General features: G+C 43.8%; 2 protein-coding genes and 1 pseudogene across 19 annotated transcripts; 2 read left to right on the forward strand and 1 right to left on the reverse strand.

Moving 5' to 3' along the window:
- The first annotated feature begins 5,592 nt into the window (after positions 1–5,592).
- Positions 5,593–72,756, forward strand: FAM149A (family with sequence similarity 149 member A). Of its 11 annotated transcripts, none has more exons than XM_015139648.3 (14): positions 5,593–6,548; positions 44,044–44,154; positions 44,441–44,573; positions 49,673–49,815; positions 51,095–51,220; positions 51,918–52,088; positions 53,140–53,330; positions 54,721–54,875; positions 62,015–62,118; positions 62,597–62,806; positions 64,565–64,685; positions 66,186–66,314; positions 66,402–66,480; positions 71,490–72,756. In XM_015139648.3, the coding sequence occupies exons 1-14, from the start codon at positions 5,977–5,979 to the stop codon at positions 71,561–71,563; spliced, it is 2,319 nt and encodes a 772-aa protein (XP_014995134.3). In that variant the 5' UTR covers positions 5,593–5,976; the 3' UTR covers positions 71,564–72,756. The 11 variants fall into 11 exon arrangements, with proteins under 11 accessions (XP_014995134.3, XP_077858675.1, XP_014995133.3 ...); XM_078002549.1 differs by lacking the exon at positions 71,490–72,756 and adding an exon at positions 67,292–67,627 and having other exon boundaries at positions 5,649–6,548; positions 66,399–66,480; XM_015139647.3 differs by having other exon boundaries at positions 5,793–6,548; positions 66,399–66,480.
- A 9,707-nt stretch (positions 72,757–82,463) lies between these two features.
- On the reverse strand, positions 82,464–84,015 carry LOC106998612 (uncharacterized; annotated as a pseudogene). Its single transcript, XR_003729903.2, has one exon. The product of XR_003729903.2 is annotated as an uncharacterized LOC106998612 (transcript).
- CYP4V2 (cytochrome P450 family 4 subfamily V member 2) lies at positions 83,776–105,339 on the forward strand. Of its 7 annotated transcripts, none has more exon segments than NM_001193838.2 (11): positions 83,776–84,287; positions 86,795–86,907; positions 88,300–88,385; positions 89,232–89,422; positions 89,824–89,893; positions 91,249–91,375; positions 93,406–93,591; positions 96,397–96,499; positions 100,797–100,931; positions 101,025–101,204; positions 102,400–102,756. In NM_001193838.2, coding segments are annotated over 11 exon segments (1,578 nt in total). In that variant the 5' UTR covers positions 83,776–84,073; the 3' UTR covers positions 102,573–102,756.
- Positions 105,340–119,276: the final 13,937 nt, after the last annotated feature.

The raw sequence follows: 119,276 nt of genomic DNA on the forward strand, positions 1-119,276 counted from the left end.
ACCTCGTGATCCGCCCACCTCGGCCTCCCAAAGTGCTGGGATTACAGGCGTGAGCCACCGCACCCGACCAGATGTAGCTATTTAAAGAAAGATGGCTGGTGCTGAGGGTGACACCTCGGAAACACCAGGAAACAAGCCATACACCCTGACAATGCGTGAACGAAAGAGAATGAGCTTCAGTCTGACATTGGTAATTTACCGCAGCAATCCCAGAGGCAGTGAACTGTGGGAAGTGAATTGTGAGCTACTGAAGCATCTTGAATGCTCAAGCTAAGGCCAGTGAGGACCATTTCCCTGTTCCCTGCAGCTAAATGTACCTTACCTGCCTCTGCGGTCTGGTCCTCCGCCTTCCCACTACACTGTATCTGCTACGGTACTCGGGGAATGGGGTCATGGTCTATCAAGAATCACTGTGATGTAACACTGCCTTTTGATCAGTTTAAAATTGTTCTTATTGTTATTTTATTTTACTTTATTTTTTGAGACAGTTTCACTCCTGACCCCCAGGCTGGAGTGCAATGGCGTGATCTCGGCTCACTGCAACCTCCGCCTCCCGGGTTCAAGCTTCTGCTGCCTCAGCCTCCGAGTAGCTGGGATTACAGATGTCTGCCACCACATCAAGCCTAAAATCGTTCTTATTGTTATTTTAATAGTTTTCCCTCAGTAGAATCCGAGGGCTCAATCAAATAGCAAGAAAATTTGCCCAAGGCTTTACAGAGGCTTTCATTTATTGTGTTTATCACTGAAAACAAATAATGCACATTTGTTGCCAACAAATTTTTGTTCACATTATACAAAAAGGAATAAACTTGGAAGCAAATGTAGCTATAATTTCCTTCTAGATCTTTTTCTCTAGTTATTCAATGTAACCTGGGGTCATATATAATAAAAACTAACATCTACTGAGAATTTGCCAAGTGCTATGCTCTGTTCCAGTGACCTCACATGTATTAGTTAATATAACTCTTACAAGGCACCATTCAGATAAGTACAGCCGAGGAAACTAAAGAACAGAGAGAAGTCTTGGTGGTGTTTAGTGGCAAAAACAGACCATGAGCCTACACAGTTCAGACCCACAGTCCGCCTGTCTGCAATGCCTCCCTGTAGTGCTTAGTAAATGTTTGTTGAATCAACAAATGTTTCTCATTGTTCAGAAGTTTGACATTTTTATAATAAAAATCGACAATATTTTTCTTTGTAAAATACTGGTGTCATGCTAAGTGAGGAGATTTAACGTCTTAAACAGATTAATTACTTAGGTTGTTTTAACTTTCAGGTTTCCAAAACACTTTTCTTCATAGCAACATGGTCATAATTTCCTAATACTTTCTCCATTATGTAGCCGAGCGTTATTATACACATCAGAAAGACAATCAATGAAATTGTTAATCAATATAAGCAGAATAATTTTATCACATAAAGCACTACTCTGACATTTCTTTTCTTTTCTTTTCTTTTTTTTTTTGAGATGGAGTTTTACTCTTGTTGCCCAGGTTGGAGTGCAATGGCATGATCTCGGCTCACTGCAACCTCCACCTCCCAGGTTCAAGTAATTCTCCGGCCTCAGCCTCCCAAATAGCTGGGGTTACCGGCATGTGCCACCACGCCCTACTAATTTTGTATTTTTAGTAGAGACGGGGTTTCTCCATGTTGGTCAGGCTGGTCTTGAACTCCCAACCTCAGGTGATCCGCCCGCCTCGGCCTCCCAAAGTGCTGGGATTACAGGCATGAGCCACCACGCCGGGCCTTACCCTGACATTTCTAATAGTCTATATAAAATCAGTAGAAAGAAAGATTAACTGTTTACTGTATTTACTTTCATTGCCTGATCCTGCTTGAGCCCGACCACATCACCTGAGGCTCATGTTCTGAGCATGACATGCTGCTGGTAATTAACAGGGAAGCCTTGCTGTGTCTATGAAAGGCTGTTGATGGATGAACAATGGGTACAAAAGGGTGGACAACTTGCTAAGAATGGCTTATTGTGTTTGCAATTATAGGTCATTTTCAAAGGAAGGCCCTCCAAAGGAAAAGATCCACTATTCCTTCCGTGTGCCTTCTTCATGGGGCTGGCTGGTCAGAATGCTACGTCTACTACCATAACCAAGGATGATACATCTTCCCCACCACCACCATCTCCTTTTTATGATTCTTGTCATTCTCCCTATAGATTTAAAACAATTACGATTATCATTTCAATTTGTAGCCAGCTTTTTAGAGTGAATTTACCCACTAAAGACTCTCACAGAGGCACAAGCAAGATACTATGATCTTGAAGTAACCCAAAATTAATTAATACCCCAGTCATGGATCTTTCCTAGGACTGCCATAACAAAGTGCCATAAGCTGGGTGGCTTAAAACAACAAAATTTTTTTTCTCACAGTTCTGGAAACGGGAAGTCCTAACTGAGGTGTTTGTGGGGACCTGTAGGCGAGGAGTCATCCCTGCCTCTTCTTAGCGTCTGGTCGTGGCCGTCAGCCTGTAGCGCCCTTCGGCTTGCAGCCACTTCACTCCAGCCTCTGCCTCTGTCATGGTGCTCCCCGTGTGTCTGTGCCCACATCCCCCTCTTCTTAAGAGCATACCCGTCGTACTGGACAAGGGCCCATTTTAATGACCTCAGTTTAACTTGATTACATCTGTTTAAGATCCTATTTCCAAGTAAGATCACATTCACCTGAACTGGGGGTGGGACTTCAACACATCTTCTGGGGGCCCATAACTCAAATGTACCCACAGCTGGGCCACATGCAAACACACCTTAGACACAGAATGCTTTCAAGGCCGGGATCTGGAAGGGTATGCAGCTGTTCTCTAGCCTTATTTTTTATATTATTATTATTATTGTTTGAGACGAAGTTTCGCTCTTGTTGCCCAGGCTGGAGTGCAATGGTGCGATCTCGGCTCACCACAACGTCTGCCTCCTGGGTTCAAGCGATTCTCCTGCCTCAGCCTCCTAAGTAGCTGGGATAACAGCACCCAGCACCACACCCAGCTAATTTTTGTATTTTTAGTAGAGACAGCATTTCTCCATGTTGGTCAGGCTAGTCTTGAACTCCTGACTTCAAGTGATCCACCCACCTCGGCCTCCCAAAGTGCTGGGATTACAGGCATGAGCCACTGCACCCAGCCTCTCTAGCTTTATTAACAGCATCTGTCTGTATACTTTAAAAAAAAAAAAAAAAGTATGTCCACAGAAGAGAAGTGGTTATTAAGGGAAACATGGGAAGATCTAGAATCAGAGAGCCCAAGACAGTGGCATGAATGCACCACTGTTCAGGAACCGTTGCTCCTGAAGAAGAAGGGTGCTTGGTTCTAATGGTTAATGCCTCCAGTATGTGAACCATGATTCCTTCCCTTTGCTTTGATTCCACGCTCACCTAACAATCATTGGAATTAATTTGGTCCTAAAGGGATTCCTCTTATGGGGAAAGAGCAGAGGATGCAACACGGCATCAGTGCTTTATGAGTCAGGTTAGTGGGGCTCCACACTGAGAGACACTGGTCAGCTGTGAAGGTGCTGGGCCAATCAGATTTCTGGGTCTGAAATATCAGGAATCCTGAGTTCTGGCAGCAAACAAGTGCTACCCCCAAGGATCTAGGTGAGCTGACTCAAGCTTTGCTCCACAGTGGCCCTCCCTTGCTGTTATTTCAAGTTACATATGTTCAGATTCAATGGAATGACTAGCAGCTTACTCACTGAAAGCACATACTCTAGAAATGACTTCTATTTGCATTGAAAGTGACCTGATATAATAAGGATTTAATTACTCCATGAATCAGAATAAGATCCTTATATGATAAATAAAAAATCTGGGGGAAACTGCCTTGCAGTCCTGAATGAGTGCTGTATGAAAACAGTCCAGTGTTTGGATGGAACGTCCAGACTTCCGAGGCTACCTGGTGAGTTGCTGCATAAGAGGAACAAGAGAGCACGAGAAAAGTTCATGGTTCAACAGCAGCCTGTTGCTGGTGTCTCTGCAATGTGATGGAGTTGGCACTGCTTCCCTGGTTTGCCCCCAGCCCTCTCCCTCTTGTTACCATTGCTGCTCTCAGAGATGTCCGTTCTTAATTCCCTCTTTCTCTCATTTTGATTCTTCACTGCGTGCTGGTGCTTCACACGCTGACGACTGCGTGATCTCGCCTCTCTGAACATCCAAGGCCCTTTAAAATCTGACCCTAGTCACCCATGTCTCTTACTTCCCTTAGGCATACAAATGCTCTGCTGTCCCCAAGCGAATGTTGACCACGATGGCTGCCGTCACCTGTGCTTGTTTTCTAGGGCACTCACCAGACACTTGGCATATGACGTGAAGCGGATTATTCCATGCTCTGGGAAGAGAACTGCTCTTTGCACGTCTGTGCTTAATGCAATCTTGAAGCAGACAAGTGCCCGGTACATGTTTGTTGGTGGCAGTTAGATGTGGAAAAGGGATCGTGACCGGACATCACGAGCAGAAGACTGGTTAACTGCCTCCAAATAACGCAAAACTTAGCATTACTACAGAAGTTTACCGTGGCTCAGACTCCAGTTTGATAGCTTACAAAAGATTCAAGTATATAAGGATGAATGTCAGTTTATTCACTGCCAGACTTAATTCATCTCTTTTCCCTACCCCAAATCAGGAAATGTATCTCCTGAGATCCTCCCCTGAATATTACTGGACAAACTCCGTCAATATCTCATTACTATTTTTTTTTTGACACAGGGTCTCACTCTACCTCCCAGGCTGGAATGCAGTGGTGCGATCACAGCTCACTCCAGGCCCAAGTGATCACTCAGCCTCCTGAGTATCTGTGACTACAGGCATGCACCACCACGCCCGGCTTTTTTTTTTTTTTTTTTTAATATTTGTAGAGATGGGGTCTCCCTATATTGTTGCCCAGGCTGGTCCGGAACTCCTGGGCTCAAGCAATCTTCCCACCTCCCAATCCCGGTGCTGGGATTACAGTATGAGCCACCTCGCCTGGCTGCAGTATCTTATTTTTTACTCTGTTCAACACTGACCCCACACCCCTTTGGATGCTCGCACCCATACACTCTACCTTTCACATATGATTTTCAGATTAAGTAAAATACAATTTATTCTACTTAATAAAAAACATTGCCTTCCGTATCTGTCTTTGAATTTGTAGTCGTTCCGATTATAATTTGAGTTCTCAAACATTTGAGTTACACAGTCTCTTGGTTCACTCCGACAGGTGTTTAAATAGGTGTGCGTGGGTCTTACTACTTTAGCTCTCACAGCCAGTCTTGTTTGCAGGTTCGTGGGTGGCGCACCTCGCTGTCGCTCCCACCCCACCCTTTGAGCAGCACCCTGGGGTAGGGAGGTGGGCGCTGCTGTTTCAAGCTCATTCGCCCAAGTACACCTTTCTACCTACCTTCCCTATCATCAGAGAGGTGACCTGACCTCAGCACGTGCGAGCTTGTCAGGTTGGGTAAGTTCCAGAACCTTTTGGAGCCAGGATTCTCGGATGGGATCTGCGAGGCTCCAAGCGCAGGGGAAATGGGGGCGTGTTCCTTTAAGGCGGAACCAGGCGAGGAGTGGGGCGTCCCCCGCGGGCACAGCCCGAGCCGCACCTGGGGCCCAATTAGCCTGGAGCGCGGCGGGGTGTGTTGAACGTAGCAACCGCGGGCGGCGGGCGGCGGGCGGCGGGCGGCGGGCGGCGGCCGCGCCTCCCGGGGCTCCTGGCCCTTCGGCCTTTGGGGGTCTCGCGGCGCTGGGACGAGGCGGGGCTGCTCCCCGCAGCCGGGGCGCTCGGCGGGCGGACCCGGACCCGGACCGGCGAAGGGCGACCCCAGCGGCGCGGAGCTGAGCGCCCTGGGCGGTTCCTCGGGGAGGAGACGGAGGCAGGGGCCTCCGGGGCTCCGGGTGCGGGGACCCCAGGCTCCTCGCCCCCGCCCGGGCCGCCTCGGCCGGATCCCCGCGGTCTGGACTCTCGGGCGGCGGCGAGGACGGCGTGTCCACTGTCGAGGCATGAAGGCTGCTGTGCTGGACCTTGGGTCTCTCTTGGCCAAACTCTTCGAGACCTCGACGGCGCCCCCCGCAGGCCCCTCCTCCAGACCCTCGGGAGGTGCTGCCGCTGCAAGGTCGGGGGGCTCCAGGGCGGGCACACCGCTGGGCACCGCCCCGACCCCGACGCTCATCCGCGCCCTTGCTCCGGACTCCCCCTCGGCCTCGCGGCGGGCGCCCGCCCCGCTGCTCCCCGCCTCCTACTCCCGGGGCTCCACCGCCAGCCGCGCCGCGGGAGCAGTGGGGACCCTGCTCTCGTGGCCCAGTAGCCCCAGAGCGGCTAAAGCCCTGCCCCAGCCCCCCACTCCCTCCGGCGGGGGCTGCTCCCCTGCACGCCTGGTGGTCCCAGCACGGCCGACCCCGGGCCCCGGCGGGGCCTGGGCCGCGCTCCCGCGGAACCCGCGCCAGTTTGGCTCCGGAGAGCGAGAGCCCGGCGCCTACGTGGCCCCCGGGGCTGGCCCCAGAACCCTGTTCCTTACCCTGCCTGACATCGGCGAGGAGGGGGCCTCGGACGGCGACTCCGGGGATGGCGAAGCGTGAGTAGCAGCGTGGTCCGGGCGCGCGTATACCTTTTGCTGGGACCCCTGACCCCTTCGCCTGCCGCACTCACCTTCGCAGGTACACTTTAGGAAATGAAATATTTGTAGTAACTTCCATAACCCCCAGGCACCCTCCTTGCACGTTTCCTGGATCCTTACTCCTTGGCTTTGCGGGCTTTCAGACATAAGCTGTAACATGCTTTGTCCAACTTTCTGAGAATGAATCCTAAGGCGGCTTGAAGGAAGGGACAGAATTTTGTTTCTCTTCTACCAGAAGCATTGCTACTTAGAGCGTTTGTGTGGTTTTCTTGAGGACTTTTTGAAGTCCCTTTGTCTCAGAATATAGTAGGTATGCAGGGAGACAGAATACACACATCTGCAGCAAGTATTTTAAGAAATGGTGAGACCTTGTGCTTTCCTGATTTCTAAGGACCAGCCCCTAGTCTTATCCCAAGTGGGATGGGTCTCCTTTGTGTGACATCTACTTAATTTATACATGCATAACACCATCTGACACAAATGGAATTGTAATGGCCAGGACATGTCTGATTATTACCTTAGAGCTCCTGAGAACTTGCCACAGTGCCCTGAGTTACTGCGGAAACGTTGACTTCATGGGAACATTTTCACTGGGAATCGGAAGCCACTTCCCTAAACACACACACACCCACACAACACCCCTTTCACTTCCGAGAGTCGTGATAAAAACATTGCTCTTTTAAAATGTGTTTTAGAACTAAGATGAGTTTTAATTTTTAGAGAGTGGAGCATATTGTTATTCTTGAGTGGGTAAATTTTCATCCTGAACGCTGCAAAGAAATAGTGAAATGGTCAAAGGCAAATGAGCCAATTCACAGACTGGGGTTTCTGCGTTGTAATCTAGTGAGGCCATTCCCTACTCCCTTCAAAAAATCCTGAGTAAATTTTCCATTCATACTGATCCTGACTCATTCACAATTTAAATAATTACAATTTCACAAAATTGCATGATATTCATGTCAATATGAAAATAAGCAAAGGCTGGGCGTGGTGGCTCACGCCTGTAATCCCGGCACTTTGGGAGGCCAAGGCGGGCGGATCACGAGGTCAGGAGATCGAGACCATCCTGGCTAACACGGTGAAACCCTGTCTCTACTAAAAATACAAAAAATTAGCTGGGCGTGGTGATGGGCGCCTGTAGTCCCAGCTACTCGGGAGGCTGAGGCAGGAGAATGGCGTGAACCCGGGAGGCGGAGCTTGCAGTGAGCCGAGATCGCGCCACTGCACTCCAGCCTGGGCAACAGAGCGAGACTCCGTCTCAAAAAAGAGAATAAGCAGTTAAGCAAAAGGTTGTTCCCACTCATTAAAAAATACTATATTATGACATGTTTATCGACTGATAGTTTTCCCTAAAACTATCAGTTAATTGCTTTTGGAAAACTCACTGGAATACGTATACCTGAGGAATTAGACCATTGTTATTGGCAACTGGTCCTTAACATTTATGCAATTAATGTTTTATGAGCAAACAGATCTACACACTGACCTTAAACGCTAGTCTTAGTGCTTTTAACAGATAGGCACTGAAATATGCAGCATGGCCAGTGAAAGAACTGGTATTAGTTTCAATTCTTGAACATATTAGCTCATGTTTATATTGTGCAAATATTTGCCATAGACACTTTTTGAATATCACTGCATTTGACATTATTTACATGAGATTATTCTGAATTAACAAATGCATTCAGTTTTACAGACAGTGAAGAAATTGAATTTTTAAATTATTGTTTTTTGAGATGAGGTATCCCTCTGTCACCCAGGTTGGAGTGCAGTGGTATGATCACTGTTCACTGCAGCCTCAACCTCCCAGGCTCAAGCGATCTGATTCTCCTGTCTCAGACTCTTGAGTAGCTGGGACCACAGGTGTGAGCTGCTAGGCCTGGACAATTTTAAAAATGTTTCTGTGGAGTCTCCCTGTGTTGCCCAGGCTGGTCTTGAACTCCTGGCCTCAAGCAATCTTCCCACCTAGGCACAACTGGGATTATAGGCATGAGCCACTGCATCTGGCCATGAAATTGGATTTTAGGTAAGTGCCATGAGAAGTAATATACACGGCTAGGTGCTTTGCAGAATCCTCCTGAGTTTGTGTGCTCCTGCTGTCTGCAGCCGCAGGTAAAGGCACACACAGGCAGGAAGCAGACTGGCCTGTGAGCACATACCATTTTTCCTTTCAGATCCACGGCTACTCACGTTCCCTTCCTCTCATCATACCCCACTCCTTTTTCAATCACTAAAACATAAGAGACGAAGGGGAAGGAAGAAAGTATTAAGGTCACTTTTCTTTCAATACTACAGACTGCACCTTGAAGGCTTTTTTTCCCCTCCTGGATTTCTGCAGTGGTGATTTATAACACCGAATAAACAAACCTAACACAATGAATTTAAATTTGCTCCTACCATCTCATCTGTCACTTGGCAGATAGCTGCTGCTGTTAGCCTGCGTGGTTAGTATTAAAATCAAGAATTTAAATTTCAAAAGCCTGGGAACATGGAAAGGGAGAAATGGATAATGTCAGAGAAAAAGAAAAAGAGTGATGAGAGAGAATGTGAACACATATAAAGGAAACATAAACCTATCTGTAAGAAATGTGGATCTAATTTTAAGGCTGTGGCACTGAATTCGAAAGGAAAGCCCTACTAACCGTTTATACTTTTTTTGACAATAATGCATACATTTTACATTTGCCTGATTCTGTACTTGGCTTAAAAAAAAAAAACAAAAAAACAAAAACTCAAAGTAGTGAAATTAACTTGAGTAGGAAAATATGCAAACTCTCCTGCAATTAGAGGCTTTTTTTCCCAAACAAAGATGCTGAATAGCAGCAGGGGTTTTTAAGTGAAATGCTCATGGAACGGAGGCTGCCCCTTTCACTCCACAGGACATACTGGCTGCACATCTGAGCCAGAGGATACTGAACTGTCTTTCTTCACCTCACTGTCCTGCATCCCTAGATGTGTGATCCAACACCTTTGATCTTCACCTTGGCTTCCCTGTGCATTTCATGTATATATTACACCTCAGTGTTTTTCGGTCTCACTCACCCCTCGTCACTACCTCTTTTTACACTTCTGGTTTGAACCACACAATACACCTTGTAAAGGTCTTGTTCTCTCATTTGTTCTGCAAATCTAAGAATTCCTAGCAATACGTAAGGTGGATAGATTGATAATTGCTGTGTATGAATGTTGGTAGAGTGTAAACTTCTAGTCAGGAAGTATTTATAGCTTGTATAAGTCATAGTTATTAGCAAGCATATACTCTTTTTTTTTTGAGTGATTGAGTTCCATTGTTAAAATAATATTACTGTGGATACTTTGCAGTGGCTGCTTGAATGGCTTGTCAGCATGGCTGGCAGTAAAGTGACTGGAGGGACTCATCTTGATTCCTCTGACACTGAGGCAGCCTCGAATGTGAGGAAGCCTGTAGACCCAGAAACCAGACAAGGTGGATTCCACCTCAAACCAATTGCTAGCTGAGTAATTCTGGGCGGGTTTTTCATTTTTCCCTAGCTGTACTTTTTCTTTCATGATAATATGGAGGCGATAATACTTTCTGCATCAAGGTACTCCAGAAATTAATTGAAATAATATATTAAGTAACATATGGAGAAATGCTAAAAAAAAAAAAGTGTTATCTATGATTACTACCTGCTTCTTGGCACAGAAATGAAAATTGAGAGCCATGTTTTATTGAAAGAAACATTCTAGGTGAAGGAAAGACTGAGAGAGAAAAATGATTCATTATATTTACCATGTGACTGTAATAAATGGCATCTTTTAGTTCAGTTATTTGGGAGAACAAATTATCGTACATGCCAATCTTTCATCATTACCTTCCCTGCATGACTTACAGAAGATAAGAGTTAGTTTAATTAACATTGCCACTGAATGCTGTGTAACACCCAGAAGGAAATGCATTTACCACTCTGGGATCAAACTTCTAATCTGCAGAATAATCAGTAGCATCACAAATCGTACATTTGGGTAGCCCTTGTCTTTTCCTCCATTGAAACCCTGTGATTTATATTCACATCTTACATCCGTTATCAGACTATAAACTCTTTGTCCTGTGACACTTAAGGGAACGCATGCCCATGAAGGACATTTAGCAAATATTTATTGAATGGATGAAGAAAATATTTTCTTCCTTATATACCCACTGTCTTGGGTTTCTAATCTTACAAGAACCCAGGGGCAGTTTCAATGTCTTCCTTTCAGAATAATTATTGTCTTGGGTCTCTTTGTTTCATTGTCTGGAGTTTTTCCAAAGTTGGTAATGCTTTCTGCCGGGACTTAGCCTTTCCTCAGGGATGAACAGGGAGCTCAGTGTACAATTGTCACGTGACCATTTCTTTCATTAAAAGTAATAATGAATTCAACTTGGTTTTCCATATGAAGTATTTGCTTAAACCCGAGAAAACAATTTTGTTCTGTGTTATGCAGTAGACTTTTGCTGTAAATTATCCTCTTTCTCTGTTGTTATATTTCAATCTTTTTTTTTTTTTTTTTTTTTGAGACAGAATCTCGCGCTGTCACCAGCCTGGCTGGAGTGCAGCAGCGCTATCTCAGCTCACCGTAACCTCCGCCTCCTTGGTTCAACTGATTCTCCTGCCTCAGCCTCCTGAGTAGCTGGGATATATTTACATCTTGAACATTTGAGTTAGCAGTTCTATGTTTTTTTGCTGTGCGTTTAAAGAACACATTTTGAGTGTTTTCTAATTTCTTATCCAACAAGCATGGCCCTTGACTTGTGCCAAGCTCATAATGACAGTCCTGTGGGAGTTGAACGCTTCAGCGTTGCGTAATCATAACAGCTCATGTAAATTAGTATAGTTTTTAAAGCATAGATTGAAGTCAGATTGAATTTGATTCACATCTCATTTTATGATTCTTCTTGGAATGCTAACTAAACATTCACATTGGGTACTTAACCTCTTTAAGCTTCACCTTCTCATTCATAAAATGGGAATTAATAATGCCTATTCAAAGAGATGTTGTAAGGATTAAAAGAGATTATATATACAAACTTGTTTCTGTGGTGGCTGGTACATAAGCACTCAATAACTGTTACTATTACATGATACTCATTATTCTAAATATATTTTTATTTATTACCTACAGTCAGCATCTTTTGTACAAAATAGAGTTTATTGCTATGAGCTGCAGTGAAGGCTAATGTATTCATTGTCAACCTGTATTATATCTTTTCCATCTAAGATCCACATGGAGCTAGATTTTTGAGTAATCAGGGAAAGAACTGGAATGGATCTTATCAAAAAGCAGGAAAAATAAGATAAATGATCCAAGAGTGGTTTCAGACACACTGCTGTGAGCACACAGCTAAGAGAGAAAAGGAGGCCCGGAGATGATGCTGAGGGAGGGGAGGTGTCAGGGGTCTGAGTTCTAAAGAATATCCAAAAGTGGGGCGCATGGGCACCTCGGGCTTGGGAGGGCACTGTAGGAGACCAAAGCAGTGCGAGCAAATGCATGGAGGCACAGAGTCACGTGGCACGAGGCTTTCCATTTGTTAGGAGCACAGCTTTTGTGAAAAGCCTTAAAACTAGGGAGAGCCTTGGATACTGGGCACGTTTAGTAAACACTGGAAAAGCCACGGTTTAGGTAGAGAAGTGGCAGGAGCAGGCTGCGCTTTAGAAGGGTTGAGCTGATATGCAGGGAGCTAGTAGGAGGCTCCAGGAATAAGCACCTGAGAGGTATGGAGCCTAGGAATGAACACGGTGAAAAAGATACCGAACGGGCAAATCTCGCGAGACCGGCAGCACAAAGGTGAGACTGAGGAAGCCAGAGGAAGTGCTGACGATGATGTCGCGTGGCCGGGAGGAGAGCGCCACTCATAAAGGGGGGACCACAGAAGATGTGGGTTTGTCACGCAGACGAGGCGTTCCCTCTGGGATGCACACCTTGAGTTGAGGTCTAGGAAAACATCTAGAGAAGGGGCAGGCACGGGGCTGGACATTCATGGTGGAATGTGGCAGCAAGTTAAGGACTGGGAGTATAAACAGGCGGCTTTGCATATACAGGTGATGGTGAACACACACAGTGATCACAAACTACACAACAGATGACATCACACGCCAAGCAAGATAGGAGCGCTCCTTACTGTTGCTGCAGGTGCTTCAAGACCCTCTAAAATGAGGGGCGTCTCCTCTGCTGGAACAGTGCTTCTCAATGTGTGTGGCATTAGCTACCTGCGAGCAGTTACCAGGTGGCTACTTGTTCCCTGTCCACGAAGAGGTAAGTACAGAAAGGGAGAATAAGCATTTAGAAATTTTATAGCAATTGGCAGAGGAGCTTTGTGTCTGTTGACTAATAATTAAACATTTGGATTCACATTTGTATATATTTTTTTATCATTTTTTCTATTTTTATTATATTTTAAAAGTATTTACATACAATAAATTGGAAAAATGATCCGACACTACAGATAGTTTGAAGACCACTGAGGTAGACTTTATTAAGATACCTTTAAACCACACTGAGCAAAACATTTCAGGACACCAAGAAAAAACAGCCAAACGTAACATTATCTTTTACTGTCCTTAAAATACCAGGCTAAGTAATATTCTAATAGTATCCTCTGATTGAAGATGAGATTCTTTGAATTGTTCAGACGATCTGGAGTTGAGGATGTGCCTGGTTCACAGTGTCTTTGAGCGCTGCGGTCATCGGATGCAGCCTCCAGCCAAGCACCCACTGTCTGGGAGGAGGGAGTTTCCCATTCTTATTCTTGCTTTAATCCTAGCTTGTCAGTTTTTGTTTTGTTTTGTTGTTTTAACATAAAAACCATGGGGAGTAGAGTCTATTGCTTTCCCTCAAACCTTTGGATCATTCACTGTGAGGAGGGACAAAGGAAAGTGAAAATGCTAGGGAAAAAAATACCAGTTAACATTTACAAATACCAGCCACATATCCTGCACTTACAGAGGACCTCTTCCCTCATGGGTGCAGTGCGGATATGTGTTTCATTTTACACAGTCAAACCACCTACCTTTTTGGATATGCAGAATTTTACAATTCATAGGCAAAAATTTCAAAAATTACCTTCACATTTAATGGTCTCACGAGTAGTGTTACACAGACACGTATTTAGCAGGACATGATTTACTAGACAGCATGTACTACGTAGTACTCATCAAGCAAATGAATAAATACTATTCATTATGTATTGGAAAAAAGTTGCCCCTTTTTGAGAGGTAGAAATAATGAAGATGCCGTCTCTTGTAAAGCACAGAAATCAAATAAACGCTTTGTCATGATTCACCATTATGGAACTTTGCAATGATTACATATCATTTAGAAGCTGGTGGTCTTTGGCAGTGACTAGAAAAACAGCCACGCTAAGACTTTCGCTTCACTTGTTTAATAAAGAGGTTATTAAGGCAAAGTTGAACTAAATGTTCTTCTCAAATGCATGTATACCTATATAATCTTCTTAGAATCATTGCTTTCTTTATAACCATAACTTGAAATTATTTTTAAATATTGTGGAACTTCTATATAATGTCAGTCATGAGGATGAGGACACAACTCACCTTGGAAGCTCCTGTTCGTATCAGGCTTTTAGTGTTAATAATTCTATTTCAGAGAATGTCACTAGTTGTATAGAAAGGCAAAGTGGGGATGTATTGTAAAATGCAACATTTAATTCAATTCCCTAATATCAGTGTGAAGACTTGGAAACCATCCCTGTACATGCAGGACTCTTCATAATCCAGTTGACCTGAGTCTCCATCAAATAAAATGAACCCCTCCCCTCAAATAGAAGTTTTGTTGCTAAATTAATGCAAATAATTGAATCCTAGGGAACTACAGTTTCAATATATGAAGTGCACTTTAAAGAAGCAGGTGATATATTCCCAAGGAAAGGTCTGCCTCAGACCTCTGTTTTACTTACTGGTTTTAACATTTTTATAAGCATGTTTCACAGATTGATGTGATCATTGGTTAACTACTTACTATTCCATAAAGCCAGGGTTCTTAGCATTTGAAGTAACAGCTGGTATTTCAGGGTCTACGAGGCACCAAATATAGCATGCATGTCTTATGGACATTATCACAAAGCCCCAAAATGTACCTACAAGGCAGGAATTTTATTTTCATTTTACAGATGAAGAAATTGAGACTCAGAATAAGAAATTGTCTAATTCCACCTAGCTGCTATGTGGAAAGTATAAGATTGAATTTGTGGAAATCAATCTATATCTTCCACACATAGGTATAACCAGGTACTTTTAATGAATTAAGATAGTAATGAGGATTAAAATCTACTTCCAAAGTAATTCGTGGAATTTCCACTAGAACAAAATGACTCCAAAGAATTATACTCTTTCCAATAAAAATTTAAAAATCATGTTAGTAAGGCCGGGCGTGGTGGCTTATGCCTGTAATCCCAGCACTTTGGGAGGCCAAGGCGGGCGGATCACGAGGTCAGGAGTTCGAGACCAGCCTAACCAATATGGTGAAACCTCATCTCTACTAATAAAACACAAAAATTAGCTGGGCATTGTGTTACGCACCTGTAGTCCCAGCTACTCAGGAGGCTGAGGCAGGAGAATCGCTGGAACCTGGGAGGCAGACATTGCAGTGAGCCGAGATCGCGCCACTGCACTCCAGCCTGGGTGACACAGCAAGACTCCATCTCAAAAAAAAAAACAAAAAACAAAAAAAAAACAAAAAACCTCACGTTAGTAATCTAAAAGTATCTCAAAATAATATTCCTATTAGTACTGATAAAGAGACCATAATAGTCCATTTCAAAGTACAGATAAATGCATTTTGTAATAAAGACATGACTTCTTAAAGCATTCATTTTGTCAACTCTCTTCCAGATTATTTTTATAATTATGTTTCTTGTAAACTATTTTGTGTGGTGATACCAAATATATTTTATTCATACTAGAAAGGCAGTAATGAGCAAGCATTGTCTTACTAGAAAAAATGGAGAAGCAACTAGAGATGGCATTGCCAGGGAAAGGCTGTTCCTGCACGTCAGCATTTTCTTAATTAGATGTTTCACTTAAGGGTTTGGAAGAAGCCTTATAATTAAATATTGACAACTGTAATCCTTGCCAGCCCTGATGTTCATGTTTATCTAGTGAGCATATTTGTTTCATATGACGTTTAACATTTTGGATCTTTTTTGACTGTTGATTTCTAACATAAAGGATATAATTTTGAGGTTCTATAAAATATAGTTAAAATATATTCTAAAAATGTATTTTTAAAGATTTATTAAAGTGACCATTTAAAACTTAGTCATTAACTTCGTTTCTTTACGGTGACATTTCTTTAGTAGAGCATGTCAAAATTACATTGAGAAAATGATGGGACCCTATGGAAGATGTAAGGAGACATTGATGGCAATTGATATTCTGATGCACGTAAACGTATTATGACTGCCCTGACAGGCGCTGCGCACGTTTACCCCACCTAGCGTGGGACTAAAAACAGTGGGCGTGGCGGTGCCATCCTACACCCAGCGGCTGTCTGTCTTTGTTCTCGAGTCTGACTGTTGAAGTTCTGCTTCTGGTTCTTTTGTCTTTGTCTTGCTTTCGTGGTGAAGTTTAACCTCGGACTTGATGAATACCTTTGGCTCTTGATATAATCCTCACAGCTCCTGAGAATCTGACTCAAGCGCGCCTGTGATTTATCTTCCTGAATTCTCTGTTAACTATGTCAGCCAACCCAGATCCAGCCCCAAAAACTTACCAAGACAGTGACTTCCTGGCTGGCGCCATCCTAGACCTGTCCGGGAGATCAGAATAGTCAATACCTGTTTTCCTTTCATTAGTTTCTCACTCATCTGAATTATGTCTTTGTATTAAGTGAGAAAATTGCTGACCAAATATAAAGATGTTATGAAGAAGTCTAAAACTGTTGGTAAAGGAAGCATAAGATGAATGTAGACGCTGGGCTGTTCTAAAAGATAACTGGCCTGCTGTCTTTAAAACTGTCAGTGTCGGTGAGGTCTGGGGAAAGGTGGAAGAATAATTTTCTTTCTACTTGAAAATAGACTAAAGAGAGGTAAGAACAATTTAAAATATGGAATTTGATTGGCTGCTAGTTTAAAAATATAGCTATAGAAGATACTTGGGAAAATTAGATTTGAATATTAAAGAGAATATTAGAGTGAGTACTAGTTTCAGGAAACTGTCATTGATTTTCTTAGATATGATAACAGTATGGGGATTATGTAGGAGAACATCCTTTTAGGAAATGTATGGTAAGGTAGGGATCAGTAGAGTGTCACGATATTTGCAACTTCCTTTCAAATAATCCAGAATAAAATACGTTTCTGGATTTAAAACAATATGGTAAAATATTAACCATGGTTGAATCCAGGTGATAGGTTTTTTTTTTTTTTTTTTGGTATAAATCTTTCAACTCTTCTGTATTTTTAAAAATACGTTATAGTAAGAAGTTGGAAAAACTATTGTATATAAGAATCATTATTATTCTGACCTCAACAGAAATGTTAAATATTGACTTTTCATGGGAATTGTTCATAAATAATATACATATTTAGAGGATGAACATCTAAATGATGAAACAAAAGATAAGTAAATTCTTGCCTTTGTTTTGGAGACTAGGTGGTTTCTTAACATTTGTGAACTCTAGTGTTCCAAATTTCGTATTTCCACCTTTCTTGAAAGCATGTGGTAATGGTGACTTTCTTTTATAAAATTTCAAGTCTTCAGAGAAGAATCTAAAGTTCTGAAGAAGGAAAAATGGAAATTATGATAGAGCCTAGAGGGAAAGAAATGAGTATGTTTAATTTTGTTACAAGGTAATAAGAAATAGTGGGGAAGAGAAGATGGAGGAGATACTTCTATTCATAGGCCATGCCTCTGGGTTCAAACTCTGGTCATTCTGATATACAGTCCAGTGTTAATACAAGGAACCAGGACAGCTTGAAAAGGAAATGTCACTATTACTGAGTTTTCAAAGGATGTCCAAATCTTATTTTTGCAAAACATGGCTGTTTGTATAGTTTATTTTTGGCAAAGTATGGTTGTTAGTTGATGTAGTTTGTATAGTTAAAAGATTTCTCTTGTCATTGCAAGTTTTCCTGTCTGTACCATTGTGAGACGGGTGAATTTTCCTCTCACGGACATGTGCTGATGTTGGGAGACAGTTCTCCCTGGGCCTTTTGTTTCTGTACGTTCTTGCTGGATATGCAGAAATGCAGGGCCCTTCGTGGCTCTTTATTAGGGCCATTTTCCAGGATTGCATTTGCAGTGAGCAGCCTGAAGAGATGAGGGAGAAAGAGCACATGAGCCACCGGCCACTGTGGACCAGGGGGTTTGCAAGCTCAGTGTTTCTTGTGACGCGACCCACTGCAGGATCTAGGACCAAACGCTTGCCCTGTGGGAAGTGGGGTGCAAGGAACAGACGTGAATTCTGATACTGTGGCAGCTGCTTTTGCAGCAAGTAAGAAGGTCTTTCATCTACAATTTAGGATTCTCATGTTTCCTCTAAGCATCCACCAAATTGTGACAAACTAATGTGTTAGCTTCTTAGCTGAGTAAAATGAAATCCCAGACCCTTCACAGTCCTTGACAGCCAGCACAGAATAGTTAAGCAGCAAATATTTGCGTGACAATCACTTTCTTAAAGCACACACACACTTTTTGTGCAAAGCAGTGACAGTAGCTGAAATTGCGAAACGAAATTCCATTCTAAAAATTTGCCATCTTAACTAGATAGGTAAAATTTTCTAACGTGTAAGAGAAGGGGCTACACACTCACGCAGACAATGAGCAACTTGGTAGTGGGTGACCACTTCGTTTCCAGGTCATCCACGCCCCAGGGAGGTGTATCCTTGGTCAGAAAAGGATGGACTTAGGATAAGATCCCAAGATACATCTACAGAATGATTCTGTGAGGAGGAAATTCAAAGGCACTATTTTCCTCCAGGGTGGAGGCAGAGGGTGGGTTGGCTTCCAGTTTCTTGCCATTTTTATAGAACACAGCATGGTGATGTGTCCACAGCCATACAGGCCAATGACTGGACTGTTGGAAGTTCTTGCTGGTGGCATCTCACAAACCTTTTCCTTTCTCTCAGTACTTTTTCTCTAAGTAATGATGCAGTTCAGGCCCTCAGCTTGTTGTTTTGTGATATGTGCCAGCCACCTGCTTCTCGAACCATCTCTCTCACTGGATGAGCACAGAGCTAGGATGCCTGCTACACCCACATCCCCTGTGGAGGTCTCTTGACCATAGTCACTGCTGAGGGAAGCAGCCCTAGGAAACTCCACAAACACAGTAATGACGCTGCCCCTCCCGAGCTGATCAGAGCACGCTGGGAAGCCTGAGGAAGACTCCATCCATCAGCCAGCCAGCAATCAGTGACATGCTCCCAGGGGTGGCTCTATCCAAGCAGGGATGTCAATGTGGTGAAATGGGTTTCTCACGAGAATTTGCACACGAGGTAGAGGGAGAGTCAGCAACACAGCCTTGTTGTCAGGTTTAAGTGAGATCTTTCCCATAAGGCACTTAGCAGAGCACTTGGCTGAAATATGGGGCTTAATAACTGTTGGATAATTAACACTACTATTGTGAACAGTTGAAGCTGAAGGGTACTCTGAGAGAAGGCAAAGAACAGAGAGGCCATAGGCAGGCTGGGGCCATGAATACCCAACAGTTAGAAAGGGAGGCTAGAAAGAAATATGGGGTAGAGGTGAGATGTTGAAGAAGCAACGTAGGAAGTGGAATCACATGAACGAGCACGGCACCCTCTCTGTGTGCTACAGACTTGCACTGCCAAGAGCGCGAGGTAACAGCCTGTTCTCTGGCTGCCCGGAGGCGGATGACCTTCACAGTCCCCAAATTCTAACCCCTAAAGCCTGCCATCTCCTTCCTCCCTTATATTCCTGTTTGGGTGGCATTTCCCAGACTCCTGTGGGATCTGGACGCTTGTTTCCAATATTTGTAAATAATTTCCACAAAATGAATTCCTTTCATTGGTATCATATCACTTGCCCAGTCCATACTACTCATTACTAGGAGTACCTCGAGTAAGCCTCGCACCTTGTTACCAAAAAGGATACATTGATGGACTTGCCCTTCCCAACTCACGTCTTCCTGAGGTCCCCCTTTCTTGCTGGCTGGATAGAATTTATTCACTCAGCTTTTCTACCGTAGGATAGTGTGATGGTCAATTTTATGTGCCAACTTGACTGAGCTGAGAGACACCCGGATAGCTGATAAAACGTTATTTTTGGATGTGTCTGTGGGGGTATTTCCGGAAGAGATTAGCATTTTCATCAGTAGACGCATCGGAATCTACCCTCACCAGTGAGAGTAGATCTACCCTCATCTAATCCCTTAAGGGTCCAAATAGAACAAAAAGGCAGAGGAAGGGCGAATTCTCTTCTTCATGATCTCGGACATCCAACTCTCCTGCCTTCAGACCAATATCGAAGGGCCTGGTGCTTGGGTCTTTAGACTCCAGGACTCCACCCTCGAATTCTCAGGTCTTTGACTTTGGACTGGGGGGAGTCACGCCATCATCACCCCATCGACCCCCCTGGTTCTCAGGTCTTCACACTCGGGCTGGATCATACCACCGGCTTTCCTGGTTCTTCAGCTCGCAGGTGGCAGATGATGCGACTTCTCAGCCTCCGTGATTGCGTGAGCCTGTTTCCCTAATATATCTCCGGGTATATATCTCTATCTTATTGGTTCTGTTTCTCTGGAGAACCCCAATACCGGGGAAGGAAGAGACGCTTGCTCTTTACAAACGGGCAGTATGTCACAATTCTGTGGGGATTTTGAGCTAATTTTCTGCTTTGGAACCACTGAAGAGGCTTCTCGAAGAATGGAACGGCATTTTGTAACGGTAGAGCTGTCGCGCGTGCCAATTACAAGTGTTGCGGGAGGACAGTTATTTCACAGGCAGAAGTGTGTCTGTGTGATTCTCTGAGAAGCCGTGCCTTCCCGCCAGGCAGAAGGTGCTGGAGCTGACGGCACGGGCCGACAGGAGCAACCGTACACCTCTCGCCAACTCCACCCTGAGAGGCCTCACAATGGGTGTTTGAAATCAGCCAAGGAGGAACTCTTTTGACCCTGCATGCCCACAGAACCTCCACTCAGAGCTTCGGTTTCTTCCGGAGAGTTAGTCTACCAGCACACTGCTGCTAAGTAGTGTAAGATGTATGTTTACTTCACAGTAAACACCTTTCAATCTACCCGATTCCACAGGTAGATTGAAACAAGGGGATGCTTTTGACAAAAGGCTTTGAGATTACTGTTTCTGTCATAAGAACACTCAGAAGAGATGTCAAGAGGCTGGCCTCTCCAAAGTCACACAGTGGAAGTGTGGGTACCAGGTTCTGTCTAGTGGCTTTCAACATTTGTTTTCTGTCTTACAACATCCATCAGAGGATGACATGTACCTGCAAGAAACAGTTTCATGAGCATTTGTTAACATAATCACTGCAATTATATCCCTTACTCTTCAGACAAGCAAGAATAAGGGAATGTACGTGAAAGGCGTAGTCTGAAATATTCTGGGTGGTTTTTTTTGTTTGTTTGTTTGTTTTGAGATGGAATTACGCTTTTGTCGCCTAGGCTGGAGTGCAATGGCACGATCTCTGCTCCCTGCAATCTCTGCCTCCCAAGTTCAAGCAATTCTCCTGCCTCAGCCTCTCAAGTAGCTGGAATTACAGGCATGAGATACCACGCCCAGTAGTAGAGACAGGGTTTCACCATGTTGGCCAGGCTGGTCTCAAACTCCTGACTTCAGTTGATCCTCCCGCCTCAGCTTCCCAAAGTGCTGGAATTACAGGCATGAGCCACCATGCCCGGCCTTTTTCTTTCTTTCTTTCTTTTTTTTTTGAGATGGAGTTTCTCTTTTGTTGCCCAGGCTGGAGTGCAATGGTGCAATCTCAGCTCACTGCAACCTCCACCTCCCAGGTTCAAGTGATTCTCCTGTCTCAGCCTCCCGAGTAGTTGTGACAACAGGCACACGCCACCATGCCCCACTAATTTTTGTATTTTAGTAGAGATAGGGCTTCACCATGTTGACCAGGCTAGTCTTGAAATCCCTGCCTCAGGTGATCCAGCCACCTTTGCCTCCCAAAATTCTGAGATGACAGGCGTGAGTCACTGTGCCTGGCCAATATTCTGTTTTTTAATGCAAATCATTGATAAAATTAGTCCTACATTTTTGTGGTCACAGCTTACGACTGACACTGAGGGTAAGGACCATGAGTTTAGATGATACAAGGCTGAAAGGAAATTGTGCTCTGCAGGGGCCTCGTTGCAATTGTCTGTCTTCGGGAGCCACTCAGCTAAATATTATAAAAACCAAACAAAAAGAACAGTGGAACCGTGCCTGGAATGCTTTAGCTCACGATGCTTTCTTTCCCCCTTATAAGGACATGTATTGTATGTATTTTTGTTTATTATGGGGAAGGGCTGAGCTCTGCTTAATGGAAATATATCTGGTATATTCCAGAGCTCATGGTTTTTTGAAATTCAAGGTCCATATGAAATTCTGTTAATTTAGAATTAGAATGTTCACCTTTATTATTTAATGTACTTCAGTTGTTGGTTTGGTTAATATTCACGCTTTGAGTTTAGCATTGTGTGTCTGTGTGTGTACATATATGTATGTGTGGATGGACGGATGTCTCGTCTGCATATGTGCATGTGTGTATGGTGTATGTGTCTGTATAGGGGCGTGTGTGTATGTGTTTCTGCATGTGAGTGTGTGTGTGCATCTCTGTGTCTGTGTGAGTGTCTGTGTATATGTGTCTGTGTTGGTGTGTGTCCATGTATGAGCCTGTATCTGTGTATATATCTGTCACTTTGTGTCCATGTGTGTGTCTGTATGGGTGTGTGTCTGTGTGTCTGTGTATGAGTGTGTGTGTGTGTCTGTCTGTGTATGAGTGTGCATGTGTGTGCCTCTGTGTGTCTGTGTATGAGTATGTATGTGTGCATGTGTGTGTGTGTCTCTGTGTGTATGAGAGTGTGTGTGTGTGTGTCTATGTATGTGTGCTCCGAATACACTTCTAATGTGTACCTTCCTGTCCCTGTTAGGAAGCCTCTGTTTTTGCCCCACACTGACCCTGAAGGAAGGATGCTACTCCCCTTTCCCCATAGGGAATTCATGAACTGTAATTGCATTAAATCACGAGGAGAAACTGTGTATTTCACTAAAGATCCCCTTGAAAGATGAATGTGATTCATATCACACACCATACAATATCTCACTTCAAAAGTTCTCTTAATTCCGCTTCCAGCAAGGGTGGACTGGATTGTTTCAGACCAGCTACCAGCTGAAAGCAACTAGAGAAGCTGAACACCAAGTTAAAGACCTCAAAGGAGTTAGGGTGACCTACAAATAGAGCAGCGCCAGGGACTGAAACCCAGTTTTGGATCTTCTCAGTTCCGGAGTGGATTAAGGTGACCTGGGACTGCGAGAGCCCCCAGCACAGTCTGCTGTAAGAAGCAAATACAATACTCTTTGAACTTAAGCTGCAAGCAACAACTCTATAGTGTTTACCAGATACCAGTTAAATAGAAGAAGAAAGAAATGTTAAAAATAGATGTACACATCAAGTGTTTGAATTTGCAGATAATCCCAATAAAAGGAAGCTGGTGTATCTTGTATTATATCAGACCAAGTAGACTTCCAAGTAAATAGGAAGCATTGGTGGAAGTAACAAGGGCCATTTCATAAAGTTTAAAGGGCCACTCTATGAGAAGATATAAGAATTCTTAATTTATAGGCACCAATAACGTTTCAAAAAGTACATAAAGATGCACCCATTTGACTGACTTGCAGCAGCTGATGTCTGCTGCCAAGGCTTCCGCTCCAGATGCAAGAAAAAGTGTTTTTTGCCATTCCTATCCATCAGCCTGTGGCAGCCAAGATTGAATGGAAGAGTATAGGAAATACAGGTAACTGCTACAACCCAGACATAAACTTGTAAACAGTGCAAAACCTGTTTTACTCCAAAAAAGGAATCTAAAATTTGACTTTATGAAATCTATCTATCTATCTATCTATCTATGTATGTATCTATCTATCTATTGTATCTATATCTCTATATATATATTGACAGAACTAAAAGGAGAAATAAATCCAAAATTATAGTGGAAGATTTTAACAGTAATTGTGTATAATTGTTTGTTTGTTTGAGACAGGGTCTCACTCTCTCATCCAGACTGGTGTGCAGGGGCGTGATCTCAGCTCACTGCAGCCTCTACCTGCTTGGAGTCAGGTGATCCTCCCACTTCAGCCTCCCCAGTAGCCACCATGCCTGGCAATTTTTTTGTATTTCTGTAGATACAGGGTTTTGCCATGCTGCCCAGGCTGGTCTCAAACTCCTGGACCCAAGCGATTCACCCACCTCGAGTTCCCAAAGTGCTGGGACTACAGGCATGAGCCACCGTGCCTGGCCAATTATGTATAATTTTTTAGAGTCCATTTGTTTCAGAAAAAATACCACCAATTTACCTTAGATTCTAACACAGTAATTCCTCTCATATATATGAGAGGAATACATAAATAATACAGTATGTTACTGATACATACTACAGTAAATAAGACAGTATGTTACTGATCCAAAGGTAGACAAATAGGGCAGGAGAGTACAGTAGACAAGCCAGAAGCACCTATTTGTACATGGACGTTTGGGTGCTGCAAAGTTGGTGCTGCAGATATTGGTGAAAAGATGGTTGCTATGAACTGAATGTCTGTGTCTTTCCCCAAATTCGTATGTTAAGCCCCTAACTCCTAGTGTGTTGGTATTTGGGGAGTAACTAGGTTTAGATTAGGTCTTGAGGAAAGGCCCCTTGTGACAGGGTTAGTGCCTTTATAAGAAGAAGAAGAAGGGCTGGCGCAGTGGCTCACGCCTGTAATCCCAGCACTTTGGGAGGCTGAGGTGGGTGGATCACTTGAGGTCAAGAGTTCGAGACCAGACTGACTGACATGGTAAAACCCCATCTCTACTAAAAATACAAAAATTAGCCAGGTGTGGTGGCAAATGCCTGTAATCCCATCTACTCGGGAGGCTGAGGCAGGTGAATCGCTTGAACCCATGAGGCGGAGGTTGCAGTGCACTGAGATCACGCCATTGCACTCCAGCCTGGGTGACAGCAAGACTCCAACTCAAAAAAAAAAAAAAGAGAGCCTCCTACTCTCCCACTCTCCATGTGCACACAAAGAAGAGGGCATTTGAGCACACAGGGAGTTGGCAGCCTTTGGCAAGCCAGGACGATGCCCTCACAAGAACCAGACCAGCCGGCACCTTGATCTTGGACTTCCAGGCTCCGTAACTGTGAGAAGTCAGTGTCTGTTGATTAAGCTGCCCAGGCTGTGGTGTCTTACCGCAGTAGCCTGAGCTGACAGAGGCAGTGGTCTTTTCAATAATAGTGCAGAACCAATTGTATATCCTTACAGAAGTGAAAGACACCTGATACCTGAAGTCACACTACACATACAAACAATTTCATGCGGACTGTAGATCTGAATATGAAGGTAAAACAATGAGACTTCTAGGAGAGGACATAGATACCGATTTTCATGCATCTTATCCTTGAGGATAGGCCAGGATCTCTTTGCTAACAGACAAAATAATTGCTAACCAAAAAGTAAAAGTTACACTATATTAAAATTAAGACCTTCTGTTAATCAAAACAGACCATTTACTGGAAGGTTTTAAATGACCCCAAACAAGCTTTGGAGGGCCAGCTCGCCCTTTAACTGTAATCGATTGTTGGGAAAAAAGTTATTTTGAATTTGCTTTTGAATGGGTTTAGCTTCTATTCTAGCTTTCTTTATTATCTTCATAAAAGCAACACAGATAACATGTCATTTCCACAACAGAGACTTGGTGATGTTAATCATTTGGCAATTACCTTGGTACAGTATTTTCCAGTTTATGTCAGTTTTAAAGAAGGGCAAATTTTTAAAGACCTGTTACCTATTTCTGAAAATGAAGCCATCAGTATTATCAGGAGACAAAATTACAACAAATTTAGTTCAGAAATCTCAATTGGTTTTATTTGTGATTCTGGAATTGGGCAACGCTTCCAGAAAATAGAAAAAATGTGCCAAGGGGCAAAGCAGAGGAGGTGAGCGTTATAGACAGGAAACGGTGGAGAAAGCAGAAACAAGGAACAAAGAGCGAGTTGCTCATTTCAATGTTTTTTTTTTTCCTTGTAAGGCAGGAATAGGGAGACAAAACATGTACCCTAGAACTTAAAGTATAACAATAACAATAATAATAATAAATAGGAAGAAAGAAAGAAAACTTACTGATGGGCTAACATTGGGTTACTCCAGGTTAGAGATGAAAACAGAGGACTTCAGTGTTATGACGCTGATTGAAACTGGTCTGTTTGGGAATCAGGATGTCTTTCTCTCCTGATTTCTGGAAAGGCTGGATAATCGCTCAGTTTGGGGACTGACTTGGTGGCTCACGCCTGTAATCCCAGCACTTTGGGAGGCCGAAGTGGGCAGGTCACCTGATGTCAGGAGTTCGAAACCAGCCTGACCAACATGGTGAAACCCCGTCTCTACTAAAATTACAAAAATTAGCCGGGCATGGTGGTACATGCCTTTAGTCCCAGCTACTCAGGAGACTGAGGCAGGAGAATCGCTTGAACCCAGGAGGCGGAGGTTGCAGTGAGCAGAGATCTTGCCACTGCACTCCAGCCTGGGTGACAGAGCAAGACTTCGTCTCAAAAAAACAAACAAACAAAAAAAACAAAAAACAAAAAACCCAACTCAGTTTGGGTTTGGTGAAGTGGAACTTGAGCACGTAACTACATTTTGGTTTTTAGTCTTGTCTTTTGAGACCTAGTGCAGGAGCTTAAAACAAAACAGTGGCCTCCTAGAATGTTTATCTAACAGTATTGAAAAAAACCTTTTTCCAAGTCGGGAATTACTGAATTTTACTGAATTTGAAATAAGATAGATTATAAGGCATACTGCCATTTTACATTCTACTACAAAGAAAAATGTTACAATACTTTCTCATTGAGAATTTTAATTCTTATTGTAATAGAATTTAATTGGAGTTTTAAAAATCATGTCACTCTTGTGCTGATATAAAAAGGAAAATATAGGCTCAAAAAATTCCTAAAAGTTGTTAACAGAGACCAACTATTGAGAATTTTTTCAGGTCTTTGCTTTTCCACTGGTATTTTTTGTGCCCTTAAAGCACTGGTGAGGCACACAACGCAGTAATCACTCTCTTAGATATGAAATTGATTTAACAGCCACAGTAAATAAGACAGCGTGTTATTGATGCAAAGATAAACAGATGGGCCCTGGGAGCCCAGTAGAAAAGCCAGAAAAAAGCCAGAAACAGACCTATTTGTCTATGGGATTGTTGCAAAGTTGGTGTTGCAGACATTGGTGAGAAGATGATTGTTATGGGCTGAGTGTCTGTGTCTTCTAAACCAAAAAGTACCTAAGACAGGTCTCAATCAATTTAGAAATTTTGCCAAGGTTAAGAACATGCCAGGGAGACAGGTCTGTGCCTTTTTCCAAAGATGATTTTGAGGGCTTCGGTATTGAAAGGGGAAAAGCAGGCTGGATGCGATAGAGGGAGGGTATGGTCTCACTACTGAATCCACTGGTTCCAAGACAAAAGGAGCAGGGAGGGGAATGGACAGTTAGGTACTCGTCTAGGCTCTTTACGCAAGATAAGGTGAACATGGAGTGTGAAGATATTTAACCTTTTATCTGTAGCTCTCTGCCTGTCAACAAAAGGAAAGATAGTTTCTTGCATGACTCAACTTTCAGCTTAAGTTTTTCCTTTTGGCATCGTGAACTGGGGTCCCAAGTTTCTGTTTTCCTTTCACAGTCTTTCCCTAAATTCATACGTTAAGCCCTGAACCCCCAGTGTGATGGTGTTTGGAGATGGATTTTTTAAAGAGACATTGATGCTGGGCTCTTAGACTAGCGCTGCTTATAGAGCTGGCCTGCACTCAGCACTGTTTCGGGAGTGTGAATAAAGGCTTCTGACTCAACACTGCCTCCTCCTCCCTAGGCATTCACCGGTGGGTAAAGGTTACACAGGAGTCACGTATTGTCTTGACTTCTTTCCAGGCTACACACTACGTTCTGCAAGCTGGGAGGTGATTTTTTAAAAATTGTGATAAATATGCATGATATAGAATTGATCATTTTAACAATTTTAAGTGTACCATTTAGTGGCATTAAACCACATTCATAGTGTTGTGCAATCATCACCACCATCCATCTCCAGACGTTTTTCATCATCTCAAACAAACTCAGTACCCATTACCAGTAACTCCCTGTTCCTTCCTCTCCTCAGCACCTGGCAACCACCGTTCTGCTTTCTGTCTGTATGAATTTGACTACTTTAGGGACCTTGTATAACTGGAATCATACAATATTTGGGCTTTTGTGTCTGGCTTATTTCACTTAGCCTAAGGATTTTAAGGTTCATCCATGTTACAGCATGAATCAGATTTTCACTCCTTTTTAAGACAGTATTTAATCGCATGTATTGATATATACTACCTTTTGTTTATCCAGTCTTCTGTTGATGGACATTTGGATTGTTTCCCCCTTCAGCTATGTGAACAATGCTGCTGCTCTGAGCGTTTTTTAACAGATGGGTTCCTACTCTGTCACTCAGGCTGGAGTACAGTGGCGTGATCATAGCTCACCACAACCCTGACCTCCTGGGCTCAGGTGATCCTCCTGCCTCAGCCTCCCAGAGTACCAGGGAGTACAGGCATGTGTCAGCACACCTAGCTACTTTTTACATTTTTTGTAGAGACAGGATCTCCCTGTATTGCCCAAGGTGGTCTCGATCTCCTGGCTCAAGTGATCTGCCCACCTCAGCCTCCCAAAGTGTTGGGATTACAGGCATAAGCCACTGCACCTGGCCTATGTCCCTGCTTTTAATTCTTTCAGTATATACCAAGAAGTGGGACTGCTGGATTGTAGGGTAATTTTACATTTCACTTTCTGAGGAATCGCCAAATGATTTTTTCCTAGTAACTGCACCGTTTTACGTTTCCACTGGTGATTCACGAGGATTCCCATTTCTCTGCGTCTTCACCAAAACTTACTTACTTTCTTTCTTTTTAAACAGCCACTCTAATTAGTTTGAAATGGAGGACTGATCTTTTTACATTTTTTGGCAAGGGCTTCCAGATAGCACTGTGAGATGCTGTTGAAGATAGACGCATCCCAGCCTCAGAGATTAAACCTGAGCAATTATGATCTTTATTTTCTTCTTTTGCAACATTTTAGGCTGGTATCTTCCTGGGTCTCAAATAGAAACAAAGCCGCATGTGAAGCCTGTTCATGCCTGACTCTACTAAGCGCTGCAGCAGGGAGAGGAAGAAGAGCCTCTTGCTTTTTTAGGTGCATGAGAAAGACAGCGAGAACACAGTCATCCTGAGAGTGTCTGGCAGCCTGAGTTCTCCTTTCAGCTTTGGTCAGCTGAGAGCCCTGGAGCACCAAGTAAAGAGGAACCTCTGTGCACTCCCAAGTGTCTTCTTTAGTCAGACCTCAGTTTTCCCTGGGCATCCTGCATTGCCCTAGAATCTGACCGTTGTGTTGTTTTACATTTAGAAAGGGTGTTCTGCCGGTGTTCCCACCCAAAGACGGAATAGGATTTACTTAGAATTAAGGCTGTCGAGGGAAAGCCTGGCCACCTCGTGTGCTGCACGTTTGCAGGAATCTGGGTTCTGGTCCCTGGTCTTCACCAAGCAGCAGCAGGCCTGCCCTTCTGAGACCTCACATTTTCTTCTCTGGAACATGAAGGCTGCTTTGATTAGTTCCTCTACTCCTTCAAACATCAATTAAAGGTGTGCTGAGGCTGGGGTGACACAATTCAATATGACACAGTTCCTGGGCTCAAGCAATTTTTTAGGTGGGAATGGGTTGGGAGGATAGAATGTATAAAGGATGAATCAGGGCGGTGGCTCTCAGGGTGCCATCCTGGGCCAGCAGTACCAGCAGCATGTGGGATCCTGAGAAATCCACATTCTCACTGCAGACTTGCTGCGCCAGAGACTGGGGTGGGACCCAGCAACTTGGGTTTTTACGAGCACTGGAGATTCTGCTGCATGTTACCATTTGAGAACCACTGGATTTGATTCTGATCTGGCAAGCAAACTGCAGTGCAAACATAAGACAGCGGGCACCACCCCTTTGCCTCTACACTCAACATTTTTTACTTTAGATTGTGTATTAAACATAAAACCCATGCAATCTCCCAATTCTAATGTTCTGAAATTCCGTCTGTATGTCTTGAAATTTAGTAATAGATTTCTGAAGACGTTGTATCGTAATGTCATATAAATGTGAGTGGTGGTGGAGGTAATCATCAGTTCTCATTATGCCTGGTGGTCATGGTCTATGAAGTCACCAGAAACCATGATGTAGTGAATACTGAACCATAGCTGTAGACGAAATACAGGGTTAGCTTCCTGTGAGTCTCCAGTCTCAACGTTTTTGTCAGCTGATCAATACCTGATCTTGTCTAATGTGTGTTCCTGTTTAAAGACACCTGGTTTAATATATAGTGGTGACTTGCTAACATTGAACTCACCGACAGTACTGTCTATACCTCGTGCCTGAAAGCTGATCAACGTACATATTTCCTTCCCAAGGCACACCACAGCCTTCTGGCACTTAGGAACACTCGATAGCTTTAGCACAACACTCCACAGGACCACTTTACACAGCCAGATCACCAACAAAAAGCACGACAGTTTGGAAAACCTGTGACAGCACTGAGTAGACCCACAAAAGTGCACACTTGTGTATAGTGTGAGCGCTGAAACAAGACAGGGCTGCCTCGTGTGACCGCAGTGGGGAGCACGCAGCTGAAGACACTCAGATGTGTCTTCCTTCTGCACGTGTGCAGAGGGGCACGGAGGCACCACGCGTGTGGATTTGGGGCTTACAGATCTATTTTAGCAAGTAGGTGAATTTGCAGAGAGTGAACCAGAGAATAAGAAGGATCAATTGCATCTTAATATTTCAGTTACATAAAATATAACGTGCAATAGTGGTCTAGCAATTACTGTGTGAAGTCTTTGTTTTCTGCTGTGCTATTTAAAAGAATAAATCAAACATCAAAAAACACATTTTAGGAAAATTTGGCCTTATTGGTGTTGCAGTTTGCCCAATCAAGCTCTTCATGGAATGTATTTGGATAGTTATTTTGAAAGACTGTTTAATTATCAAAATTTTTGTAAAACAGTTTTTAGATTCTTTTTAAACTTTATACTAAGTATAGTAAACAAATGTGTAAAAGTAAGAAAAAAATTGGATATTAATATCATTGAACCCATTTGTTCAATATATTAGGTTGAAACAATGAAATTTCTGTTTCTCTGGTTCAAAATAGTACAATATGGACAATTTCATATGATTCTGCCTAATAATTACTCTCCGTGATAAATTTTTAGCACTTATTTTAAAAAGTTGGGTTTCAGAACTTTGGTATTTCATTTTGAATAATGTGCTAATTCTATATTCTTCTATAATTTTCTCTAAGCTTGTGGACCTCATTGATTATGTAGGACTTTCTATGCTTTTTACACTCTTCATGTTAAAAGTCTAAGTATTTTTCATCTTCTCTTTCAGTTACAACATTCGTAGCAATTTTAAAAAGTCCTGATTGTCTTTGCCATGTATCAGAGCTTTAGCGTCTCCGTATGATTTGTAGAGAGCTGTGGGTGTGCCCTGCAGGGCTGGAGGTGGGGTGCTCAACAAACCAGGCCACCCACAGCCTAAGAAGGTGGCTCTGCCTTTCCGTCCACTTCTCTGTGCCTGAGTTTTCTCACTGGCAGAATGGCACTAACAGTAGTGCCCCCTTCAAAGAATGATTGTGAAGCTCAATACACTGATTGATCGATTTCTCTCTCTGTCTCTCAAGTGCTTAAAACAGGGCCTGGCATGTGGTACATATTCAAGAAATGTTAGTGGATACTATGGTAGAACGTATTTGTTGGTTTAAAATAGACCAATAATGAAAGGAACTTCAACAGAAATCAGCAAATTGGATTTGAGATGAATCTTTGAAAGCTAAACTTCTAAAGCCAGACTGGACTGATCTGGATAAAGCCATGTACCTTTGGGAGTTTACTGTATGTTGCTGACCCTCTTGGTTTTTTTTTTTTCTGTATAAAAGGGTAGCTACCTTTCAGGTGGCTGAAGGTTTTGTTCATGTGGTGGTTGTGAGGTTTGCGAGTGAGGTGCATTGGTCTCTGGTCTAAGTGCTTGTCAGAGCAAAAGCATCCCCTATGCCTTATGTTCCTTCATATCATGGCACTTTCTGTTGGCTGCGCGCACCAGCTCCTGTTCACTGAAACGGCGACTTCTGATTTAAACAGGATTCCTCCTTTATTCTGGAATGAAAATTCAGCAAACCCTAAATCTTGAGAAAAAAAAAAGACCCATAAAGTATTAAAAACTGGGCAAGGATTTTTTTTTTTTTTTTTTTTTTTTTTTTTTAATAATAGTGATGAAAGCGGGGAAATGTTGACCTCTGGTGGCTTTCTGGCAGTATTACATGCCAACATTTCAATATTGCATGCAGCCTTTCAGTCCCCATCTAGAGCTGTATCTTGGTTTACATAGGCTATTCCTAGAACATTCTCATAAAAGAAAAATTCTGTTATCATTTAATATCATATTTATTTATTGCAATTTCCTGGACCAATTTAAAACAATGTACTTATAAATATCACCACTGAGGTAATTTTTAAACATTAATCATCTATATTTTTCTATAATTTTATGTAAGCTGTGGACTTCATAGTTTCCTTAGCACTTTCTAAGATTTTTATACTCTTCCAATTAAAATAATAAAACATGCTATTGTTTTATTAGTCTTCTCTGAAGCAAGTTATTAACTTGTAAAATATATTTAAATGTATAGAGGAGGTTAATGCAAGCATTTTTAAAACAGACTTTTTATTATTTATTTAGAGCGTGTTAGATTTACAGAAAAGCAGATCCCTATTATTCTGGTACAGATGCCACAACTGATGAACCGGTATCAATCTGTGACCATTAACTAAACTCCACATTTATTCTCATTTCACCAGAGTACTGTCAGGGTTTTTCAGAGAAGCAGATCAGACAGGATGAGTTGATGAGTGAGTATGTGTGTGTGTGTGCGTTTGCGTGTGTGAAGAGGGAGAGAGATTTTTTAAAAATTGGCTTACGTGATTGTGGAGGCTTGGTAAGTCCAAAATCTGCAGAGGTGACATTATTTTGGGGGTTACAATTATATTTTAGCAAAGAGGTGAATTTGCAGATAGTGAAGCAGAGGATTGCAGAGATTGGATGAGGTCCACCCACGTGATGGAGGGTCATCTGCTTCACGCAGAGTCCACTAAACTACTATTAACCGTCACCACCAGTTTTCCCCAGTGCCGTTCCTCTCCTCCAGGGTCCACTTGCCATTACACGGAGTTGTCACGTCTCCTCAGCGTCCTCTGGTCCGAGACAGTTTCTCAGACTTTCTTGTTTTGATGACCACGACAGTTTAGGGGAGTACTGGTTGTGTGTTTTGTAGAAGGCCATTCCACTGGGGTTCGCCTTGTGTTTTTATCATGGTGAGACTGGGGGTATGGGTTTGGGGAGGAAGGCCACATAAGGGAAGTGCCGTTCTCATCGCCTCATCGCAAGGGCGCGTGTCAACACGCAAGGGCGCGTGTCATCACAGGTGGTGCCAGCCTTGACCATCTGACTCCAGGAGTGCTTGTCAGGTTGCTCCCCTGGGAAGTCACCCCCCATTTCCACACTGCACTCTTGGAGTCAAGCCCCACTCCAGTTGGGAGGAGAAGGTATGACACCAGCCTCCTGGAAGGGGAGACGCACACCACTGGGGAAAGTTCTTCTGCGGGAAATTCACCTCTTCTCCCCATTTATTTATTTGCTTATTTCTGTCAATATGGGCTCATGGAAATGTATTTTGTACTTTAGTTATAATCCGATAGCACATGATTTATTTGGTACTTAGGTCGTTCCAGCTTTAGCCATTTGGGGCTCTTTCAGGTTGGCTCCTGTGACATGCTCTCATTCTTGCGTTGTTTTTGTTTTTGTTTTTTGAGTGCTTTCCTACCGTCTGGCAGGAAATGCTCCAGGTCCATTTTATATTTCCCTGCCTCAGCCTCCAGATCGGCCACTTCTCCAAGGAGCCCTGGTCCCTCTGTTGGGGAACGGTATTTGCTGTGGTCTGAATGTTTGTAACCCCCAAAATTCCTAGGTTGAAACCTATCTCCAATGAACTGGTACTAAAGGTGGGGCCTCTAGGAGGCGATTAGGTCCTGATTGCAAAGCCCTCTGAACGGGATCTGTGCCCCTATAAAAGAGGCCCTGGGCGCTTCTTCACCCTTGTGGTCATGTGAAGACTCAGCTGGAAGGCACCATCTAGGAAGCATGGAGCCGGCACCAGACACTGACTCTGCTGCCACCTTGTGCTGGGACTTCCCAGCCTTCAGACCTGTGGGAAACAGGTCATGGCAAAAACCGCAGTTACTTTTGCATCAACCTAATACATTTTTATTGTTGATAAATCACCCAGTCTATGGTATTTTGCGATAGCAGCCCAAATGGACTAGGACAGTGTTAGGGACTAAGATCTAGGCACTGGAGATGCTCATTGCTACTGGAGACAGCTCTGTGGTATAGAGAGATGACATAGTTGTCTGTACATGTATGTATTTGCAAAGCAAGGACACAGTTCTGATATGAAGAAGTTTCCGTTTACATGATACCCATGTGAAGCCAGGACTGCTTGTACTGGATAAATGTCAAAGGTTATATGTAACTTTTGTATGTCATAGTGCATAATATTAAAATGAACTGGTTCATACTCTAACTTAAAAAAAATTTACTTTAAGTAACTCAATGCTTTAAATGCTGAAAAAAGGAATTATTTACAATTCGTTATGTATCTATATGCACTTTCCAATCAATGCTTTAAATGCTGAAAAATGGAATAATTTACAATTTATTATGTATCTATATGCACTTTCCAAAATTTGTGTCTAATTCACACAACTCTACAAGAAAGACTAATATTAGCCTTGTTTTAGCTAATTTCTGCTCAAAGCAGTAAGTTATCAGCTCAGCATTGCATGGCTAGGGCAAGACAGAGCGAGCATGTGAAATCAGGTCAATTTTTAGAGGAGTTAAATGTTACTTATAATTTTTGGAATAATTTTATATCTTATATTACTAATTAAATATTTTCAGAGGGTGATCACATAATCACATACACCACTTTTTATTTTTATTTTTTGAGACAGTGTCTTGCTTTGTCACCCAGGCTGGACTACAGTGGTTTAATCACAGCTTACTGCAGCCTCCATCTCCTGGGCTCTAAGTGATCCCCCCACTTCAGCCTCCCAAGTAGCTGGGACTACAGATCCGTGTGAACACACCCAGCTTATTTTTATTTTTATTTTTTTTGTAGAAACAAAGTCTCATTATGTTGCCCAGGCTTGTCTTGAACTCCTGAGCTCAAGAGATCCTCCCACTTTGGCGTCCCAAAGTGCTGAGCCACTGTGCCCGGCCTATACCATTTTATTTTATCCTAATGAATTTGCCAAAGTAGGCTAAGGCAGATCCTATTATTTCAGGAATTGAGTTTTCCCATTTAATGACTATAATTACTGATCCCAGGGCCCCTGGCATTAAAATGTAAAACACTTAAACAATAAGATAGAAATAGTTATGTACTTTTCAATTCTCAATTAGGGTTCAAGTAATCAGTGAAAGATGGAAAATCATATGGACTAAGTACAGGTAACACTGTATTAGGTTCTCCAGAGAAACAGAAGCAATAGGAGATACATGTCTACATCTATATTTATATATATCTGTATAAAGAGATTTATTACAAGGACTTAGCTCATTGATTATGGAGGCTGACAAGTCACAAGGCCTTCACGGTGAATGGCCAAGTTGGAGATCCAGGAGAACCAGTGAAGTAGTTCTGATCCAACTTGCCAGCATCTGTTATTTTTGACTTTTTAAGAATAGCCATTCTAACTAATGTGAGATGATATCTCATTGTGGCTTTGATTTGCGTTTCTCTAATGATAAGTGATGTTGAACTTTGTTTTATATGATTGTTGGCCACATGTATGTCTTCTTTTGAAAAGTGCCTGTTTATGTCATTTGCCCACTTGTTTATGGGGTTGTTTTTTTCTTGCAAATATGTTTTTAAGTTCCTTATAGATACTGGATATTAGACCTTGTTGGATGCATGAAATATGTTATCAGTGTAAACTACACACAGGATTTCAAAACTCAGTACAAAAAATTTAAAAATATCTAATTACTAATTTTTATACTGATTACATGTTGAAATGATAATATTTTATATTAGAGTAAATAAAATATATCATTAAAATTGTACCTGTTTCTTTCACTTTATAAATGTGGATACTAGAAAATTTAAAATTGTACGTATTCACATTGTATTTCTACTGGACAGTGGTGGTCTAAACCAATCCAACGTGAAGATTTTATCACTTTAATCTTAAGCAACTTAGCTTTAGGTTTTGAAATTTGAGAGAAGAGACAAATGAATTAAGGAACTGTTTAGGTTTTGAACAGAAGTCGTAGGAAATATAAGTCAAGACTTGCTGGGTTTGTGCAACTTTGACCATCACAATCTCTCTGGGCAAAACTGAAAAATGGCCTTTGTGCAAAAATCAAATCCTAGGCAGGGGCAAATGTGAAATCAAAGGTTTGGCTTATTAAGACATCAGATTTAGGGGTATCTCATAGATCCCCAAGATAAACAATAGGGCTTTAAAAAATCATAAAGAGAATTGTCCCCTGGCAGTCTCAGAGGTGGATCAAGGGCCCATATCAGGAAGGTCAGTGTGATTTGTGACTAATGGATGGGGTGAACTCTGATAAAATTCAAAGAAACCCACAAGGTTCATAAGATAACCACATTGGCAGAGTGATGGAAGCGCCACTGGCTTGAACTAAAAGAGGCACAGACTTTTGGACCCCCTTCCCCAGCCTTCCCTGGAAGAAAGCAGGCTGAGAGGCTACTCAGTTGTAAACCTAGGCCATTTCTTTTCCCTGAGGAAGTCTTGGAGGGAAGAAGTAAGAGCCCACAGGACAGAGCTAAGGGCTGGCGAGAAGGTCGGGAGCAGAAGCGAGTCCTTCTCAAGGCAAGGCAGCAGGAGCCTGCTGGAACCCGCAGTGGCTGTTGCCTGACTCCGCCACCTCTCCTGTTGGACAGGTGCCCATTGGGGCTGTCCTGGCTCTGTCTCACCATTGTCGGTTGGGTGTGGAGAAGGCTGCTGCCTTGTCTCTTTAGTTCGCAGGTCTTCAGATGTAAGGGACATACCCCAAGAAGAAGCCTCATCTGCACGTGGACATGCTTTAGATGATGAAACTTCTGAGCATCTTGAAAGAGCTGAGTGTGTCATACACGTGTAAATGGCCTGTGGCCAGAGGAGGGTTATGGCAGATTAAAGAGGGCTGTAGGTTCTTCCCATTGAGAGCAGGGGTCTATTTTCCAACTCTTTCATTCTGGGACTGCTTTGACTATGGAGTACAGTGGAGGTGACACTGCCAGTTGCAGCCTTGAATAGAGCTGACGGCTTCTGCCTTGCTTTCTTGGAGCCCTAAGCCACCAGTAGAAATTCTGACGACCTCACTGGAGGGACCACTCAGAGAAGTGTTGAGGCTGCATGAGAGAGGGCTCAACAGAGCCCAGGCTTCCAGCCACCACTCACTGCATGGTGTAGACACGTGAGTGAAGCCTTCTTAGAGCCTCCAGACCAGACCACCCTCCACCTGTATGCCACTGAGCGACCCCACATGGAGCGGAAGAAACACTCAACCTGCCGGAATTCCTGACTTCTGTGGATTATGAGCATAACAACATGACTGCTGATTTAATCTACGTTTGGGGGTAGTTTGTTACGGGGTGACAGATACCTGGGACACATTCACATACATCCTAGCTGTGTGACCTCGAACATGTTACTTAAGGTCTCTGTCATCAGTATTTTTATCAACAAAATTATAATAGTGTCTACCTACTATGGGTGTTAAATAATACATGTAAAATAATATGTGTAAGAATATATGTAAAATACATAAAAGTAAAAGCAGTTAGCATATGTTTGGATCTTAAATGACTTTGTGTTCGATTTTTACTTTTTTTCTTTTTTTTTTTTGAGACAGTCTTGCTCTCTTGCCCAGGCTGGTCTTGAACTCCTGGGCTCTAGTGATCCTCCCATCTTGGCCTCTCAAAACACTGCGGTTACAGGTGGGAGCCATCACACCAGGCTCCTTTCTTTTGTTTCCTTGGCATGTCCATCCTCCCGCCCCTGGCAATATAAATAACACCAGCAGGTCTGTGTGGACTTAAGATACCGTCAGTTTTCCTGATAGATATGGATACACATATGCACATATCACATATATACATATATACATGTATCAGGATTTAAAATGTCATTAATTTTATAATTTATAACCACTTACCACTTTTACAAAAGTGGGGAGGATCCCAGTGTCCTTAGTTCAACAATGGATTACTATTTTGTTTTTGTTTGTTTTTTTGAGACAGAGGCTCCCTCTGTTGCCCAGCCTGGAGTGCAGTGGGGCGATCTCTGCCTCCCAGGTTGAAGTGATTCTCGTGCCTCGGCCTCCTGAGTAGCTGGGACTATAGGCACGCCCCACCACACCCAGCTAATTTTTGTATTTTTGGTAGAGACAGGTTTCACCATGTTGGCCAGGCTGGTCTTGAACTCCTGATCTCAAGTGATCCACCCACCTCAGCCTTCCAAAGTGCTGGGATTACAGGCGTGAGCCACCCTGGCCAGACTAATGTTTTTGTTATTGGTAGTGATTTCTTGTCACCGTGCTAGGGTGGTCCATCAGAAATAAACTGGGCTTTTTACTAAAAACTCAGAAAGACGTGGTTTACCTCTGTAAGTGCAGGATGCTGGGCAGGAGCAATCGTTTGTACCTGTTGAAACTTAGACGGCCTCAGCTCTCAAAAGAGACTGGCTATGGCAGGAGGAGGATGAGTGTTGTACCAGCGGCACCCAGTGCACTAACTGTCATTACTAAAATCCCTGTCGTGGGAAAGGCATGCCTCGTGCAGTGGCCACCCTCTGACACTCAGGTTGGAAAATGTAGTTCACCTCCGCGGTCCTCATCCCTACTTCCCTTAGCAAATGAAAATGACGGTTTAGCAGTTTCACCAGCTCACAGGAGAGAATCCAGCTGCTCTGCTCCTGGTATAATCCTGGGCTTCCAACACTGAAACGAGCACATGTTAACGCAAGCGGCAGGCATGCTCTGGGTGTGCAGGAAATGCACCGGGTTGTGTGAGCCGGCAGGACAGACGTGGAAGGGCCCACGCCTTATTATGCATGCTTAGATCTAGCGTTCCTGTTGATGGAGTAATGGTTCTCGCATGGACTAGATCCGGGGCTTCAGCTTTCAAACCTCATTTGTCCACTCCCCACCCCCGCCCAGTGTCCGCACCCTTTGATGGGGCGGGGATAGGCGAGATGGGCCAGTGGTTTTCCGCATTCTTCTGGTGAATTAAAATCCGATTCGGAAGAGGGAAGGGCAGCCAGCACCAGTCTGCACAGCCCCCGGCCCCGGAGACCCGGGAAGGGGTAGGGAGGCCGTGCGGTGCGCGGAGGAGTGACCCGGCCCGGCAGGGAGCGGGGAAGGCGCGCTTTCCTGGAGGTCGGCGCGGGGCCGAGAGCCGGGATGGGCAGGCGCGGCCGGGATTAGCGGGCGGGCGAGGGCGCAGCGCAGGGAGGAGGAGGGGAGGCGGCGCCAGCGCGGGCTGGGCGGAGGATCTGGAGAGGGAAGGGGCGCGCGAGCCTCGCGGACCCCGGGCGCGCCCGGGCCGCCTGAGCTGGGCCGGCGGCGCGGCGGGCGCGGGCGCGGGCGAGCGGGGAGCCCCGGCCCCGGGGTTGCGGCGGTGGCGGGGTCGCGGGACCAGCTGTCCGCGTGGGGCCCGCGCGCGGTGCCTCTGCCTGACCGTGCCCGAGCCTAGCGCGGAGCCCGGCGCGGGGGCCGCGAGCACAGGCCCGGGGCTGATCGTGATCGGGTGAGTCTCATCCGGCAGCGGGGCTCGCCTTCTGGCCGCTCTGCGGGCGATGTGCGCGGTGTTCTCTGCCCTCGGGCTGCGTCTGGCCCGGGCTTCCCTGCCGGCGCTCGGGAAGCGTCAGGCCTGCCCCGGGCATGGCTCACGCGGAGAAGTGTTCCCAGCCAAAGGGACTCCTCCGTCACCGCGGTCGCTCCTGGGACTTGCGGGTCTTGGGTCAGGGCGGTGTGAGTGCTCCATGTTGAGCAGCGGCTTCCCATGGCCACCCTGGAGTGCCCCTGTGTGCCACCCCGTCCTGACAACCAGCCTGCATTTTAACCTGTTCAGAGTGCAGTGCTTATGTCAGACAGTCCTGTCAACTAGGAATAGACAATTTTGAAAGCTGCTGTCACTGACATTAGAGTTTCTGCAAAGCAGTGTGGCAGAGGTTTGTGGGCTGTCAAGAAGCAACCTACAAAAGTAACTCCAGATGGTTATTTCCCTGACAGCTGGAATTGAGTCATGGAGATTGGAACTCACCCTTAGCTCCGTGCACCAGCGAATGAGTGCAATCTAGTGTAGTGACTGCACTTCAGTCCACCCTACGAAGACCTGTCCCCAAAGCATCAGCCTTGCTCTATGTAATCAGTATGGACAGGAACTAGTGTAGAACTTGCATGTGTATGTATAGAGGCTTCATAGGCATGCCACCACATTCAAGTTTTAAAACACTTGCAGGATGCATCCTGTAAGTTGTGTACACTTTCTTAGACTGTGTAGCATATATAACTAGTCCATAGTTTATGGGGATTAAAGAGGTTCAATGTTATGCATGAAGGACCAGTACAATCCTTGGTTAGAGAACAGAGAAACCAAAGAACCAAAACAAGATGTGAAAGAAAAAAAAAAAATAAGAAAAAGAAAAGAAAGGGATTTTTTAGTCTCTGCTGTTAATTCATGATGTTAGTAACTTGTGGTCCCAGAGAGACAGGCTGGTCAGTGGCCGGGGTCCTCGGAGAAAGCCCGTCCCTGTCTTCTTTGTGCTCTTGGGCAATCATTGAGTTATGGACTTAAATTCCTGTTCACCTAATTTTTTTGTGAATTGTGTGGTCAAGTTTGTATGTTATTACACTGAACTCTGAAGCTCAAGCAATTGCTCGAAAGGAGACACGGAGGGGAAGGGCAGAGAAGAAAAAAGGGTAAATGGAGTCGAGTAGAGGAGTTTTAAGGCATCTAATTCATACTAACTGGTGTAACTGTTACCCAGCTTCCCATTTCCTTCTGCCCTGCATCCCGAGACCTCCTGGCCTCAGCTCTGCATCCAACACAGTGGGAAGCCTGGTCCTGGAAAGGATATGGTGTGATGTGAAGAGACATGAGTTCCTCTGTTTTGTAAATAATTTTCTTAATTTGAAAAGACCTTCCACCTTTTCCCCTGAAAAAGAGTGAATTTCTTAGAGGAAGAAATTATTCATTGAAACAAACTCGCATGCGTCCCTTTCTGAATTTGGCTTTGAAGTTGCACAAAAGGCGGAGGAGGAGCTCGAAGCGGGACAGGTGGTCTTGAGCAGAGCAGACGCTCCATTTGGAGGTGAAAACTGTTCGGGGGAACATCAGCTGCTCAAAGAAGAGCTGTGACTTTTTAACGAGTAAAACGTTATCCAATAATGTCTTGAATTTGGGGAATATTTTCATGTCAGGTCACAGTGTAATCCTATGTTTCAGGCATAAACATTCAGAGTAATTCTATAGTGAAATGAGTTCTGCATTTGAGTTGCTAATTTCATCTTTGCCTGTTAATTCTTTCAACAGAGGGCATTTTTTGTGTGATGAGTGTTATTTCAGGTACTTAGATTAAAAGATGAATAAGGTGTCAAGGTCACAACAAAAGGTTAAAATGTGAAAAGATCTATATAATACAAAATGCTATGGGAGGTCCAAAGAAACAAGAACACAGCATCTTCATAGAATAGCATGTGATGATGATAATAGCAGTGAGAGGACAGGTGCAGTGGCTCATGCCTGTAGTCCCAGCAGTTTTGGAGGCCAAGGCAGGAGGATCACTTGAGCCCAAGAGTTCAAGACCAGCCTGGGAAATATAGTGAGACCCCCATCTCTACAAAACATTAAAAAGTTAGCCAAGCATGATGGTAGACACCTGTAGTCCTAGCTACTAGGGAGGCTGAAGGTGGGAGGATAGCTTGAGGCCCGGAGGTCGAGATTACAGTGAGCTGTGATCCTGCCACTGCACTCTAGCCTGTGGAGCAGAGCAAGACCCTGTATCAAATAATAATAATAACATAATAATAGCAGTGAGCAGGTAAACCTGATTTATCTAGCACTGATTAGACACTTCATATACTTTATCTACAGATGTGGACACTGAATTCAGGAGAGGAAAAGTAACTTGCCTGAAGCCTCAGTGGCAGAGCAAATTTGAACCCCCTATTATTATTCTGTAGATATGTATCATAAAAGAACAATGTTTTAGTTAATTCATTATGCTGGGTTTTTAAATTATTTCTCAGTCATATATTAACTCATATACCAGTATGTTTTTTTTAGTGTTCAAAACAAATCTATTTGATGTAATTTTTAGTTGTTATTTTCTGTCATTAGTATTTGTATATTTACGTAAAAAGTTATTGAGTCACACGTAAACAAGAAATAATTAATGGCTTGAAAGCAACTGAAGAGAGCTAAAGGTAAAGCAGTTTGTCAGCCTAAAGCATGTCCTTCATTCTTTTCTCTGGGGCCCTTTAACACCTTTGTCCTCGGAGTTACCTGGTTGTCCGTAAGATACATAAGCAACAAAGAGAAGAAAAAAAAAAATCATATAATTCGGCTGGGCGCAGTGGCTCACGCCTGTAATCCCAGCACTTTGGGAGGCTGAGGCGGGTGGATCACGAGGTCAAGAGATCGAGACCATCCTCGCTAACACAGTGAAACCCCGTCTCTACTAAAAATACAAATATTAGCCAGGCGTGGTGGCAGGCGCCTGTAGTCCCAGCTACTTGGGAGATTGAGGCAGGAGAATGGCGTGAACCTGGGAGGTGGAGCTTGCAGTGAGCTGAGACTGCGCCACTGTACTCCAGCCTGGGTGACAGAGCAAGACTCCGTCTCAAAAAAAAAAAAAAAAAAAAAAAAAAATCATATAATTCTGTTATTCTCTCTCGCACGAGACATATCTGTGGAAGGTAGATGTTCTTGCTAATCTGTACATGGTAATTAATTTGTTTTAAAAATTCCCTTTGTTGGCTGGGTATGGTGGCTCACGCCTGTAATCCCAGCACTTTGGGAGGCTGAGGTGGGCAGATCACTTGAGGTTAGGATTTCAAGACCAGTTTGGCTAACATGGTGAAACCCTGTCTCTACTAAAAATACAAAAATTAGCTGGGTGTGGTGGCAGGCGCGTGTAATCCCAGCTACTCAGGAGGCTGAGACAGGAGAATTGCTTGAACCCAGGAGGCGGAGGTTGCAGTGAGCTGAGGTCAATTAGGTAGCCTTATAATTGGAAGCAAGAGCAAACTTTTTAAAAATGCATGCTACCGTGGTGTCCTTATTAGAAATACTGAAAGTTGAAGTTTTTCCTAATTCACTACCGTATTTTATGTTAATATGTGTTTTATTTATAAAGAAAAATAAGATTTGTATTGAAAAACAGAAGTTGTTGATTATTAAACATCAGGAAGATATTTTGACTATAGAGGAAGTAAATGTTTTAAGTGGTTCATTGAAAGGACATTTCAATGATTAACAGGAACTGTGCTACACCAGTTAGGCTTAATAGTGTATTTAACATCTAGATATTTCTTCTGTTTTAGTTCTTCATTAAATTTTAATGTTTTCTAACTCTTGAAAACTCATTATACCCACAAACAGCAATGCTAAATTAAAGCGAGTTAGATGTCTGTGTGGCTTCTAAGTGAGTCTAAAGAATTTGATGCTTCTTAATATGGGATTAATGATTTTTTACTGGAGGGCTGGTTGAGTTTTGTAAGTATAAGGGGCCTGGTCAAGGGACAGCTGGGGCCTGACATCCCTGAAATAGTGCGAACTGTTTGGGGCAACTTTTACTTCTCTGGCTAAGTCACAAAAAGTTGATGTTGTCTTCAGTTCACATAAAGGTGCATGTAGGTTAATGGCAACCTTGACTTTAAGAAAAATAAAAATGATAAGGTCCTAAGTCTCAGTTTCTTGAGGATGTGTGGGGGGTGTGTGTGTGTGTGTGCACACGCACGCTTATGCACAGGTGAGTTTGGAGGGATGTGGCAGAAGAAGGGGAGCAACTTTATACAAAAAGGAAATTTTAAAAGTCTTAATGAATAAAACTATATTATTACATTAGGGAGAGTTTTCATGTTTTCTTTTATTTCCAGAAGAGGACTGTCAGAAGGGCCTAGAAGGCACAGTTATACTGTGAGAAGCAAAGATCCTTTACCTACACATTTTACAAGAAATGTGCAGAAAGCCATTGATAAATATGCCTGGTAAGAATTCACCTTGTTCATTGCTTCAGATTACAGAATCACAAAATGCCCGTAACAAATGTGGGAAAGGAAATTAGTGACTGGCCATGAATTTCTAAAAGTGAGATGCAGTTTTATTTTTAACCTAGTGTAAACACCACACTGTAAAAATATTTCAAAATTAGTATACTGTGAAATTAATAAATTTATTTAGTGAAAGAGGAAGCAGGCTCAGAGAAGTGAAGCCACTTAGCCGTCCAAGCCCTTCCAGCAAATGTGATTTTTTTGCCCGTGTTCATTCCTGCAGCGAATCGTCCTTTTCCTCCAGCGGAAGCCGCACACCCACGGGAGCCCACACCTCTTGGTCTGGGTCGGCCACGCAGAGCTCCACCACCGGCTCGTCCACGGAGAGGGGCTCCATTTATTCCTGGAGAGATGACGTATGTCTCAGAATATTCTGGATAATCTTGTAATTACAGTGTATAGTGAAGAATTGCTTCCTTATATTCAAATTTTTTTTTTTTTACTAATTATAAAAGCATGACCTATTGCATACATACATGTTAAAGCATGTACATGTTACATGTGAAAGTAATAGATCAGGAACTGTGGAGAAAAGTGAAACTCCCTCATGACCTCCTGGCCCCGTCTCAGCGCCCGCAGTGTTCTCGTTTCCACCCTGCAGCCGGCTCTCCCGGTGTGTGCTCCCGGTGCCTTCTTGGTGGTATCCATGGCCGGAAATTCAGGACTTGAAGAGGAAAACAATGTTGGAAAAGTGAAAGCTGTGACAGCCCACTGTGATTAGAGAACTCCCCGCCAGGATTCCCAGTGGGATATTTCACTGTCGCCTCCTATCCCTGGGGGAGCTGTTGCCTCTGAACCGCTTTTGCCTGTGTGAGCCTGGGATTCTGGCTGGGTGAGCGCTGCTTCCACGGCTCCAGCTTGCTCAGGAGCTCGGTGGCTCCACAGTCTCCTCCCTCCTCCTCCCTCCAGGGGTCTCTGAGGATCCCGGGACACAGCCCTCCTTTTGTGAGGCCCACCTGGCTGCAGCACCTTGGGTGTTCTCTTTTACCTCGTTTATGCTGGTGGGTTTTTTTTCTTTCTCTTTCTCTCTCTCTCTCCCCCCCCTTCTCTCTCTCTCCCCCCCTTCTCTCTCTCTCCCCCCCTTCTCTCTCTCTCCCCCCCTTCTCTCTCTCTCCCCCCCTTCTCTCTCTCTCCCCCCCTCCCCCCCTTCTCTCTCTCTCTCCCCCTCTCTCTTTCTTTTTTTTAAGACAGAGTCTTGCTCTGTCCCCCAAGCTGGAGTGCAGTGCCGCAATCTCGGCTCACTGCAACCTCCGCCTACGAGGTCCGGGCAATTCTCCTGTCTCAGCCTCCCCTGTAGCTGGGATTACAGGGCGCACCACCACGCCCAGCTACTTTTTGTATTTTTAGTAGAGATGGTGTTTCACCATATTGGCCAGGCTGGTTTCGAACTCCTGACCTCGTGATCCGCCCGCCTCAGACTCCAAAGTTGTTGGGATTACAGGTGTGAGCCACCGCGCCCGGCCTCTTTGCTTTCTTTAAAAGCGGTTCCCCACTCCCACCGCACACGTGAATCCGCTTCTGTCCGCAGCTGTACAGCCGAGATTCTCAGGGGAGCGGGCAGCAGAGGGAGTCTGGAAGGGACTCAGCTCAGCACTGCTAGGAGGACTTTACACGCAGGCACCTCCCTTACTTAGGGGCAGCTGCCTCCTTCCCCAGCCTTACGCCCACTCACCGCCGCCGCTCAAGCCCGGCTTCCTTGGTAGAAGGCTGAACGCCACTGCTTTACTCTGTCCAAGTTCTAGGATTCTTTTAGTATAACATTTAATGGAATTACCAGGGAAATCCGTATAACTTCCATTTATAGAATTAAAAATACTCCAGACCCTATAATTGCTTTTCATTTTAATTTTTAAGAATGTATTTACTTTTCGATGGGAAATATTTGCAAAAGCAACGGAATGCAAAAGATAGAGAAATGAAAGTGAGCCCTCTCCCATGCCCCAGCCACCCAGTCTCCTCCTGGGAGATAAATATTATTATTAGTTTTCCTTTTCTTTGTATTTTAAAAGAAATAATTCAACTCCCCTGTAATCTGGGAATCTGGTTTATTATCAATTTGAGAGAGGAGCTAATGCAGAAAATAACAAATAGCATTCTATGAAAATCAACCTGGACTGACCATCTGGGGACACGTGTGACTGAATACACTCTTTGCCCTGGGGACTGTGAAAATTCTGGCGCTCCTAGAAAACCATGTGGCGGGGATCCTGCCTTGGCTCTGAGAGTTTCAGGAGAGTTGCCTCCCAAATGAGACCGTCTAGGAAGGCTGAGAGGTTTTCTCATCTCTGATTCACTGCAGCCAAGTGTAAGAATCTCCTAAGGCCAGAGGAAAAATTAATACTTGGGCCTCACCCTAATGACCACACTTCTTAGGATAACTGAGGATTTTTAAAAAAATTTTCCCAGTTCATTCATTGAAGGAGGTTAATGGCCTTTTCTACAAAAGTAATTTTCTTTTCTGTGGTATCACCCGAAGAAAAAAAAAATCTTGTATTTTGCAGATGTGCTTAGGTGTGTCAGGCTCTGTGAGGGACAAGTGGCTGCATATATGCGCAGACATACAGATGTGGGCATGTGTGCAGACATACAGATGTGGGCGTGTCTGTGTGCAGACATACAGATGTGGGCGTGTCTGTGTGCAGACATACAGATGTGGGCATGTCTGTGCAGACATACAGATGTGGGCGTGTCTGTGCAGACATACAGATGTGGGCGTGTCTGTGTGTGCACAGACATACAGATGTGGGCGTGTCTGTGTGCGTGCAGACATACAGATGTGGGCGTGTCTGTGTCCGTGCAGACATACAGATGTGGGCGTGTCTGTGCGCAGACATACAGATGTGGGCGTGTCTGTGTGCAGACATACAGATGTGGGCGTGTCTGTGCAGACATACAGATGTGGGCGTGTCTGTGAAGACATGCAGATGTGGGCGTGTCTGTGAAGACATACAGATGTGGGCGTGTCTGTGTGCAGACATACAGATGTGGGAGTGTGTGCAGACATACAGATGTGGGCGTGTCTGTGTGTGCACAGACATACAGATGTGGGCGTGTCTGTGTGCGTGCAGACATACAGATGTGGGCGTGTCTGTGCGCAGACATACAAATGTGGGCGTGTCTGTGTGCAGACATACAGATGTGGGCGTGTCTGTGCAGACATGCAGATGTGGGCGTGTCTGTGCAGACATGCAGATGTGGGCGTGTCTGTGTGCAGACATACAGATGTGGGCGTGTCTGTGTGCATGCAGACATGCAGATGTCGGCGTGTCTGTGTGCACAGACACAGATGTGGGCGTGTCTGTGTGCATGCAGAAATGCAGATGTGGGCGTCTGTGCAGACATACAGATGTGGGCGTGTCTGTGTGCATGCAGACATGCAGATGTAGGCGTGTCTGTGCAGACATGCAGATGTGGGCGTGTCTGTGTGCAGACATGCAGATGTGGGCGTGTCTGTGTGCGTGCAGACATGCAGATGTGGGCATGTCTTTGTGCAGACATACAGATGTGGGCGTGTCTGTGCGCAGACATGCAGATGTGGGCGTGTCTGTGCAGACATGCAGATGTGGGAGTGTCTGTGCAGACATACAGATGTGGGCGTGTCTGTTTAGACATGCAGATGTGGGCGTGTCTATGTGCATGCAGACATACAGATGTGGGCGTGTCTGTGTGCACAGACATACAGATGTGGGCGTGTCTGCACAGACATGCAGATGTGGGCGTGTCTGTGTGCAGACATGCAGATGTGGGCGTGTCTGTGCATGCAGACATGCAGATGTGGGCATGTCTGTGTGCAGACATGCAGATGTGGGCGTGTCTGTGCATGCAGACATACAGATGTGGGCGTGTCTGTGTGCAGACATACAGATGTGGGCGTGTCTGTGTGCAGACATACAGATGTGGGCATGTCTGTGCAGACATACAGATGTGGGCGTGTCTGTGCAGACATGCAGATGTGGGCGTGTCTGTGTGCAGACATGCAGATGTGGGCGTGTCTGTGTGCGTGCAGACATGCAGATGTGGGCATGTCTTTGTGCAGACATACAGATGTGGGCGTGTCTGTGCGCAGACATGCAGATGTGGGCGTGTCTGTGCAGACATGCAGATGTGGGAGTGTCTGTGCAGACATACAGATGTGGGCGTGTCTGTTTAGACATGCAGATGTGGGCGTGTCTATGTGCATGCAGACATACAGATGTGGGCGTGTCTGTGTGCACAGACATACAGATGTGGGCGTGTCTGTGTGCACAGACATGCAGATGTGGGTGTGTCTGTGTGCAGACATGCAGATGTGGGCGTGTCTGTGCATGCAGACATGCAGATGTGGGCATGTCTGTGTGCAGACATGCAGATGTGGGCGTGTCTGTGCATGCAGACATGCAGATGTGGGTGTGTCTGTGTGCGTGCAGACATGCAGATGTGGGCGTGTCTGTGCAGACATACAGAAGTGGGCGTGTCTGCGCAGACACGCAGATGTGGGCGTGTCTGTGCAGACATAGATGTGGGCGTGTCTGTGTGCACAGACATACAGATGTGGGCGTGTCTGTGCAGACATAGAGATGTGGGCGTGTCTGTGTGTGCAGACGTACAGATGTGGGAGTGTGTGCAGACATACAGATGTGGGCGTGTCTGTGTACAGACGTACAGATGTGGGCGTGTCTGTGTGCAGACATGCAGATGTGGGTGTGTCTGTGTGCGCATACAGATGTGGGCGTGTCTATGCAGACATGCAGATGTGGGCGTGTCTGTGTGTGCACAAACATACAGATGTGGGCGTGTCTGTGCAGACATACAGATGTGGGCGTGTCTGTGTGCAGACATGCAGATGTGGGCGTGTCTGTGCAGACATACAGATGTGGGCGTGTCTGCACAGACATACAGATGTGGGCGTCTGTGCAGACATACAGATGTGGGCGTGTGTGTGCGCAGACATACAGATGTGGGCGTGTCTGTGTGTGCACAGACATGCAGATGTGGACGTGTCTGTGTGCGCAGACATACAGATGTGGGCGTTTCTGCGCAGACATACAGATGTGGGCGTGTCTGTGCAGACATAGATGTTGGCGTGTCTGTATGTGTGCAGACATACAGATATAGGCGTGTCTGTGTGTGTGGACATGCAGCTGTGGGTGTGTCTGTGTGTCGACGCTGATGTCTATGGCAGTGTGAACACCTCCACCTATACCTGTATCTATGCAAATTCTCGAGTCTCATCACTCCCGTGGTAGAAGTTTTCTCTGTTTAACAGTAAAAGAATCTGAGGCTCAGCGTGAGATGGCATTTCTCTGAAAGGTAACAGCTGGAGCACGGGTGTGTCTGACTGCAGAGCCACCTCCTTTTTACCATGTCATGTGCCCTCCTACATGGTGGGTTACGGTAAATGTATAAGTAGCATTGATCCAGAAGCCCGCATTTCTGTAACTTTTAGGGTCGTAACTAAATGTGCATTTCTGTTTAGGAGTTTGACGAAGCCAGTGCACAGACAGTGCAGCGGTTACTCTGGGAGGTGGAGGAAATGTTATTTGAGGAGAAAGTGAACCCTCAGACCCAGAGTCTGCTGGCCGAATGCGAGGAGTGGACAAGAAGATCCCTCCATCTGAGGTGGGACCTTGGTGGTGGAAGTTCTCTGGGGTGGGTTTTCGAAGCGCCCACCCCTGGCCTGCCTCGATATGATCAATACATTTGGTCTGAAAGCACCTGCCCAGTCGGAATATGGATGCAGAGTACGGTCCTTCACTGAGAGATCATTGTCTTCTTAAGGTGTCTGAGGAAATACTGAGACATTCCAGTACCCAAGTGCCTTTTAATTTGCAAGAAGCAAATTCGGCTCATCCTGAGAAGGGCATTACACATACAATGAATGCAAGAACGGTGGAGGCCACCTCTTACCTTCACATTCACTGTGTGTGAGCAGCACGTGTCTGTCTTCATCACAGAACACAGCGAGGGCGGGCAGTGATGATGTGCGGAATGGCTGGATAGATGGGTCTTCCCATCTCACCCATTCCTAACGTAGGGAGGAGTATGTGTTACTTTTTATATCAAAGATGGAGAATATGGATGGGGTAAGAAGGCAAGCTTTTCTTTCGGTCACTCAGCCAATGTACTGGAGGACAGTTTAGCAAAGTTACCTGAGTTCCTCTAGATTCTATCTGGGGAGAATCAATTAGAACACTCGTGTAAATGTGGCTGGATTTTCTGGTTACATTCACGAGATAACTTTTACAGAAATCTTGACCAAACTAGAGTTTTTCTTTTTTTTTCTTTTCAATCCTGATAAGTCACCTGCCCTAAAGAGTATGATATGTCCACTAGATACTAGTTGTGGAAATTCACTTTTCTGGGGATGGTCACTCACCAAAAATTTGGGAGCTCAGTCTTACTGTTGTCACTGCTATCTTACATTATTGATAGAAATGGAGGGAAGGTGGGAAAAGAAAAGATTGCCAGGTACATAACCAAGTGTGCATATTTATATGTTTTTCTTCTTGTTATGTTTGTGTTTAACTGTGCATTAGTTAGTATCTATGGAGAGCTTCTATGTGCCCAGTGTTGCCTTAGACACCTAAGTCTGTCATATATGATCTCTAAGCCGTTCATCAACCCTGCAAGGTAACCATTATTATCCTGTTTTGCAAGTGAAAGACAAACAAATGAAATTAGCCTGAGAACCTTGCCTGAGACTGAGCCAGTGGAAGAACAATCTGGCCTAAACTCTCAAAGTCACGCTTCTTCTATGATGCGTGATGCTTCCCACATACCCATACACGCTTCGTATCATACACATGCCTTCAAAATCATTGTTTCCTACTTTTAAAATCCCCAAACCTTTTCCCTTTGTCTGATCAAAAATGTTACTAGCTTCTCTTTGACCTTGCAGAGTGTTAGGAGGACAGCTGACCCTGCCCACTGATGAAGGCGTCCAGCATCTCCAGGGCAGCACCGCTGCCTCCACGGCCCACAGACCCCTGCTCAGTGCCTGCGGACGCAGCAGCAACATCAGAGAGTATGTTCACATGAGTGACTCTCAAGAAGTATTGTTAGCTGTATTTTAGTTATACTTTTTAATGTTTATCTCATCTACAAGCCTGGGCTCCACCTAGTTTGGAAATTTAGATTCTGATGAAAGGCAGATACAGAGAACAGTTTTTGTAAGAAGCTCTTGATTCTGAATTGATGATAGGCGTATGTGTGTGTCTATAGAGAGATGTGTAATGTATGTATATGTGGAACACACATGCTCACACGTGGTAGTTACCTTCCACGTTTGTTCCAAAGACGCTGCGAAAGGTGGACTGGGTGCAGGATGGAAACTGCCTCACTGGGATGGATTACAAGCCTCCAGGCAGTGGCAGCAGGAGAAATGAAGCTCTGTCCTGTCATTTCTGTTCACTAGAGGATTTTGATGACTCTATGCCATTCACACGTATCTGGTGTGCCGTGACACAATGCAGTCCTTTCACTGCAACCAAAGAGGGTACAAACTCGTAGAATAATTTAGGCTTTTAAGAAGCCCTTATGATTTTTAATGATGCCTGTATTAAAGTGTTTTTAAGGACATGAGTTTTGTCCAATGTAATATTCAATCGTTTTGGGGGGGATTCTGTACTTTAAAGATAAGTTAAAGATCCGCCATGATCATTTAAGCATTGCGTTCTTGGTGTCCTGTAAACTCCCATGTGGAATCTGTTTTTTCCCCATAGGTTGTGCATTTCTGGCTCTCAGATAGTCCCAGCAGCGCTCTCAGCCTCTGCCCTGCCAGGCCCTGATGGGACGGGGGTTGCTGACCTAACGGCATGTTCATCCCTGGAAGAAGAGGTTTACCATGTGGATGGAAAGATTGAAGAGTATTTCGCTTTTGACAGAAAAGAGGAGTAAATAGAATCTTATTTGACATTGGCCTCTTAAAATAATATTAATTTATTTGACATTATTGTTATCGTATGGTCATTAAGTGTTTTGTGTATTTTTTACTCACCCAGAAGATTTCTGTTCTTTTGAGAGTAATGCACTCCCAGAGCTTTTGGATTCCCAGCAGGCAGTGCCTGTGCGGGAGCAGTGAAGAGGGTGTACAGCGCCCTTGTAAAAGAAGACACGGCTCCTCGCGGTCCTGGTGCTGGGGACTCCGGATTCCCCATCCCTGGCTGCCCAAAAGGGCCTAAGGAGAGTCCCTGCCTCTGCACTAAATTCATATTTTGTTCTTAATCAAAAACTACAACTATTACATGATAAAAATTTGCCCCATGATTGAAAATTGGCACATTAAAAAGTAACACTGATAAAACCAGTCTTAACAAATTTAAGAAGCATCTTCTCTGATCTCAGTGGTACGAAACTGAAAGTCAGTAACAGGAAGGAAACTAGAAAACTCCCAAATATATGTAAACTAAACAACCCGCTCCTCAACAACCAGGCAGTAGGTCAAAGAAGAAATCAAAAGGGAAATCAAAAACATAATGAGACAAATTAAAATGGAAACACAACATATTAAAACCAAACTTACGGGATACAGTAGAAGCAGCTCTAAGAGGGAAGCCTATGGCAATAAATGCCTACATTGAGAAAAAAGAAATATCTGAAATAAACAACCTAACTTTATACTTGAAGGAATGAGAAAAAGAACAAACTAAGCCCAAACTTAGTAGAAGGAAGGAAATAACAAAGCTCCGAGCCGAAATAAATGAAGAGACTAGAAAAAGAGAAAGATCAGTGAAACCAAGACTTCGTTTCTTGTTTTGTTCCCCCCACCCAGGTTTATTCATGTGTAATTGACAAAATATGTGTATGTTGAAAAAGAACAATGCTGTTTAACGAAGAATGTTTATTAATATATGTATAAATGTACATACATGAATGTGTGTAGATAGAATTATTTTAACTCTAAGCCTTGATATTTTAGTAATTGGAGTGGGTTTTTATTCTTAGTGATGATGAATGTCTTGAACAAAAGCCAGCTCAGCCTGGTAGGAAAAGGCGCAAACTCGGACTTCCTCCTGTTTCCCCTCATGAGTGTGTCAAAGATGCCGTGATGGCGGAAGTGTTTGATCACGTCTGGACAAATATGGTAGAACTTTTGGAAGAGCTGATTAGAAAGCACTGGGAAACTACACTCACAGGTACTTACGTGCAGAATTGGCTTAATGAAAAGAAAAAGTCCCTGTTCCTCAGCCCTGGGCTCCTGCTCCCCAGGAGCCATACCTAGAACACGGTCAGTGAGAAGAAAAGTGGGCGTTCTGACTTTACTCACGAGTGCTCCTTAGTCCCTTCAAAAAGGACGCTATTGTTTTTTGTGTTATGAAAAATAATGCAGGGCTGATTGGGTGCGGTGGCTCACGCCTGTAATCTCAGCACTTTGGGAGGCCGAGGCAGGTAGATCACCTGAGGTCAGGAGTTCAAGACCAGCCTCGCCAACATGATGAAACTCTCTACTAAAAATACAAAAATTAGCCTGGCATGGTGGCACGTGCCTGTAATCCCAGCTACTCAGGAGGCTGAGGCAGTAGAATTGCTTGAACCCAGGAGTTGGAGGTTGCAGTGAGCCAAGATTGTGCCATTGCACTCCAGCCTGGGCAACAAGAATGAAACTCATCTCAAAGAAAAAAAAAAAAAAAAAAAAAGAATGCAGAGCAGGCATGGTGACTCAGAACTTTGGGAGACCAAGGCAGGAGAATTACTTGAACCCAGAGATTCAAGGCCAGCTCATTTTGGGCAACATAGCAAGACCCTGTCTCTTCAAAAAATACAAATAAAAAGTTAGCCAGGCATGGTGGCAAGTGCCTGTAGGCTCAGCTACTCAGGAGGCTGAGCTGGGAGGACCCCTTGAGCTCAGGAATTCAATATTAAAAGTAAGCTATAATCGTGCCACTGCATTCCATCCTGGGCAAAAATGCGAGACCATCTCCCCCCAAAAAATAACAATGCATACGCGTCTGGAAAACATACAGAAATACACAAGAACAAGGCTTGAAGTCACGTTTTTTGTTATAGTAAAAATAATTTACCTAATTTCTACTAATAAGAGATATGTTTTTAATTGTTCATGACATTATCTGTAATGTAAAATGTAAACATAGCTAAATGAATAATCCTTTAGTTATCTTACTTCAACATATAAAATATTCTCTAAACATAACATTGAACAAAACAAATAAAAATCGGTGATGGACATTAATGACTAGTTTTATTAATCAGTTTGTACAATAAGGCAATAATCATGTTAACCTAAATCCTGTTCTTTTTCCAGTATTTAAGGAATTAGTTGGGCTTTGTGATGTGCTGAGAATCTTTATTGCCCACTGTGTAATCCACTTCTCATGCCACTGCAACCACAGTTACAGCAGCCAGTTGCCCCATACGGGTCTCTGCCCTCTGTAGTAACGTGCATAGTGGCCATAGCATGGACTCGTGGTAGCTCAAGAACAAATATTCTCTTTTAAGAGTGAATTTTAAGTATTTGTATTAGATAATCTGATGTTTCTTATCATATTGATTCTTCTTTTGATACAGAAGGGAAAAAACAGAGAGAAAAATTGAAAGTAGCTGGAAACAGATGTCCACATGTCCTCATTCCACACACTCACGCTGATGGAGCCAGTGGCTCCCCGTCCGGAAGCTCCGAGGCTCACAGCATCTCCCTGGCTTCTCGTCTGAACCCGCCCCAGGTCGGTGCTTTCACACCCTTCTCCCTCTCGCCTTCAATCTGTGTGTCTCTCGCCTCAGTTTGTCAGGAGTGCCGTTCTAGTAAGCTGTAGTATTGAGATATTTGGGGCTGCTTGCCATGCTGCCTGCAGAGGGGTCCATGCAGGCTTTCCATGGTGACTTAAAGGGAAACCTTCACAGTGTCACGATGCCTGGAGCCCTTGACGTCCTGCCCATGAAGGACGAGGTTGTCCTCAAGTTCCTTGCAGTAGGAGCCCACGCAGGTGGCACCACCCTTGGCTTCCAGATGGAGCAGTATATCCACAAAAGGAACAGTGGTGGCATCTCTGTCAGAAATCTGAAGGGACCTGGGAGAAGCTGCTGCTGGCAGCTCGTGCCATTGTTGCTGTTGAACCCTGCTGAGGTCCCTGTCGTGCTCCAGGAACAGTGGCCGGTGGGCTGTGCTGCCACTGGGGCCACTCCAGCTGCTGGCCGCTTCTCTCCTGGAACCTTCACTCACCAGATCCAGGCCACCTTCCGGGAAACACGTCTGCTGGTGGCCACTGATCCCCGGGCGATCACCGGCTCTCAGAGAGGCGTCTTGTGCTAACCCACCTCCCGTTGCTCTGTGGAACGCAGATTCTCCTCTGCGCTGTGTGGAAGTCGCCATCCCGTGCAACAAGGGAGCTCGCTCAGTGGGCCTGAAGAGGTGGCTGCTGGCGCAGGGAGTTCTGGGCATGTGTGACACCATCCCCCAGGAACACCCATGGGAGTCCACGCCCGACCTCTGCTTCTGCAGAGACCCTGAAGAGATTGAGAGGGAAGAGCAGCCTGCTGCTGGTGCCGCTGTGGCCAAGGGGGAGTTTCAGGGGAACGGACTACCCCAGTGCCTGCTGAGCACTGCCCCCGCCTGAGGCTGCAGACCCAGCCCAAGTACACCGCCGCCCAGCTTGAGGCTGCAGACCCAGCCCAAGTACACCGCCCCCGCCTGAGGCTGCAGACCCAGCCCAAGTACACCGCCGCCCAGCCTGAGGCTGCGGACCCAGCCCAAGTACACCCCCGCCCAGCCTGAGGCTGCGGACCCAGCCCAAGTACACCGCCGCCCAGCCTGAGGCTGCGGACCCAGCCCAAGTACGCCGCCGCCCAGCCTGAGGCTGCGGACCCAGCCCAAGTACGCCGCCGCCCAGCCTGAGGCTGCGGACCCAGGCCAAGTGCACCGCCGCCCAGCCTGAGGCTGCGCACCCAGCCTCTATGTGCACTGCCGCCCAGCCTGAGGGTGCAGACCCAGCCCCTGCATGCACTGCTGCTCAGGGTGAGGCTGCAGACTGCTCTGAAGGTGCAGGTGCCCCCTGTGCCTATTTAGCAAGTCCCTACTGCAGACTGGAGCACTCAGCCTGCCAGGGAAGCCTGTTCTACAACTCCCAATGCTCAGGCCCCTGAACGAGGAGGATCAACCACTGAGCGGTCTCAAGCTGTTCTTCCACAGGCCACCAGCAAGGTGGAAATAAGGCTGATGGAAAATAAACATCAGTTTCTATTTAAAACAATGATATTCAGGTCTGTTTACAACGTGATTATTTCATGAAATTTAACAGAATTACCACATGGCGCTGCTTTGAGATGTGAAGCTGTTTTCTATATTTTGGGACATAAAAAATCCCAGCACTTTGGGAGGCCGAGGCGGGCGGATCACAAGGTCAGGAGATCGAGACCACAGTGAAACCCCGTCTCTACTAAAAATACAAAAAATTAGCCGGGCGTGGTGGCGGCGCCTGTAGTCCCAGCTACTCAGGAGGCTGAGGCAGGAGAATGGCGGGAACCCGGGAGGCGGAGCTTGCAGTGAGCTGAGATCGCGCCACTGCACTCCAGCCTGGGCAACAGCGTGAGACTCCGTCTCAAAAAAAAAAAAAAAAAAAAAAAAAAAAAAAAAAATGCTTTCCCCCTAACATTTCCAGCTAGTTTGAAAATTATAAATGTTCTCCCTTCCTTCCACCAAAGTGATGAAAGAATCGGTGAGTATACATTGGGCTTACTCAGCATTTACTGGTGGTAGTTAAGGCGTTTTGAGGAGATACAGAGGTAAATCCTAGTGATATAAAAGCCGTGACACAGGGTTGCGTGCGATACATTCTGTGAGGGTCGCACAAAAAAACACAAGCAAAAACAAACCTTGTAGAATAATCAAGGAGTGATTTGTTCTGATTACAGGAGGGGATTGGTCTTTTACACTGGAGGTAAAATTGAGCAGAAACATGAAGGAATGAGCAAGGCTCTTGTGGGAGAGAACTCTGGGTGGGCCATTTCAGGCCAAGCAAAGGCGGGGATGAATAAAAGATGGGGCCTGTTTGGGGACTGTGACTGGGCTGAGCTTAGGGGATAAGAAACTGGGAACCGCAGCATAGTGTCAAGAACGGGGATTAGGAATCAAGAGGCCTGTGAGGAGTATTCTTCTGGACGTGGTGTTTAACTTTTCTGAACTTTAGTGTCCTTGGCTTACAATGAGATTATTATCTTGTCCAAGGGATTATCATGAGGATAAAATCACAGAAATACCTGAGAGCTCCTCCCACAGGGGCCAGCACATACTGAGCGCTTAATACATTTTTCTTGAAAGATGTGATCGCAGGTGAGGCTGGAAAGGACACGCTTGTTCACGCGAGGCCTGTCGTGGTGCCAAGGAGGTTGTTTCCGCTGCCTGCCTTGTGTGGGGGAGCAGGGAACACGGGTAAGGCAGGATTCCTAGTCCTGAGCTACACAGAATCTAGTATAGCTGGAGGGAGTCCATGCCAAGCAACACACACCACACCACATACACACACCACACCACTCACACACACACACACTAGACACACCACACACCACATACACACACCACACCACTCACACACACACACACTAGACACACCACACACCACATACACACACCACACCACTCACACACACACTAGACACACCACACACCACATACACACACACACCCCACACCACTCACACACACACACACACTAGACACACCACACACCACATACACACACCACACCACACCACTCACACACACACACACTAGACACACCACACACCACATACACCACACCACTCACACACACCACACACACACACCACACACCACATATACACACCACACCACTCACACACTAGACACACCACACACACACATACACACACTACACATACCACGCCACTCACACACACACACTAGACACACCACACACACCATGCCACTCACACACACACCACACACACCACACACACACCCCACACCACTAACACACTAGACACACCACACACCACACACACACCACACCACATACACACCACACCACTCACACACACACTAGACACGCCATACACACCACACCACTCACACACACCACACCCACACACGAGACACATCACACACCACACACACACACCATACCCACACACTAGACACACCACACACCACACACACACCACACCACTCACACACACACACTAGACACACCACACACCACATACACCACACCACACACACTAGACACCACACACACACCACTCACACACACACTAGACACACCATACACACACACACCACACCACACACCTGACACACCACACACTAGACACACCACACACCACATACACACCACACACACCACACACACCACACACACACTACTCACACACACACTAGACACACCATACACACACCACACCACACACACTAGACACACCACACACACACCACACACACACTAGACACACCACACACACACACCACACACACCACACCACACACACACTAGACACACCACACACACACTAGACACACCACACACCACACACACACCACACACACACACTAGACACACCACACACACCACACACACACACCACACCACACACACTAGACACACCACACACACACTCATACACCACACCACACACACACACTAGACACACCACACACACACACACCACACCAGTCACACACACACTAGACACACCACACACACACACTAGACACACCACTCACACACACCACTCACACACACTAGACACACCACACACACCACTCATACACACTGCATACATCCGCCCCACACACCCCACACAAACACACCACACACCGTACAGCACACACCAAACACATACCACATACACACCACACACACCACTCACATACACTAGACACACCACACACTGCACACATTCCCACACACACACCCCACACAAACATACCACACACACACTACACACCAAACACATACCACATACACACTACACACAGCCATGCACACACACACCACACACCACTCATACACACTGTACACATTCCACCACACACCCCCCACACAAACACACCACACACCATACACCACACACACCACACACCAAACACCACATACACACACACTACACACATACACCACACACACCACACACACTGCACACACCCCACACACACACCACACACCCCACACAAACACACCACACACCATACACCACATACACACACACTACACACATACACCACACACACCACTCACACACACTGCACACACCCCACACACACACCACACACCCCACACAAACACACCATACACCAAACACCACATACACACACACTACACACATACACCACACACACCACTCACACACACTGCACACACCCCACACACACACCACACACCCCACACAAACACACCATACACCAAACGCCACATACACACACACTACACACATACACCACACACACCACTCACACACACTGCACATACCCCACACACACACCACACACCCCACACAAACACACCACACACCATACACCACACACACCACACACTATACAAACACATACCAAATACACACATAGATACACACACCACACACACACACCATGCACACCCCATAGATGCACACATACCACATACACACCATACACACACCACACACATACACCACATGCATACACAACCCACAACACACCACACATGTACACCCCCCTACACACACCACACACACCCCCCACACACACCCACACACCCCCCACATACACAGCTTCACACACAAACACACTCCCACACACCACACACACCACACCACACACACACACGCACACCTCCTCACACGGGAGGCAGTCGAGCTGACAGCAGAGTGAAGCTTGCATATATAGACTACTAGTTCTGAGCTTGACGTCTTTATTTAATACTCCATGATTTTAAATCAGTCCCTGTGTCTCAAAACCTCAGTTTCCTGATTTATGAGGTAGGAAGCTGTGAGAATTAAGGGAGAGAAAACATTTCTTATAGTGTGTGGTGTAGAGTGGGCGTTCAATAAGTGTTACCTTTTATAATCAGATGCTAATTATATATTGGTAGTATATATAGTCCTTCATAATTAGATGTTTGTGTAATTTAAAATTAGATGTAATATTTTGTAATCAGATTATATATATTTTATAATTAGATGTGTTTTGGATCCTAAGTGCTCTGGGAGTCAGAGGAAAAATATACTTTTCACAGCGTAGGGTAAGATATGAACCAAGCCCTAAATGATAGGTGTGATTTGTTAAAATGAGAAAGGAAGGGAGGCTCTTCAAAGCAAAAGCAAAACTGCACCTGGCACAGGAGCACCTAAACCGTGGGTCTTTGTGAGACTGAAGGACACAGGCCTGAACAGAATCCGTGCTTCAGGGGGCAGTGGGGAGAACAGAGCGCCTCAGAGGTTTGTTTCACTCTCTTGTGTGAGGGCTTTACAAGAAGCCTTCTGTGCCTTTTCTGTTCTAAAGAAACTTGCGGAATTGCTACCTGCTTATTGTATTTTTTTTGGTCTCTTTAAACGGCTCTGCCAAGTTCAATACAGTATTTCCCACTTTTAAAAAAACAGGCATCATGAATATCACAAAAAGAGCAGTGGATGAACCTTTTAATATTAGGCAAAATAAACAGATGTGGAAAATACGGAAATTCTAGAAGCTGAGGCATTTTTAAAATAGCTGTTTTGTTTTTATAATTACTCTGTTTGGATAAGTGTTAAAAAAATAAATGAACAGCAAAGTTAACAGAGTAAAAATAGAGCCTGTTTTGAAATACTCAAGATGTTCTAGTGGTAATTATGAAAGCTCTTAAGTTATTCCTCTGCGTATGACTGTGGTGGCCACATCTGTTCATGAACTAGAACAGAATTCCAGTCCCAGAAATCCTGTTCTCGTGAATCTAAATATTATTCTTTAAAAAAATGTTTAATTTTACTTTAAGTTCTGGAATACATGTACAGAATGTGCAGGTTTGTTATACAGGTATACATGTGCCATGGTGGTTTGCTGCACCTGTCAACCTGTCATCTAGGTAAATGATTTTAAATCCTAGTTGGTCATGTTGTGGGACTGAAGAGGGAGTTGAGAATTACTTAGCCCTTAGCTCACGCTTTCTGTCATCTCATTTAATTCTCACAATAGCTCTGTGAAGTACGTATGATTTTTCCCCAATGTAAAGATGAGGCCATTAAAGCCTAAGAACATAGCTTTCGAGAATTACAAATCAGGAAGCAGTCAGACTGGGATTCAGACGAAAGCTTTCCAGGGCCCAGGCCATCTCACTGCTTCTGGGAAGAGAACCCAGGCAAGTATGGAGGGGAGGAGAGGAGAGGTCCGGGCAAGCAGGCTAGCCAGGAGCCGTGATGCCCAGCCTGTGCTGCTCCCAGTTCTCTCTCTGCCTTCCTCACCCTGGAGTTACCAGAGGCTGATACACGTTGACCACACCGGGGCTCCTTGCCCTCCAGCCTCTGGGATCTCAGAGCTTGGGGGGAGACTGAAGCACGGCTCTGCTTCCCTGCAGCCTCCCTGCTGCCTCCCTGCCAGGTCACCCTGGGCTGGTGGCGTTTCTACCCCGTGCAGCTACCCTCTCCGGGTGCAGGAACCTCTCCCTCACTTCTGGCCACTTTTGGCCAGGTGTGCTGAACGTCCCTACTGTCGGGGAATTAACCAGTTCGTTGTTAATGTCTCAGCCCACATCTTTATAAAATATCTCCGCTTTATTAGTTTTTCCTCCAGTTAGCTGGTGAGTGTGCTGTGTGTTTCCTGCTGGTTTCGGACAAGCGTCAGTCATTGGAACAGCACTGGGCGTTTGTAATTTTTTTTTTTTTTTTTTACTGTTCTCAGATTCATCGCTTCTCTAACAGTTTTTATAGTGACATGAATGGCGTCATGACAATTCACGCAAAACCGCTTCAGCGGAGACCTACCTATTTCGCCGACAGAACGCAGTACGTATCAGAATCAGTAGTAGTTACCCAGCCTCTTCCCTGGGCTGCAAACACTGGAGCACTGAAGATTGCAGGGGGCATGAGATCACGAAGGTCCCACTGAATTCCAGGCTTCGGATGTGCCTGAGCACGTCTGGAAACGCAGAAACAGACCCTTCAGTACCAACCACACGACAGTTACTATCGTGTATTTGGTTGGGAGAGATGGGGAAGGGGAATATAGTCCTGAAATTCTGAATCTTGTGGGCTTGGCTGTTTGATTACTAACAGTGAAAACCTTAGCTCTCTTCCTGTGGATGATTCTTCTTTGAGACAGAAATGGAAATGATGGGTCTTTTCATTCGTTCAGCCAGTGCTTAGGAGTGTGTTCTAGGTGCCAGACTGTTCTAGACGGTCAGTGCTCAGCTGAGCACAGACAGGTGCGTTCCCTGTTATCCCAGCACTTGCCGCTGAGTAGCTCACAGGATTTCCTTCCCAGGAATGAGAAGGAGGACAAAGCCTCGGGTGGAGGGGCAGGTGCTCCCTCCTGCGCACGGCACAGACTGGGACGGGCCTCAGACACTCATGGATTACCGCCTTCTGCAAAGCAGACACCCGTGCCCTGGAGGCTGCCTTCTCTTGTGTCAGATTCTCAGAGACTCAAAACCCCCAACATCTATAGTGACGAAGTTCTTCGGGGAACAAAACTGTGAGTCTCGTTTCTCTCGTAGTAAACTAAAGGTCATGCAGGACCTAGACGCTTGCCAGTTAGGGTTCATGGATCATCCCGGACAAATCATCCTCTATCCAGTTTTACATAGACGCTGTTCTAATGAGTTCATTGAGTATTTAACATTCTGCTGACTCCAGTGGTCTGCTTAGCTGTATACTAGGACACAAGGTCAGGACATCACACAGCTCATTTCGCCTGTGTGATGGTGGGGTGACCTTGGGTGGATTTCAGTGGACTCGTCTGTGAAATGAATAATTAGCTAATGCCTTCCAATTACATAATTAATACTTTTTAAGGGGAGGTTTAAATAAAATAATGTATATAAAATGCTATAAAAATAAAAGGACTGTGTCCCTATCGGATTATGTTTAAGGATGCCTTTCTAGGTGGGAGTTTCAGTAAAGCTTTCGATCTCAGGGATGCACATCCCGTCATGGCCTCATTAGAAAGGTGTTTGTCTCTTGCCCTCCAGCTCACTTACCAGTATCAGCCAGTACTTACATTGATAATAACAGCTAATGTTTATTGATCGCTTTCTTTGTTATCAGCACCAGGTAAATGAATTACATTTATGATCTTATTTATTCCCCACCACAAACCTTTATATGGTTGGGACTCATACCATCCCAAATCTGAGACAGGAAACAGGCTAAGCCTGCCAGAGATCATCCCCGCCAGGAAGAGGCCCACCCGGACACACCCACAGTCTCTCAGGCTTTAGGGACCACCCACTGGACCCCCGGCCTGCAGGGGGGTGGTTATCGGGAGCTGGGCTCAGGAGTGGGCGGCTGCCAACACTTACCTGGCACCCGGACTTTTTCCAGATGCAGTCGTAAAGCCCCTTTCAGCTTTTTAATTGGTGACTGTTTCTTTCACAGTTTGGGACTGATGTTTCCAGCTGTGTTGTGTCTGCTGTGCTGATTCCTTCGAGATCCCTCTCCCTCCTCTGCTTCGCTTCCCCCCATGCCAGTCAGCAGCACCCGGTGCCAGTCAGCAGCACCCGGTGCCAGCCAGCAGCACACGGTGCCAGCCAGCAGCACACGGTGCCAGTCAGCAGCGCATGGCAGGCTTTCTCCTCCTGCCCCAGCCTACCTGGGTCCCCCGTCACACCTTCATCAAATAGAAACCCTGTATGTTTCCTACTGAGATACATTCAGATGCCTCCGATTGTGCCAGTCCCTCTGTGTTCTGACCCCTCCCTCCCTGTGAGCTGGTGATTTTTCAGCTTTCTTTTTATTATTGCCACCCTGAGGAGCCCTTTTAGACCATTCTTCCCAATTGCTCTCCCTACACATGGAATTGTAGTCCCACAGACAGCCTGTTTTTCTGTGTGCATAGCTGTGCTCTACACATACGAGGGAAGCCGTGGCTTCAGAGGGGCCAGTGCCCTCCCCCTTTGGTGATGCTGCCTCACCTGTGTCCCCCGGCTTCTCACCTGCCTGAATTCTCACCTGCCAGCCTCACTTTCCCTCTGACCCCCACACACACCAGCTCTGCGTCTTCTCCCCTCCATCCTCTGTCTTCCACTTGTATCGAGATATCATTTTCCCCCAGTTATCAGAGTGCTATAAGTTCCCTGGGGAGCACCAGGATAATACCACAAATAGCAGAAATGAAAGACCTCTTGTGTGCCCATCGCACAGAAGCATCAACATCACAGCTGTTGGCAGATTTCCTATCACTTGCCAGTTATCCATGTACCTGGGTGCTCAGTGACATGATGCTGTGTTGCAGGCCGACTGGCGTGGACCACATGGTTTCGCCACTGGTTCAGACGTCACGGAGCAGGTTCCCCCCGATAGGCGTGGAGACCAGGGAGCAGAATACGGCAGTTCCTGGATGCCGCCTTGTGTCTGTAAGACAGATTTCATTGTATTTCACTGGACCATTTAGGTTCTATATTGGAAAACAAACAAAAACAACCTTGGCACTTCCAAGTGAAACTAGTAACATAAGATCTGAGTGGCTATTTTCAAATGCCTTCATAATCTGTTTCCAGAAAGTAAATGAATGGCTTGTGAGAATTTACAGGGAGTGAGAGGCTTAATTCACCGTTTTGTGAAATAGAAGCATGTCTTGAACTAAATCAGAAATTCCAGGTGTCAAGGAAACCTCTGACAGGATGGTGGAGCAAAGAAGAGAGCATGAGATTTGGTCAGGAGACAGGCAGGTCTGCGTGGATCCTGCCATAGAAACTCTCTTCTATGACTTGGTACAAGTCACTTTAATCTCCCTGAGCCTTACTGTTCTCTATAAAAGGGGATTAATGATTCTTACCTCTAAAGAATTGTTAGAAGGACCAAATGAACTCAGAGGTGTTAAATAATTCCTGATGTGAAATTATGAGCTCAGTCAATGATGACCATGGTATTTTTATCAGGTCTCATGTTTACAGCTAACCTCTGCCACGTCTGTTGCAGTGGAGGGTGATACCTTCTGCAGTGAAGCTCCCCTCAGCCAGGCAGTCGCACAGGCCTCCGGGAGTGTGCTGCTGTCCGTATGCAGAGCCAGGCAGCCCCCAGGTTTACAGCCACCCCTCCCTCCACTCTCACACAAGTAACTTGTCTCTATTCATTTTATACAACACAGAAGGACCCCTGTTGTAGGAACATAAAGACATAGTGAGAGGAAAACCCTGCCTGGGGCGAGGTTTCCTCCTGTGTGCCCTGCGCCACCTTGAGCCCAGCACTGGAACCCATTCCCAGAAGGCAGGAGTTGCAAAGTGTTCGTGTTTAACCTTAGAATAACATAATTTTACAAAAGGTGGCTGGACGCAGTGGCTCACGCCTGTAATCCCAGCACTTTGGGAAGCCAAAGTGGGTGAATCACGAGGGCAAGAGTTCGAGACCAGCCTGGCCAACATAGTGAAACCTCATCTCTACTGAAAATGCAAAAAAATTACCCAGACGTGGTGGCATGCACCTGTAATCCCAGCTACTCAGGAGGCTGAGGTAGGAGGATCGCTTGAACCCAGGAAGCGGAGGTTGCAGTGAGCCGAGATCACGCCATTGCACTCCAGCCTGGGTGACAGAGCGAGACTCCGTCTCAGGAAAAAAAAAAAGGCAAACATCACATTAAAAAGCCTGCTACTTTACAAATGCAGAATTACATTTCTATTAAGGTTTTGTATCTCTCTTTCCCTATTATGACACTATCATTTTATCAGGTTTAATAGTGCAGTTACATAATCAAAATATATTTCTTCAGGTATTTATCCTTAGGAGACCTGATCCTTAGTAATGTCTAACTAAAAGTTTCCAAATAAATGAGTGAGTGATTGAGCATGTAGAAATCTTCTTTTGTGTTTTTAAGGATTGCATTTATTTTAAACAAGAACATATTATCCTTCATTTAGTACAGAGGAAGGCATCTGCAAAACCGTGTGTCGAGTGCCGTGCCCGACGGTATAGAACGATCACGTCTTCGAGAAAGAACCGCTACCCTGGAACAGCTGTCGAGGCCCAGCACAACCCACACGTTCCGGGTGGGTTCTTTGTTTACTGTAACTTTAATTTTGAAAAACATTTGAAAAAAATGAAATTTGTCCCTGATTTTATTTTTCTTCCAGCAGTTGGATACGCCTCGAAAAAGTTCACTGACACAAATGGAATTTGCTGCTCACACATGGACAGGGCAAAGTATTTTGACAGGTCAGCTTTTCTCCATATATAAATAAAGTGATGTAATATGTGAGATTTCAAGTTTCAGAAAGTGAAATGCAAGATTATCTACCTTGATAAGCCTATTCTGCTCGTGTAGGAGGGAATAGCAAGTGTCTGTGGCCTGTGGCCTGACCTCGGAAACCTCTATCACAGATCACACCTGCACAGACACGCACTCACTCACCTGCTGTCAGGTCAAGAAGGGGGAAATGTCCAAAAGCTCTCCATGAACTGGGGGCCTCACTCTAAAAAGAATGCTGTCTTGGGAGAAGTCAGTCCCTTGTTTGCTATAGAGTTTTCATGCTCTATTTCTAAGTGGAGTTTTAATCTTAGATTCTCTTTGAAAATCTGATGGTAAAAATGCCTGAGAAAATTAACACAGATTTGCTAATTACTTTATAACATAAGGTTTTACAGAGAAATACGTATTCTCAGCCTGGTGTGTTGTTCGCAGGATATTCTAGTTTGAATACGGGCTGGTGATGTTTCCACTTCCAGAACAGTCACCAACGCTTTTTCAGGGCGGTAGTGTGGCCTCATCATGAGGTGTGCTGCTCTGGAGTCTGACGTTGGGTTTCCACCCTCGCTCTGCCACCAGCTGTGCAACCCTAGGAATGTCCCAACCCCTCTGGCCCTCAGCTTCCTCTTTTATAAGAAGCTGGGTAGATAAAATAATTATTGAAAATCTGTGAAAAGTACCTAGCTAGATACCAGGCATATATTGCTCAAAAATTATGAAGTATGAACCATTTGTATTATAAATGATCTGAAATTTCAGGGATAATTTATTGTTTTACAGAGAATTTTAAACATATAATCCTAAAAATAAATTTCGTACTTTGGGAGGCCGAGACGGGCAGATCACGAGGTCAGGACATCAAGACCATCCCAGCTAACACAGTGAAACCCCGTCTCTACTAAAAAATACAAACAACTAGCTGGGTGAGGTGGCGGCGCCTGTAGTCCCAGCTACTCGGGAGGCTGAGGCAGGAGAATGGCGGGAACCCGGGAGGCGGAGCTTGTAGTGAGCTGAGATCCGGCCACTGCACTCCAGCCTGGGCGACAGAGCAAGACTCCGTCTCAAAAAATAATAATAATAATAATAATTAATAAATAAAATAAATTTCGTAAAAAGTAAGCATTGTGTAACAGATCTATCTGTTCTCAGCAGCCCTTCTGTCATCCTGTAGTACAGTGATGTCAGGGATTCTTCAGCTCTTTAAAATTTTGCTCCTGTGCTAATAGCTCTGGGCTGCTGTGCCTTTTTGTTGCTTCTCTGGACGCTGTATGTTCCTTAGCAGCATTAGCCGTCATTCTCATGGCAACAGCTCGTTCTCTAAAAAGCAGCCACGCTACATGGTTAGGTGTTGCTTTTTTTTTTTTTTTGAAGACGAAGTCTCGCTGTGATGTCCAGGCTGGAGTGCAATGGTGCAATCTCAGCTCACCGCAACCTCCACCTGCTGGGTTCAAGCAATTCTTCTGCCACAGCCCCCCACTGAGTAGCTGGGATTACAGGCATATGCCACGATGCCTGGCTAATTTTTGTATTTTTAGTAAAGATGAGGTTTCACCATATTGGCCAGGCTGGTCTCAAACTCCTGACCTCAGGTGATCCACCCATCTCAGCCTCCCAAAGTGCTGGGATTACAGGCATGAGCTACTGCGCCCAGCCCAGGTGTTGCTTTTAACACAATTGTAGATGCCTGGGGGGAAGTAGGTGCCCAAGTTAGCTTATCAATCGTGGATGGAGTATCAAGCACTCACTCTGTGCCAAGGTCTGTGCCGAAGGCTGGGATTCAAACAGCAGGGGTGTTTCTGTCTGTGCCTCAAGGAGCATTGAGCCTGGCAGGCAAGCTGGAAAAGGCCGTGAGGGGTGAGCAGGACCACCTGACTCCCCTGTCAGGTGGCTGGAGGGTGCCAAGGCTTCCTGGAGGAGATGACCATCGCAAGGGATGTGAGAGAGAGGGAGTGAGGACTGACGGGCGACTCTGTGGATGGCCAGCGGCGGGTGGTGCTGAGGCAGGGAACTGGACAGATTCTGACGAGTTCACTTTTGGGGATGCTGACTGGAGCACGCCAAGCGGAGACGTCCAGTAGGTAGTTTGGGCACACATAGTGGAGGTTTGGAGTGGGAATTGGGTTCTGAATTTGTTTTAAATCTTCACTGTTAATCATTGACCAAATGCCAAGTCAGTGTATTCTCTTATCAGTAACTTTTTGCTTTGAAATACGCTATTCATTTCTTCTACAATTATAAAAATAATACATTATCAAAATAGACAACTTACAAAACACAAAAATCCACCGAGGAAAACACGGCCAATGCCCCTGGTCTCACCACGTAGAGAGAACGCGGCTCAAAGGCGCGAGCTGTGATGACAGTACGATGAGGCACGTGCCCCATGCAGACGTCCCCGGGCCCCAGGTGAGGCTGCAGGTGAGGCGCGCGCGGCCTCACACACAGATTAGAGATTGGGGGCAGAAGGCCTAAGTCTTGTCCCTCAAAAACCAAAAGCTGTTTCTGTCCTCCTAAGCACTCTGTCAACGTCAGCCCACCACGCTGCTCACACAGGGAGCCGCCTCTCTGGCCACCAGCTTAGGCAGCCCACCACGATCTGCTGGGACATTTGGGAATGAATTAAACACCAGAGTGGATTCATGTGGCACCTTTGGAATATCACTCACTGACTTCTGGAAGAGGAGGTGGGGGTAGAGCCGGTGTGGGGGGACTGCAGTGATCCTGGGGGCGCCCACAGGAGGTACATTAACATGTGCAGTCACATATGGCCGCTTAACTCATGCAGGACCCAGAGAACGGTCCACACCAGTCATCTGCACCTTACTGCCTCTTAACTACTGACCCAAGACAAAAGAGCTATTAGAAGGGAGAACACAGCCAACCAAATGCACAGCTCCAAGAGGTTCTGCATCTATAATGACAAGCTAACATTTAGTTCTTTGGTTCAAAATATTTCCCCTCCTTAACCATTTTTTAATGCTGCAAAGCTCATCCCCATCTGGGGAGTGCTAAGGGTATGTCCAGGCACCCTCAGGATCAGGCTGGCTTTTCTTCCTTTCCACCAGGTGCACAGGCAAACTGGCCACAGGGGACTCCCGGGAGCTCCATGCGGCTCGGCACGGCCCGTGCGGCCCGGAAGGGAGGGCAGAGATGCCCAGGGCTGTGGGCGCCGGTCTGTGCGGCCCAGAAGGGAGGGCAGAGATGCCCAGGGCTGTAGGTGCCAGCCTGTGCATTCCGGAGGAGACCATGCCTGGTCGTGGTGAGAGACACAGGCCTTGGCACACAAGTCCTAGCTCTGCTGCTGGGTGCTGTGGGACCAGGCATTCCCTGCGGGTCTCAGCGTCCGTATCTGTAAAATGGGAGTAACACCTCACTCAAAGACTCCTGAAGGGATTAAATAAAACACGGAGCAGGTAACGCGGTGCCTGGTGCGTAACAAGCCTCAGGATATCCAAGGACTCATCCTGATCGCCCATGAGCCTATTGAAGGTCAACCCTGTCTCATTTAAAAAACAAGACTGTGCATCCAAGTCCGGGTAGGGTGACCCTGTCCAGGGCCAACCCCCACCTAGAACCAGCCAGGCTTGTGCTGCTGGAGAGAACTGGCCAAGCCAACACACTCAGGACCAGCAGTGAGCAGCCTCCGAGCCCGCAGAACAGGCAGGGCCCCTGACAGGCAGGCTGTGTGCAGAGGCCCCTGGGGCACCGAGGGGCAGAAAACCTCCTGGGGAAAGAGGCTCTTTCACCCGCCCAAGTGGAACCCTCCCCACTGAACACCGGATCTCCCAGCACTGTCGGGCCTTCAGTCACATTTTAAACACTGAACAGAGGGACAGAGGGACCTGTGTTCCTTGATGTTTCGTCTTTGTTCATCCATTGGTCGTCCTCCAAATCAAAGTCCAGAAGCTTCTGCACTAATTTCGAGGTCAGGCTGAATCTTGAGTCATGAACCAAACTGTTTCAATTTTCCTCTAACTCTGTGTAAGTCTTCGTGGAGCTTATCATAAGCAGGATCCTCATAAGGGAATTTCTGAATCATTTCGATCAGTGATTCTAAGAACCACATCTTTCTGCGGTCCTTCTCAGTGGCACAGCTGTGCGGGAGACATTCCCACGCAAAAGCCAGGCCTCGGGAGCACCTGATCTCAGGCCGGATGTTGGTTCCATGCAGCATGCGGTGCTGCCTTCCTTCAGTCACGCCCACGCTCCTGTCTTCCTTCTCCTTCAGTCACACCCACACTCCTGCCTTCCTCCCAGCCTTCCTGACACCCTTCCCCATGTAACCCACATCCGCCTTCATGATGGCATCCAACACGGCCTGGCTCCCAGGGTCAGGCCCAGATGCACTGCTTCAGAGGAGGCACTCTTATCAGTAACTCTGAGACAGCTATTACTGATGGTCAAAGGTCATTTCTATATCTGCAAAAGTGATCGAGGGTCCATAAGAGGGATCTTCCTGTCTTTCTGGGGGTTTATTTTCTTTTTCTCTGACAAGCAGGCCACATAACCTCCTTGCTAGCTTTGCATCTAGGTCAAAAAGCACTGGGAACTATTAACTTACCAACTTTTATCATTTCTGTGATAGAAAAAAAAAAGGAGCCAAAGGGGTATCCCAGATAGTGGGAAGGATCCCTTAAAGTACCTGGCGTTGCACCTGCCCCTGGGAAGCAGTAGAACTGCCAGGAAGTAGAGCTCCCTCAGCCTCCTGGGCCAGGACTCGCCTCTGCATAGAAGCTTCTCGCAAATCCACCAGCTCAGGAGGGCGCACGGCCTGCACCTCGACTTGGTTTTGGGGGAGCGCCCTTCCTTTTTCTCAGGACCCTAATTGGGAGTTTTTGCATATGACTATTTCCTAATTTATACAAAAGTGTATTAATAAAGTATTTTTAAGTATTTGCATGGAATGTACAAAACAGCCGTTCTGAGTAGTTGCCTTTGTAACATTTAATGAGAATTACCTCTTGCTTGCTGTTTCCAGGTTCACAATATGTGCCTAAATCTTTTCAGAGGACAACCTTGACTTTAAAGAAGAGATTCCAAGTGACATCTTGAAACCACCTCACCAGAACCATTGGCGCACTCATGGTCTCAGCACACCACTTATCGCTTGAAAACTGGAGGAACAAGTATTCTTTTTATCTGTGTGTCTGACAGTGTGAGATGCTAGACTGAGAAAAATGCAAACAAATAAATCACTTAATTTTGAACACTTTGCATTTTAAAGAGAGTAAAAGTCAAATCCACCAAGCTGCCTTGCTGAAAGCATCTCCAAGGTTCTGTAGGCTTTGCTCAGAAGACCCTGATGTGTGTTTACAATCCGTCATTTTATCAGTGATACACAAACATAATTAGCATGTGTTTGTACTCACACACTAATTACATATAAGAATATATTATCTAGGGACATGCCATTTATAACTTTGTACTCTGATGTATTTTCTAGTCTCATTCTGTTAGTAATTCCGTCAAAATCGTAGACACTAGTAGATATTAGTATTTGAGACAATATGTCAGTCTGAATAAGACTCAGATTGTTCTAGTCATGCTGACTTTCTCATACATTTTTAAAAAGTGCTTCAGCCATGAACCTTTTTGAGAAATGTCAGTGGTGAAATCTCCCAAGCTAATTTTCTTTTTCTAGTTTCCATCTTCAAATTCAGACAGTTCACGTGAAGTACCCCACATTTATTGATCTTAGGGTTGAATGTAAATATAAACGTAATTAAAAGCTATGGCAGATGATGTCATCTTTATTGTTTACAGTCGAAGCTCCTCCGTGGGAGGGGAGCCTCGCACCCTCCACGTGCCATCGGGAGCTGGCCTTTGCTCAGACACCACCTCTGCAGTGACGCCTTCCCAGAGCCCTCGTCTCTTCTTGCTCTGTCCTCCTGCTCTGTTGGCTTTTCTTCAGAGCATGTATCCCCATCTAACGTTACCGTAGAAAACGGAGCAGAGAATGGGAAGAGGAATTAGCAGAGCTGAGGCTCCAGGCATGTCTTTCTCTTGTCCCTCTCCCCACTGTTTCTCTTGATCGTGATTCAGGTCCTTACACTCATTTCTATATTCTCAGATCTCAACTCAGCTAATTTCTTCTTTTTTGTCAGATAATTGCATTTTGTCAGTCTAATTATTACTAATCCAAACTGTAACTTTATAAGGTTATATATATGAGCATATTTATAAACTTAGATTTATAATATACACACATATGTATCATATAAATGCATAATAAATTATTTTCAGACGATTTCTGGCTGTAAGGTGAAGGGATCATTGCCTACTTGTAGATGTCTGGAATTTTAAAAGATGTGTTCAGACTAACGCTAATGTTGTCCTTTATCACAGAGTGACAAAACAAAAATGACCCCAGAGCCCTGCCGCTGTTTGAATATTTCTCCTTGACCTTGCTGACTCCATTTCTTTTTTGCTTTCTTTTTTTTCGAAACGGAGTCTCATTCTGTCACCCAGGCTGGAGTGCAGTGGTACGATCTCAGCTCACTACAACCTCCGCCTCCTGGGCTCAAGCGATTCTCCTGCCTCAGCCTCCTGGGTAGCTAGGATTACAGGTGCATGCCACTACACCCAGCTAATTTTTTTGTATTTTTAGTAGAGATGGGGTTTCACCATGTTAGCCAGGCTGATGTCGAACTCCTGACTTCAGGTCATCTGCCTGCCTCAGCCTCCCAGAGTGCTGGGGTTACAGGCGTGAGCCACTGCGCTCGGCCAGCTGACTGCATTTCTATAGCAATGAGACACCTGAGGCAGCAGCAGCAACAGTGACCACCGGGTCCAGGCCTCTTTTCCATGGTCGCAGCTCCATGCATCCGGGGAAGATTGCTAATGCTTAGTTTTCTGCACAAAGCAAACCAAAGCATTTTTGAGAATTTTCTACATTATTCCTAAACATTAGCAATAGAAACTTTTAAGAGCAAATGCCAGTCTTAATTCAGCAGCTCTCACACTTGAGGAATGGTTAGATGTGTGAGTAGCCTGGAGCCCGTGTTACAGGGCTGCTGGTTAGGTGCACTCTGGTGCGTCACTACTGCTCAAAGCGTGACCCACTTGTTCTTTCAGAACCACTCGGGGTATTTCATGTCCATTTCCAGGAACCATCCAGCTCCTTCCCTACTCAGTCCAAACTTCCTTTTTTTTTTTTTTTTTTTTTAACTTTAAGTCCAGGGGAACATGTGCAGGTTGTTACACAGGCAAACTTGTGTCATGGGAGTTAGTTGTACAGATTACTTTATCACCCAGGTATTAAGCCTAGTGTCCATTAGTTGCTTTTCCTGATTCTCTCCCTCCTTTCACCCTCCACCCTTTGGTGGAGGCCCCAGTGTGTGCTGTTCCGCTCTGTGTCCATGTGTTCTCATCATTTAGCTCCCACTTAGAAGTGAGAACGGATGGCATTTGTTTTTCTGTTTCTGCATTAGTTTGCTAAGGATGATGACTTCCAGCTCCAGCCATGCCTCTGCAAAGGACATAATCTCATTCTTTTCTATGAGCTCAAGCTTCGTAATAGAGAAAACACTGGATATTCAGTCTAAACTAACATTAAGGTAGGGTATCCAGGATAAAATGTTTTTTCTTTGAAAACCACTGAATATACTTTATGGTAACTTTATCTTGTTTGGCTTCAGAGGTTTGCAAATAAGAATCTATTATTTATATATAGGTAAAAAACAAAATGTTTTAAAAAATAGAACCAGTTCCAGTGATCTTGAGTCTTCTAAACATTTAAATTAGAAGATAAAGTACCATTTTAGAGATTACATAGATACTTGGCCCTGTCATTGATTTTAAAAATGACCTTCTCGTTGCACTGATTTTTACCCCTATGTTAAAGTTAGTATTTTATTTATACATTACATTAGATTTAGAGATTAGTAAATAATGCTTATATCAAGGATGGTGCTTTTTAAGCTAATTAGGTAAAAATGAGGGCAGTGTTTTTATAATCTACTTTAATAAATGAGTCTTACCTTAGAATTAATCTGTTAAAAATTAGAAAAATTGAACTACATCTGAGATAGATTTTTAAATTCAGATTAGTGACTACATTAATTAAAATGTCTGTTTATCCAAAACCAAAGGAAGAATGAAGAAATTTTAATCTAAGAAAATGTAAAATACCATAGAAAACTGCTAGATTTTGTGAATTTAATATGAAAGGAAGTATCCATATTGATATTATTCTGAACTAGATGAAATTTCTACGCCAATTCAGAAGTACATTTTTATATTATATATCATTTGGGTATTATATTTTTATTGTTTTCTTATAACTACAGATCATTGTGTAGGATTTTTGATTCCTTAATTTCTAATAAAATATAAAAGTGTCAAAAGAGTTTTCAAAAATGTGTTACATTTATAAAAGTATGTTTAGATTCCCAATTTTTGTATCATTTGGCAAATACCTCTCTATTCTACATTTTCTAATACAGAGGTATTTATTATTTCTACCTATGTAGCAAACTTTCCCCAGTAAATTCGAAGTATATGTCCCTATATATTTGCAAAGGCTTTTCATAATTTATGAGTACTCCATCGTAATGTTTGTTTCAGAAGATTATGCTCCTGTGTGGTAATCATCATGGATTTGATTTCATCAGACATTTATTAAGCACTTTGTTGGTGTAAGATTTTGCTCTAAGCATTATATTGAACAAGACAGTCTTTGGCCTAAAAGAACTTAGATTCTAGTGGAGGAGACAGACTATAAATGATTAAATAAAAACATAATACAGGTCAGGTAGCAATAAGTGCTATGAAGAAACAAAGCGAGGCAAGGTGACGGAGTGAAAGGAGCTGAACTTTCCATCGAGCGGTTGGGGATGGCTGTGTTGCAGAGGTGATATTTGAGCAAACCCCAAAGAAGATGAGAAAAGAAGCCTTGGAGATATCTGGGGAGAAAGAATTGTAGACAGAGCAAAAGACATGTGCCTAAACCAAGAGTCCACCTGGAATGTTTGAAGAACAGCAGAGAGGCCAGTGCCTGGGATGCAGTTGGCAAGGGAGTGAATAATAGGAGCTCAGTGAGGTAACAGGAGCTGAGGGACTGAGGTCCCTTTTGGACTATGGGAAATCTTAAGTAGTCTGAAATAAGAAGTCACTGGAACAGTTGAGTTTTGGGGATAGAATGATATAATCAACAAGAGATGATCATGTTTCAGTCAAATGATAGTGGTGAGAATCCCAGGACTGGGGATGTGTTTAGAAATTTCAGCCAAAAGATTTGCAATTGGATGAGAGTTGGAGTGTGTCTACAAAAAGATCAAGAATGCCTCCAAGGCTTTTGGCTTCACGCTTGGAAGGATGGTGTTGGCATTCACTGAAATTGGAAAGACTGCAAGGGGAACGCGTTTGGCAGCATGAGGGACATGTTATGTGTGAGGTGCCAATGAGATGCCTAAGTGGAGATATTGAGATATTTGGATATCCACATGTGGGTGTGGAGGTGAGGTATAGACTGGAGGTATAAATTTGGGGATTGTCAGCATGTAGATGGTATTTAAGAACTGAAACGGATGAGGTAACCAAGAAAATGAGTGTAGAGAAATGGAGGAAAAAGGAGTTCTGAGCCTTGTGCCTTCTAACATCTAAAGGCCTGGGATGTGAAGGAAAACCAGCAAAGCAGACTGAGAAAGAATGACTGGTGAAGGGAAATAAGAGTTAGGAGAATACGGCATCCTCAAAGTGTGTGTGTGTGTGTGCGTGCAGGGGAAGTGTTTCAAGGAAGCCACAGGGACTTAAGTATGTTGAATGCTGTTGATGAGTCAATTAAGATAAGGTCTGAGAATCGGACTAAAGGTTTAGCCACATGGAAGTTACCAGTGGCCTTAACAAGATCTGCTATGTGAATGGACAAGGTGAAAGTCTGCTTGCAGTGGGTTCGGGAGAAAAGGAGAGAAATTGAAGACAGTCATGGGCAAGTCTTGTAGGGAATTTTTCTGTACAGAGGAGTAGAGTAATGTGTGTGTGTGTATGCGTGTGCATGCACGTGCGTTTCCTAGTAAGGTTCATCTTGATGAGTGTCTTCATTATTCAGTATAAAATGTTGATCCAAAAAGAAAGATAGCTGTAGTGTTCTCTGGAGAACGTGTGGGGTGTATTCCCACTGGAAAATTAAAGAAAAAGCTGACAGAGCTGAGTGAATAGTAAGTTATAATTCAGAAGCAACATTCAGAGAAGGATACACCTTGTGAAGTATGTCTTCAGAGTTCACAAAAAGAACACTGTGGGGGTGAAAGGTTTAGCTTAGAGGGCAAAATATTTCAAAAATACACAGAATCAAAATGATGTTAAAAATAAATGAGGCATTCCACTACTGTTTATTGAAGAATAGTTCATGTGAAACTGACCTACTGAGAACAACTATAAAAGCTGTAAATGGACAAGAAACAGCTCTTTGGAGGTACACGTGGACACCCACATCCACACCTACCCAACCCCCCAGCACAAAGCAGCATAACTTCAGGAAGCAAATTGGGAGACAACAGGAATAATACATTGAGGTGAACCCCATATTTGCTACTGTTTTCTTTCCCTGTATCAATATATTTTAGACTAATAATGGGGCATAGAGACCAAGAAAAAGGGATACCCTCAAAATTTGTGACAAGCTCACTAGACTGCCAAAAGGAATGATGTTGGGAAATGTCTCAGACTTTGAATTGACAACCTTGAAGGACTAGACTCTAGGAGTCAGGGCAAACTCAGTACAGACGAGTGCTTAAAACACTGGAAGCAGAACCTAGAATCAATGAAACCTCTGTTTACATCCAGGTTATATGCCTGCACTTTATATGACCGTACTTTATACTTTATACTTTGTTTGCCTGGGTATCACCAGTGGAGCCTGCAAAACCACAAATATTGCAGAATGGCAAATGTTGCTGCCTGAACATTCCTCTGGAAGCTTTGTCTCAGAGGGGCACCCGGCTGTATGAGGTGTCAGTTGGCCCCTACTGGGAGGTGCCTCCCAGTTAGGCTACTCGGGGGTCAGGGACCCACTTGAGGAGGCAGTCTGTCCGTTCTCAGATCTCAAACTCCGTGCTGGGAGAAGCACGACTCTCTTCAAAGCTCAGTTGGAAATGCAGAAATCACCCGTCTTCTGTGTCACTCATGCTGGGAGCTGTGGACTGTAGCTGTTCCTATTCAGCCATCTTGGAACCTCGATTTTCGAGAGTTATTTCTTTCAAGGGAAAAGGGAGCTGGCAAAGCTGAAATCTGTAAAGCAAGCTGGAAGGCTGGAAATTCAGGTAAGAGTTCAGTAGTGAGTCTGAAATCCACAGGACAAGGCAAGTAGCCTGGAAATTGTGGTAGGGTCTCTGTGTTGCCATCTTGAGGCCAGATTCTTTCTTCTTCAAAAAACCTCAGTCTTTTTTTTTTTTTTCTTTTTTGAGACAGAGTTTTGCTCTTGTCGCCCAGACTGGAGTACAATGGCGCAATCTCGGCTCACTACAACCTCCACCTCCTGGTTTCAAACGATTCTCCTGCTTCAGCCTCTCAAGTAGCTGGGATTACAGGCTTGTGCCACCACACTCAGCTAATTTTGTATTTTTAGTAGAGATGGAGTTTCACCATGTTGGTCAGGCTAGTCTCGAACTCCTGACCTCAACTGATCCACCTGCCTTGGCCTCCCAAAGTGCTGGAATTACAGGCGTGAGCCACTGAGCCTGGCCAAAACCTCAGTCTTTATTCTTGAGGACTTCCCTGGTTAGATGCGGCCCACTCACATTCTGGAGGGCAATCTGCTTTACCCTAAGTCTACTGATTTAAATGTTAACCACATCTTAAAAATACCTTGACAGCAACATCCAGATTGGTGTTTGACCATACAACCTGGCCCCATAACCAAATCGGCACATAAAATTATCCATTGTGATAGGTAAGACTTCCGCAAAGAGATCTAGAAAACATTTCCAGGAGTAATTAACCAAGACCCAAATAAATGAAGCGATATATCATGTTTGTGGATTGGAAGACTCAGTGCAGGTATTATAAAGATGTCAGTTCTCTTCAAATTGATTTTTGTATTTAATTCAATCACAATTAAAATACCATCAGGGAGTGTGTGTGTGTGTGTGTGTGTGTTATTATTCTAAAATTTACAGGGAAATAAAAAGCACCCACCCAAAATAGCAAGATAGTCTTGATGAATTTGAAAAACAAGTTAAATAACTTATACCAAAAAATAACAAGACTTATAAAATTTTTGATTGAAATTACCTGTTATTGGCACACAAATGGACAAATAATAGAGCAGAACAGATCATATACATGTGTACAATCCCCTGATTTATGACAAGGTGACATTCTGTGCATTGATTAAAAGACAGTCTTTTCATTAAATTGTATTGAATCCATTTGATATTCATATTTTTATTTAGAACGGTGTTGAACTCTACTATCACATACATACACAAATACATTACAGATGCAAGTTCTTGGATCTAAATTAGAAAGGGAAGATTATGAAGCTTTTAGAAGTTAATATAAGAGAGAATATCTGTTTTAGCTTGTGGTAGGCAAAGATTTTCTAAGATGCATAAAACATTAATGAAAAAGATAAATAAATTGGACTTCATTAAACTTTAAAACACTCTTATTCATTCAAGTACATCAGCGATGGTTTGACTGTTCCCCAAAGTTCAGGTGCTAGAAACTAATCCCTAATGCAACAGTGGTGAGAGGTGGGACCATTAAGAGGTGATTAGGCCATGAGGGCTCTGCCCTCACAAATGGATTAATGCTACTATCATGGGAATGGGTTCCTAATTAAATGATGAATTCGGCCCCCTTCTTCTTGCTCGCTCTCGTTTACTGTTGTGCCTTTTCACCTTCTGCCATGGGATGATGCAACAGAAGGCCCTCATCAAATGTGGCTCCTCTGTCTTGGACTTCCCAGCCTCCAGAACCATACTGGTCTGTGATATTTGATTATAGGAGCACAAAATGAACTATGACAACATCATTAAGAGGGTGACAAGGCAAACTACGGAGAGGAAGAACCTTGCACTACATAGCTGGCAAAGGATTTGTATTCATATATAATTTATTATATAATAATTGCTCAGTCATTATTTAAATTCCTACAAATCACTAAAAATCCAGACAATTACAATGTTAAACATGGGAAAATGATTTAATAGGTACTCTCTGAAATGGCCAATAATCTTTTGAAATGATGCTCACTGTCCTAGGTTACTAGGAAAATTCATACTAAAATTTCAATGCTCAGCCTAGGCAACATGGTGAAACTCTGTCTCTACTAAAAATACAAAAATTAGCCTGGTGTGGTGTGCACCTGTTGTCCCACCTACTCAGAGGGCTGAAGCGGGAGGATTGCTTGAGCCTGGGAAGTTGAGGCTGCAGTGAGCTGAGATCATGCTACTGCACTACAGTCTGAGTGAGAGAGTAAGATCCTGTCTCACAAAAATAAATAAATAAGTTAAATAAATAAATAAACAAACTCAATGCAGTTTTACTACAAGACTCCAGCTAAGACAATACCAAACATTGACAAGTATATGGAGCCACTGGAACTATCAGAGATTACTCATGAGTGTGTAAATTGGTACGAATTTGGAAAACTGGCAAGAAGTACTAAGTCTAAATGTGTGCATGCCTTATGATCTAACAATTCCATTCCTGGGCATATTTACAGGAAGGAGAAATATGTATATATGTGTATCAAAAGACATCTACAACAGTGGTCATGCAAAATTCGTCACAACATAGGAAAACTGGAAACAATTGAAACATCCATTGGCAGTAAAATGAATGATAAATTATAATATATTCCAACAATGGAATAATATACAGCTGTGAAAAATAAGGGAAAATATTACACATGGCAAAACAGTCAATATAGATTGTCATAAATCAGGTGATTGTACACATACATATGATCTATTGCTGTTTTCCATTTGTGTGCCAATTACATGATTTTAATTAATAATTTTATAAGTCTTGGTATTTCTTGGTAATAAGTTATCTAACTTGTTTTTCAAATTCATCTAAACTTAGTGTTGAGTTTAAGAAGCCAGATATGAAAGAGTGCGTGCTGTATGATTTCACGTTGTATTGCATGATCTAGGTTGTGGTTACATGGAAGTGATGGTGTTTGTATACTTTATTTGAGCCTGGTACTTGTGATTCAAAATTTCACAACAATTTCCTGCTACCCTTTATGATTTGATGTGTGTAAGTAGAGTTTGCAGATAATGTAGTTCTATACTGAGCTATGAATTTATTTTTATAGTGTAATTTTTTTTGTATTAAGAATCATTCTGAGTGACAGAAAATTTGGGAAATCAAAGTATTAACATTTATAAAACCATTCTGTTGTTTATAACATATTCTGGCCATGACTTTCAAAAGCACTGGTTTCTAGGGGGAGAGAGTATCAAAGAAAGACCTTGACTAAATAAAGCTCTTTCAAGTGGGAAGGGCATCATAGAGGATGGATCTTGAGGAGGGAAAGTCAGGAGATGCCTTCCTACTCAGCTGCATTAGCTCATGAAGCTGACAGCCCGCAGGCTTATAAATGTGGGTAGATTGCCTTCACATCAGCCTTGCAATCATCTGCTACACTGAGCACCAGTACATTTCATGGTGGACATTCTGAGGTGTGACACTGTGTACTCTGCTGTTAGGAGGCTTTCCGGGAAGAAGGTCTTGCCAAGGATTTCTTGCACTCCCAGCCACCTGACTGGTTTAGTCTGAAATTTCAGTATTCCGGGCAGTATGAGAAAGGCCCTATCTGGTAACAAAGAAGGCATAAGAAAGATGACTAAGGGAACAAAGGGACAAGGTTTGTATTTTGTTCTTCACCCACAGATTGGCTTCAAAATAAAGCGTCTGGCCGGGCATGCTGGCTCATGCCTGTAATCCCAGCACTTTGGGAGGCCGAGGCGGGCGGATCACGAGGTCAGGAGATCGAGACCATCCTGGCTAACACGATGAAACCCCGTCTTTACTAAAAAATACAAAAAATGAGCCGGGCATGGTGGTGGGCGCCTGTAGTCCCAGCTACTCCGGAGACTGAGGCAGGAGAATGGCATGAACCCGGGAGGCAGAGCTTGCAGTGAGCCGAGATCACGCCACTGCACTCCAGCCTGGACTACAGGCGAGACTCTGTCTGAAAAAAAAAAAAAAAAGATAAAAGCGTCTAAGCCTGGCAGTCCAGGTCTCTCTAAGCTGGCTCCACCCTACCTACCCACCTCATCCTGCACCTGTCACTGTGTGGGACCCTGTGCTCCAGGCAGGGTCCCCTCACTGCCCCTTGAGCTCATTTTATCCCTCCTGGCTCTGCGGCATTTCTGACCATTTCTACTCAGTCCAAGACTCACTGCTGCCCAGAGCAATCTCCCTTCTCTGCTTCTGGAGGGGAAGGGTTCTGTGTTACCCGCCTTGTTTTGTCCACAGAGGTTAGCAGAGACTGACAGAGACAAACCTTTTTTCTTTCTAATTTTAGATTCAGGAGCACATGTGCAGGTTTGTTAAATTTGCCTGATGCTGAGGTTTGAGTTTCTCTTGATCCCTCACCTGAATACTGAACACAGTACCCAACACACAGTTTTTCAACCGTTACTCCCCTTCCTTTCTACCCCAATTTTGGAATCCCCAGTGTGATGTAGGCAAATTGTTTACTTTTATAGCTGTAATTAACCTTATTATAGTTCAGCCTCAACCCTTTAGAGGGGAGGAAACTAAAGCCCATGAGATATGCTTAAAGATACTAAGTGAACATATTTATTTTTTAAAAAGTGTTAAAGTGATTAAACAACGTAAACGTGAATGAAATAAAAAGCGTAAGTTCCCCATCTTCATTCCCACTCCTTAGAGCTGATCAGTACTTTTACTTCCAGACATTAGTGGAGCTGTAGAGAAAGAAACCTTTTCTCCCAAAGAAGGCATTACTTTACACACTCCATTCTGCAACTTGTTTTGTTTTGTTTGTTTGTTTGAGCGGAGTCTCGCCCTGGCTCCCAGGCTGGAGTGCAGTGGCGCGATCTCGGCTCACTGCAAACTCCGCCTCCCGGGTTCACACCATTCTCCTGCCTCAGCCTCCCAAGTAGCTGGGAATACAGGTGCCCATCACCACGCCCGGATAATTTGTTGTATTTTTAGTAGAGACGGAGTTTCACCGTGTTAGCCAGGATGGTCTCGATCTCCTGACCTTGATCTCCTGATCTCCTGATCTCCGCCCGCCTTGGCCTCCCAAAGTGCTGGGATTACAGGCGTGAGCCACCGTTCTATTTGAAATAGCAACAAATAGAAATTGTTCACTTGCTATTTCACGTCAGCACAGGCAGATGACTTAAATTCAGATGGAGAAAAGCCTGAGGCATGTTCTTCTCTGCACTCCAGAGGCGCTGCAGGTGGCTGTGGGCAACCTATGCAGTGGCTTCGAGTAAACGAACGTAATTAGTAATTAAGCAAAGCGGGCATCCAGGACATTCTATTTCATCTTCCTGGCACTTTGGTGCTTAGTAAGGGCCTGGCCTGTTGGAGAGCGACACTCCTCGCCGGGCCTCTTTGTAAGAAGCATCGAGCGTGGAAAAGGGGCTGGGGTCAGCACCGGGGCCCTCTGCCGGGAAGAGAGACTGGCAGCCGGGACACGCGTCTCCCCGGGCTGAAATCGGGCACCCTCTCGCGGTCCTTCCCTCCCTTCCCAGGCTGGGTGGCTAGTCTTGGCTCTTCTGCGAGTCCCCCGCGGCTGCGGTCTCCCAGCACCCGCTGAGCAGCCTCCCCCGCCTTCCTCCCCCACCCGCCCCTCGGTGCTCTCCGGGGCTCCGGCTTCCTCGGTCTGGTGCCTGGTGCATATTTTGGAAAATAACTGGCTCACGACCACCTCATTTCGCTCCCAGTGTCCCAGGGGGCCAGCGCACACACAGGGGTAGGTGACTTCCCTAAAGTTGCGTCCCCAAGGCCACCCTGGATCCCAGCGCCCGCTGCTCCGTGTGACCCCGCCGGAGCCAGGACGCGCCCCGCCTCCCGGGGCCTGGAGGTCGCGCAGGCAGCGAGCGCTGCGCGGCAGAGCTGGGATCCGAGCCGGGGGCGGATGCGCCTTCCTTTCCCTTCAGAGCCGGCTGCCCGCCCGCGGAACCCCGCACGTCAGAGCGGCCTCGCAGGACCCGCAGACCAGCCCCGCTGGGGCGCGCCGGGCTGCCGCGGTGACCGTTCCGACGGCCCCCGACCCCTATCCCGAGGCGGCCTGAAGTGTCTGTCGCCGGCCTCCTCCCGGCCCAGCCTCCGGGCCTCGTGCAATCACCACGCCCCGGGGCCCGGAAACCGTTTTCCGGTCTTTCGCTTTCGGCTGGCGCGGAGCGCGGAGGCCGCGGTGCTGCGTAGCCCGGGCCGGGCGCAGGAACAGCCCCGTGGCGCCCTCCCTGGCCGCCGCCCAGGCGGGAAACGTCGTTCCGGGGACCCGGCGACTCCGCAGTGCCAGGCCCGCGAGGGGAAGGGGGCGGTGCGCGGCCGGCGCCGCCTCTCATCGCGTCCCCGCGGGCCCGCACTCGCCCGGAGCGCACCCAGCAGTCGCCAGCGAGGGCGATGGCGGGCATCTGGCTGGGGCTCGTGTGGCAGAAGCTGCTGCTGTGGGGCGCGGCGAGTGCCGTGTCCCTGGCCGGCGCCAGTCTGGTCCTGAGCCTGCTGCAGAGGGTGGCGAGCTACGTGAGGAAATGGCAGCAGATGCGGCCCATCCCCACGGTGGCCCGCGCCTACCCACTGGTGGGCCACGCGCTGCTGATGAAGCGGGACGGGCGAGGTAAGGGCCGACGCCCCTCCTGAAGCGCACCGGGGTCCGCAGCCCCGTCCCCACCCTCCGATCGGCCAGGAACCCGCTGCTTGTGGCGCTGGCCGCAGGAGAGAGGCGCCTGTCACCCTGTGGAGAAGGCGCTCCCGGTTCTGTTCGTTGCCCCTGGCACCCACCGACACGGCTAGTGCCTCATCCCAAAGTGAGCATTTTCTTTGTGTGTAGCACAGGATGCGGTGTTTCCAAACCCCCGCCCTGAGTCTTTTCCCACCTCCCTGCTGCTCAGCTCTCCAAGCCCTGCCTTTCCTCCTGCCGTGGCTTGGGAAGCCTTAGGCACAGAAGCTCCCTGGGAGCGCAAAGCGCTTGTAAACTGGCCAACACCTTAACGCTTGGGGCCGCCTCCTCTCGCTCCCACTTTGGAAAATAAGAGACTGGAGATTCATTGGAGGCTTCCTCCCAGCATCACAAGACTTGACCGCTGCTTCAGTTCCCGCTTGACCTTCATATTTTAGCCCTTTAAAGGAGGTTGCAAATAACAGTTAAGAAACTGATTTAAAGGAGGTTACAAATAACTGTTAAGAAACAGTGACTTAAAGGAGGTTACGTAATAATAGTTCAGAAACTGACGGCAGGGCCATCCGGCAAACTTCTTTGGAGGGTTTCAAACTCCTTGTTTATTAAACAGTGAATTTTTTAATTAAAATCATGTTTTGAAACAGAGATGAACATTTTATTGATGGGAAAAAAATCACTTGAAGTTGGAAAGCTCTCAAAAGTACCTGGTATTTACAGCCCCCCGTCAGGGAGGGTGAACTCAATCTCAGCGCTTCATTTTCATCAGGGGTTAAGTTGAGGTACCTAGAACTGAAAAGATTTGCCCAAAATGACATATTTTAAAATGGGCCCCGACCAGAACCCAGTTCCCTCTGGGTTTATTTGTCAGTAACTGTTCTACAGGCTGAACGTTAACTAACTCCAAAGCTTGAAGGACTTTTTCTCATTTTCACTTGTTTTCTCTAATAAAAATAACGCTGCCATTTCAGTTTCACAAGATGAGGCCTCATGGAAGAGTGTTTACCAGAATATTAAAAGTATTTTGACAGAAAAGAATCAAGCGAACTCTTTGCCAACCAAATATCATCATGACTGATGTAACAAGTAATCCAGTCCAGATATGAAAATCACACTGTTAAAAATCATCTCAGTTAATTCTAAAAGCAGAGCTAACCACACCTTTTGTCCTAAGGCTTTACGGTATTAAAAAATAATTGTACAAAAATATAGGGGAATAATATATTTAAGTCTCATCATATTCTGTTGGGGATTCCAGTAATTAAAATCTCTGGTGAATAAGACCTGTTTCAAAACAACCTGTGAGCTGACTGGACTATTTAAAGTAATTCTCCTTGCAGTCACTTTCAGAGTGAAGACAATGACAAATGCTGTCTTTTACGAAGGGACTTTTTATTCCACCAACCAATTCTGGATTTTGGCGTCAGGAAAACCACTGTTCAATTTCCAACAGTATATCCAAGTTGTTTGAGAAATTATTTAAAACTCTTTAACTTAGAGGGTTTTTCCCCCGTTAAAGTGACTATATTACAGAGTTACTTTAAGGATTAAATTTATTGCTTGCAAAGTTGCTAGATCACTGTCTAGAAGTTGGTTAGAATTGACAACTAAGTTCTTTAGTTGTCAATCAAGCATTTATTGAGGCCCTGCTTTGTGCCCAGTGTTGACCTCAACAAAGTTGGGGATACCAGAATATTCTAAGATATAGTCATTGTTCTCAAGAATCCTGTCTTTCGTGTACAAGAGGTGTTGCCTTTCGTTTCGTGGCTAATGTCCAAACGCTGGCCTCAGCCATTTCACCTTGAAGATTGCAGTTGGCTTCCAACTGGCCTCTAAACTCTAATCTAGCATTTTCCAGTCCATAATGACAATGTCTGCCTTCCCCAGCTACTCCCAACTGTGGGCCCTGCTGCCTTAGAATCACAGATTGAGACTCCCCCGTCCCCTCTGGTAGACCGGACCAGGGCAGGCAGTATGTTAGCACGACTCAAGATGATTGACACTGGTGATCTGACCCAGCTCCTTTCATACCAGTTTTGACAGCTGCTTCATCTGAGAGACATTTGGAAGTAGCACAGTGTGTGGGGAAGTTCTGGAGTCTCGGTGCAAGCCAGGTTCCACCATTTACTAGCTCTGTGATATTAGGCAGTCGTTAGAAAGAATGCGCATTCTGGGACATCAAAACCTAATAATTATTATTCTCTAATAGCTAACATGCATTATGTATGTTTATTTGCTGTGGCAAATACTATTTTGAAAAAAATTTTAGACTTACAGAAAAGTTGCAATATTACAGACAGTTCACACATGCTCTCTACCTGGCTTCCTCTAACAGTAACACATTACCGAATTAGTATATTTATCAAAATGAGAAAACAAATGTTTGTCCAATACTGGTCACAACATTCTCATCTTGATTGAATTAAAATTTTGATGTTTTTCCCCAGAATTTTTTCAGCAGATCATTGAGTACACAGAGGAATACCGCCACATGCCACTCCTGAAGCTCTGGGTCGGGCCGGTGCCCATGGTGGCCCTTTATAATGCAGAAAATGTGGAGGTGGGTACGTGTGAATACGACCATTATTGCACTGTGTATCTTACAGTGTGAGAATCTCATCAGAATCAATATAATGCATCCTTACATTTCAACCATTTCAGTGCAAAAAACATTCCATTAAGTATTTTAGACTATATAGGTGCAATTTAATGTTTTTCAGATGTAGCCTGAATCCTGGGAGATTAACACCCTCCAGATATAAGTGCACAACTGCTATCAGGTCCCGTTATATTTATTCTTTTTTTTGAAAGGATATCATTTTTTTAGAAACATAAATAAATTATTCCACAAGGCGAGCACTTGTTATCTACCAGATACCATTTTAAGACTTCAAAAATATATGACTAATAAAATATGTTTTCCTCAAGTTACTCAGGTCTCATATTATATCAATGATAAACTTATTATTCCAAATTTAAAAGACAATGTAAATTTGATATTTATGGGATAAATATTACAAACCGATGCTATTGAAATTAGTCCTCCAAAAAACTGTAGTCCTTTTGCTAGTTGAAAGGTCTGGGGAAATCATCTTGTAGTATGGTGAGAAAAGGATTTGGGTGAGGAAACAAAGATGGGGTAAACAGACCATTGACCAAAATTAAAGGCCAAATTTCCTAGGAAGTAGTGCCAGGACACGTCTTTCTAATTATGGTGAAAATGTTGGAGTTTCTCATGCTTCTCCAGAATCCTGGCTCAGAGAAGAGAGTGAGAAGGGCAGACAGGATTTCAGCCACTGTTGGCCTAGTGTTAATAGAAGTTGGTGTGGTGGATGCAGATGGAGAGCTGTCCAGAGTAGGGGACTCGAGCAAGAAGCCTGGTGAGCACTCTGTGCTCAGCCCTAGACCCCATCCCTCCTCCCACTTCACGTGGACTCTTGGTGATCCGATCACACTCATGGCTTCCCTTGCTGCCTCTATGCTGGGGACACTCAAACAGGCATCTCCAGCTCAGGCCGTATCTTGGCTGTCTCATTTGCTTTCAGACCACAGCAACCTGAATGCCTCAAAGTCAACATCGCCTGAAAATACACCCATGATTTCCATCTCCCCACATGTGCTCACCCTCCAGATTTGCCTCCTCCCCACCTCGCTTTCCACCTCCCCCCATTAAATAACTCCACTTGGTTCCTGGTTTATGGCAGAAACTAGAGAATTGTCTGGGTCATCTTTCTTTCTCCCAACTGCATTGAGTCCCCAAGACTGAATGCTAGTTTTATGTTCAAAACTCTAATTGAAAGTCTTTGAGGCACAGGACTGAAAATGAACCACGGAGAAAATAAATGTTACGAATGTCCTAAAAACTAGCTGTATTCTAGCCAGGTATTCCTATAATTACAGGAAGGTTGTTTGATGTCTGCATGTCTCTAAAATATGTTTTTCTCTTCCTAAGGTAATTTTAACTAGTTCAAAGCAAATTGACAAATCCTCTATGTACAAGTTTTTAGAACCATGGCTTGGCCTAGGACTTCTTACAAGGTATGCCAGTGTACCTTTGTAAAGCTGTCTATAGAAATGGTTACTTCTACCTGCAGCTTGTTACTTCAGGAATTGACACAGGGTAGCTTTTTTCTGTAGCAGGACTGTGCTGTCAGAAAGGAGGAGAAAGGCTGGAAAGGAAGGTCCAGCTGGCAGCTGCCCTTTGCCCGCCAAGAGGCCAAGAGTCGAGGTGAACAGTTATCTCCAGCTGTGGTGTTCAATAGTGACTATCGCCAGTGTTCAGGAAGACTCAGAAGTTCCTGATGGACGGGACTGGGCAGGATGGAGGACACAGTAAAGCAAGGAGTGTCTGGAGCAGGGAAATCTTGAAAACCCAATCAAAAAGATAGCCCCAGAGAAGTACAGTGAGCTGGTATCTAGAAACAGGGTTCCATCCTCTGAGAGAGGTCCCCACAAGGGCAAGGCAGGAGCCTAGTAGGGCTTTGGAGAAGTGGAGCAGGGGAGACATCAAGGTAGAACCATGGAGAGTGAGGATCTGATGACTAAGGTACTGATGGCAGGAGAAAAAAAATTTTGTTAAAAACTTGGAACTCAGAAATTGAGAAAAATTCTTAAATTTTTCAATTTTATGAATGCTATTTTAAACATTAATATTATGGAACAATGTCCAAAATATTCATATTTTGTAACTATAGATGAATATCTTATAGATATGTGTATATCTTTGTCATTCTGCCAAAAGCATTTGAGAACCTGTAGATGAAGGTGTTTCAGGAGAATTTTGTTGACTTGCTATATTTATGCTTTAATCGTTTTGGATGTTACTTTTCTCTTTCTCTCTCTCTATATATGTATGTTTTTTGTAACCACATATTTTATTTCTAGTACTGGAAACAAATGGCGCTCCAGGAGAAAGATGTTAACACCCACTTTCCATTTTACCATTCTGGAAGATTTCTTAGATATCATGAATGAACAAGCAAATATATTGGTTAAGAAACTTGAAAAACATGTTAACCAAGAAGCATTTAACTGCTTTGTTTACATCACTCTTTGTGCCTTAGATATCATCTGTGGTGAGTCTCATCGATCTGTTTCTAAATTTATGGCATAAAGAGAAAATGGCCCAAATAGGAAATCACGCTCCACCGGGAAAGCAAATGGGGGGACTGGAAAGGGTGGTGGGCCCTTCAGAGCGGTTCTCCTGCCATGTTAGCCTTCTGAGGAGCAGCAGCCACGCCCAGGGCTGTGAGCAGGGCAGGCACGGAGCAACTGCCCAGGGAGCAAAGGGAAGGAAGAACAGGAACAGAGAGTAGAAGTGGCCGGTACAAGAGAAGGGGGTAAAGGGAGGAAGGAGAATTCTGAAAAATACAAGGACAAAGCAGGATGTACGTCTTTAGTGTCTGCCACTGCAAAATAAACACAAGATAACTAACGTGCATGAATTGAATGGTTGCTTCTCACCCATATTTTATAGAAACAGCTATGGGGAAGAATATTGGTGCTCAAAGTAACGATGATTCCGAGTATGTCCGTGCAGTTTATAGGTAAATGGAGTCCTTTCAGTTATTTCAAAAATTATTGATTTGGACTTTAAAAATTATCGCTAACAATTTCTGTGTTGTATCTTTTTATGGTTTCAAAATTAACCATTAAACTAGAAGTTAACCTCATCATGTAAGCATGTGTTAAGCAGTAGAGTAAAGGTTATATAAATTATGTCACATCTAGATTATGCAGTAATTTAAAATGATTATTCTCTAACATTGAGATTACATTATATTGTACATGATGATGCTTACATTGTGATGCTGAGAAAAAGATATAAACAGTTTTCTGCACTATGATAATTGCTATATTTAAAAATTGTTATATTCAAAGAAAACTAGCAGATACTATAACCAAATGTTAGCCGTGGTTCTCATTGTCTCGTGTATGTGTTTCTTATTCTTGTGCTTTCCTTTTGTTGTTATTCTTCTTTCTCATATTTTCTGCACCCAGTAGGTATTGTTTTAGTCATTGAAACAGTCAATTTTACTCTAAAATTGCTTGCAATTATTCACCTGTTAAGAGGCAGGGCAAGGACTTGAGGAAGTACAGAGAAGTGCACTGAGCTGAGTACATTTAAGTCTCTTGCTCATTTCACTTCATTTTAACCAACATTTATTAAGCATCTGCGATCTTCCAATCACTGCACAGGGTACTGACTGGTTTTGTAGTAGTACACAAAACAGAATAACACAGGAGTCAGGCATCGGACAAAGAAATTCATGAATTGTAATAACTGCTCAGGAAGAAAAGATCAAATTGATATCGGAGAGGAAAACAAGAAAGTGTCCTACAGAGTGAGAGGCCAGCAAAGGTCTTTCTGAAGAACCGGCGTCTCAGCTGGTCCTGCAGGAGCTCATGTAGGGGCCTTTCTGCTCTATGGCTGGACATGAAAGGGAAGGGCCAGAACAGCCAAGTGACAGCTGGGTACTTCGAGAGCCCTCGCTGGTAGAAGAGGGCAGCCAGTTGTCTTCTGTCCCTCCAGAGGAGCGGTCAAACCAATGATGGACCTTAAAAGGAGGCCGATTTCATCTCAGCCCTTGGTATAGAGGCCCTAGGCAGAGTGGAAAACTCGCCCTGGAGAAACAGAAGCAGAGGCCAGATGGCTATCTAGTAAGAATGTTTTATAATGGATTCTTCATTCCTTTAATGAATCCATTATTTTCTCAGGCTTCATGGGATGCATAATAGCCCGTACCTTCACTGTTGAGCGTAAAGCATGGAGCTCTTAGTAGCCTCTGAGACAGTCATCATCATTTCCACGATTGCCTTCATCAAGGCTAGGTACCAAAGAAGGACTCAATAAATACACCTTTCTGATACAACAGCTGATGTATTTTTTTCCCATCTATAGAATGAGTGAGATGATATTTCGAAGAATAAAGATGCCGTGGCTTTGGCTTGACCTCTGGTACCTTATGTTTAAAGAGGGATGGGAACACAAAAAGAGCCTTAAGATCCTACATGCTTTTACCAACAATGTAAGTCCCTGACTTTTAAAATTGTGGTAAAATAGACAAAACATAAAATTTTCCTTTACAGCCATTTTAACTGTACAGTTTGGTGGTATTAAGTGCATTCACGATGTTGTGCAACCATGCCCACCATCCATTTCCAGAACTTTTGGTAAGTCCATGATGTCGATGTTTTGTTAACATACTCGGTGTAGGACTATTGAGCCTATATCTCAGAAAATAAAAGTTGAATAATAATAGAAAAAATTATTTAGCATATTTATACTTAAATTATGTATTTGACAAATATTAATTAAGTGCTAGCTAAGTGCCAAACACCATACCAAATGTTGGAAATTTAGTAATGAGTAGGACATGTGTATATGATCCCTACCTGAAAGGAAGTTATTCTAGTAGGAGAGGTCATCTATCAACACATAATTACAACATGTGACATGAACTATGAACACTTATTAACAAACAGGGTGCTGTGTAAAAGAATAAAGAAACGAATATCTGTGTATAGGAGTTTTCTGGAAAATGTTTGGATTTGGCAGTCATTTTCAAAGGCAGGGGGCATTGATAGCAGTATCTTAACGTGGAAAACATTAAAATTAACTAGATATTAGTATTTTATTTCCAATTCAAAAATAACCAGAAGATAGTGATGTTGTTTTGAATATAGGATGTCAATCTTTGTGTTAATAATGTGTTTTGAAAAAGCAAGATTTAATTGAAAATATACGTCAAATTGTAATTTCAATGTATTGAAAAAAAGCCTATATAAATATGTCCTTTCTTTGCTGTAAATTTTGGTTAAAATCTATTGGAATTACGTCCTTGTGGTGAAGTATATACCCTATCGCAAGAGAGCAAATGATAAATAAATCAGTAGACGCTCCGTGAATGCAGTGTTGGCTGAGCTCGCCACAGTGGAGTGTGATCACCTGGTTATAGGAGAATAGCCAGCAGGTTATATTTCATAGTTAAATTTTTCCTTAAATTTTGTGCATTAATATTTAATAGCAATAATTAAATGAATTCCTGACTGAATGGACAATATTTTATTCATTTAATAAACATTAAGAATTGCCTACTGAGGCCTGGGCTGTAAGAATTCCACCAAGAATAAAAGAAGACATGGTGTTTTGCCCTCAAAGAGCTTAGAATCTATTTAGGCCACTTAGTAGCAGGTTTGGTCAATTACCTGGTAGGAAAAGAAGGCTGAAATGTACAACCAAATTAAGCGTATGGGCCTTCATTCTTTTATCCATTCAAGAAATATCTAGTGAGTTCAAGCCGTACTCTATATATCAATGAACAAAGACATGCACAAGCATGGCAGAATTTGAGTTGGAAGAGAAAGAGGCTAAGTAACAAGTATAAGTATAATATCACATATAATAATAAGCATATTAGAAGTATCACATAATGTCAGGTGGCAAGGGAAATGGAGAAAAATAAAGCAGTGTTAGGAAGCATCGTAATGCTAGGGACGGGATGGCAAGGATGACGGAGGTCTCTCTGATCGTGTGACAGTGAGCAGAGATCTGGAAGAAGGGAAGGGGCAGCCATGCAGGCCTCTGAGGAAAGCATTTCAGGCAGCAGGAATTGCAAGCATAGAGGGTGAATTCACTAATCTACCTGCTGTTTCTTTTCTCCCCTACAACATGTAATTAAGTCTATAATGAGAGTATTGTATAATGACTGCATTCACTCCACCACTTAAACTTTTTCTCATTAGCACGATCAAATCTCTAGGGTACTATCTAGTAGACTATGATTCTATTCTTGTGTTGAAAAGACGGCAAAAATAGCACTTGAAAATTAGGAATTTGAGTGACATTACATTTGTTTTTAAAAGTTTCACCAAATAATCCCCAAAATATTAATGAGGCTTTACTGTGTTTTCACAAGAGCCTATGTTGTCGAAATGTTGAAATAGAAAGGCTTGGAAAAAATAAATGAAAGAAACTAGCATATTTTATAAGAAAATGTGTTACCAGCGTGCATCCAAGTTCAAACAGAAGCATGTGATTATCATTCAAATCGTACAGGTTATCGCTGAACGGGCCAATGAAATGAACGTGGATGAAGACTGTAGAGGTGATGGCAGGGACTCCGCCCCCTCCAAAAATAAACGCAGGGCCTTTCTTGACTTGCTTTTAAGTGTGACTGACGACGAAGGGAACAGGCTAAGTCATGAAGATATTCGAGAAGAAGTTGACACCTTCATGTTTGAGGTATTGCATATTGTTATGTTCAGATATCATTAAACACATTTCAGTTATTGTTGGAATCTTTAGCATTATTTTTTAAAACGTAATCAAATTTTAAAGTCGTTTACTGTAACTGAGGAAGATTCATTATATTTTAATTAGAAATTACAAAATTTAAGAAACTGATTAACTCAACTTCCTTCTTCAGAAAACGATTTTGACTAGTGCTGGGCACAGCAGTAGACGCATTTGTTTTCCCTCAAGAAAACCTAAGACTTGTCAGAGTTTTCCCAAGCGGAAGAGCAGCCAGAGATCATTGCTCTCGGTTCTCCACGTGGCTTCAGATTTCTTGCCAACCCCCGAGACCCACAAGTCCCCTTCCTCACCACCTCCTTTCTGAGGTTCCAGCAGATGAGCGCTTCGCTACTGCCATGAGCTGCTCTCCCGAAAGAGGACGGTGAGAGCCCTCCCACAGAGAATCGGCCAGTTCATGATTCTGAAGAGACCTCTGATCTCAAATTCATACAGATATATGAAGTGCTTTTTACAAAGATAGCTTAAATATTAAATACTACAAAGAGAGACTTTCTCTTTATGTGGATTGCAAAATAGATAAAGCGTGGTGTTTAGAAGCCATGTAGTAATATCCTCCACGTGGAGCAGAGTGAAAGGCACCTGAGTTGTTTTATTGTTTTTGAGACTGAGTCTCGCTCTGTCGTCCAGGCTGGAGTGAGTGGTCAGATCTCAGCTCACTGCAAGCTCCGCCTCCCGGGTTCCCGCCATTCTCCTGCCTTAGCCTCCCGAGTAGCTGGGACTACAGGCGCTGCCACCTCGCCCGGCTGAATTTTGTGTATTTTTAGTAGAGACGGGGTTTCACCGTGTTAGCCAGGATGGTCTCGATCTCTTGACCTCCTAATCCACCCCCCTCGGCCTCCCAAAGTGCTGGGATTACAGGCGTGAGCCACCGTGCCCGGCCAGGCACCTGAATTTTTAATGGCTCTGCCTGCCACCCACGTGTTAGCTGCTCTGTGGCAGCCTCTGGCAGCAGTGCCAAGCGTGTGCACTCTGGTGTGAGGCTCCACGACACGGTAGAAAAAACTGTGTGAAGGGTCTTTAGATCCGAGTTCCAGTTCAGGCTCTGTGCTGATGAGCCAAATAAGATGGTTCTGATCATTCCAGAGCGCTTTCACAATTTTCCTATGTGTAAAGAGAGAGATGGGCTACACTGGCAGTTTTAAACTTTTTAAAGCAGAAAACTTTACTGAAAATAAATCTGAAGCAGAAAGTGGACATGTAAATTAGCTGAAAAGTAGACAGGTGTTAAGCGTGTGGGCTCTAAGACCACATCCCAGCTAACACGCTGGAACCATGACCTCAAGCACCTCACCCAGCCGTTCTGGGCCTGAATATTCTTATTTTAATAGCACAAGCCTCATGGAGTAGTTATGATGATTAGATTTGTAAAAGTGCCCTGAGAATCGTGATTGGCCCATAAGAAGAATGCAGCACATACCAGGTGTCATTTGATGTTGAAGTGGAGAGCCTTCTCACATCTTCACCTTGCCCATGTACACACATGTGCACACACACATGCATACACTCATGTACACCCATGCACAAACACACATGCACACGTCTACACACACACATGCTCATGCACATACACACACATGCACAGACACATGTATATACCCACAAACACATTCACATATACACACATACACAAATGTATGCACACACCTACATACACTCATGCACATACACACATACATGCACACACATACACAAACGTGTATATCCACATGCACACACACGTGTATACAAACACACACAAATATACACACACACCCAGATACTCATGCACTTACACATGCATGCACACACATATATACCCATATGCACACATGCATGCATACACATACATGCACACACCACCCCACACACGTGCACACATTCATGTACATTTATGCAAATAATCACACATACAAAAACACACGTACAGACCTACATACACACATGCACATAGACACATACACATACATAGATGCACATATATACACATGCACACAGTCAGATGCACAAAGCCATGTACACTCGTGTATACATAAACACAAATGCACACACAAGCACATGTACATAGCCATGTACACACATGCATATATGCACACACCCCCATACACACATGTACACACATGTGCACACACACATCCATCTCCTACCAGGAACCTCTCAATCTCACGAAAACAACCAGAACCAGACTAATGATTTCTCTTCCAACTCTAACATTCCCTAACATTCTAATTCTTTTCTTCTTTGCATTGAAAGGGAGGCATAGCCGGTGTGAGTGTGATACTGTGGCCTCCTCCACAGGCTGGTCAATTTTTAATGCAGAGGATATGACTTAGAACCACACCTCTATCCCACCGGTGCCCGCCATCAACAGGCAAGGCCCACCTGACAGATGGGGGAAGGCAGAGAAGTACAGACCTGACAAGCAGGCTCATGAAAATCGGACTTCGTTCTATTCACAAAGGCCCAGCTCGCCTAGTGCCCGTGCAATGCCCCCTTTGTTAACACAGCACAGGCACGTCCCACCAGTGCGCACCACCATGCGGCGCAGAACTGTCATCTCTAGGCATGAACCTCCGCTTTTCAGGGACTGTTTCCTTGTTTATCACCGAGGTAAGGTGCTGCACGGAATTCATTTCTTATGTTCTGCAGTCACAGTGCAGCCATCAAATCTGGAGACAATTCAAAAGAGGTTTCTGGTCACTCCCGATCATCGCAGTGTAACTCTGCTTTTTCAGCTACTGTTTTCTCCATTTGTAGGGCCACGACACAACTGCAGCTGCAATGAACTGGTCCTTATACCTGTTGGGGTCTAACCCAGAAGTCCAGAAAAAAGTGGACCATGAACTGGATGACGTGTTTGGTATGTCTGGCCCCTTCCCTGGTTATATTGTGGTACTAAGTCCCCTGCAGAGATGTCACTGTGTTGTAAACACAGCATAATGAGCAGGGAGGCTCCCCCGCGGGATCCTTTCCAGTACCATCCCCTTTGCAAGGCCTCATCCATTCACCCACAGGCCTCTGCCAGTCGCCTGGCCAGTGACCGTACTGGGCCGGATGCTGCGGTGCACAGATGCGTGCTGCCGTCCTCAAGGGTCTCACTGCTTCCCAGGCAAAACAGACACCTACGTGAAGCTTTGAGTCATGGGCTGTGCATTTGAATGAAGAAGGTGCTCTTTGAGAGAAACGAGGAGCTGGTGAAACTATCCAGAAGGGTATCTGTTTCACAGATTGCATCTTGCCACAAAGGAGAGAAAAGATGGATTAAGCTACCAGGAGATACATTTCTATTATACAGCAAGCAACCGGAGGAAACGTCCTGCCAGTAGGATGTGCAGGGTCCCAGCCTTGCCCTTTGCTCCCTGCCCCTTACCGTCTTGGCTTTTGTTCTCTTGATTGGCGTTCCGAGCATCACATTCATCTTCAAGGCAGGAAGATGGGGTGGGGGTGCCGGGTGTCTTGGTGTCCTGTGGCTGCTGTGACAAATCCACAGACGGGGAGGTTCACAGCAGCGACATCTGTTCCCTCACAGTTCTGGACACCTGAGTCAAAGATCAGTGTCACTGAGCCCACATGACCGTGTGGGCAGCGCTGAGTTCCTCCTCGCCTCTTCAGCTTCCGGTGGCTGCCAGTGTTTCTTGGCTGACAGCTGCATCGCTGGCATCTCTGCCAGTCTCTGCATTGCCTTCTCTTTTCTCTGCGTGTGTGTGTGTGCACACACGTGCATGCGTGTGTGGTGTGTGTGTGCATGTGTGTGTGCTTGTGTCTTTCTCTCACAAACATACTTGTGACATACTTGTGATGGCGTTCAGGGCCCACCTGGATCATTGCCCCACTATAAGATCTTTAATTTAATCAAATCTGCCAAGAATTCTCTTCTTCCAAATAGGGTAACATTTACAGATTGCAGGGATTAAGACCTGATATTTTGGGGCCCATTATCAGCCTGCCACAAAGGGGCTTCCATCAATTTTATCCTTTTTGAAAATCACGTGTCACATGGCCCCCAATAGCTGCAAGGCGAAAAGGAATAAAGTTGAGTTAGCCGAGCAGCCAGTGGTATCTGATGCAGTTTTATAGCGAGAAGAGGGGAAGGAAAACTACAGGTATAAAGGTGGCGAGAGAAGGCGTTCTAGAAAGAGAGGAAGCAGATGAGCAACAGCGCAGAAATGGAAAGGGTTCTGGTCTGGAGGGCAATAGTGGAGAGTGAGAGACCACGAGAACTCATCTCTCATTCCCTGGGAGATGAGGATGGAAAAGCAGTTTTGTGTGCAGATTGTGCCGGGACTGGAATTTCATATTAAGAGGCAAGCTTTTATTTTGCAGAATGGACACCTTCTAAACCTTTTGGCAACATTTTTGTCATCATTTTATTTTTTTTACACTGATTTTAGTTTTGCTTAGATTGCCTTGAGTGGGTAAATTTAGTCTTCTAAAAGCTCACAAGTTCTTTTGGAATAGGCTCCAATCTTCTGTATCCTCTACAATGTTTAGTTCATTGCCAGTTTCACAAAGGTTTTTGGTCCTGCAGAATCAGTGACACAGTCATCATTACTAGAATCTTTGCTCTGTGCTTCTCGTGTTTTCTGCTTATTGTGCCTCACTTTTTCTTCTACCCCCAATCCTAGTTCTACAATTTTTGAGCAACTAGACTGGGCATGGTGGCTCACACCTGTAATCCCAGCGCTTCAGGAGGCTGAGGTGCGCGGATCACAAGGTCAGGAGATGGAGACCATCCTGGCTAACACGGTGAAACCCCGTCTCTACTAAAAATACAAAAAATTAGCCTGGCGTGGTGGTGGGCATCTGAAGTCCAGGCTACTCGGGAGGCTGAGGCAGGAGAATGGCATGAACCCGGGAGGCGGAACTTGCAGTGAGCCGAGATTGCGCCACTGCACTCCAGTCTGGGCGACAGAGCGAGACTCCATCTCAAAAATAAAAAAAGAAATTCTTTTTTGAGTAGCTAATCTTTGTGTAGTGAGTTGCAAGTATTAATTCCTTGTTATTTTTTTACTGAGGTAAATGTCACATAATGTAAAATCTGCTATTTAAAAGTGTACATTTCAGTGGCATTTAGTACTTTCACCATGTTGTACAATAGTTACGTCTACCTAATTCCAGAACATTTTCAGCACCTCGAAAGGAAACCTGGTGCGATTAAGCAGTCCCTCTTGATTCCTCCTTCCCCCGGCCCTGGCAGCCTCTGATTTACTTTCTGTCTCTGCGGATTTACCTATTCTGAGTACTATTTATACATGGATTCGTACAATATGTGATCTTTAGTGTCTATTCATTTTACTTGGCATATTGCCTCATTTTATTTTGATTATGCATAGTGTTAGAAATTCTGCTTTAGCTGTGGGTATTTAGCATCTGGTGCATTGATCCACATGTTTCTTTGATGGGTATTTGATGGGTATTTAGCATCCCCTGCCTTGATCCACATGTTCTTCTTTGATGGGTATTTGATGGGTATTTAGCATCCAGTACCCTGATCCACGTGTTCTTCTTTGATGGGTGTTGATGGGTGTGTAGCATCCAGTATCTTGATCCACGTGTTCTTCTTTGATGGGTATTTGATGGGTATTTAGTATCCCCTGCCTTGATCCACATGTTCTTCTTTGATGGGTATTTGATGGGTATTTATCATCCAGTACCTTGATCCACGTGTTCTTCTTTGATGGGTATTTGATGAGTATTTAGCATCCAGTACCTTGATCCATGTGTTCTTCTTTGATGGGTATTTGATGGGTATTTAGCATCCAGTACCTTGATCCACGTGTTCTTCTTTGATGGGTGTTGATGGGTGTTTAGCATCCAGTACCTTGATCCACGTGTTCTTCTTTGATGGGTATTTGATGGGTATTTAGTATCCCCTGCCTTGATCCACGTGTTCTTCTTTGATGGGTATTTGATGGGTATTTAGTATCCCCTGCCTTGATCCACATGTTCTTCTTTGATGGGTATTTGATGGGTATTTAGCATCCAGTACCCTGATCCACGTGTTCTTCTTTGATGGGTATTTGATGGGTATTTAGTATCCCCTGCCTTGATCCATGTGTTCTTCTTTGATGGATATTTGATGGGTATTTAGCATCCAGTACCCTGATCCACGTGTTCTTCTTTGATGGGTATTTAGCATCCAGTACCTTGATCCATGTGTTTTCTTTGATGGATATTTGATGGGTATTTATCATCCAGTACCCTGATCCACGTGTTTTTCTTTGATGGATATTTGATGGGTATTTAGCATCCAGTACCCTGATCCACGTGTTCTTCTTTGATGGGTATTTGATGGGTATTTAGCATCCAGTACCCTGATCCACGTGTTCTTCTTTGATGGGTATTTGATGGGTATTTAGTATCCCCTGCCTTGATCCATGTGTTCTTCTTTGATGGATATTTGATGGGTATTTAGCATCCAGTACCCTGATCCACGTGTTCTTCTTTGATGGGTATTTAGCATCCAGTACCTTGATCCATGTGTTTTCTTTGATGGATATTTGATGGGTATTTATCATCCAGTACCCTGATCCACGTGTTTTTCTTTGATGGATATTTGATGGGTATTTAGCATCCAGTACCCTGATCCACGTGTTCTTCTTTGATGGATATTTGATGGGTATTTAGCATCCAGTACCCTGATCCACATGTTCTTCTTTGATGGATATTTGATGGGTATTTAGCATCCAGTACCCTGATCCATGTGTTCTTCTTTGATGGGTATTTAGCATCCAGTACCTTGATCCACGTGTTTTCTTTGATGGATATTTGATGGGTATTTAGCATCCCCTGCCTTGATCCACGTGTTCTTCTTTGATGGATATTTGATGGGTATTTAGCATCCAGTACCCTGATCCACATGTTCTTCTTTGATGGGTATTTAATGGGTATTCAACATCCAGTACCCTGATCCACATGTTCTTCTTTGATGGGTATTTTATGGGTATTTAGCATCCAGTACCCTGATCCACGTGTTCTTCTTTGATGGGTATTTGATTGGTATTTAGCATCCAGTACCTTGATCCACGTGTTCTTCTTTGATGGGTATTTGATGAGTGTTTAGCATCTCCTGCCTTGATCCACGTGTTCTTTTTCAATATGTGAACCCCTGGCCCCCACCGCTCTTTCAGGTCATCTTATCTCGTTGCTTTCATCAGGGAGGTCTGACCGTCCCGCTACTGTAGAAGACCTGAAGAAACTTCGGTATCTGGAATGTGTTATTAAGGAGACCCTTCGCCTTTTTCCTTCTGTTCCTTTATTTGCCCGCAGTGTTAGTGAAGATTGTGAAGTGGGTAAGTATGCTATACCTAGAGTAGAAGGAAGAGGGAAACTTTCTAATGTCTGTCTTGCTATGGTCTCATGACGTATTGACTACTTCTTGACAGCAGGTTACAGAGTTCTGAAAGGCACTGAAGCCGTCATCATTCCCTATGCATTGCACAGAGATCCAAGATACTTCCCCAACCCTGAGGAGTTCCGGCCTGAGCGGTTCTTCCCCGAGAATGCACAAGGGCGCCATCCATATGCCTACGTGCCCTTCTCTGCTGGCCCCAGGAACTGTATAGGTTTGTATCCATCTCAGTTGGTTTGACCTTTCAGGCCCACTTGATAGTAGGTTTCTTACAGTTATTTCTTTGAGATGTGATATGATGTTGCCCACATGCAATAACCTTAAAAAAATAGCTGGTTCCTTTTTTCCCTGACTTACTGTGCTTTGTAGTTTTAAAATATTATGGTCAAAAGGTATATTAGTATATTAGCCTGCGTGGGCTTCCATAGCAAAATACCACAGACTGGGTGGCTTAAACAGCAGATACTTATCTTCTCACAGTTTTGGAGGCTGGAAGTTCAAGATCAAGGTGTTGGTAGGTCTGGTTTCTCCTGAGGCCTCTCTCCATGGCTTGTAGATGCCGTCTTCACCTCATGTCTTCACTTGGTCTTTCCTCTGTGTAGGTCTGTGTCCTGATCTTCTGTCCAGTCAGACTACTCTAGGGCCTACCCCAATGACCTCACTTATACTTACTGACCTCTTTCAATGACCTGTCCCCAAATACAGTCATATTCTAAGGCACGGGGGGCTTAGAATTTGGAGAGAGACACAATTACCCATAGCATAAGACATAATTAGTTTCATGGTAGAGTTTCAAAATGTTGTAGATTTTTAATTACAGTAGAATATCTTATTGTGGTAAAAACTTTATTTATGATTACTTATGGTTAACCTAATTTTTGTGTTTATTGCTTTTAAGAATTTCATTTTACAAATCAAAACAGAAAATGCTTGCCATATGGCCAGCTGAAGTACTTAAGCAAAATGAATGCATATCACTGCCCTGCATTATAAACCCTTTTGGTTTTAGTATCTCTAGCATTTTGTCATTTATGTAAATGCAGACCTTGGTAAAATGAGGACAGAATGAAATGGGTGAATCTGAAGCTTATTTGGTGAATCTATAGTAAATTAAACACCCACTAAGGCATAATCTAGAGTAGTGAGTCTCAAGCTTGAATGAGCTCAGGATTTATCTGGATCAGCTGGAGTACAAATTCCCTGGTCCTCCCCAGCTACAGATATGCAAAGTGGGAGCAGGGAGGGAAACTCAAGACTCTTCATTTTTAACAAGTGTCCCAAGCCATTCTGATTCTCCTTCCGCCTACTCTGAAAATGTAAAATGGCTTGCTTCCTGTGATAGGACCTCTTGTTTCTCACATTTGGGGTAAATCCATATCTAAAGCGATGGTATCTACATTGATTTGAAGGTCAAAAGTTTGCTGTGATGGAAGAAAAGACCATTCTTTCGTGCATCCTAAGGCACTTTTGGATAGAATCCAACCAGAAAAGAGAAGAACTTGGTCTAGAAGGACAGTTGATTCTTCGTCCAACTAATGGCATCTGGATCAAGTTGAAGAGGAGAAATGCAGATGAACCCTAACTATATTATTGGGTCATGCCTTTATCATGAGAAAGGTCTTTATTTTAAGAGATCCTTGGCATTTACAATTTATAGATCATGAGTTCAATATGCTTGAATTCCCTAGACCTAATTTTTCCTTGATCCCACTGATCTTGACATCGAGTCTAAGAAAGAAAGAGTTTTGAGTTTTGTATTTTATTTTATTTTATTTTTTTGGGGACCGAGTCTCACTCTGTCGCCCAGGCTGAAGGAGTATAGTGGTGTGATCTCGGCTCACTGCAACCTCCAACTCCCAGGTTCAAGTGATTCTTCTGTCTCAGCCTCCCAAGTAGCTGGGATTACAGGCGCCTGCCACTACACCTGGCTAATTTTTTTGTATTTTTGGTAGAAACAGGGTTTCGCCATGTTGGCCAGACAGGTCTCGAACTCCTGACCTCGAGTGATCCACCCGCCTCAGCCTCCCAAAGTGCTGGGATTACAGTCGTGAGCCACCACGCCCGGCCAGAGTTTTGTATTTTCATCACCATCATAGATGTTACAGTTGGCTGTGGTCTCAAAAGTAGAGTTAAGTGTGTCAGTACCCAAATAAACATCTAACAGGTTTCTCAACAGAGGAATCCACAGTCCAATTCCACTTCAATTGATAGACCCCAAAAATATAATTTAATCAAAGTTCTAGAATTTTTGTTTGTTTGTTTGAGACAGAGTCTCGCTCTGTCGCCCATGCTGGAATGCAGTGGTGACATCTCAGCTCACTGCAGCCTCCATCTCGCAGGTTCAAGCAATTCTCCTGCCTCAGTCTTCTGAGTTGCTGGGGCTACAGGCGCATGCCACCACGCCCAGCTAATTTTTTTATTTTTAGTAGAGATGGGGTTTCATCATGTTGGCCAGGATGGTCTTGATCTGTTGGCCTCGTGATCTGCCTGCCTTGGCCTCCCAAAGTGCTGGCATTACAGGCATGAGCCACTGCGCCTGGCCCAAAGTTCTAGAATTTTTTAAAGGTATTCATGTTGACTCAGGAATACACAGACACACACACACACACACAGCATAATTTGAAAGAGGTAAGTACTCTGACTTAGGCTCTCAGGTTTTAAAAATTATATTAGTGGCATCAGTTATGACAAGAATAATCATCATAGTACTTTTCAGATTTTATAACCTAGAGCAGATTATTTACAAGTTGATTTGCAGGTTCTGTTACAGTTTCTCTTTTGATTGTCACTTATGGTCTTCATTTAATTCCTCATAGAATCCCAATCACCTTTATATATTATTGGAAGAGATTCATCTTCATAATCTGCAACTTTTCACAGTGCCTCACAAGGTTAATCATGCCTTTTGGAGCTAGGACTTTAGAATGTGTCTAGTTATGCTCCTTTATATTATAAGTAAGGGAATAGAATCAGTAAGACAGTTTCTGCCCAAAGCCATGTTACCAGTTGGTGACAGAGCCAGAAATACATAGAGATCTATACTCTAAATCTCTCCACTCACATGCTGATATACTTTCTACTACAGTATGCTGTATGGAACTCAGGGTGATGAGCAGACGTGTCATTAGAACATGAGTCTTCTGCTTCTGATTTAGGCATACTTCTGGGATTCTTCCATCTTTAAAGGAAAAAGGAAGCCATTCCTCTGTATTTAGTGACCCAGTAATATCTCACTTAGTTTAGGGTTAGACCTTTAGTTAATTCAACCCTACAGATCATACTTATCAGGCTGATAACTGACACATATTCCCTGAATTTTAATTTGATAGGCAATACATCTACCCACTCCATTATTTTTTTAAAACTTCATTTAATAATTTAAACAAGATTGGTTTTGTTTTCAATTTTTATTCATTCTTCATAGAATCACAATTACCTTAATCATATATTTTTGGAAGAGATTCCTCAGTAACTGCCAATCTCTCATAGTGCCTCACAGGGTTGATCAATGGCTTTTGGAACTGGAAGGACCTTAGAACTTTCCTGGTTATGCTCCCAATAGGCAATAGCAGATAGAACCATGCAATCAAGAGGGTAGGATATGTATTCTTCAATGGATATCAAAGGAAGAGGTTGCAAACCAAAGCCATTTGGCAAGCCCTGTAGCCTGGGCCATTTAAGGCGGGGGCAATCTCAGCCATTGCACCCATTTAACTATCCCTAAAAGCCACAGTGCATAGAACCCAGGCCCTAAATTGGTGAGGAAAAAGTCAAGGAAGGAGGTGACACAATTGGAAATATTCCCGTCAAATGGTTAGTCTTGTTATCTAGAAAATGGGTATATTAGAAAATTTTCTTCCGAGATGATTTTGGATAATAAGAGTTGTATTTGTGGAAATTGGTCTTATCTCTGTTTTATGCACTTAGATTTATCCCTTACATTTTGTTTTTAGTGACCCTACATGACATTAAATTTAAAGAAAACATTGCTTAATGTTACCTTTTGGTCTGAGAACTTCATTCAGCTCCAGAATTATTGTTACTCACATTTTAATCAGTAAGTCATTTAAGCTATGACAGAGTAGGAATTGAGAAATTATTTCATGTGCTGCAGTATTGAAATGTGGATGCTTCCTTGTTTTATAAGAAGATGATCAAGTATCTGTTTGTGTGCCCATTACCTTTCTTCTGCTTGAAAGACGTGTCTCAAGAAAAATAAATTATATTTTAGATGCAGGTGCTGCATTTTATTCTAAGAATTGATATCAATTGAAAACATAGAAAGCTGTAAAAGATAAATCAGTGGGTGGCTGATTCATAATGGGTAATAAAAGAAATAGCACTTTTGAGTTGATGTCTTCAGTGACTCTTGGATTTTCTAACGAAAGGTTCCTGTACTGTTGTTGTAGACCAATTGTGAATTTCTCTAACCCTGAAGAATCAACTAGAAGAAGTAGAATAACCAGAACATATTGCTCAGCTGAAAGCACAAAGTAAACTCAGCTACTGGGAATCAGTAAAATCCACAGGCATCACTGGTCCCAGGGATTTAGAGTCCAGACACCTCTCCAGGTGATGGACTGTTGATCTGGGGTTCTGTGCATTGTCACAGGCAGCTGGGGATGTCAGTTTCCAGACCAAATGACCCAACAAGAGATGCTGGTCATAAAAATCCATTTTTATCTGGAATGTTTCTAGAAGATCAAAACATTTTTCCTTCCAGCATCTAATGCCTGAGTGATACATTTAAACATTTTTAGTCTGCCTAGGCACCCTCTTTTTCTAGGAGCAGCACTCTTTATTTTTGAAATTATCCTACGATGAATTACCGGCTTTTCTTCTCTTCTCATCTTTTTCCTTCTCCAACATACACACACTGTAAATATGTGGTTTCAATTGGAGCTGCCATGGTCTTAGGCAATCCCGCTTTCTCAACCTTTGTTGAGTGACCCAAGCAAGGTTAAATTCAAGTTCTCCCCCACGAGTTTTCCCAGCTGCAATTGAAGAAGAGATACAATCTCTGTGGTGGAAACTCCACGTTGTGAAACTCAAGATCAATCAGCAGTAGAATCTCTGGAGCAGCTGCTGGGTGAGGAGTAGAGAAAAAGCAGGCAGAAGAAATGACCAGAATCCTGGAGGAGTCTGCGTCCCACGTGGCAGGTGATGCTGAGGCTCACTGCATGTCTGCCCTGGCCACCGTGCGGTGGGTCTACCCTATGTGGGAACCCAAGAGCCAATATATTGCCATTTGCTTACAAGGACTGTCTTTCATTTATGACCAAAAGCAACTTAGTGTGTGTCAGGTCAGCCGCAGGATGAAGGAAGGGCCCCCATTCTCTGGATATGATCTTAGGTCTTCACCCTATTTTCTTTGTGCTGTTCAATAATTCTCTAGATTGGATTATCAGCATATATGCCCACCAGTCATTTAAATGCAATACCATTTAAGAAAATGCAGAGTTTTCTCCTTTCTAGATAGTAGGAAAATTAAAGTTACAGTGCATTATTTTAGAATACAGCTAGGCTTAACCTAACACATCAGTCCAGTTTTTTGGTTCTGCCTTGATGACTCTCCGGACTAATTAGTCATTTTTCTCCTTCTCTAATTAAACCAGGTTCATTTTCCTGTTGGCTACCTGTATGTCACATTTCAGGGATAAATCTCTCATCCTTAATTACTGAAATGGACTGGTTGCATTCTTGCCTCAGTTTCTTGTCCAGAAGTTCACCAACTGGTTATTTCCTTGGGCCAAATTCAGTTTTGGAATGAACTCCAGTCTTCAGCTGTTGATTTTGTTCTCTTTATCCTAGTAGATAAATTTTTGGCACATTCTTTCTCCTTCCCATTGTTATCTCTCCTCTTTACCCATCACTTTCTTTCTGTTGGGGTTTGGATTTATTGATCTCAGCCTTTCCTGATACTACTCAATTTATGTTTCACAGAAATAAAGGCTATACTTAAATGAAACTCAGATTCCTATATACAAATGTTGTGATAACTTGTTTCCTTCAATAAGGGTCACACAGATAGTATAGATCTTATCAGGAAGAAAAATTATCACAATATTTAGACATGACGGTCTTATTTTAAAAATGTTTTCAGTTTACTTTCAGATTCCATATATAGTTTTAAAATACATGTTTTAGTTGAAGAGTAAAAAAAAAAGTGTAAGCACAGGAGTGTCATTGGGCACTCCTCGGAAGGAGAGCAGCCCTTTTTTTTGTTTTTTTTTTTCCTTCCTTCCTTCCTTCCTTCCTTCCTTCCTTCCTCTCTCTCTCTCCTTTCTTTCTTTCCTTTTTTTTTTCTATATTCTACCTCTAGGCTTTGCCTCCTTGCTTGCTCAAGTCAAGCCCAAGTTCTAAGTTTTATGCTTATGGAAATACAGTAAATTAAGGCATTTATTTATTCATTTATTTAATTTTATTTTTTGAGACAGGGTCTCACTCTGTCATCCAGGCTGAGTTGCAGTGATGCAATAGTGGCTCACTGCAACCTTCACCTACTGGGCTCAATGGATCATCCCACCTCAGTCTGCTGAGTAGCTAGGACTACAGGTGCATGCCACCACGCCTGTCTAATTGTTGTATCTTTTCTTGTACAGTTAGGGTTTTGCCGTGTTTCCCAGGCTAAATTAAGACATCTAAATCACTCAGGCACAACTAATTTTTTCATATTGCCACATCCTCCTATGAGAGGGATTGTGCTTCAGTCTTTTCAGCTGTCTATGCCTTAATTGTGACTCCCATCAATAATGCTTGATGTTGTAGCCAGCATTGGTTTGTTATTACCAAAAGCAATGCTGTTCTGGAAACACAAGGACAGCAGTGTCTCATGTGATGCAATTGGACAGAACCTCAAGAGGACATTTGCTCCCACCAAAGGGCATTCAGCAGAACAAGGACCAATCAGAATTCATCCGACAATGATGTTCAGTGTCATCTGACACCGGCAGGTCATAGCTTACATGTGTGATTGTGCCTCTCATATGAGAATGAGATGGTCCACAACTGTGGGTGAAGGAACCTTCCTGTTCTCAATCTCTTGTTTTTTAAAAATATTCCTTATTCATGTGCTTATTTATTTATCATTTTACTCTTTCATTCATAAAAGTCTGCCAAATGCTATTCAGGGAACTAGGGAAAGACAAGAAGCAAGCCCCAATCCTTCCAGCAAAGTGTTACAGACAGGGGCATCTGAAGAACAACAGAGAAATGGACAAGGAGGCAATAGAATGGCAGAGAGTGAGAAGTGCTATGCGGAAAGACAAAGAACGGTAAAGAGACAGGAGGTGGAAGAGATGGAAGGTGCCTTTTCAGATGAGATGCTTGCTGGAGGATGGCATCCCAAGCAGATGATGCTTGAGCAGTGGTCTGATTGAAGTGAGTCACATGGAGATCTGGGACAAGGGGAGGTGGAGAGGGCTCCATCCTAAAGTGTCTAAGGGGAGGTTCTGGAGAAAACTTTTCTTTCAAGCACGTGCAGTGTGTTGGAATATTCAGAGCTTCTGATGGTAGGGGTGAAATCCCCATGTTCTTTTTGGCTCTGGTCCAGAGATGACTCTCAGGTCCTGCCCCGTGACCCATCTCAAAGCCAGTGCTGGAGCACTTCCCTGCTGTCAATCGCTCTCACGCTCTGAGTCTCTCTGACTTCTCCTTATGCTGACCGCAGAGGAAAACTCTACTTTTAATGGGCTCAAGTGATGAGATTCAGCCCACTCTAATTGACTCCATTTTGATGAGCACAAAGTCAACTGTTTAGTAATCTTAATGCCATCGGCAGAATTGCTTTTCTCATGTAACAATCACGGGCAGATGTGAAATCTCATTTTATTCACTGTCCCCAGGATTTGAGTTGGAGATTTGGGAGAACATTTTAGAATTCTACTGACCACGCCTCTTTTCAATTTAGTTCAGATTTGGTTCACCTGAATCTACAGAGGTTTTTTTAGTTTTATTGTATTACTAGAATGTAACATATTTCACTGTAAGAAAACTCCGAACTAAACACAGAAGCATATTTAAATAGGTTAAAAGTCTGTAATTTCACCTTTTAGAGAAACAAATTCTGAGGGTTTCTGCTGTGATTTGCAGGCAGGGTGCTTTTGTCCCAATTGCTTTTTGTTTTTTGTTTTCTGCTGAGCCTGGTAGCAGGTGAAATTTAAAATTTAAACTCTTTTCTACTCTGCACAAAGTGGAGAGATTTGTTGACTACTCTGCTGCACCGCTTGATATCCTAAATCTAAAAGACAGCACAACAGGCATATTTAAATTATGCTACTTCATTCCACCAGAAAATATTGTATTGGCAACATTATCCTACATTTCTAATAAATGTAGTTCTGCATTCCAGTAGTATACATAAAATATTTATTTAAGAATCGACTCCGAAAACTCTAATTTACTAATCAAGGTGATATACTGTAATTTCAAAGAATAGAAAACAAGGAGATTTAGTGGGCAAGTCATTGTGGTCTTTAAATATTTTAAAAGCAGAAAAAGGAAAATAAATTGTTTTGTGTGGGTCTAGTATGTAAATCTAGGACTGAATGGTAGAAGTTGCAAGGAGGTATATTTCAGTATACAGGAAGTTTTTTTCTTTTCTTAAAAATAAAATTAAAATAGGGCCCTGAGCTCTGAAATAAAATAAAATTAAACTAGAGCTCCCTGAGTTGGAGCAGACTGCTTAGGAAACCAGTTTCTCCTCAGTCGAAGTATTTTGAGAGGAAAGTCTAAAGTCTATGTCAGAAGTGTTATCCAGCAGGTTTCAGCCAGCCTTATCTGTAGAGTCAGACAGTAAATCTTCTTGGCTTTTGAGGCCATGCTGCCTCTGTAGCAACTTCTTAACTCTGCCATGTAAGGTGAAAGCAGGCAGAGACAGTAAGTGAATGAATGGCCATGGCTGTTTTTCAATAAAACTTTATTTACAAAAACAGGTGCAAAGCCGAATGTGGTCTGTGAACTGTGGTTTGTCAAGCCTGATATACTGCATTTCCTGAATTGGGTGGGAATAGGACCTAAACATCAACCCAGTCCCCTCCAAATCTAAGATTTCAGTGTTATGTGATTCTTTGGTAGGGTGTAGGAAGCATAGATATTATTTGCTAAAATATCCCTCTAGGAGCAGCTATCCATACCCATCCGTTATTGACTGTGCCTCCAAGCAACTCTAATAAAAAACGTTCAGTTAGAAGAGGTGCCAATTGCATGCCACCAAATAACTGGGAATGTTATGAGCATTTTTAAAAATGGAAACTTGTGCATAAACTGTGTGACCCTAAAATGAGATTAAGGTCCTTTTGACTGCAGCATTTTTCTACCTTTTTTGATGTGTCATTTACAAATAAAAATTATATATATCTTCTGTGTACAACATAGTGTTTTGATATACATGTACATTGTGAAATGATTACCATAGTCAAGCTAATTAGCATGTCCATTATTTTACATAGTTATCATTTGTGTGTGTGTGTATGTGTGTGTGCTGAGAACCCATCAGATCTATTCTCTAGCAAAGTTCATGTATACGATATAGTATTATGAACTATAGTCACCATGTTTGCATTAGTCAGGGTTCTCTAGAAGGACAGAACTAATAGGACAGATGTACATATAAAGGGCAGTTTATTAAGGAGTATTGACTCACAAGATCACAAGGTGAAGTCCCACAGTAGTCTGCCTGCAGGCTGAGAAGCAAGGAAGCCAGTCCCAGTTCCAAAACCTCAAAAGTGGGGAAGTGGACAGTGCAGCCTTCAGTCTGTGGTTGAAGATCCAAGAACCCCAGGCAAACCACTGGTGTAACTCCAAGAGTCCAAAAGCTGAAGAACTTTTGTTCAAGGGCAGGAAACATCCAGCACAGGAGAAAGATGAAGGCCAGAAGACTTAGCCAGTCTAGTCCTTCCACGTTCCTCTGCCTGCTTTTATCCTAGCTCTGTTGGCCCCGATTAGATGTTGCCCACCCAGATTGAGGGTGGGTCTACCTCTCCCAGTCAACTGACTCAAATATTAATTTCCTTTGGCAACACCCTCACAGACACATCCAGGAACCATACTTTGCATCCTTCAATCCAGTCAAGTTGACACTTAGTATTAACCATCACAAGTTTACCCCTTGTTTACTTGAACCCATACGCATCTCCTGAAATCATATATAATCTTCAAATAAAGTCAATAATAAGGTCATAATTATGTTAGGTATACATAATACAGCTATCCTCCATACAACCAGAAATGTACCAATCCCCAAACCAAATGCTATTACATAAAGTTAACATTTAAATGCTATATGAAGTAAATAAATCTTATGTCACATGATAAAGGAAAAAGAAAGGAAATAAAATGAAGAAATTTTCTTAGTACAAGTGTATACATACACAAACATGTTCTTAACAAAATAAGGAGGAAATATGACAATTACAGTCCTCGTTTCTGCAACTGGTCATGTGGGCATAGCTGGTATTGATGACTACCTTCTTCTACTACCCATTCTGTATGCCTTTTGCCTTCAGCAAGCATCTTAGCAGGTTGTGGTTTTTTACCTAGTGGAGTGACCCAAACATTCATTCTTAAGGGGTCTGGGCAGTATGTAGCACTGCCTGGATTGAACTATTGTAGTTTCCCATTGACCTTGATCACAGAGCATGGTACTATGCTCATGATCACAGAGCTCTGTGATCATGGTACTAAGAGCATGGTACTAAGAGGTGCCTGAAGGGATCTCCTGTATTCCTCGCATACTCTTCCTTACCTCCATTGTGGAGTAATAGACTAACTTCATCCTTTTTTTTTTTTAACATAAAATATTTTTAATGCAGGTGTAAAAATAAAAGAATTGTGAACATAATAAGGTATATTTAATTTTACTTCTTTTTAGGAAGTTAGAGTACAGACATGTATGCATATTTTGTTTCTTCTATTCAGTACAAGTCTATTTATAAAGTTTCAATATGTGCTATTTCTCTTTGTAGGGAGAGAAAAATGAATACAATGAACAAGTTGAGACAATATTCCTAGAGAATATATACAGTAACCAAATATAAAAGCAGCTTGAAATATGTTCCAAAATTATAAATTAGGCTTACATTCTTAAAGAGGATTGTTAACTATGCAAACTCATTTTCTCATCTCTAAGAACAAATGTTTGAAATTTAATTAAATACTATAAAATGCATATTGATGACATATATTTTAATAATGCAAATAGATCAGATTAATATATTGCAAAGGTCAATAGGTTATGCAACACAGGCCAAGTGAGATACTAAATACACATCATGACTTCTGTTTCTTCATCTTGATAGTCCAGGTCAATCATCCCAGCCAACACTGCAACTCCCTTCTTAGCCTGTTGACTTAGAGGTAAAAGGAGCTCAAAGTGTCCAGGTGGCTATCTTAACTTTCAGTTTAATGGAATCCTTGTTGTGTCTTCTGGTGGCAGCATTTTTGCCTCTGAAACTAACACCTCTAGGCAAGCAGAAAGTAATGTCTTGGGAACAGGAAGCAAAAATTTTGCTACTGGATCGCTAGGGATGATGGTGAGTGGTGCCACTTCCACTTCCACCCCTTGATTCCTAGACCTGTGAATCCTGGCTATGGGAGAAACAGTGCCATGTATTGGATGTTGATTCAGAGCATACACAGCCACCTGGAGAATTTTGCCCCAGCCCTGCAAAGTATTGTCCCCTAGTTGGCATTGTAATTGTGACTTCAAAAGACCATTCCACAGTTCTATCAATACAGCTGCTTCAGGATGATGGGAAACAATGTCATATATTAGATCCCCCAACTTATTCACACCGTGTAACTGAAACTTTGGACCCCTTGACCAAAACCACCCCATAGCCGGCACTCCCCATATGCTGGCTACCACCATTCTACTTTCTGTTACCATGACTTTGACTTTTTTTAGATTCTGCATGTTGTTGTAAGTGCCTCTCTTCAGATGATCATATGATTTTTATCCATCATTTTGTGAATGTGGTAGATAGCATTTATTGAGTTGCATATGTTGAACCATCCTTGCGTCCCAGGCTTGGTTGATCATGATCCTTTTAATGTGTTGTTGAATTTAGTCTGGTTAAGATTTTCTTCAGGATTTTTGGATCTATGTTCATCAGGAACATTGATCTATAATTTTACTTTTGTTTTCTTGTGATGTTCTTGTTTGGCTCTGCTATCAAAGTAATGCTGACCTCATTAAATGAGATTGGAAGTGTTTCCTCCTTTTCAATTATTTGAAAGAGTTTGAGAAGGATTTGTGTTAATTCTTCTTTAAATGTTTATAGACTTCACCAATGAAGACATCAGGTCCTGAGCTTTTCCTAGTTAAGAGTTTTTATTTCTGATTCAATCTCCTTACTTATTATTGGTCTGTTCAGATTTTCTATTCCTTCCTGATTCAGTCTTGGTAGATTGTATGTTCCTAGGAATTTATCTATTTCTTCTATGTTATTTAATTTGTTGATGTACTGTTTTTCTTTTTTTTTTTTTTTTTTTTTTTTTTTTTTTTTTTTTTTGAGACGGAGTCTCGCTCTGTCACCCAGGCTGGAGTGCAGTGGCCGGATCTCAGCTCACTGCAAGCTCCGCCTCCCGGGTTCACGCCATTCTCCTGCCTCAGCCTCCCGAGTAGCTGGGACTACAGGCGCTGCCACCTCGCCCGGCTAGTTTTTTGTATTTCTTAATAGAGACGAGGTTTCACCGTGTTAGCCAGGATGGTCTCGATCTCCTGACCTCGTGATCCGCCCGTCTCGGCCTCCCAAAGTGCTGGGATTACAGGCTTGAGCCACCGCGCCCGGCCTAATGTACTGTTTTTCATAGTAGTCTCATGATTTTCTGTATTTCTGTGGTATCCATTGTAATGTTTCCTCCTTCAATTACAATTTTATTTGAGTTTTTTCTTTTTCTCCTAATTAGGCTAAAGATTTCTTGATTTATCTTTTTAAAAACAACAACAGTGTCACTGATCTTTTCTGTTGTTTTTCTGGTCTCTATTTTATTTATTTCTGCTCTGATCTTTATTATTTTTTTCTTTCTTTCTCTGTCTTTGGGCTTAGTTTTTTTTTGTTTTTTTTTTTTTTTTTTTTTGCTTTCTTATTGCTTCAGGTGTAAAGTTAGGATATTTCAGATCTTTCTGTTTTCTTAAGGTAGGCATTTATCGCTATAAACTTCCTCCTTAGAACTGCTTTTGTTGCATCCCATAAATTTTCTATGCCACAGGTTTTGTTTCTCTTTTCATTTTTCTCAAGATATTTTTTGATTTTCCTTTTGATTTCTTCTTTGACTCATTGGTTGTTCAGGAGTATGTTCATTTTCACATATTTGTGAATTTTCCATTTTTCCTTCTGTTATTGAGTTCTACTTTTATGCCATTATGGTTGAAAAAGATGCTTGATATGATTTCAATCTTCTTAAATTTGTTAAGATGTTTTTCATGGCCTAACATACGACCTATCCTGGAAATTGTTCTGTGTGCACTTAAAAAGAATGTGCATTCTGCTGCTTTTGGAAGGAATGTTCTACACATGTCTGTTAGGGCTATTGGTTTATAGTGTTTTGAAGTCCACAGTTTCCTTGTTGATTTTCTGTCTAGGTGATCTAATTCATTGTTGAAAGCATGTTGCTGTTTATTTTTCCTTTAGTTATGTTAATATTTGCTTTATAGATTTAGATGCACTGATGTTGGGTACGTATGTACTTACAATTGTTTTATCCTCTTAATGAATTGACCCTTTTACCATTGTATAATGACCTTCTCTGTCTCTTGTGACAGTATTTGACTTAAACTCTATCTCGTCTGTTGTAAGGATAGCCACCTCTGCTTTCTTTTGGTTATCATTTTAATGCAATCCTTTTTTCATCCCTTCACTTTCAGCTTATGTCTGTCCTTAAAGTGAAAGTTAATCTCTTACAGGCAGCATATAGTTAGGTCTTGTTTTTTATTCACTCAACTACTCTGTCTTTTGATTGGATAATTTAATACATTTATATCTAAAGTAATTATTGGTAGGTAAAGGCTTACTACTGTCATGTTGTTAATTGTTTTCTGATTGTTTTATAGCTCCTTTGTTGCTTCTTTTTGTCTCACTGTCTTCCTTTGTGACTTAATGATTTCTCTGAAGCAATTTGCTTTGATTCCTTTCTCTTTATGTTTTGTGTATCTACTATAAACTTTTTCTTTGTGGTTATCATGAGGTTTACATAAAATATTTCATATTTATAACCATCTATTTTAATCTGGTAACAACTTAGACTGCATTTAGAAATACTGTATTTTAACTTCTCCCCCCACATTTTATTATTTGTGCCATAGTTTATATCTTTTGTATGTTGTGTATTAATTAGCAAATTGTTGTAGTTATAGTTATTTTTTAATACTTTTGTTTTTTAACTTTCATACTAGAGTTAAAAGTGACTGTGGCACAATAACAGTATTGGAGAATTCTGTATTTGACTGTATAAGAATACCTTTAATGGAGTTTTATTCTTTCATATGTTTTCATGTTAGTGTCCTTTTGTTTAAACTCGACAATTCCCTTTTGCATGTCTTGTAAGGCAGGTTTAATGGTGTTGAAATCCCACAGCTTTTATTTGTCTGGTGACATGATTTGGCTCTGAACTGCCACCCAAATCTCATCTCGAATGGCAGTCCCCAGGTGTCAAAGGAGGGAGCTGTTGGGAGATGATTGGATCATGAGGAGTTTTCCCCCATTATGTTCTCATGATAGTGAGAGTGTTCTCATGAGATCTGATGGTTTAAAAGTGGCAGTTACCCCTGTGCACATGCTCTCTCTCTCTCCTGCTGCCTTGTGAAGAAGGTACCTGCTTCCCCTTCACCTTTCACCATAATTGTAAGTTTCCTGAGGCCTCCCTGGCCATGAGGAACTGTTAGTCAATTAGACCTCTTTTGTATATAAATTATCCAGTCTCAGGTAATATCTTTTAGCAGTGTGAAGATAAATAATACAGAGAATTGTTACTGACAGAGTGAGGTATTGCTGTAAAGATAACCTGAAAATGTGAAGGAAACTTTGCAACTGGGTAACAGGCAGAGGTTGGAACAGTTTGGAGGGCTCAGAAGAAGATAGGAAGATGTGAGAAAGTTTGAAACTTCCTAGAGACTTGTTGAATGGTTTTGACCAAAATGCTGATAATCATACTGACAATGAAGTCCAGGCTAAGGTGGTCTCAGATGGAGATGAGGAACTATTGAGAACTGGAGCAAAGGTCATTCTTGCTATGCTTTAGCAGAGACTGGCAGCATTTTGCCCCTGCCCTACAGATCTGTGGAACTTTGAACTTGAGAGAGATGATTTAGGGTATCTGTCAGAAGAAATTTCTAAGCAGAAAAGCATTCAAGATATAACCTGGCTTTTTCTGAAAGCATACAGTCATATGCATTCACAAAGAGATGGTCTTAAATTGGTACTTATGTTTAAAAGGGAAGCAAAGCATAAAAGTTTGGAAAATTTGCAGCCTGACCACGTGGTAGAAAAGAAAAACCAATTTTCTGGGGAGAAATTCAAGCTGGCTGCAGAAATTTACATAAGTAACCAGGAGCTGAATGTTAACTGCCAAACAATGGGGAAAATGTCACTAGGGCATTTCAGAGGTCTTCAAGGCAGCCCCTCCCATTACAAGCCCAGAGGCCTAGGAGGGAAAAATGGTTTCATGGGCCCTACTGCTGTGTGCAGCCTTGGGACTTGGTGGTCTGTGCCTCAGCCACTCCAGCTATGGCTAAAATTTCCATCTCCAGCTATGGCTAAAAGGTTCCATAGCTCAGGCTGTTGCTTCAAGGGTGCAAGCCTTGGTGGCTTCCATGTGCTCTTGGGCCTGCAAGTGCACAGAAAACAAGAGTTGAGCTTTGGGAGCCTCCACCTAGATTTCACAGGCTGCGTGGAAACACCTGGCTGTCCAGGCAGAAGTCTGCTACAGGGACACAGCCCTCATGGAGAACCTCTATTAGGGCCATGCAGAGGTGAAATGTGGGGTTGGAGCCCACACACAGAGTCCCCACTGGGGCACTGACCAGCGGGCTGTGAAAAGAGTTCCTCCATCTTCCAGACCCCAGAATGGTAGATCTACTGACCACTTTCACCATGTGCCTGGAAAAGTTGCAGGCATTCAGTGCCAGCCAATGAAGGCAGCCGTCGGGGCTGTACCCTGCAGAGCCACAGGGGCAGAGCTGCCCAAGGCCTTAACAGCCCACCTCTTGCATTAGCATGCCCTGGATGTGAGACAGGGGCTTAAAGGAGGTTATTTTGGAGCTTTAAAATTTAATGATTTCCCTGCTAGGTTTTGCACATGCATGGGGCCTGTGCCCCCTTTATTTTGGCCAATTTCTCCCATTTGGAATGGGAACATTTACCCAATTCCTGTACCCCTGTTGTATTTTGGAAGTAATTAACTTGTTTTTTATTTTAAAGGCTCATTGTCTCAGATGAGACTTTGGACTTGGACTTTTGGGTTACTGTGGAATAAGTTAAGACTTTGGGGGACTGTTGGAAAGACATCATTGGTTTTGAAATCTGAAAAGGACGTGAGATTTGGGAAAGGCCAGGGGAAGAATGATATAGTTTGGCTCCATGTCCCCACCCAAACCTCATCTTGAATTGTAATCCCTGCATGTTGAAGGAGGGGCCTGGTGGGAGGTGATAGGATCATTGGGGTGGTTTCCCCTGTGCTGTGTTCTCATGATAGTGAGGGATTTAAAAGTAGCTGTTTCCCCTGCACATGCACACTCTGTCTCTCCTATCACCTTGTGAAGAAGGTGTCTGCTTCCCCTCTGCCTTCCATCATGATTATAAGTTTCCTGAGGTCTCCCCAGCCATGGGTAACCGTGGGTCAGTTCAACCTCTTTTGTTTATAAATTGCCCAGTCTCAGGTAGTATCTTTACAGCAATGTGAAACTGAACTAATACATCTGGGAAATTCTTTTTCTCTCCTTCCTTTCTGAAGGACAGCTTTGCCTGATATTATATTCCTGGTTGCCAGGTTTTGTACTTTCAGTACTTTGAATATATCATCCCATTCTCTCAGCCTACATGATTTCTGCTGAGAAATCCACTGATAATCTTATGAAGCTTCCCTTGTATGTGAAGAATTGCTTTTCTCTTGCTTCTTTGAAAATTCTCTCTTTGTCATGGTGAGGATCTCTTTATATTTAATCTATTGGAGTTCTTTTGGGCTTCATAAATCTGGATGTTTATTTCATTTATGTCTCCAAATTTTGAGAGTTTTCTGTTCTTATTTTTAAAAATAAGTTTCTGCAACTTTCTCTTTCTCTGCTTCTTCTGGAACTCTTGTCATGCATATTAGTTTTCTTAACAGTGTCCTGTAATTTTTGTCAGCTTTCTGCAATCTTTATCATTCCTTTTATTACTCTGACTGGGTAATTTCAAATGACCTGTATCTGAGTGTGCTGATTCTTTCTCCTGCTTGATCAAGTCTGCTGCTGAAGATGTTTGTGAATTTTTTCAATTCAGTCATTGTGTTCTTCAGTTCGAGAATTTCTGTTTGGTTCTTTTTATGGTTCCTATCTATCTTTTTGTTGAACTTCTAATTTTGCTCATGTATTATTTTCCTGATTTTGTTTACTGTCTATCTATATTGTTTTGTAGCTCACTGAGCTTTCTTAAGATAATTATTTTTAACTCTTTGTCATGCAGTATAGATCTCCATTTCTTTAGAGTCGCCTCCTGCTGCTTTATTTTCTTCCTTTGGTGGTTTCTTGTTTCCCTGATTATTTGTGATCAGTGTGGCCTTGCATTGAAGTAGGTACCTATTTCAGTCTTTACATACTAGCTTCAGTAGAGGAAGCCGTTCACTAGTCAGATTGACCAGAGATTATGGGTGGGCTGTCTGTTGGGGTCTATGCACAGGATTTCTGTTGGAGTTCTAAGGTAGGCAGGGCTGGATTCTGGGTTCATTCATTGTGGTTGTCTGTATTCTGTGCACAAGGACTGGCTTGAAGCATGGATCCTTGAGGGCTGACTTGGCACTGAAATGAGCCTTAAGCCTGAGTCTGCAGGGGCCAGCCTAACATGGGGATCACCTAGCACCTGAGTTCATGGGGACAGACCTGTTCCTGAGTTTATTCAGGCTGTCCTGGGACCAGGGTCCACTGGGGTGAGCCCAGCATCTGGGTCCACATGGCCAAGATCTCTGGAGGCTGACCTGGTGCTGGATCTGCAGGGGATGGCCTGAATTCTAGGCCCATGGGTACCAACTTGGAGCCTTGGGCTGCTGGGGCTAATGTGGAGGCTAGAGTCTTGGGGGCCAGGCTAGAGCTGGA

The sequence above is a fragment of the Macaca mulatta genome, chromosome 5 (genome assembly GCF_049350105.2).
Source record: "Macaca mulatta isolate MMU2019108-1 chromosome 5, T2T-MMU8v2.0, whole genome shotgun sequence".
In the NCBI taxonomy this organism is placed as follows: domain Eukaryota; kingdom Metazoa; phylum Chordata; class Mammalia; order Primates; family Cercopithecidae; genus Macaca; species Macaca mulatta.

What these genes read in the sequence shown, in the direction of transcription:
- FAM149A (XM_078002549.1), top strand. Translation starts at nt 5,977, where the DNA reads ATGAAGGCTGCTGTGCTGGACCTTGGGTCTCTCTTGGCCAAACTCTTC. An exon ending in AGAAGATCCCTCCATCTGAG is followed by an intron (nt 49,816 to 51,094) that starts GTGGGACCTTGG and finishes TTGACCTTGCAG; the next exon opens with AGTGTTAGGAGGACAGCTGA. An exon ending in CGCAGCAGCAACATCAGAGA is followed by an intron (nt 51,221 to 51,917) that starts GTATGTTCACAT and finishes TTTTCCCCATAG; the next exon opens with GTTGTGCATTTCTGGCTCTC.
- CYP4V2 (XM_078001509.1), top strand. Translation starts at nt 84,074, where the DNA reads ATGGCGGGCATCTGGCTGGGGCTCGTGTGGCAGAAGCTGCTGCTGTGG. An exon ending in TTGACACCTTCATGTTTGAG is followed by an intron (nt 93,592 to 96,396) that starts GTATTGCATATT and finishes CTCCATTTGTAG; the next exon opens with GGCCACGACACAACTGCAGC. An exon ending in TGGCCCCAGGAACTGTATAG is followed by an intron (nt 101,205 to 102,399) that starts GTTTGTATCCAT and finishes ATTGATTTGAAG; the next exon opens with GTCAAAAGTTTGCTGTGATG.